The sequence below is a fragment of the Prionailurus viverrinus genome, chromosome A1 (assembly GCF_022837055.1).
Source record: "Prionailurus viverrinus isolate Anna chromosome A1, UM_Priviv_1.0, whole genome shotgun sequence".
Lineage (NCBI taxonomy): Eukaryota > Metazoa > Chordata > Mammalia > Carnivora > Felidae > Prionailurus > Prionailurus viverrinus.
In genome coordinates this window covers 82,840,537-82,951,448 of record NC_062561.1, presented here as the reverse complement: position 1 = coordinate 82,951,448, position 110,912 = coordinate 82,840,537, and the positions used below count along the sequence as shown (strand labels likewise).

Sequence of the window (110,912 nt, the reverse complement as noted above, 5' to 3'; positions counted from 1 at the left end):
GGCCACGTCGTCCGGGTGGGGTGACGGGTCTCCCCGGGGTCTTTGATCTCCGCGGGGCTGGGGTGGGGGGAGGGGGGGTGCTGGGAGCCGGCGTGGGTTGGGTGGGCGGCTGCTGGGAGCTGGCGGGGCGGGGTGGGGTGGGGGTGCTGGAAGGCGCGGGGGGTGGTGCTGGGAGCCGGCGGGGGGGCGGGGGGTGGGTGCTGGGAACACGCGCGCCCCGCCCCCGCGCGGCCCCGAGCCGGGTCCTGCCCGCGCGCCCCGCCCCGGCCCCGGCCGCGAGCGCCGAGGTGCCGCCGCCGCCGCCGCCGCCGCCGCCGCCGCCGCCGCCGTCGCCGGGATGTGACCTTCAGAGCCGCCTGCACGGGATGAGCGGAGCCACCGCCCCGCGGCGCCCGCGGCTCGCCACGGCCTCCCGGGCGCTCTGAGAGCGCGCGCTCCCGGCCCGGTCGCCGTCCCCGGCCCTCGCCCCTCGCTCGCCCCGGCCCGGCCCCGCCATGCCGCCGGCGCCCGCGCTCGCCGCCGCCCTGGGCACCGCGCTGCTTGTGCTCCTGCTGGCCTCCGAGTCCGCGCACAGTGAGTACCGGGCCGGACCCCCGGGCCCCTCCCCAGAGCCCCCCCTCCCTGCGGGCGCCTGCTCCCCGCGCCCCCGCTCTCCCCCCACGCCCCGGGCGTCTGCTCCCCGCGCCCCCGGGCCCCGCACGCCGCAGCCGCGTCCCTGGGGGGCTGGCGGCCGAGAGGACGGCGCGTGCGGGGCGGGGTTGACGGCGTGTCCCCGTTCCGTCCCCGCTCTCTCCCGGCGTCGTCCTCCCGCCCGCGTCCGGGCAGCTGTGATGCTGCGGGCGCGAGAGGCGGCGCAGTTCCTGCGGCCCCGGCAGCGACGCGCCTACCAGGTCTTCGAGGAGGCCAAGCAGGGCCACCTGGAGAGGGAATGCATTGAGGAGCTGTGCAGCCAGGAGGAGGCCCGGGAGGTGTTCGAGAACGACCCCGAGACGGTGAGCGCGCGCAGTCCCGCTGCTGGGGTCTGGGAACATCCTCCGTGCGCGCTGCTGGGGAGTCTCACGGGGACGCCCCTTCCCCGCTGCGCAGACAGCCTTGGTGTTAGGGGTGCCGGGGCTGCAGTCAGGTCTCCCAGTCAGGAGTGCTGGGGGGGAGGGGGGGCGGGGGGCCCTGGGTCCCACCGTCAAGGCACCTGCACACCTTTTGGGCCCCATCTCTCCTGGTGACCCCAGGTGCTCCCACAGCTGTAAGCAGGTGCGTGAATGGGTCCTCTTGAGACCCCATTACCTTGGTCAGCAGGCCTCTGAAGGCAGCCGCCTTCAGGGAAATGTGCAATAGGCAACACCTCCTCAGTGTTTAAGATGTAAGAGGAATACAGTGGGTAAAAGCCTAAAGGGCTTCCTGCCTCCCCCCTTAGATGGACCGGAAGTGAGGCGTGGGCTGCCCACAGCCCCTAGATCTTCACCAAGGGGTATGGACTGTGTGCCTGAAAGAGGAAATGAAAGACGTGGCCTCTGGGATCGCTTGCCACAGCAGGTCCCGAAAGCCAAAACGGAAATAGGACCAGGACATCTCTGGGAGGGGTGGGCAGGAGGGCTGGGGTCAGGGGGCCCCCCCCGCCAGGGTGCCCTGTGGAGGCCTCCTTCAGCAAGGTGCTCTTTACAAGCAGCTGGTGACTTTGGGAGCCTGGCTGTGCTGGCTCAGGACGTGACTCTATTAATAACGTCCTTGGGGGGTGTGGGGCGGCAGGCAGCCAACAGCAGGGAACAGCCCGTGTGGACTCAGCATCTGTGCAGGAGCTCTGCCCTCCCCGGGAGGGGACTCACGGGACCCTGCGTGTGTATCGGTCCTGGGGCAGATGCCCTTGGAGAGTGCCAGTGTGCAAATCGGATGGGCTTTATACCATGAGGTCAGGGTGACTTCACAGACGTTTTTGGTTCTACCGGAATGTTTCTTCTAAAGAATTCTGGGATAAAATAAACACTGTGTGCAATAAATGGATAGCTCTGTGGGGCCCACAGAGGCTTTGTCTTCCCTGGTATTTCTCATCATTTGACCTGACAACCCTTTCCAGGCCGTTGTGAAGCGAGCTTTGAGGAGATGGCCGGCCCCCAGCAATTCTTGTGCGAGTTGCTGCCGTGGGGTGGGCCTGAGAAGGTTGTTTTCTCCAGGGCCGTTGCTTTCCACGTCAATAGCAGCACCGGTTCAATCTTCCTGTAAGGGCAGCACTGCTGGTCTTTTCTGGCCTGTTTTCCGGTTTCTTTAATGACGAACCTGGTGGCCCAATGAGTCATCCCCTGCAGAGGATTTCTGAAGGCCTAGCAACAGGGCCATGTGCCTGGCCAGCAGGTCCCTGCCCGGTTGCAGGACTGTGTGACAGGTGCAGTGGGGCTCCCCAGCCCCCAGACCTTGTACAGAGACCCTGGGAGGGGGCTCACAGGTGAGAAGAGTTGAAGCTACTGTCCACCCCCGGGACCACTCCCGGCTGTGCTTGCCCAGAACGACAGGGCCTGACCTGGCTTTTCCTTGCTGCCTGGACACACTGTGTGTTAGCCACAGTATCCTTCCCAGAGCATTAATCCCCTCGCTGATTTTAATTGCTTTTATGTTTTAATCGTAACTTTATTTATAAACGTCTGACACAAAGGCAAGAGAAGGAAAAGTGTGTTTGCTCAGGACCCATGATTTTAACTCAGCCAGTGCTCTCTGGGCGCATTCCTGCAAGGGAGGTCATGGCTGTCCCAGCCTCCAGAGGTCCTCATCCCTACAGCAGAGACTTGTGAACTTCTTTCATAGGAAAGCAGTCCGTGGTTTTCCAGGATCCTGTCCTCCTCGCCAGTCCCTGGCGGCAATAGTAACTACATCCTTCTCTTCATTTGCCAGTTTCCCAGGTTACACCAGCTACTTCGGGGTCGTCCCTCAAGGTCAGCTGGGTTGCAAACCCTTCACCTGAACCTGTACCTTGCATCTTGTGTAGACCCTAGTGAAGACTGTTTGGCCGTTGGCTTGTGGCATGCTGGGAGGAGCCAGGCTAGGGTTAGGAGTCATCCTCACCACCATGGGGGCACTCTGGAAGGGGCCACCCTGTCCTCAGGGTCGGGCTCAGTGGCAGGCATACACAGCCACCTGGTCCTGCTCTGGCCTGCTGGCAGAGAAGGCACCACTGCCCTCCGGTTCTGATCCTGTGGTTCTGGGGGCGCACTAGTGAGCAAGCCCCAGGGAGGGCGTGCAGGAGCTGGGCCTTGCCCCCCAGGTTGAGTGGGCTTGAGCACCTGGAGGGCCAGCTTTGGGCTGCAGATGTACTTTCTGGTGTTTGGAGGCTTGTGCTGGAGTGCTGACTGCTAGCTGGGTGGGCTGTTCCTGCCTGATCCGGATTGTTCCTGACTAGGCTGTCTTTCTCTTGGGAAGGGAAGTGACCTTCACAGCAGGTAGCTGCTAGCACAATGGTTCCTTCCTGATTCCAGCCTTATCACACACCTGTGCTGGAAAGGAAGGGGGCCTGGGGTGGGGGGCTTCCTGACATCCTGGTCACCCTCCTGCTTCCCTCCTGGGAGCAGACAGTCCTCCCCCTCACGCCTCAGGCCCCTGGGGAGTGTCCCAGGCTCCCCATTGTTGCCAGGGCTAACGTTCCTCTGCAGGGCTCAGGAACAGTTGATTCCCTCCCTATCTGTTTCCTCTCACATGCTTCGCTCCCCGCTGGCTCGCCCTCTCCTTGCTTGTCCTCAGTATCGCTTCCCATTCATAAGACCCCTTCTGTGCTGGGATTCTCCTAAGCTCACCGCTGGGCAGCCCAGCAGAGTCGCCTTCTACTTAAATCCTTTAAGGCTGGCGGGTTCCAGACGCCGGAGGCTGTCTCAGTAATCGGCCTTCGCTTCCGGAAAGGGTTCTGGACAAAAGACTTAGCCAGCCCCACCCTACCTGCCTCCCAGCTCCTGGGAGCCCTCCCCTCTTGGGAACCCGCTCTTGGCAGCCACAACCTGGTGCTAGGAAAGAAACTCCAGGCCCTGGCCTTGACCCAGCACTTCGTTAAATTCGAGGGCAGACAGTATTCGCAGCACGGCCAGCAGCGCACCTGGAGGGCTTCACGTCACAGGTGCATGACCGCCGGCCAGTGCTTGAGCTCACATGTGTCCCCCTTGTCCATCTCTCTCCATGTCTCCCCCTCCCACCTCCTCCATGTCTCTTGGATGTGGGGGAGCCCAGTGGTGCTGGTGGAGGGTTTTACGGGTACAGTCAGCTTCAAAGCCCTGCAGTGCTGCTGGCCTCCAAGGACACTGTCTTCCTGAGATCCCTGTTTCTTTCAGGACAGCTTGGGGACAGGTACTCCTACAGAGATGAAAGTCTTACCTTCCAGCCTAAGGCCTAAGGGGTCTCACGAAGACCCCAGCAGGAGGGTGGGAGGGAGGAAGAGGGCACCTGGTCACCACTGCCCCCAACCCCTGCCACGACTTGCCTCTGCAATGCGGGTGCCCTGGCTGGGGAGGTGACATACCGGCTGTGACCTCCAGGACAGCCACCGGCTGCCCACCTGCCCCCACCACCACCCCACCGCTGCCTTGCAGGTGGCCTGCATACGCTGCCCCACGCACACACTGCCCATCTCCTTTCTTGGGGTTCTCAAGGGAAGCAGCTCCTGCGGACCGTGGCCTCCCCTCCTGGACCCTCTCCTTCTTGGGCTTTTGCCCCTAGGGGCCGCAGGGAAGCTGGTCACGGGCTGGATTCGCTGTTGTGGGGCTGGTTCTGCTTTGTCTTGAGGTGGCTGCTGCTGAGCTGAAAGGCCTGGAGCAGGGGTGCCGCTGAGGCAGGACCGGCCCTACTTGGCTGTCCCACACTGGGTTCTCTCCTGGGCGTCTGCAGGCACTTCAGCTGTGCTGTTCAGCCTCTACAGACCAGGCCCAGTGGATGACACTTGGTCCTTGCCAGTGGGCCCAACATCTGCCGAAAGCCAATTAAAGACGTTTTGGAAAACGCTGTAGAAGCAAAACAGCCTTCTAAGACTCTGATGCTTATGGCCTGTTGCTTGAGATTCCAAGTAGCTGGGGCCAGGATTTTCCAGACACTTCCCGGGTTATCCCTGTGTTCCAGTCATGCTGACAGGTGACCCACTGTCTTCACACTCGATGCCCCTCTTCCCTGGGGTCGGTGGGTTGGCACTGGGGGCTGTTTCTGTGATGCAGCATCTGTTGAGGCTCAGGGGTTAGTGTCTGACGTCGGGAATGCTCTGTGCCTCTGCAGTGCTGGTCCGGGGGCCCCACTGTGAGCCGTGTTCTTGTGAACTTGGACCTTGATGGGGTGCAGTTCATTGGAAGTTTTATAATAACTTTTCAAGAGGACTTGAAGTTCCAGAACAATATCCGGCCTGCTCCCAGTGATCGCACGATGACAGATGTGTTGTTCAAATGAGATAGTTTGAACCCCATACTATCATACTTGTTTCCTCAGACTTCTTTTGTCAGATTTGAGAATTGTTTATTTCTGGTATCAGTGCCCATGGTAATACACAGTTTTCCACATCTATCCCCCAAACCTGCCACACAGACCTGGTTTGCGCAGGGCTTTTCTTGAAACACTGCTCTCCATGAAAATCACACAGCTGGAATCAGCCAGCCCCTGGGGGCGTGCCTCTGCTTCCACCCTGGGGCCACTGAGGCTGTGCTGGGGCATCCTCCAGGACTGGCATGACGTGGCTGCAGGTGCAGCCGCCTGGGTGACTGGTTTGGACACATGCCTCTATAGTACGATGCTTCAGATTGAAACGGAAGATCCTGTTGGCAGGTTGCTATTGGCAGTTGCCAGGGGCCGGGAGTAGGAGAGGGTGCTTCCCACCTGCCCTGTCTCGTAGCAGACCAGCCATTTGTGATGGAAGAGTCACCTTGGGCCCGCCCCGAATGATTGCTGCTGCTGCATTCCTCAGATGCATGTTCTGGGTTGTCCCACGCACACCCCAGGCTTACCCTGTGCCAGATACGCGTGGAACATCTCACGTGCACCTCACGTGCACGCCATGATGTAGCATGTCCGGAGGGGCATCAAAATGCACTTAAAATTCCTTTCCCTAAGCCAGAAACAGACGAGAACATTGCAGTAGTGTTCGTCACAAGGTCATAGGACGTGGTAGCCCTTATTCCAGATGCTTGTGAACTGAGGCTCAGGTATCTATGTGGGGATTTGCCCAAGTTCACTCTTCACTGGGAGGACACAGATGGAAACTCAGGTCCCAGCCTCCAACGTCAGCATGTTAACTCTGAAGTGATTGACCTTCGGAGGCGAGAAGTGTCTACACAGCCTGCTACGTGGTGACGCGCACATGGGCACTGATTCATCCTAAAGCTGGTTATGAAAAGGGCCCAGAGAACCCAGCTTTCCAGCTGGCTCTCACCACTCCCCGGGACTCGGCTGGCTCAGCCCCTGTGCTTATCTCGCTGGTATGTGCTGGGCGCCAGGGGCTGGTTCTGGGGGCGTGGGGGTGCGTGCGGCTGCAGGAATCCCACTGCACAGATCCACAGAGCTGCAGTCCCCAGCTTTTATCTGTGCACCTGCGTGTTGTCCCCACAGGAATTTTTAACCACACATGTGAACATTAGCGTCTCAGGAAGGAGGGGAGCGCTGTGGCCTTGGGGGTGTTTCTGGGGCCTGCTCCCCTCCTTGCAGGGCTGACCTGGAGGCCCTGTGGGCCTGGCAGGGGTAGGTAGGGGGTGTCCGTGTTTCCTTTGGTCTCATGGAGTGCTTAAACAGACCCCTGGTTTGGAGAATCTTAGAGGAGATGAAATTGGGAAGAGTACAGAGGGATTTTGTGTGAACCACGCTTAGAAAAACATGCACAGACTGAGTGATGCTGGCCTGGGGGACTGAGAACCTGTCAGGGTCCCTGCAGGCTGAGGGGCCAAAGCTTGCCCGTCGATAGCTGGGAATCTCTCCGGGAGCTGTCGTAAAAACTGTGAGACCGTTGTTGTGACTTCCTCCAGCTACCGCAAAGCAGAAGCCTCCGTAATGATGATTCAAGTTGATGTGATTTGGACAGTATTTCCCTTAGAAGTCAAGTTTGCTAGCAAGACAACATTAAGGTTAAAGGATTAGTCAGTGTTGTGGACTGCTTTTCAGGAAGACACCTTGTATTTGTATCACGTAAATAAGCAGTTATTGTGACGCTTGAGTCTCAGCCCACTTTGTCAAATAGCGTAAGGAGTTTTGGAAACAAAATTTCGGGCAGTTATTTATTAAAGGAAGCAAGAAATTCTTAATTTCCTGTTTGAAAAGTAACGACCATTTGTTATGCTGCGATGTGTGCCTCCTATTATGTTGTGTGAACTAGATCAAAGTGCTGGGTACTCCACGCCAAAAAGACTTAGCACTGCTGATGCTGATGTGTTTGCAAAGCAGTTTCCACGTCCATTAACACGCTGGTGTCTCAGCCCTCCTGGCAGTGAGCCTCCCATTAACCTGCATATGCGTCAGAGGGCAGGAAGAAGGCAACTGCCCTGAAGGTGAGCCGCAGCATCAGGGCCGGAAGCTGTCTGGGTCCCCCTGGCTTACCCCGTCCCTGCAGGGACTGCGCCAGCCTGGGAGGAGCTCGAAGAGTTAAAGTAGTTTGGACATGAAGGCATGTACGAGGTGTCAGTTGCCAAATTCTAGAACCTTCCCAGCTGCATGTGGTCCTGTTCATGAGCTACAAGAGGGCAACTGTGCTCAGTTCACACTGTGAGCCCAGGTGATGTTTCTGTCTTAATAATGTGCATTTTAACCCACTAGGCTTGTGTGGTTTTTGACCATTTTTGGAAGGCAGATTTGCTCTCAGAGCGTCAAGTTTATAGAGAGACCACTAAGAACCCCACCAAGCCTCAGAAGGCCCCGGGGAAGAGGTGCACAGGCTGGGTGCTTGGAGGGCATTTCAGCAGGCTGGGCAGGCTGCCGGGCAAGGAGCTCGTCGTGATCACAGCTTCTGGAGTTCCAACTCCAGAACTGACTGTCCCGCGGTAGGAGAGGGGCGAGTGGCAGGTGGACAGCCCACACGCAACCTTGCCCCACGGGGAGGGTGGGCAACTCCCTGATGCTCTTGACTGTTGCCACATGGGAGACTCTGGAGGCACAGACCCTGTGTGGCAGACCAGGGTTCCGGTGGTCAGCATGGGGCAGAGGCAGGTGGGAGGTTCTGTCTGCAGATGGGACTTGTCGAGGATTTCACCAGCCACCTATTTGCTGTCCTTTCTGGTGCTCCCCTTCTTGGCGAAGGGGCCAGATGGGTGACGGCACGATTAAGGAGCAGACGTGGAAGAGACCGTCTCACAGAAATATCGTCCTGTGGTTTCAGAGCAAACTGCTAGGCCTCACGTTAGATGCAAGTGGACCGAGCCTGTCGTTGGGTTCAGGCCTTGAAGGTGCTTTGGGCACAGGTTCCTGTGTTTACAAACCTGCAGGGAACAGGAGCATGGGAGAATGCATCCCAGGGAAGGCCGGGTTTGTTGGAGCACCCAATTCCATTTACGTGAGGGTGTGTGGCCAGTGGGCTCTTGGCCAAGACCAGCACACTGATCCTCCCAGAACCAGGTGCTCCCCGTAGGTGGGGTGTGAGCTCCACATGGGGCCACTTCACTCACAGGCAGTCCCTACTAGTAGGAGTGACGACTCAGTTGTTGAATCACACATGCACCATGTCTCATCGCCTCCTCAGAGAGTAGGGTCCTTGGAATGAATGGTGGAAGAAGAGGTTGGCAAATGGCAGTTCATCTAAGGATCTAAGTTCAAAAATGCATTGGCAGTTTGTAAGCTTGAGGAAACATAGTACTGATATTTCTGAGTTTTGGAAGACACAAGCTGAGAGCACCGAATTAAGTATTTCTCCTGGTGTGCTTAGCTTTGTTATAAATAAAATCAACAACTCGGTGAAAATTGTAGGACTCTACGTTTGCCTGTTCATTCATTCATACACCCAGCCATCCATGCATTCTTCCTTTGATCCATCCATCCGTCATCCAGCCAGCCAGCCACCCATCCAACCACCCATCGATTTACTCATTCTTCCATTCATCTATCCATTCATCTATCATTCATTCACCCATTTAGCAATGGCTCCTGAGGGCCTTCTGAGGGATAGTCAGCACCAGGCCAGGTATCAGGCATATACCTTCCTCTCTGGGATCTTCAGCTCACAGTTTAGTGGCCTGCAGTTTTGCTCACTTCTTTGTATCTTTAGCTGTTTAAGTAAAGCAGAAGCAAACTCCTGAGAAAAATGATTGCCAGGTGACAGACGGCTTCATTTCCAACCTGGGTGGCCCTGGCCTCCTGCTGGCTGGTCTGCCCATTCCCTGCTCCTGATCCCAGCCAGGCCCTCACACGCCTCCTTGTGTGGTCAAAAAGAAAGGGTAAGTTTGTAGGCAACTGATCCCTGGTTCTGAATCTGGCCATCTGAACTGTGGCCTCTGCTCCGTGGATCACTGGGAGGGTGATGCTCATGGGAGTCAGCCCAGCTCCTGAGCCTCAGGCCACAGTTTATGTATGGCCAACTTGTGGTGCAGGTGGGGCCGGCTCTCTGTTCTGTGTCCAGTGTCCTTCATTCACTGAGATTTCCATAGGTCTTCCTCTTTGGTCAGAACGTTGAAGGACAATTAGAAATGTCTCTTTCTCTTGGGAGAGCGCATAGTGGTTTTAGGTGCATCTGTCTTAGCTTTGCTGTTACTCGGGGTTAATCATCTCTGTCCTAGATTGCCAGCCAAATGAGCACCCCTCTCACCCCAAATAAATCAAGCACACAAATTAAGATAAATTGTCACCAGCTTATGGCCCAATGGTTTTGGAAACCACATTCCCATGGGTGTGATTAACTTAAGGGAAGGGCACATGGCTTTTCGGTCAGCGAGGCTCTTCCAGAACAGTACAATCGCTGTTAAAACACATGACACATAGCTAGTAATAGGGCTTTGAAAAATATAATACAGCTTTCTGGATAACATATAGAACAGCTTTCCTGTGGCAGTGCCAAGTTTATGACCATACAGAACAGCTTTCTTGTGGCAGGTGCCACATTTATTACCATACAGAATAGCTTTCCTGTGGCAGGTGCCACGTCTATGACAACTGGGAACTCTGCTCACAGATCCTCAGTGTCTTTAGTTCCTTCGTAGTCTAATTCTTGGTTTTGTGAGTGGACACATCGTGCATCCTAAGTCTTTTCTTTCAGAGCCAGAGCCCCTCCCTTTGTGACAAAGTCTGTGGCCTTTGCTCTCCCTCTAAACCCGGCAGATGTCCCTGTCTGCTTGCCCTCAGCTCTGGGGGCTTCGTCTGAGTGCGCCTGGCCTCGCTTGCCTTTCCTGTCTGGGAGTGGCCAGTCCATGACTGAAAGCAGCACGGAGAAGTGAAACCAGGCCGTCAGGGCCCTCTGGATGCTGGTGGGGAGGGCTGTCCCCTCCCTGGCTGTGTGGCTCTGCCTGCCAGACCTGGCCCCTGTCACACCTGCCTGAATGTCACCTTCACAACCGTGATACAAGCTGAAATACAAACTTGCTCTGACCATTACTTTTCTTTTAAAGGAGTTAAGAGTCTAAGCCACGTCTTTATCAGAACATGACTTTCTGATGGGTATCTTAGCAAAGTGTTGTAAACAGCGAGGGAAGGGGACAGGTGAGGTGCCAGACCATGGCATGAGGCCAGCTAACTGTGGGGGCCCATCACTGCAGATGACACACCAGCTCCTTTCAGCGTGGTTTTGGATCCCAGTGTGCTGTCGGGAGCCCGACCTGGCTTCCTAACCTTGGTTGAACTCCACGACCCGTCATGAGCCTCGGTTTCCTCCTCTCTGATGACGGTGTTAATTGAAAAGACCTTGGAGCGGTTGTGAGGGTCAGATGGAAGGACATACAATCACAGCACCTGTAGCGGGCACCCCTCCTCGGTGGGTGCTGCTGTGTAGCAACCTGGTCCCGTCCAGGGGAGCATCTAGGGCTAAGCCACGCTGTGACTGACCCTCAGTGAGAGATGATGGTGGACGGGTGGGGCCAAGGACCCTGGGGACAATTCCAGCTGCTCTCTGCTGCTGGCCAAGACAGGGCAAGTGGTCCTAGTATTTGGCAGACAGCTGGTATGGTGCAGAGCTCTTAGTTCACGGTCACGGACGGAAAGGACCTTTGCTTCCCTTGCACCCTCCACACCTCGCCCAGCACCAGTTCCTTGTACAAACACAGTCGGTACAAGTCAGCGCCTGCGTGTGGATGGCCCCGCGGGGTCTGCATGCTTCTGGGAGGAGCCCGGTGTCAGCGAGGGTCCAGACAATCTTCCTCTCGGCCCTCCGCCTCCTGTGAGACACTGGGTCCCTTAAATGACATCCCCGTTGCCGCTTACAGAAGGTCCAGGCGGACATCATTCTGCAGCGGCCGAGACAGCAGCCTGGGCCGCACCCTCCCTCTTCTTCCTCACACCATGGTCCTTGAGGCGTAAAGTGGCTTTCTGGGTGGTTCTGCCCTGCTGTCACTGAGCCAGCTGTGGAGAGTTCCCCGCCTTCCTCACGCACCTGCCCTGCCCAGGTGCCTGTCTGTGCCCACTGGGGAGGAAGGCGAGGCCCCCTGCCAGCTGCTGTGGGCACTGTGTGGGGAGTGCAGGCCACGCCAGTAAACTGTCACCCCTTCTTTTTCTTTTTCCACAGGACTATTTTTACCCAAGATACTTAGGTAAGTTTGCATCGCTGCTTCTGTAGTTGTAGAGGAACAGAGGTGGACATGTCACCTGTCAGCTGGGCCAGCCCGTCCCGCAGGTGCTCCTGGGGAGGTTGCTTTACTCACACGGTGAGCTTGGGACTCTTGGAGCACGCGGTCACAGCGCCTGTGTCTTTCACGGCAGCACGATCCGCGTCAACCACGATCCAGTGCCGTTATTTGCAAACCGCTTCTCTGTTCTGACTCCGCTAGCTTGCTGTTTGGGAATGTGGCTGATTTAGTGAGTCTCAGACCTGTTGGTCTCGGGGTGTGTGCACTCCTGAAGTTACTGAAGATGCCGAAGAGCTTTTGCTCTGTGGACTATGGTGGTTGGTATTTGCCGTGTTTTTTAACAGAACTGAGCCCAGTAAGAGATGTTTTGGTTTAATTTGAACAAGAGGAACGGACAGGCAGGTGCTCCTGGCTGCCCAGCAGGGGTGTCACTGGGCAGCGTGGCCCCCGGAAAGCTCCCGAGTGTACTTGGGAGAGAAAGTAAGACGCGTGACAGCCAAGTGACCAGGGACCATCAGAAAGAGGCTCTGGACTTTCCCTGAACTACTCCTTTAATTGATGCTGTTCTAAGATTTTTCTAAGATGTACATCATTATGAGACAGACCTACACCAGGGTCTGTTCCTTCTTAAGTTTGGTGAATTTCCTGTTGGCCTTATGTCCTCTTAGCGGTATTCTCTGGGTCTGTGCCATAGTGGACCCTGAAGAGCTGGGGACCTGCCCACTCCCGGGCTCCCTGTTGGCCTCCGCAGGCCTCGCTCCTAGGTGTCTGGGATTTGTTTCCAGGGGCAGAGGGTGACCAGCTGTCCCGGGAGCTGCCTCCAGGTCACCTGGGCCCCAGTCCTCCTGGGCATGACCAAGCGCCAGGGACCTACTGAAGGTCCAGGAGTGGCTCAACACCCGTTCTGCATGAGTTTCAGTGTCTGGTCCCCTCCTTCAGCTCCCGTGTGAACCAACCTGTCAGACAGCTTGGGGAGGGGGACACTCAAATCATGACTTCCACATTCAGGGTCCAACGGGGGTTCTGTTGGAGACCAACTTGAAATAAGGTTCACCTCTCTGACTGTGGCCAGAAAAGCCAGTGACTGTTCCTGGTCCTTCATGCCACCAGAGAGGCCGCAGACAGACCTTTGGACACAGTTCAGCCTTTTTGTGGGAGGCCTTTTCTTGCTTGCCAGCGTTAAAATCTCTAATAACAAAAGCTGGAGCACCTAGGGAATGTGAATAATCTCCTCTTCCAGAGGTGGCTCAGAGACGACTCACGAGTTCTGCGGTCTGTCCTGTCATCTGTCACCTGTGACAAGAATGACTGACCTGCTTTCCATCTGTCTTACAGACTGCGTCAGTAGGCATGGGCCTCCGCACAGCAAGAGCCCAGCTTTCGCCGCCTGTGTTCAGAGTAAGTCTGCCTCCCTGCTGTTCCCCTCAAAGCCCCGCGGGTTTGGGTAACTTCAGTCTCTGCTGTGGTTTTCCAGGGACCTTGACTAGCCCCATTACCTTAAGGAGCTGCAGCCCCGGCCTGAGCTCTGCTCCTTTTCAACTGAACTTGCCCTTTGCAGCAAGTGAGGTTCGTTTTTCTAAATAAGCAAGCAGTGCACGCGGTATAAAATCCAAGCCTTTCCTGGGTGTGAGGAGCGAGCACTTCGCCCCGGCTGTGCCTCCTGGTCAACTGGTGAGGCTCCAGAGGCCCCGGTTACCAGATCTGAGAATATCCTGGGGCCTGTAAACACATACGCACAGTCTCTTGTTTTGCACAAATGCCAGCTTACCACACGGGCGTGCCAACCTCTCTCTGCCCTGAGTGCAGCTCGGCACACATGCACGTTCATGGCAACACCGGCTCAGGTAGGTAGCATTAACTGTGAACTGGGGACTTCTAGGCTACCTCCGGTTTTTGACAAGTACAAACAAAATCTCACATGCATCTGACGGTGTCTGCAGGACAGAATCCCAGGGCGGGACCTACAGCACCAAGCCCAGTGTCATTTCTCATTTCGGGCCTGAATTACGCCAGGAGCGAGCGAGCGCGAGCAGGAGGCCCACCCACTTATCTCTGCCAAGCTGGTGCATTTTTTTTTAACTTTTTGGTTTCACCCAGTATAAACGATGAAGGGTGACTCCCAGTCTTTGTGTTTATGTTTTTCTCACCGAGTCAAGCTGAGCTTTATGTGTTAGCCGTTCGCACAATTTTCCCTCTGCTTATCATGCATCTTTTGTATTCTTGTTAACATCATGTAAGTGATCACTCAGTAACACTGACTTTTCGCTGGCGAGGAACGCTGTAGCCACCTCAGCTGGGACTGACTCTGGGCCCGGCTCAGGTCTGAGCTCCTCACGGCGAGCTGGCTGGTCGACCCTAAGCCCAGGTGTCTGTGTGTTCGCCGCACGTGCTGGGCAGTTGGGCTCTGGGCGCGCAGCCCCTGCACCTGAGGCCAGGCCTGCCGCCCCCGGGGAGCCCAGGAGGGGAAGACCCAGAGCTGCTCATGGACTGGCTGGCCTGGCTTGTGGTGCTGCTGCGTCCAGCCACCCACCTGTCCGTGTGCCGGCCAAGGGCCTCACCCCACTCACCTGGCCTGGGTAACGGGCCCAAGCCCTGGTCCAGAGGAGCAGAAGAAATGACTGATTTAACTCAGGAAGGCGAGGGAAGGGTGGTGAGGCCACGTGGCCCCTGCTCCCCTCTGACCCCAGGACAGCGGCACAATAGCAGGTGCAGAGCAGACTGGCTTCTGTCATTTTGGGTACAAGTGCCTGTTAACTCAGGGTGGTCAAAATCCATGCCCATGCATCATTGGCAACCTGGAACAGGCTCCCTCCCTCGGCCCCCTGGGGTCAGCTCATGACCTCGGCCTCCTAGGGGTCAGCCCGTGACCTCAGCCTCCCGGGGGTCAGCCTGTGACCTCAGCCTCCCTGGGGTCAACCCATGACCTCGGCCTCCCTGGGGTCAGCTTGTGACCTCGGCCTCCTGGGGGTCAGCCTATTTCCTGGGATCAGCCCATGACCTTGGCCTCCTGGGGGTCAACCCGTGACCTCAGCCTCCCTGGGGTCAACTGTGACCTCGGCCTCCCTAGGGTCAGCCCATGATCTCAGCCTCCCAGGGGTCAGCCCGTGACCTCAGCCTCCCTGGGGTCAGCCCGTGACCTCAGCCTCTCCAAGGGGCGTGGTCATTGCAGTTTTAGTTTTATGTCATGTTGGCTTTTTGTTTTTAGCAATTTTTTTATTGTTGTTAATTTGCTAAACCAATTTTTTCTTTTAAATTATGTCTCCAAATTGATGAGATTGCTTTATTTTTTTAATGTTTATTTTTATTTTTGAGAGAGACTGAGCATGAATGGGGGAGGGGCAGAGAGAGAGGGAGACACAGAAGCAGGTTCCAGGCTCTGAGCTGTCAGGACAGAGCCCGACACGGGGCTCAAACCCACAAACCGCAAGATCATGACCTGAGCTGAAGTTGGACGCTTAACTCACTGAGCCACTGTACATCCCCGTAGATGTTTAAATTCCTGGGTTTTAGGCCGAGCCCCCCGGCACTCCCATAAGTATTTAATTCCTGGGTTCAGGCTCCCTTTTCTGGAAATCATAAAAAGTTACCTAGTTATCTATGCTTCCTGACACAGCGTGAAGATCATTGTTTCCAGAGAGGTGCACCCTTGTTCCAACAGCATTTATTTAAAGTCATTGAGTCCTGGGCCATGTTGTACCACATGAGAGATTTTGTGGCCTTAGAGGGACCGGAATTGTTTGAATAGCAAAGATGCGTTCTGAATGGGCTTGAGGCTCTGGGCTCCTGTGGCAGCTGGGTGAGGAAGGAAGGGGGGCTTCCTGAGCTAGCACCAGGGTCAGATCTCATGCAGTGATGGCGCTACGCCCCCCCATGCCCAGTCTCTCTGGACTGTGCGCTATGGTCAAATGTGTCGTCCTCCGTGGGTGCCTGACTGCACACCGTCTGTGCCTCTAAATTTTCCGAAGTCTGGGGCAACCTGCAAATACAGTGCGTCCTTATTGGGGTGTGTATGAAGGCAGCTGGGGACAAGGACCCAAGGCCATTCACTCGGGAAGGACACATGCCCTGCCCGCACCTGCACCCCCACACCCTGCGCCCCCGGAGTGGCTCCTGCAGGCCTCTCCACCCGCAGCACAGTTCGGGCAACTTTAGGCTGTTTTCATGGTTCCTTCCCGACAGCTGTCTCATTTGGTGGCCGTGAGGCAGCAGAGCTGAGTGCTTGACTGTCCATTATTGTCAGAATCGAAGCAATGTCCCCCAAGAGCCCATGTCTCGGTTTGCCCAGGTGCCCGTGTCCAGCCCTGCTGCGCTCCGGGCCTGGGGCTTTCTTCCCACTGACGTCTCCACCTTCCGCCCGCCGTGTCCGAAGGGCCCCTTCCCTTTGGCCACAGTGGGCCCTGCACTGAGTGTGTCGTCCAGCTTATAACTCATCTTTACCTTCATTCCGAGATGGAGAGAAAGGCCTCCTGTCGAGGGATCACACGGCTGCTCAGAGCAGCAGGGCCGCGTGGGGGCAAGGGGAACCCCATGTTCTCAAAGCTCCTTCTCTCTGGAGGCCCGGCCACAGGGAAGCGGGTGCCCTGGGTGCCTGCAGAGGCTTATCCTCACCCGTGCTCTCAGGTGCACGCCCTCGATCCCACGGGAGTTCGCTGGGCCCCTGCCCAGTGTCAGATGCTCAGATACCACCCCTCCCCCTTCCTTGGGTCCTGGGGCCGCTGTTGTGGGTGTCCTGTGGGAGCCCTGCTGCGGTGTCCCCTGGGGAAGTCTGTCTCCACCCTGGACTGTGGGTCCCTGAGGCGTTTTTATTCAAGGAGCTTTAGCCATTTCAGGCAGTTCCACGTGTCAAATGCACACTTCTGAAATAACTGAATCTTGAACCAAATGCGTCAAGTGGAGACACCCTTCTGCCTTTGGGGGCCCCACTGGGCTTGTGCTGTGAGCAGACAGGCCAGGCCCTGGCACATGGCACACAACCCTCCTGCCCTATCTGCCATCTCTGGGGCTGGTGTTGGGCCTTGCCCTCCCCAGCCCTCCTGCCCCTCCCCACGAGCAGCGTGGGGTCCGCAGGGCTGACCTGCCAGCTCCTGGTGGCTGTGGGACACGCCGTTCCCAGGCCCCGTTTCCTCATTCCTGGACCCGATTCTTGCTTGCTTACGGGGAGAAGGTATTTACCTTCCCTGCCAAAAACAACTGTGCAAGTGTCACAAAGCATTTGGGGGTGCTGTGTCCGGTCAATACTTGCCAGTGAGTGTGGCAGGGCCACAGGAGGAGCCCAATGCCAGACTCAGGCCCCAGTTATTTGCACACAATTATGCGGATTCCCCAAGAAGTGGGGCTCTGGTGACAAGGTCACAGACCTGCATGGGACAAAGGGACGCACCTTGGCGGAGTCTGGAGTCCTGCCAGTGAGGGCTGACAGGAGGCTCAAATGGGCTGGTGAGCCCCAGGCTGGTGAGGCAGGGAAGGGCTCTACTAGGAATTCATTGCTAGTGACCACAAGCAAGGCCTGGGGCAGAAATGTTGTCCCCAAACCTGGCGTTGGGCTGGAAATGTCAGTCTTTTTTTTTTTTTTTTTTTTTTTAACGTTTATTTATTTTTGAGACAGAGAGAGACAAAGCCTGAACGGGGGAGGGTCAGAGAGAGGGAGACACAGAATCTGAAACAGGCTCCAGGCTCTGAGCTGTCAGCACAGAGCCCGACGCGGGGCTCAAACTCATGGACCGCGAGATCATGACCTGAGCCGAAGTCGGCCGCTTAACCCACTGAGCCACCCAGGCGCCCCTGAAATGTCAGTCATTTTAAGGAAGAAGTGATAAACAGTGGCCTGTGCCCACCTGGTCAGTCTCCCAGCAGGACAGACACCTGAGCTCTCGGCTCTTGGGGGCCCTGTTGGCTCGTGCAGAGAAGAGGCTGGAAAACTCGGGAGTCTGACGAGCCTCTCCACCTGCCCAGCCGCCACGTTGTGTGGGCTACTCTCTCCATAAATAATGAGAAGTGGGGCACCTGGGTGGCTCAGTCGGTTAAGCGTCCAATGTCATCTCAGGTCATGATCTCACGGTTCGCGGGTTCAAGCTCGACATCGGGCTTTGTGCTGACAGCTTGGAGCCTGGAGCCTGCTTCAGATTCTGTGTCTCCCTCTCTCTGCCCCTCCCCTGCTCGTGCTGTCTTTCCAACACAAATAAATGTTAAAAATATGTATATACATGTAAATACAAGAGCAGTGATTGACCTGATCAGAGAGTTGTGGGATGCATGGCCCTGGGAAGGGTGACACAGTGACCTGCTCTCCCCTGCGGGCCTGGGGATGGCTGTCAGCTGGCCAGCCTGGAGCCCACAGTCCCCAGGGCCACAGGGAAGCGGTCCAGAGCAGCAAGGTTTTGTCCACACCGCTGAAGGATACCTGCCTGAGGGACAACGAGTTTGCTGTGGGCACTCTGGGCATCTCCCGCCCCGTCTACCAGCCCTGGCCCTGGGTTTGGACCTCAGCCACAGGCCCAGTGCTGTCCCCAGGCCAGAAGAGGCAGGTGTCCATGCTGGAAGAGGGGAGGGGAAGGCTGGCCAAGGTATGTTAAGGAACCAAGGCGAGAGCTGACCCACACAAGGGCTGCAGGGCCGGAAATCTCCTGGGCCTGCCGAGCATGGGCACAGTGAGAGCGGCAGAGGTCAGCCTGGGCCTCAGTGCTGAGATCCCCTGGAGACCCCTGGCTAGCCCCTCCCACACAGCACGGGCACCCAGGCAAGCCAGGCTGCTCGTGGGCAGACCCTGTAGCTACGGCACCTTGGAGCTGGGCTTCAGCGGCCTGTGAGAAGTTGCTCACATGCCAAGTCATTGGAAGGCACTCCCTGCGACTGTCTCAACTAGCCTGTAAAACAGGTGGTGATTGACAGTCTTGGCCGGCAGACCGCCCCCTGAGCAGGGGCCGGCCGGCACCCCTCTCTGGGAGAGCCAAGGCAGCCTGGGCCTGGGCAGTCCCACATCTGGCCAGGTGGTGTGGGGGTGCTCCTGTGGCCGCCAAGCCCTGCGGGGAGCATGCTGGGGTTTGAGTGGATGGGACGTCTGGCCGGGGACGGTGGAGATGTCGGCCGGGATGGGGGTTCCTCATGTGACCCTTAAGGTCAGCCAGGGGTCTGTGGGCCTGCTCCCTGGGAGGCCAGAGCACAAGGGGCCCAGCCAGGCCCACCCTGTCCTCCTCTGCTGCCCTTGGCCCAGAGGGCAGGTGGACACTCCCTACGAGCTGACCCAGATCTCCCTGGAACAGACGAGGGCCTGGCCCACCTGTTCCATGACTGTTCCCCTGCCCAGAACTGGGGTCCATGCCTCTAGTCTGGGCCCGCCTCGGTGGGCCTGCCCCCCGGCCGTTCCCTCCCAGCTGAATGTTTTCTCCTTTTTCTCAACATAGACTTGCCTGACCAGTGCTCCCCAAACCCCTGCAACAAGGAGGGGACCCAAGTCTGCCAAGACCTCATGGGCAACTTCTATTGCCAGTGCAGAGCTGGCTGGGGCGGGCGGCTCTGTGACAGAGGTGAGGCCCCTCCCTGTGCCCCCAGCCCATCTGGGGATGTGCAGGGCCTGTTCCAGAGGAGGCAGGAGCCCCAGACTGTCCGGGTACCTGGCCCCTCATGGCCGGCCTACCTCCCTCCGGCTCAGAGGAGAAAGGAGAGGAGGGGCCCCTTGGCCCCTCACGTCCCCCAAGAACATGGAGAGGCACTGCTTTCGCCTCCAAGGACAGGGCGCTGTCCAACCTTCGAGAAGCTATCAGGTGCTGGCAGTGGCCTGGCTCAGGCAGGACTGGAAGAAAAGCCACCGTAGGGCTACCCCTGGGGACCCTGGGTGGGGCCTTGTCCAACCTCCCTGTCTGCAGTTTTGGGGGGTCAGTAAAGAAGCCACAGGAAAAACGCCCCAAGACCTGGTGACCTCGGGGGCCTCTTCACTGCTGCTCCAAGCCACCCCGGGGCCCTGCCCTCCTCCAGTGCGCACTCGCAGTAGACGGGCACCACCCTCGGCACAGCGGGGTCTCCTGTGGGGACAGGCGTGCAGGTGCTTGTGTGTCACCTCTGCATGCTCCCCAGCCTCTCTTTGCTCTGTGCCCAGATGTCAACGAGTGCAGCCAGCAGAATGGGGGCTGCAACCAAATATGCCTCAACAAGCCCGGCAGCTTCCATTGCGCCTGCTACAGTGGCTATGCGCTCACGGTGGACAGCAGGACCTGCCAAGGTAACGCCCGGGCCGAGCCTCCCCGAGCCCTCCCCGTGCCCTCCCCGTCGGTCTGTGCAGCTGCCAAATTGCCAGAGTCGGCACGATGGCCAGATTGCTGAGGCTGCTGGTCACCTCGCGAGAGGCTGTGGGACCCTGCAAAGGCGGGAGGAGGGGGAGGGGCCTCCACAGAGCACATGCCCGGGCATGTCAGCGGCCACGGGAGCTGCCCCAGCATCCAACCCGGGATGAGTCACTGGGCTCTCAGCCACTCCCTCTGACCCAGGGGCGGCCCCCATCCACACCCACCCGGCTTGCTTCCCTCTGGCAAAGGCTCAAGCCGAAGGCAACTCTCTTCCCTTCTGTCTCGGGCCCCCTGCGGCCCAGCATCCTGCAAGCTGTGGCCAGCCTACTGCACAACAGGGGCACCCCACTTCACAGGGGCAGCTCTCCGCCCACCCCCACCCCACCCTCCAACTCGGACCTGCTGACGTCTGTCACTGGCATGTCCCTGGGAATCTGGGGCGTTTCTTGAGTGCTGCTGGCTTGCCCCAGAACAAGATGGAGGTACTGAGGGGGAAGCAGCCTCCGGAGCAAGGGCCCCTCCATGGCCCGCGCACCTCTACCTGCTGGGGCCGAGGGGCAGGGTTCTCAGGGCCGCGGGCAGATGGTCTATTTGGACGCCCCCAGGAAATGTGCTGTGTGCTATGAGGGACATCCTGCATTAGCCTCCTCAGAATCTCCCTCCCACCTGCTCGCCAAGTCTATGATGTGTGAGGATTCTAGGGGTCCCAGAGATTCCCTGCATCCTTGCCTTTGCCCCCAGAACAGCGTGTAGGGTAGTGGGACGGGACTTTGCACCTGCTGGGTCAGCGGGCTGCAAGGTGCTGTCCTCAGCATGACTGAGTAATGATTAGCATGATGGCAGGCGCCCCACCTCTGCTGCCAGGTTTCAGGGTGTGCCTGCCGAGTCCGGTCCTCACATACCTCCCTTTCTCTTGGCCATCAACTATTTCTTTGGGGACCTTGGGACCCCCAGATGCAGGCAAGGGAGGCTGTGGGGAATGGGGAGCCTTATCACTGTGGAGCCTGGACTTTCCATCTTGTTCTACTCAGAACCCGAGATACTGGGAAGGAGGGAGTGGGGTCGCTGCACCCCACTTCAAGGGCCCCCCAGCAGCATAGGGAATGGGACCCAGGCCTCTCCATCATCTGTCCTTGGCTGCAAGGAGGGGTCCCCACCCTGCATGGCTGGGAGGTGGGCCGGGGGCCCCCGCAGGGGGAGGGCGATAAGAGCCCGTTTTGGGCCCAAGGACCTCTTGGCCGCAGTGCACACAGTATGGTTGGGCCTAGGCTCTCTGCCCCCCGTGCCAATGCTGCACACTGTTCACCTGCTTTGGCTCCCAGTCACCGTGCTCTGTGACCAACTGCCCGACAGTGGCATCTCCAATGGGCAGAGTGTTGGCAGGATGTGAGGTGTAGGGAGGAGGGGCCCAGAGGCTGGAGCTCAGCTGTCTGGGCCCCCAGCCCGGTCCACAGTACTGCCAGAGGCTCTGTGGCTGTGGCCAATGGGCACTGTGGGAGAAGAAAGCAAGGTGGCAAGGGGCCACGTGGACGCGTGGGGTCTGGAGCTTTGTCCGCTGTTTCCCATGGGGAGGCTTCCCGGCCTGGGGAGTGCTGGTGTGCGGGCACAGGGCCAAGACAGGGGAGCCCTTTCCCGATGCTGCCACGGGCTCTCGGGTCCTTCCGCCCCGGCCCCTCCGCTGTCACAGGGCCCGCAGGGACTCTGCACACCTTGAAGCCCAGGTCATGAGCTTCTGTAGAGCAACAGAGGCTGCGGAGGCTGTGGGGGGTCCCTGTGGTTTCCTTGGTACCATGGTAGGGCCTCATGGGCCGTGTTCAGAGAGAGCCTGTGCCAACGAGGCATCCTGTGTGCGGAGCGGCCCGGGGCCCTGCAGCAAAGTGTGAGTGCAGAGCAGGGAGCGCGGTGTCCTCCCTGGTGTGGCCGGCACGCCCCACGTACTAGGGGGAGCCAGGTTCCTAAGGTTCTGGACGTGGGGTTGGCCCTGCCTGGCTCCTGAAATGAAGTCCAGGCTCAGAAGCGTCCACACAGCTGGAAACGGATCAGGTGCAACCTGGCGGTTTCACACGCCGTCTCTCGGGGGACGTGGGTGGTTGCTGGCTCATTCTTGGGGTCGGTGAGCGACGTCTTCCTCATTCTGCACCTGCAAGCCTGCGTTTAGCTGCCCTTGTGAGGAGTCGTGAATGGCGTGGGGCTCGGAGACACACGTGTCGTGTTGCTGTGTAAGGACCCATGGTGTTTGAAGTAGCAATGACACGAGCCACCCGTTCCTTCTGACTCTGGAGGAAATGGGTTTTTAACTGCAGAAGTTTCGTGCTGGTCGTTTGCTGGAGGGGCAAGATGGACGGAACCTCAGGAAGAGCCTTGATAACTTGTCAATACTGTGGTGTTTGAATTCCGGTGGAGAGACCCAGGGTTTGAGTGGAGGCCGAGTTGGGAGATGCAGGTGGCATCCCGGGGGCATTGGGGGGGAGTTGCTCCAGGGATGCAGGGTACCCTCCGTTCGGAAGGCCCCTGGGGTTTTGCTCCTGTGCTCCAGTGCTCAGAGCCCTGTCCAGTGTCCAGGACACCGATTGGAACTGCCCCCCATGGCCCCAATGCCTGGGCCTGGGGCTGCAGAGTCGGTGGCTGGGCGGAGGGTGCGTGGGCCTAGTCTGCCCCGGGGGCTGCGCCCCCGATGCGTGGTGCTCCCGCCACAGCATCTCCCCATGGCGGTCAGAAACTCCCCGGTCCAGCATGCTGGTTTTCTTGCAGACGTGGACGAGTGCGCAGACGGCAGGGCCTGCGGGGAGGCGCACTGCAGCAACCTGCCGGGCTCCTACGCCTGCCTCTGTGATGAGGGCTACGCATTCAGTCCCCAGGAGAAGACCTGTCAAGGTACCTCTTCCCAGCCGCCCACCGGCACCAGGCGCACACACACATGCAGGCGTGCACACACAACACACCGCACCCACCTGTGAGCACGTGTGCTCGTGTACACATGAGTGTGCATGCCATGTGTGCACACATGTGCACGTACAATACACACATGCATTCGTGCTTCCTCTGAGTGCAGCTCGGCACCTTCTCTGACCTGCCCCAGACCGTACGCCCTGTGCCGCCGTAGCAGATGGGCTTGTGTGTGGCCCTCAGTTCCAGCTACTGTGTCTGGGGACAGCTGGGGATGTGCAGCCGCTCACACCTTCCGTGCCCCGGGGGTGCCTGCCAATGGCAGTGGACCCTTCAGACGAGGACGTGCTTTGTGGCTGACCAGCTGGCTTATTCCAGCGGCTCCTTGGACCTGCCGGGAAGCACTGTGGGCGCAGTGGGGGGTGGGTGCCTCCTGAGTCACGTGCTGTGGAGCCCGTAGAGAGCACACTGCACGTGTGACCAGACAGGTGAGGCTTGCCCATCTCCCTTGTGGCCACAGATGTGGACGAGTGTGCTGAGGGGCGCTGTGAGCAGGCCTGTGTCAACTCCCCAGGGGGCTACACCTGCCACTGTGACGGGCGTGGGGGCCTCAAGCTGTCCCCGGACATGAACACCTGCGAGGTAGTGTCCTCAGGGCGGCCGCCCCCTTCGGGAAGACCGTTCTCAGGGAGGAGGGCTGGTGACCCAGGGCAGTGGCGATGCGGGATGGGGGGGGCGTGTCTGTCCTGTGCGTGACACCCCCAGGGCGGCTCCCTACCCGCGGCCCAGCAGGCAGCCTGCACCCAAAGCAGGCCCTGCCCAGTGCGCGTGCAGCCAGAGCCCCCAGACTGGGGGTGCGCCCACACCCGCTCATTCCACTCCAACATTTGGGGGGCCCATCTGCCGCCTGCTTATGCACCTGGGTGGCAGAATGGCTGAGGGGGGCTCGACCTGCGACCCTGACAAGCCCTGTGTGGCCAGGAGGGGTGGAACCAGGTGGGCCCCACCTGACACTCCTCGCCCCCGTTCCACAGGACATTTTGCCCTGCGTGCCTTTCAATGTGGCCAAAAGCGTGAAGTCCTTGTACCTGGGCCGCATGTTCAGCGGGACCCCCGTGATCAGACTGCGCTTCAAAAGGCTGCAGCCCACCAGGTGGGAGGCAGCTCGCAGCCCCCCGCGGTCCTGGCACATCCACGGCAGCCCGCTGCCAAGTCCAGGCTTTGGGTCAGCATGGACACCCACCACTGCGGGGCCTGCTTCTGGCGCTGGGGAAGGAGTCCCGGGGTGCCTGCCCGCCCGTGTCGGTCTGGGTCCTATGGGGCCTGTGTGTCACCTGATGATTCTCATGCTGGCCCTCAGGCTGCTCGCTGAATTCGACTTCAGGACCTTTGACCCCGAAGGGGTCCTGTTCTTTGCTGGAGGTCATCAAGACAGCGCCTGGATCGTGCTGGGCCTGCGGGCTGGCCGGCTGGAACTGCAGCTCCGCTACGGTGGTGTCGGCCGAGTCACCAGCAGCGGGCCTGTCATCAACCATGGCACATGGCAGACGGTGAGCGTGGCCACCCCCGCCCCTGGCCCGGGCGGCGTAGGGACTCCTGGGGAGGGCCTGGGGTTTGCTCGTGCCCCCAGCCCAGCCGGCGTATGGGACTCCTGGGAAACGGCCTGGCCGGCATAGGGACTCCTGGGGAGGGCCTGGGGTTTGCTCGTGCGCTTAGGCACCCGACAGTTGGTGAACACTACACATAATGGCATGGGCCCCGGCCCCTGGGAAGTTCACACTCTATAGGCCATTCCTCCTGGGACACCTGGCTGTATCCCCAAGACCATTCTGTCCATTACAGCAGCTCCTGGTGGGGCCAGGGGCTGCCGGTCACCCTGCAGTGCACAGGACACCCCACCTCAGAAAACTGTCCAGCTCAGGATGTCCGTGGCGCTGAAGCTGGGGGTCCAGGGCCGAAATCTAGGCACGGCTCCTGCCCAAGTGTCCGCAGCATCCCGGGACCTGCGCCCTTCCCACCCAGACCCAGGCGCACTCACATATGGGTGCCTCCCTCTGGAGAGTGCCCTGAGCACCCAGAGCCCCAGAGGCAGGTGTCCCACCACTGCCCTGCCTGCACCCCTCTGCACAGCAGCCTGACACACAGGACCCTTCCTGAAGTTTGGAGGGCCCTGGTTGGAAGTGGGCTCTTAGTAAGCACCTGGGAGAGAAGAGCATCCTTTTGCCCTTTAAAAGCTAGGTTAAAATAGGACTTTCTGAATAAAAACACTGGGGACATCTGCTAAGGCGTCCACCCTGTTAAGTAAGGCCACCTTCTTTCCCAAGCTCTCAGCACAAGGGTCTCCGGAGCTGCGGGAGGGGTGCCGACAGCAAAGCCCAGATAAGACCGCGGAGCCAGAGGGACGCGGCCTCCTTCAGGGCCCAGGGAGGCACGTGCTCCAAACGGGCAGCCTGGCCCCTGTGGTCATGGGACATGTGGGGTCCAGGGGGGTGGGCGGCGCCCAGGTAAGAAAGCTGGGGCACGCAGGGCCTGTGACGGGTGACTGGCACAGCTGCCCCCGCCTGGTGCATGAACTGGCCGCTCAGGGTGGGGTCAGCGGGGTCGGCTCATTGGCAGCCCCTGCAGCCACCCCTCCTGACCTGCTTTTGCCCCTGCAGCCCCCTCACAGACACCGTGTCCTCCTGACCACACTCTGACCCAAGTACCGACAAGTTTCCCGTTTTAACCAAAAAGGAAACTGATGGACCTCTGGAGGGTTAGGAGAACACAGAGTGTAGAGAGAGGTTTCTACATTCTCCTGCTTGGAAAGGAGGAAAGATGCAAACTTCTGGAGTCCGTGTGAATTCACGCACAGCATCCGGTCCGTGCCAGACACTTAGTTACCTGCTGGGAGTTAGAAACGTGCCCCCTGCCTTTGATGGGGCCCCTGCGGGTGGGAGAAGTGAGGCACCAAAACAGTGATGTCAGGCGGGGTTCCTGCTCCCAGGAGGCAGCTCCCGGCAGGGCTTATAGAGGCGCCAGGATGGGGCAAGGGACGCGGCTCGAGGGGCTTCACTTGGAGGAGGAGGAGCAAAGGGAGAAGCCAGTGCTGGGGGCCTTTTGGGAACTGGAGCCTCACCCCGGCTGGAGGGAGGTTGTGTTGGCACACGGGGACAGGGAGGTGTGCAGGTGAGCCCCGGGGCCGGCGGTCCCGGGTGAAGGTGCACCCCGCCTCTCCGGCCCTGGTTTCCTTCAGATCTCTGTGGAGGAGCTGGACCGGAATCTGGTCATCAAGGTGAACAAGGATGCCGTGATGAAGATTGCGGTGGCCGGGGACCTGTTTCAGCTGGACAGAGGACTGTATCATCTGAACTTGACCGTGGGAGGCATTCCCTTCAAGGAGAAGGACCTGGTCCAGCCAGTAAGTACCATCATCAGCCTGGAGTCGGAGTGCAGGACCCATCAGGACAGGCGAGCCCACGAGCTGCTGTGTTTAGTGCTTCCCAGGCTTAGGCGGTGGCTTCCCAGAAGTCAGCAAGCATGCGTGCACCGCCTCTCCCTGTGAAAGTAGCTTTAGTTTTCATTTAAAGTGATGATAAAAATGCCTATTTCGCATGAAAAATGAGACACAACGAAATTATTTTTGAGCAAAAAGAACGCTCAAGGGGAGCCTTGGGTGCCTCAGTTGGTTAAGCATCCGACTTTGGCTCAGATCTCACGGTTCGTGGGTTGGAGCCCCGCGTTGGGCTCTGTGCTGACAGCTCGGAGCCTGGAGCCTGCTTCCGATTCTGTGTCTCCCTTTCTCTGCCCCTCCCCTGCTTGTGCGCTGTCTCTCTCTCAAAATGAACATTAAAAAAAACCTTTTTTCTAATTAAAAAACACAGTCAACTTTTTTGACAATTTCCAAGAACATTTGGGTTGTTAGTCCTGCTGGGACTTCCACCCAAGTGGAAGAGGTCAGTACTAGTCTACCTCGAAGCTCTGCCCGACCTCACCCTTCCTGCACCACAGCCCACACCCTGGTCGGTAGATATCTCCCGTCACCCAGCGCGTGGACGTCAGTGGCCGGAATCCCGGTAGGGGGTGCCAGTCTCCATTCCAGGGGGTCCCACAGTTGCTTACGCCTCCTCACTTTGCAGATACAGGCAGGGGTGACCCGATTTGCCCCAAAGCGTGTAGCACATGCCTGGTGCACTGGAATTGGCACTCCCAGCCCCTGGACTCAGTTCCATAGGTACCAGGTACCACTGTTCACATCACCTCATCCCACGTCCTCCCGGGGGTGGCCAGTGCTCTGCTCTGGGAGTGAGCGTGCGACCACAGAAGGTGGGTATCCGTGCATGACGCACGGCAGGAGGACCCGCCGCGAGTGCTGGGCCTCCTGCAAGGAGTCATCGTGTCCAGTGTGGAACCCTTTAGGGAAATAAGTCATCTTTACAAGTAGGAATTGTTCATCTTTTGGCAGATTTCCACATGCCTGAGCCCAGAGGGCATCCCACGCTCTGACCACGTGGCCCCTCGTCATGGTATCTGGGAGTCTCTGTGGTCCCAGGAAGCCACGTGGATTTCTCTGTCTTCCCAGATAAACCCCCGTCTAGATGGCTGTATGAGGAGCTGGAACTGGCTGAGTGGCGAGGACACCACCATCCAAGAAACGGTGAAAGCAAACTCCAAGATGCAGTGTTTCTCCATGACAGAGAGAGGGTCCTTCTACCCCGGGACCGGCTTTGCCTTCTACAGCCTCGATTATAGTAAGTGTGGGCTCCCGGGCTGGGGCTGGGCCTCCAGACAACAGGCAGTGAGAAACACACGAGGCAGGAAGCCACCTCGCAGGTGGCTGCTCCCACTCTGGGTCTCATGTCAGCCAGTGAGGAGGACGGGACAGATGGGAGAAGACTGCGGCCGTGCTGGTACCGGGGCAGGCAGGAGGACATGAAGGATCTGAGAGGATGCCTACAGACGGTTCTTGGACGAGATGAGTGAAGGTGTGTCCACGCCGGCTGTGGGGAACATGGCTGACTCTGCAGTCAGAGCATCCTGAGGAGGGATGAGGGGCAGCACCCCAGTCACAGGGACCATCCAGGGACCCCGAGGGGCAGCACCCCGAGGTCACAGGGGCCGTCCCGGGGACCCTGAGGGGCAGCACCCTGGAGTCACAGGGGCCGTCTCAGGGCCCCTGGAGAACTCTAGTGTTAAAGGAGAGAAGAGCGGCACAGCCACCTTGAAGGTCCACAACACAACGAACAACCCGCTCATGCTGACAGAGGAACAGTCTCAGAAACAGACTTTACCTGGGACTGAAGTTCTAAATCTTGTGCGTCCTCGATCGCCAGCTGGTGGGAAAAGAGCTCAGGGTGCCGGCATGAACAGCATGGGTCAGTGGTGACCGCTGAGTGGTTCTGTTTGACCCTGGGACCAAGGGATTTTCCCTCCTCTCTCTTACTTAGGTTTAAAATTAACCTTGTTTCCTGAGCACATGCGACCTGGAGCCCTAAATTATTGTCACTGTGCCCAGAGAATCAGGAGAGCCAGGTACCAGGCCCAGGAAAATGCACATGCACGCGACTGTGTGGACCCTGTTGGCGGGTTCACGGGCCCAGGTGCCCCCCCGCCCACCCCACGTCCACAGCCTGTGTGTCTGGTGGCCTCACAGGTGCCTCCCTGCTCCCAGCTGACACTGCGGTCCAGGCAGGCCCCCCCCCCCCCAGTGCACCCTGGCTCCTTCCTGGGGTCTGGCTCTGTCCTCCCTGTCTCCACGGGCCACCTGCGGACCCTCTCTCCCCAGATGGCGAGCTGGTTATGTTAGGCTCCCGTCTGCCACCCCCACCACAGACCACATGACCCCTCCCACTGGGAGGCTACGGGGGCCCACTCCTCTACCCTCAGTGAGGCAGGCTGTCCTCTCAGGACCTTGGGTCACCCCCCACCTGTATCTTTGCTTTCATTGTCGAAAGTACTAGGTGTTTCTGAGGAAAGAACCAGCCGGTAACAACATACACATTATTCCTTTGGTCTCATTGTTAAACAGGAAGATGTAGAACATCATCATAATATTCAGGGTAAAATCTGATATCACAAAACATTTCATTACTTTTCTTCTGAGTATCACAGACGTTTTCTGTTGTAACACAGACCTGTGCATACCACGGTCTGTGCACTGTCCACACGGACTGGTTTGGGGCAGTCAGTTCTATGACAGCAAAGGCTAGATGGCACTTAGAACTCGATGCGTCTCTCATAACCTCAGACAGTCGCATCTTAGAACAGAGAAGCCTCCCTGAGAGTCACAGCCTCTGCACCAAGCAGCAGTTCAGGGGGAGACCCTCTTCCCCAAGGCTTCTCAGCACAGCCGTGGCTCCGGTGCCTTGGAAGATTCCGCCCCCACAGTGCACCGGTCCCGTCTCGGGGAAAATTCAGGGCCAGGAAACACTCCTCTCTTCCATCAAGAATAAAGGTGAAACTTGGCCACGGAGAAGATCACTGGTTTTTGTTTTTGTTTTTTGGCTGCTTTTTCCAGTTCTGCGCCCATTGGATTCAGTGAATGATTATCAGGAACAGACTGTAACAAGCCCCACTTAGGGTCGGGGGATGCACAGATGATTTGCAGTGCTTGTAGTCCAGTGGAAGCAGCCAGGAGCCCAGGTCATGGTTCACTGTGGTGCCAGCCGGCCTGTGGCCAGGGCGCCCGAGCTCCAACGGATACGGCCCCTGCTGCGGCACCAGAGGCCCGAACGGGCTCCTTCGTCAGGACTTGGAAGATCTTCTGAGACAAAGGCGCTTACAACCACGGAGCAAAGGGGCTTCTGGTCGTCAGATGATTCAAGTGTAGGGAGGAAATGTGGTGTCATATTTGTCCTCACACAACCACAGTCCAGCCCTTTCTACCAAAATATGTCTCTGGAACTGTCCACGCAGGACACGTGGGGACATTCGACATGCCTTGGCTCAGGCCCCCGTGCATCGTTTCTGCACCACACACTTAGCACACGTACGACGTCACGTAGGCCGTGTATACATAAGGCGCCTAAGTGAGGAGCCACTCGGCCGAGGCGGTAGAATGGCAGCAACGCTTCGCCTCACGCGAAACCGTGTGGTCTGTGGGGATGGAGCTCGGTGCAGCGTCTTCCAAGCACCTCCGACCTTGTCAAACCGCCTGAGGGACACAGGCGGGGCGTGGTGGGGTTGCGGGCGATGCTCTGGCCCGTCCCGGGGGGGAAAGCGGGCAGGGAGGGGCAGGAGCCGCTCCTCAGGGGCCCAGAGCCCGGGTCAGGAACCCCCCACGGGGACGGCCCTCTCGCGGTCACCCCGTCTACCCTCCGCGGCCACCCCCACTCACCGCATCCTGCCCCACCCGGATCGCCTTCTGATGTGCCGCCCTCACCGCAGCTCGGACGTCCGCGGCCGTCGGCACCGAGGCAGCCTGGGAAATAGAGGTCGTGGCTTGGATCCGCCCCGCCACTGACACAGGGGTGCTGCTCGCGCTGGTGGGCGGCGACCGCGTGGTCGCCCTCTCCGTGGCCCTGGTTGACTACCACTCCACCAAGAAGCTCAAGAAGCAGGTACCACTCGCTGCTGCCCAGGCCTCCCCTCCTGGGCGGGTCCCCTGCTCCTGCCTCGGGAAGCCCTGCCCCGGCGTCACGCGGCCCTCGCAAGTCCAACGGCCACACGGCCGGGGACGCTGTTGACCCGAGGTCACCCGACACAACCTGTGGTCAGAGCCGTGTGGGCCGCGGCCTGGGAGCACTTGTGTGGCGGGGCCACTTCCCACCAGACACTCAGCCGACTTGGCCGTTTAGGACGATGTGCATCAGTCACTCACACTTGTGACCATTTCACTAACAAACTCAGGCTTCCAGTTTCCCTTGCCAGCTCAGATGTGCAGGCCCAGCCCAAAACTCTGGGGGATGCAGGCCAAGCCCCGGGTTCAGCCAACCCTTCACACCCAGCCACGCTGACTCTTGCCATGTGGGACCCACTGTTTCCTAGGGAACAGCGAGGAGTCTGTGGAAGGAGCTTTTATGCTCTTGCCTCTATCCAAAGCATGAGGACCCGGCTGACCAGGAGGGTGCATGCGCACCGAGCCAGCCTGCCTCCCCAGATGGTCCAGCCCTAGGCTCCCAGGACCGGGCAGTAGCAGGGCCACATCCAGACTCACCACCACTGAACACCAGTCCACACACCAGACCTCCTTCCCCAGCCTGCCTGCAAACAGCTTGGCGCTCCCACACAATAGTGCTCACTGTCCGGGGTGCAGAATGAGAGACACCAGGCCAAACTCTGCTGTCACAGCATGTTTCTGTTCCCTGCTTTCGGAGCGTGTCTGTTCCAAGTGTGTTTCTGTTCCCTGCTGTCAGAGCATGTTTCTCTTCCCCGCTTTCGGAGTGTGTCTGTTCCGAATGTGTTTCTGTTCCCTGCTGTCAGAGCGTGTTTCTGTTCCCTGATTACAGAGCGTGTTTCTGTTCCCTGCTTTCGGAGCATGTTTCTGTTCCCTGATTTTGGAACGTGGCTGTTCCAAGTGTGTTTCTGTTCCCTGCTGTCAGAGCATGTCTGTTCCGGGTGTGTTTCTGTTCCCTGCTTTCAGAGCGTGTTTCTGTTCCTTGCTTTTGGAGCATGTCCGTTCCAAGTGTGTTTCTGTTCCCTGTTACCGGAGTGTGTGTTTCTGTTCCCTGCTGTGGGAGTGTGTTTCTGTTCCCGGCTGTTGTAGGCTGTTCTGTCTGGTGAGAGCATCCCCATATGCATAGGGCCAGCTGCCTTCTGGGATGCTTGCACTTACTGCCCCGCACCTCCCACCACTGTGTTGTGGCCTATGGGGCAGTTTCACGTCGAGGAAGTGGCCACGTCCCACTTCCGGATCATGGCCGCACTGGCAGCACCCCTACTTGGATGACTGGAGGGTGTGGTGCACCCCCCCCCGCCCCCATCTTACACACTTGGAAACTGAGTCCCGCACCAGTGGGCCGCAGAGTGCAGGCTGCAGGGACACTGCCTCCCCCCTCCCCCGCCCCAGGGCTCGAGTGATGGGAGACGGGGCAGGAGGCCGGCCTGCTCAGGTGCATGTCTCCCCACAGCTGGTCGTCCTGGCTGTGGAGGGAGTCACCCTGGCCCTGATGGAGATCAAGGTCTGTGACGGCCAGGAGCACCGAGTGGCCGTCTCTGTGCAGAAGGGTGAGGCCACCCTGGAGGTGGACGGCACCAGGGGCCAGAGTGAAGTGAGCGCTGCGGGGCTGCAGGAGAGCCTGGCCGTGCTCGAGAGGCACCTACAGGGCTCTGTGCTCACCTTTGTTGGCGGACTTCCAGGTAGGGCTCCTGGGGCTGCACACCTGGGAAGGGGCACTGGGTGGGGGGAGGGGTGCTCTGGGAGGGAGGGGTGCTGGGGGGAGGGGCACTTGGGGAAGGAGGGGCGCTCGGTGGGGAGGGGGAGGAACACCAGCTGTCTGACCGTCCTCAACGTGCTGGCTCTAGACTGGGCCAGGGCATTTCTGTCCAGAAAGAACTTGTGTTTTAGAGGAAGAGAAAAATGCAGGTGCACCTCTTGACGGGCGTTGTGATGGCTCTGTGTTTATCAGCACCAGCTGGGAAGTTCAGGGGTTGAGTCCGAGACCATGCTTAGTGGGGACTTAGTTAGTCCAAGACCATGTCAGCCTGAACATGCTGCACCTGTGTCCTCTAAGAGCGTCCACCTGAGCATGCGTCAGACAGAGGCTCTGGCCAAGGCCCTCACCAACCCGCCTCCTTGTCCTAACATGCAGCTTCTGGGGACAGAGTCCTCTGTGCCCCAGGAAGTGCTGGCATACGGCCACCTCCTGCAGACTGGGGACCCGTTCCTGACCAGGCAGAACGTGACTGCCCGTGGCCGTGAGCCAAGTGATCGGGGCAAAGTGGTAGAAAGGTGGTGGAAAGGCTGACGTGCACCCCCGCACAGCCCAGTGCAGGTTCTCCTTTGTGCAGAACGCACGATTCCTGCCTTGGCTGCCAAACACACACTCCATTTAGTTTTAACAAACAAGCTCTTGAAGATGATGGACTGGGAACCCTGCAGCCTGAGTGACTCATTTGGGCCAAGAAGGAGATAACACTGATTTACTGATGTGACTGTTCATGTGCACTTCCTGGGGACCTGGCCGGGTGTTCAGTGGTGCCTGTGGGCATTGGCCGAGCTGGTGCTGTTCTGGACAGAAAGGAATCCGTGCCCTTGAGGACAAAAGGCCAGGACGGAGAGGGGCCCAGGGGTGCCTGGGAGCAGCAGCGAGGCGGGGGACGTGGTGGGTGGGCCGCCCAGGCTCCAGATGGACGGGTGGCTCGCCTGCTAAGATGCTGTTTGTTCTTTCCCCACTGGCCCAGACGTGCCTGTGACCTCAGTGCCAGTCACGGCCTTCTACCGCGGCTGCATGACCCTGGAGGTCAACCAGCAGACGCTGGACCTGGATGAGGCCGCCTACAAGCACAGTGACATCACATCACACTCCTGCCCCCCCGTCGAGCAGGCCAGCCCCTAGAGCAGCAGGAAGAGAAGGCCGCGGTGACCCCACCCACCTGCCCCCGTGAGCCTCTCCGGACCCCCCACCCCTGCAGGCCGCTTTATCCGAGACTGTTCTTTGCCTTGTAACATACGTGTAAATAGTTGAGGGGACTAGTATTAGTGACCCGAAGCCGCAGCCCCAACCCCCAAAGCCTCCTAGCGGGAGGCCGGAGGCAGGAGGCTGGTGCTCACCGGAGCAGACCCAGGAAAATAATTCTGTTATTTTTATTACCAAATGCTTCTTCCTTGCCTGAAAACATGGAAAAATAAAACATCTACAGAACCGTTTCTAACTGTGCTGCCAGCTCCAGTCTTTGCCCATTAGTGCCTGGCAGCCGGCATCAGCAGCACAGGGTCCCGAGTGCCAGCCTCTGCCCCAGGTACCCTCTCCGCCACCCCTCAACTGCCCCTGGCTCTGGGAGCTGCCACCTTGCTCTCTGTGCCGTGGGTGCAACCCAGGCAGAGGCAGGGGGCCCTGGCCACTCCTCTAGCATCAAGGCCGGCCAGCACCTGCTGCTTTTTCCCCAGACAAACCCATTCACCTCTGAGCCTCCCTCTTTCTCTGTATGTAAAGGGAATCCCTGTTTTCTCTATTCCGGGAGGTCCCTGCTCTGCGGTGGGGCTGCTGGAATCGGCACCAGGAGATGGAGTGGAGGCGATGACCCCTAGCCCACTGAGCCCAGGAAGACCCCCCCCTGGAAAACACACTTGGGGCCCCAGAGCTGTCAGCACGCACCAAGGTCACTGAGGCCTGGCGGGGGGTGGGGGTGCGGAGAGTAGCGCCAAGGTTAGGGCTACAGCATGTCTGTCTGCCCAACGCCATGGTCACCGGAGGGCGACCGCCCCGTGGCCAGTGGCCATGTGGTGTTCATGCAGAATGTGCCAGGGACGTTTTCAGTGTCCGCTGGGCGTCGTGCTCAATGACAGTCTCCTCAAGACTGAGATTTTTTTTCTTCAAACACCGAACACCAGAGAATGTTCTGGGCTGCGGGGCAGGTTCTGGGTTTCCTTTTACATGTTGCCCTGCAGATGGCGGCCGAGGGTCCCCCAGCCTGTCATTCCCCGGGACAGAGTGATCCCTGAAAGCTCTATCAGCCGAGCACTGAACGGTCTCTTGTGCCGAATGAGTCTAAGTCACCACCTGACCCAGAGAGAAGCAAGAGAAGCCGGAGGAAGCAGGGCTCAGTGATCCTCACACGAGAGGCAAAGTGAGCCGTGCACCACTGGAAGCAGAGAGGCCTCTTTCCAGATTTCTAGAAAACGTTATGGCCTCGAGCACTGTGCCGGGAGTCCCTGATGGACCAGCAAGCCGGGTGACCCCCCACTGCACCCTGGTGAGGGCGGGGGGAGTATCCCTGTGCACCCACAGCTGGCCTGCCCTTGGAGGGCTCTCCAGGACTCAGTGAGGGAGCTGATGGCCATCACAGACACCTGCCCACAGGGACCCCTCCCCGGACCAAGCTCACCTTGGAGGTAACTGCAGAAGGCCGCAGGTCCAGAGCAAGGACGCGGCAAGGCCCACAGGCTCTGGCAGGCAGGCCTGGCCACGTAGGGTGGCCACTAGTCCCAGCACATTCACTGTGTCCCTGGGACTCCCCGGCCCAACCACCACTGCCCTCCCGGCTGCGTCCTTTCTGTTGTTTTCCTGAGTGGCAGCATCAGGGCGCAAGTTCTGTTGATTCAGGACTTGAAAAAAATAGTCTGAGACTCTTCAGTTAGGTTTCCACACGGGAAACAAGGGATGCAGGGGAACCGTGACCTTGAAGGCCACGTGTCCACGGGCTGCTCTGTGGTCTGTGACCAGGGTGGACAGGCATGCCAGCTTGCACCATATGGGGACCCCAAGTCCATCTGCGGGCTCTGGAATGGGCAGGTGGTCGGGTGGGGCTGAGCTGGCCAGGCCAGGACTTGGAGACACCGTCCATCTGGGGGGTGAGAGTTCAGTTCCTGGGGGTTTGGCATTGACCAGGACAACCAAGGCTTGGACGCTGCCTGCTCAACAGGCAGGAAGGCCCCCACCACCACCACCCCTGCAAGCCAGACTACCCCAGCACCAGCGACTCTCAGTGTGGAAAACGAGTTCTGCCTGTCGCCCCCAGGAGAGCCCCGTACTGCCCACCAGCTGGTCTCATGAGGCCCTGGGAGCCCAAAGCAGCTTTGGGGCCAGATCGGCTTGTCACTGCACCGTTCCCCTGGTGCTGTCTGGCTTCCCTCACTGTGGAGGCAGCTCTGGAATGTTCCTGTGGAATGCTTCCCAAGCCAGTCCCAATCTCTTGAGAAGACCAGGGCAGCCAGAGCTGAGAGCACACACACAACAGAGGCCATGGCTCAGGGGGATTCTGACCACCATGGAGTCCTCTTCTGTCCAGGGAGACATGGGCACAAATGTGTTTCCTGAGACTACACCAGCAGAACCCCTGCTGCCGAGAACAAGCCCATAGGTAGCAGCACGGAGCTGAGGGCAGGGTGCATTCCCCAGCTGTGCCGGCAGACTGGTGTCCTCACCTCTGCCCAGTCCAGGCGGGCCAGCTGCTGAGGGGTCTGCAGCATACGGAGCTCCATCCTTCTGACTGTGCACCACCGACACGGGGCTGGGGGGACCCTGACTGTGGGCCATGGACGTGAGACTGGATGAGCCTGAATCTGCCTCATGGAGGAGGATAGGACACACTTGATTTTGCACCATGGAGATAGAGTGAGGAATGGATTATGCTGTCTACACATTTATGGTCTAAGGTGCTTTTTTGCTTTTAATGAGAAGAGCCACAATAATTTTGTCTTTTGTTCCGTGTGTTTAGGATACTATTGATTGGGAGTCTTATTTACGAGCAGGGCTATTCTGGGTCATTTAGTGGCATCCCTGCCGTCTGGGAGCTGGCTGCATCCCCCGGCCTGGCCACAGCACTCATGACCATCAAAACCCTCCCAGACACTGCCACATGTCCCCCAGATGCAAAATCATCCCTGTTGAAACCACTGCATTAAAGATAAAGGAAATTTTTACCTCCATCTCACATAACACAAGGTAGAGAATATATTTAAATCTAAAAGTAATTTATAAAGCACTTAGAAATGTGAAACTACAGCCTGTGGGCCCAGTGTGGTCCACCCCTCTCTCTCTCTCTGTTAATAAAGCTCACTGGAACACAGCCACATGTCTACACCTGCTTTTGCTCCCCAATGGCACTGCCGAGTGGTTGTCACACACCTCCTGGCCCCCTAAACCAGCAATGTTTACTCTGTGGCCGTTTACACGGACTAGTCTGAGCCTTGTGACAGAAGAGTATTACCATGACCTGAAGTATAGAACTATTTCTTAAATAAAACACAAAATGCTCCAATAACAGGAAAAGATGTAAAACTTCAGCTACACTAAAAATCAAGAACTTGAAGAAGCAAGTTAGAAGGCCAAGGCTATCTGACTTCAAAACCTGTGCAAAGCTGCAGCGGTCAGTACAGGCTGGGTCTGCCGAAAGAACAGACAGGTCAGTGGAGCGAACAGAGAGCCCATGGACAGACCCACATCAGCACAGTCACTGGTCTTTGACAAAGGAGCAAAGGAACCCATATAGATATATAGACAGTCCCCTCCACAAATGGTACGGGAGCGTCTGGACGTCCACGTGCCGAGAAATGAATCCAGACACAGACCTTACACCTTCACAACTCAGAGTGTATCACATACCTACACGGAAAAGACAAAAGTATAGCGCCCCGGATGGGGGCACAGGAGACAGCCTGGGTGGCCTGGGCACGGCGATGACTTTGTAGACACAGCACCAAAGGTACCATCCGTGAAAGACAATGGACAAGCTGGGCTCCAACAGAGCAAAGACTTCTGAAGAAGACAGCATCAGAAGAAGGAGGAGACAAGCATAGTTGGGAAGAAGGTATTTGCAAAAGACACATATGGTAGGGGACTGAGATCCAGAATATACAAAGAACTCTCAAAACTCAACAATAAAACAACTGGTTAAAAAATGGGTCAAAGACCCTAACAGACACCCCAAAAGGCACGCAGCTGACAGCTGAGCACACGAGAAGCGTTCCTCGCTGTCCGGGGACAGGGACGGCACACGGACATGACCAGGAGACCCTGCCACACACCCACGAGGACCCCGCTGCACACACAGCGCCCTGAGGAGCCCTGCTCTGTGTTGCTGGGAGTGTGGAACAGTGCGGCCGCCTCGCCAGACTGTCCAGGGGCTTCTCACAAAGCCAAACACACTCTTAGCACCCGGTCCAGCAGTCACGCTCCTTGGCATTGACCCAAAGGAGGTGGAAACATGTCCACACAAAATCCCGCACTGGGGCAGAGGAGGGAGCAACTGGGCTCTGGGGCGCCTGAACTCCTGGCCCGTCTCATTATCCCTTCTGTGTCAGCAGCACCGCCTTAGATGTTTGTGTTAAGCATTCTTTCGTGTATATTAAATTCCATAATTCAATGGCTTTAGGTAGGACATGGGAAGAGGACACACCTGCACATGTAACGTGGGCACCTGGGAAGCCACGACTTGAACGAGGCCTCTGCTCCTAGACCTTTTCCTCTTTCTGTAGGGCAGATGGCAGCTCGGCCGAGCATTTCCCCTGCAGCTCGGAGGGCATCTGCTCAGCCAAGAGTCGTTCTTCACAGTGATGAGAGTTTTGTTCTTGTGAACCAGGCATGTGCCACACTCCTGGCTCTGCTCCGCGTGCTTCGCGTGGGTTGATACCGTACTTTTCTGCCCCCTTTTCACTGAAATACAAGTCACATGCCATAATACTCCCCCTTCACCAACGTACATGTCAGTGGGTTTTATACATTAACAAGACTATGCAACCATCACTACCATCTGGTTCCAGAACGTTTCCATCACACCAACAGGGAGCCCTGTACCCAGCCTCCAGCTGGGGTCTGCTGAGTGCCAACAGCAGTCAGTGTTCAAGAAAGTGTGGTAGCTCAGTAGAGGGAGGGGCTGAGGGAGAGGCCCCAGCAACACCCACCCCATCAGAGCTGCCAGGCCAGGTCCCACGACGCATCTACGCTCAGGCAGAGACTGGCCAGGGTCTGTCCACATAAAGGGAAAGACTTTGGCAGAGGTGGGTTCTCTCAGGGGATGGTACCCAGAACGCACTGCAGGCCAGGCACCCGCAGGCATGTGCAGGGTTGAGGAGGTGTCCTGGGGACTGGCGGGGGGGGGGGGAGGGTGTCAGGTGGGGACACATTCAGCGTGCAGGGGTGAGGTGCTGTCCTAGGGACTGAGGGGCAGCCTGAAGCCACCACCAGGCTGGGAGTTGAATTGTTCACATTCTTTGTGGCCAGGGACCAGGATGAAGACATTCCTGTGGGCAAAAGCCAGACCGCTGGCCCCGGAGTTGATAGATTTTATCAGTTTAGGGCTCACAGGGCAGATAGAAGCTGTTTGGGTGACGCTGGCATCAACAATATTGGGAACCAGTGACACAGCCACGTGGCTCTAACTGGGTCGAGCGCAGAGGTCACACACTGTCCCTGTGTCTCATGGCACCGGGACGCCGTCTGGAGCTGGCGGCCCGGCTCCAGTCGACACCGGCCTGCGGCCACGTGGGCCGCCCAGTGGCTCTGCGGCCTCCAAGCAGGGCAGGTCCTGATGAGGCAGGAGCCCCAGGCCCAGGGAGGCGCACATGAGCCCGCAGGCCCAGTGGGTGCTGGGGGGGAGGGGGGCAGGGCTGGGGGCCAGCCTCTCTTCCCTGTGTAGGCACCCACACGGCAGAGAATTCACCAAGTGGGTCCAACCCCTCAGACTGCCAAGGCCCCCCGACTTGGCCAGACCGTGCTGGCTCCTAAACTCCAGGCAGATGAGGGGGGCCCCAGATGCAGCAGCTGCAGACAGAGGCCTGGGGTTCAGGCCTTGGTGCCCGGGCCCCCCTTCTGTGTCTGTTCCTCAGATCCCCCAGCGCAGGCTGCCTGCGGGCCAGGACACGGCCCTGTTTCCTGCCTGCCACTCATAAGCGGGACTTCCTTTGAAGGACAAAGCTGTTGTTTCCGGGGTGCAAACCCCGAGGGTGGGCACCACCTCCCCCCTCCAGGAGGAAGTCTGCGCAGGGCTGTGCGGGGCCACCACCTGGTCAGGGTGCAGGAGCCTCACTTCACGGTAGCCAAAGGCGGCTCCGAGCAAACTGCCGTTCTAACCAAGCCAACCAGCCAGCTCCGTGGCCTGGCCCACCGTGTCGCCCGCACGCCACACGGGTGGCACCTTCTGCAGAGAAAGCTTTCCGTGTCCTCAGACAACAGGATGAGGCGTTTCTGCACCAGGCTGAGGATAAGGTCTGTTCGAATTGCGTTCTCAGCCAGCAGAGGGGGCCGGAGACCACGGCTCCTTACCAGCCTCTCCTTTTTTTTCCTTTCTTCCCTCCCCCTCGCCCTCCCCCTCCTGTCGCCCCTCCCACACACCCCCCTCCCACTGACTTATCTCTTTTCCCCAGTGACCCAGGACTGTACTTTAGGACTCGGGCCTGTCACTCAACCAGGATTTGGTCATTTCCCAGGGGTGTGCCCACCGGCTGCACCAGGTGCCTCGGTCACTAGTGCTGGTCCGTAAGTCAGAGCTCACTCCAGGCTCTGTGGAAGGGCCTCAGGAGCTGCGCACCCCAGGGGTCACTCGGAACACAGAGGCTGGAGTTAGAGGCATCTGCCCTGCAGGCAAGGGGGACCCCACATGCGGCAGCTGGAAGTCCGGATGCCTTGAGTAGGAAACAGGTGGCCTGGGATAGCAAGCCTTTCTGCAGGTGGGACGGCGGGTTTGGACACGGAGCGTGCACAGACCTCAGTGAACACACACTTTACAAGCAGTGCTGGAATTTGAGCCAAAGCATCTTTTTATCCCCAGCAAGTAAATGCCGAGAGAACACAGCTCTGAGCATGGAGACCATGCACTTCTTGAGGACGCCATATAAACATGTGAACATACAACACATGTCCTTGAAACATGATCCTCACACAGGGTATGCTGAGCCGTATTCCCTTTGCAAAATAATAACTAACTCATTAAGAGGACAGTGAGGAAGCAGCTTTTTAGTGAGCGATGACAGAGGACCAGAGCAAGGGGGCTCCAGGTGGACACGCTGGATCTGTCTAGTGTCCAGCTTACACTCTGGGCTGGGTGGCCGAGCAGAGGTGCAGCCTGGGGGGTCTCAGTCACCTGGGGTTCCGTCCCCATCACTGGTCCTGGCCTCTCTGCCCATGGATTCGCCCAGGAGGGGAGAGAGGGTGTGGATTTCTGGAACATTCCCCTGACGTCTCTAGGAGGTTGGCCACAGAAGCAGGGTTTGTAGCGGCTGCTTTTTTAACCAAAAACCTATTTTTCAATCTACCCCCTGTGTGTCAGGGAGTGTAGGGGGGAGGCTTCTCTCCTGGAAGGAAGTGGGCTGGAGCACAGAGAGGGGGGTCGTTGGGAGGCTGCAAATCCTCAGACAGAGGAGGGTCCCTGGGAGTCGAGGCTGGGAGATGGCCACAGCGCTGTAACAGAACAGAAAGGCGTCCTCAGTCGGCGGAGGGGCCAGCCCCACACACAGTCTACATAGAGCCTTCCTGGGGCCTGGGCTCCTTCCACACCCAGGGCCATCCGCCTCACGCAGGCCCCATGATCGGACCACAGGGGCCTCCCGGGCACACACTCTGCGCCTGCAGCTGCCTACAGGGGTGCCCATCTCCCGAATTCCTAGCTCCTGGCCACGCAATGTCCAAGGAAGATGCTGCCTAGAGCATCTGGGGAGGGGGGTGGGGGGGGTGGGCAGCGCTCTGGGCTCCCCAGCACTTCGTATTTGAAGGAAAAAATAAGACATCAACATTTTCATCATAGCCCAATGGTTAATTTCAGGTGTCCACTTGGTCAGGCCTTCGTGCACAGATGCTCAAACACTAGTCTGGATGTTGTTACGAAGGTATTTCTAGATGTGATTGACATTTACATCAGTCCAATCGGTCGAAGGCTGAATTTCCCTCATAAGAGGGAAAGACTGAATTCCCTGGGAAGAGGGGCTCTGCCTCCAGACTGACCAGACGTGCAAGATCTGTTTTCCCCTGGTCTGCAGCCTACATCTGTCCTGGCCTGGACGTTCAGGGCTCTGTCTCTCTGCCTGTGTCTGTCTCTCAGTCTCTGTCTGTCTCTGTCTCTCTGCCTCTTTCTGTGTATCAATACCTGTATCATCTGTATATGCACACAATCCTATCCGTTCTGTTTCCCTGAGGAACCCCTACTAACACACAGACTCAAGTAAAAGTAATTCTGAGAACAAAAATGTTGGGTATGGCGCATATTTTAAATCAATAAAATTTCCAGTTTTTCTCCACCTACCAACAAAGCTCTTAAATTTTCCCCCTTGAATTCTAATGGTTAGAAATGCCTTCTTAAGGGGCACCTTGGGGGGTGCTCAGGAGGTTAAGTGTACGACTCTTGGTTTCGGCTCAAGTCATTATCTCACAGTTTGTGAGTTCCAGCCCCGCACTGGGCTCCATGTGACAGAGTGGAGCCTGCTTGAGATTTGCTCTCTTTCCCTCTCTATCTGCCCCTCTCACTTTCTCTCTATTTCTCAAAATAAATTAATAAACCTTAAAAACAAAAGAAAAGGAGTGTCTACTTAAAACCAGTATGTAAATAAATAAAGCTAGAAGTCCCCTCTATGAAATACCCAGGGTGTGCAAGAGCCCTGATCTCCTGGCCCTGCTGTGGCCCCTCTACTCCCCACCCACCAGTGTCAGGGGCTCTTGAGAGGCCAGCCTCCTGGACTGTGGCTCCCCTTCCCCAGGGGCCCTGGGATCTCAGGATTCAGCTGAACCCAGGAATACCACCCTGCTCAGAGTCGACAGCATGGGTTTCAGAATCCAATGGTCAGGGACCTGCCCACCTCTGTTTCTCCCTTCTGACTGTGGGGGGACAAAGCAAACTTCTACAGAACATTCCCTGTGTTCTGCCGGTAGCTCCCAGTCTCTCCCATGCCTATATCCACTTGCCCTCCACTGGAAATGAGCAGCTCAGAGACCACAGAGTAAATCACCACGAGCCACAAACTAACCCATCACAGGCCACAGACTAAACCACCATAGACTACAGAATAAACCACCACAGAGCACAGACAAAACCATCACAGACCACAGACTAAAACACCATAGACCACAGACTAAACCACCACAGACCACAGACTAAACCACCATGAACCACAGACTAAACCACCATAGACCATGGAATAAACCACCACAGAGCACAGACAAAACCACCACAGACTAAACCATCATGAACCACAGACTAAACCACCTTAGACCATGGAATAAACCACCACAGGCCACAGACTAAACCATCATGAACCACAGACTAAACCACCACAGACCATGGAATAAACCACCACAGAGGACAGAATAAAGCACCACAGACCACAGACAAAACCACCACAGGCCACAGACTAAACCACCATGAACCACAGACTAAAGCACCACAGGCCACAGAGAAAACCACCACCAACAACAGAGTAAACACAGACCACAGACTAAACCACCATGAACCACAGACTAAACCACTACAGATCACCAAGGAAATTGCTATGAGCCCTGAGGAAGACCACTGGCAGACAGGTCCCACTGGGACAGCTCTGTCCACACAGGCAGCCCCATCAGGGAAGCAGACGAGCCATCCTGCTTGTCCTGGCCAGGCAACCTGGGGAGCAGGGAGGTGGGGTCCCTTTAAGGTCTTCCTTTTGACTAATGGCTCCAAAGAGCCCTGACTACCGCTGCTCCTGACCACCGTCTGCTCCCTGCTACTGCGTGGGGTGTACTTTGCTGCCAATGACGGCACTTGGAGCACCCCGTTTCCCTCTCCATTGGTCACGGAGACCGCTTTGGCTCTGCTTCTCTCCCCGGGGGACACCTGGAGGCCCCTGACCAGTCATCTCCCCAGATCTCAGCGTGGACACGTATGTAATTACACCCCCGTGCACGCTGCAGATGGAGGCTGGAGAGGCAGGGGGGGACCCAGGCCCCCCGGGGCAAAGAGAGAGCATCTGTGTTCGCGACAAGCCAGAGGCCCTGAAGGTGACTGGGGGTGGAATGTGGCACAGGAATAAAGCCGACACGTGGAAGGCCACTGCCACACGTGGAAGGCCACTGCCACACGTGGAAGGCCCCCGCCATGCCCAGCTCCCACAAGGGGCACGTCTGCTGAGGAGACGCACCGTAACCTGTAAGATCAGGACACCGGCCCCGGGGCCTGAGGTCAGGACACAGACTCTGCAAGGGCCCCCCGCAGCTGCCTGCCCCAAAGACCAGCAGGCCCCCAGGGCAAGTCAGGCCTGGCATTTGGGGTGCGCCCGGGGCCAAGCTTGTGGGAGACGTCGGACGTGGGCCAGGGCCCTGGCAGGACTGCCTCCCACCCTACAGCACGCACCACAGCTCAGGGCCACGCCTCCCCTCCCTGGAGCGGATGAGCCACACCTGGGCCAGTCCTGCCTACACTCGGATGGGTGACACGGCACTGTGGTTGGTCACCAAAGGGGGCCCAGCGCCCACGGGTCCAGTCTCCCTACAGCTGTGGGTCTCACGCTCTGGGTTTGGCAGACTAAGGGGATGGGGAGGCAGAGCAGAGCCTTCAGGACACAGGCCACGGCCAAGGCCACGTGGTCCTCACCATGGTGGGGACCAGAGGGGATACCCAAGGGCAGATGTGGGCGATGCTTCTGGGAAGATAATGCTGCCACACATGGCCACCTGGGCATCTGGGAAGGCGGTGTCCGGTGCCTCAGGGCGGTGCCTGTCCTTGGGGGTGAGCGCTATAAGGGTTGTGGGCAAACACTGTCGTTTCCTGAGCCCTTATCTCATCCCTCCCCGTGTCACAGATGTGGAGAAGACTCTCTGGACCCCTCGAGGAGGGCCTCAAATGGACGCAGCAGCGAGCACCCTAGTGTCCCCATAGGACCAGGGCCTGGGGTCACTCAGGACCCGGCCGATGATTCCTGGGAGGGAGGGGGTGCCACATGGCTTGTCCCTGCAGAGACCAGAGGGGCTGGACTTTGGGGGTACTGCTGGGTCGGGTCCCCTTCGGGATTCGAAGGCTACACACACCCACTCCCAGAGAGCACAGCCACCAGCCTCATGGTCAAGGCACGTGGAACAGGGGTCCGCCCTGCTGGACCAGGAGGCCCGAACACCACTCAGCTTGCCCCCAGACGGCCCTTCCTCTGCGTGATGCACCCCACGTCCTGGGCTCCAGAAAGCCCCCCGCACCCACGCCCAGCTGCTCATGCTGGCAGACTGGTGAGGCCTCTGTGCCCCAGGGTGGCCAGCTGGCAGGCACGTGGGCTCCCCAACAAAGCCAAGACTGGAGCCCCAGGGGAGCACCCATCCGGGGACAAGGGCTCACCTCCACCACACAGCCCCAAGGCCCGCGTGTCCTGCTGGGTTTGCCCTATGAGGTGGCCACTTCTGGGGGTGAGGTGTGGCTGGGGCAAGGCTCACGGCTCCCCCTAAATAAATACTCACAGGCCTCCGCGGCTGGCTAGGACATGGTGGGAACTTCTGCAGGACCTGGGCCTGGCTCAGAAAAGGCTCACAGCCCAGGCAACACCAAAGTCTGGGTCACCAGGGCCACAAGGAGCAAAGGAGCTCAAAACGTCAGGAAGGGTGGGGACAGTTGGAGTTGTCCACCATGCCCCCCTCACATCATTCCCAGCCCTCTCGCCAGTCCAGGCTGGCTTCGCCACCCCGTTACTAAACTGGGGGCAGGGAAGGCTGTGGGCCCCCATCTTCCCTCAACCTGAGCCCCCATTCATGTCTCATCTGACCACAGCTGTCCTGGATGACCACTGCCCACAATGTGAGCACACGGGCTTCCTCCAGGAGATACTGAGCCTACCTGCAGAGGCAGAGGGTAGGATGAGCAGGTGGGGAGGGGTGCGGATGGCGGGCAGAAGCCCGTGTAGGCCAGGACCTGCTGGGCAGGGTTGCAGAGGATCTGGGGTGCAGCGGAGAGGCTGTAGGCCAGCTGGGACAGAGGGACCTGCCGAAAGAATGGAGAGAACGAACACGTGTCAGTGGCCCCCCGGAAGGTGGGCGCCCCTGGCTTCAAGCCTGCAGAGCCCCATCCACATACCATCCCCATCTGACACCTGCAAGTGAGAGACCATGCCCTCAGATCAAAACTAAACACCTAAAAGTAGGGCTTATTTTTCCTTTCTATTTGTCCCAGGGACCCACCAAGATGCCAGATGAGGCCAGAATCTCTTCGGTTTCTATTTGAAAAGGCAAGGAAAATGCTGGCTTCTCCTCTCCAGAGACCTCGTGTCCCAGGAGTCTCTGCCCAGCTGCAGCAGCAGGAGGGCTGACCCCCCACATGTGCTCCCCAGGCAGCACAGCACAGGGTTAGACCGCATGGTCGTGGGGATTTCCAGAGATGTGCAAATAACACCAGAGCATCCCAGCCCCTCAGGGCCCTGCTCTTGTTAGCTCACCCAGATGGTTCCAACTCTCCAGAGGAAAACAGGACTTGGGCCATCCACCACCTGTGGCCCCAAGGTGGGGGACCATAGGACAGACCCCTCCCCAGAGGGAGGCTCGAGGGCTCCCGGACCTGAGGTGCATCCCTCCCACCAGGACAGACCTGGATTCCCATCTGACACCACGGGCAGGCCCCATGCTTCAGGAAGGGTTAGGGTTAGGGTTAGGAGCCGACAGCATATCTGGAAACTCACCACCCCCACTGATGGGGAGCGGAGGTAGGTCCTGAGCAGTGGGAGTGCAGAGCATGAGCAGAGGGGAGGGAGCAGTGGAAGCAGAGAGGGCACCCAGGTCTGCCCGCACCTGCAGGCCCCTGGAGGTGGAGCTCCAAGGTCTGGCACCTGCCACCTCCCGGCCCCACCCGCCCAGGCCGCCTCTGCACACTCTGAGGGGCGAATAAGGGTGCAGAAAGAAGACAGAAAACTCAGGGCTAGGTTCGCGGGCCTGACCGCTCTGCTGCCACGTCCATGAACAAACCCTACTGCGTGCCTACTGTGTGTGCCGGGTTGAGCTAAGGGCTGTCGGGGCAGACCGGAGCTGTGCAGCATGCCGAGGGGCACGCAGAGCATCACAGGACCCAGGCCTGGTGTTTAAGTTGGGGGAGGGCAGCGCAGAGCATCCCGGGACCAAGGCTTGGTGTGCAGGGGTGGGGGGACATCCGGTAGGAGGAACAGCTGCCCCTGGTGGCCTGGGGGCTTGGGCCCACAGGGCTGGTCACAGGGTAAGGGGTGCAGATGATGCCGTGGGCTGGAGTGGGGCTCGCTGGACCTTACTCTGTGCTTGTGCCATTTCGGGGTTCGGGAGGGTGGGCAGGTTGGGGTCGGCATGGGCAGCCCTCTGCAGGGGACGCTGGGGGCCCAGCCTGGCCTTGCTCTCTCTCCCGTGCCTGCCGGTCTGGCCCCGGCGGGTCCACCCTCTTGCCCGGGCCGGCCGTGTGGAAGGACTTGCCGCCTGGACTGCTCATGAAGCTCCTGCATTCCTCAAGATGATTTCTAAGCTATAAAATCCACTAGACGTATAAGACTACTCAGTAGGTGTAAACCTCTAAGGAATCACCTCCCCTCTTTCATTCAATGCCCCAGAGCTGTGGGTGCGCACGAGAGAACTGTCCGGAGTGTAGACACAGCTCTGTGGCCCATTGTGACTGGTGGCCTTTCCGAGGCATCATTTTATTCTCGACAAAACACTCCAGCAGCTTTATTGTGGACTCTGATGAACTCCAGTCCCTTCCATAAAACCCACGGGGCTGACGTCCCTCCTGGGGCGGCCCATCAACCTTCACCAGGTTTGCGGGAATGACAAAGGTCTAAGCGGACACACCCCGCCTCCCGTCTACGATCTAGCCCTCTTTAGCCAGAAACCGGCAAGACTGAACACTTTGAACCGGCTACACTGGGATTCAGTGGGCTTCCACAGAAACATCCATGACCCTGTGCAGACCACTTCCTGCCAGCATGGAAGGCACGGAACCCTTTCCCAACTCAAATGGGTGTTGGGTGCTCTCTGGAGTCCGTGACCTGAGGTGGGGGCAACCCCATGGCATGCCTCCACAACCAAGGACGACCCGCCCCAGGAGGGGCCAGCCGAGCAGCGCAGGAATTCTAGTTTGGAACAAGCAGTCTAGGGAGAAGAGGGGACAAAGGTCCTGCACTGCCCAGCCCCACGTGTAAGCTGCTTCCTGCGGGGAGGCTCCCCACCCCTGCCAGAGCGCCCAGCCCTAAAGCTCTCCCATCACACTTCCCCATCCCTGCCGGGAGCACCCGGCCCTACAGCTCCTGGACGGCACGCCCCCATCCCCGCCCCCGCCCACCCTAGTGCCCAGCCCTACAGCTGTCCAATGGCATGTCCCCACACACCCTAGAGGCTGCCTAGATGGCAGCACATGTCCTAGAGTAGCTGCTTGTGGACGCGACCAGTGAAGGCTTGCTGTCGCCCTAACAGACAGTTGGCAGTTTCCATGAGCCTCCGTTTCCTCCTTTGTTAGTGACGATAAGGAGGCCCACCTTGCCCACCTCAGAGGACACAGGCCCCAGAGCCCCGACCTGTCCGTAGGGCCAGCACCAGGGGGCCCTACTCACCATGTCCTTGAAGGCCCCCAGGACAGCTGCCGTGAGGATGCCCAGGAACACACCCAGGACGTTCAGCACCGCTGAGGCCCAGAGTAGCCGGTACAGGTGAAGCACGTCCTGACAGCTGCTCACGCCCACGAACTCGTAGTAGGTGGGAGAAGGTTCAGCGCTGCAGGTGGAGGGGAACAGGTCACAGCCAGTGCCACAGCCTGCGAGTTGCTCCCGGACAGGCTGTAGTCTTTGGCCGTAAAGGCCCCGCGGGCACTGTTGGTGCTGCGGGGGACAGGTTGGGGGACACTGCCCCTCATGAACCAGCCCAGCTGCACCCTGAGTTCATGGTGAGAAGGCTGTTCCCCAGGGCATCTGGACATCCCTCCAGGGAAAGAGCCCAGGCCTCCCAAGAGCAGGCCTGGCCCCCAAAAGAGCAGGAAGGCCCCCAAAGAGCAGGAAGGACCACCCAAGTCCACTCCCCAAACACAAGCGCAGACAGAAGGGCACCCTCGGAGCGAGCAGGCCTGACACAGAGCTCTCTGTACCCGGCTGCCTTGGCAGGGAGCACAAGAAGGTGAGCCCACAGGAGATTCATCCTGGCCCTCCCCACACGGACTGTGGCCATCTGTGCGTAGCTGGACCACGGTGCTGTGGCCGAGGGCCTGCAGCCGGGCCTTCAGGACTTCGTGGAGACGGTGACCCACACACGTGCTGCTTTAGCCGCTCTTGCTTGGAAATGGGAGGGAACCATCTTTGGGGGAAGGAGGTTGTAGCTTAAAGCCCCAGAGTTTTCAGCAATTCAAGAGAGGCATCCCCAAGGAGCAGACGTGAAAGCCTGCTGGTTTTAATGTAGGTGTTCAAGCTATTAACACAAAACCGGTGCCCAGGGCCTTAGTAGGAAGCCTGACCCTTAAGGATGGACACCAGCGGCTCCGTGTGAGCGAGCCTGAGCGCCAAGAACCCAGGGCCTGTCCTGAGGAGGCTCTCACAGTCCACATCACAGAAGAGTGTCCTCCGCTGCCCGCAGATGAAGAGAAGGGGGACCTTCTGCAGCCCGCCCCGGCTGCCTGCCCCAGCCAAGCAGGGAGGAAGCACTGAGGAACTTGGGCATCCAGACACACAGGCTCGAGGAAGAGCTGCAACCATGGGGCAAGAGGCCGTGTCCCTCCCTGTCCCTCCCCCCCGCCACGCAGCTTCAGTTTCCCATCTGTGAGATGAGAACCCCTCCCTCACACAGGCGTGGGGCAGGGGCCAGGAGAGGGACTGCTTGCCGCCCAGTTGGGCCCCGGCCCTCACCTCTGACAATTGTAGAGGTCACAGCAGTAACAGGTGCTGCTTTTCACCTTCAGCGGGCACTGGCCGTTAAAGGAGTGACAGGTGACCTGCCAGCAGAGAGACTTGTCAGGTGTCTGCCCTTCCTTGACCTGGAGTGGGCAGGGCTGCCTCCCCGGGGGCCAGGGCCCGGCCACTGCGCCTGGGTCAGTCAGGATCTCCTCCTCCCGAGCCAGATTTCCTGACCCTCCACATGCTTGCAGGTCGCAGGACCTTCCCCTGCTGGAGGGTCAGAGGACCAGGCTTGGCCACCAGGGAGTCCAGGCAGCCAACGTCTGGTGGACAAGGAGAGAGACAGGGCTCTAGGCTCTGTGCCTACAGGTGGGGACACCCCCAGGTGGGGACAGGTGGGTCGGCTCCAGGTGGGGACAGGTGGGACAGGTGGGGACACCTCCAGGTGACCACACATAGGGCCACAAGCTCCCAGCAGCCCGACCTTGCCACGCCAGCCCTGTGTAAGCCACGTGGAGGCCTCCCCTTGGGCACCTGCTGCAAAGACACGGCAAGTGGTTGGGAGACTTGATGTTAAAAGAGCAAAATTAGGCAAAACCATGTGCCTTCCTCCCTCCCCCAGGGCTTTCAAAACGTGACACAGCCATGCCGCCCACACGTGGGAGGTAACCGGGGTGGAGACCACCCCCCTTCAGAGGGAAGATGGTGCCATCTGGGGAGGAGACGCTTCTGAGGGAGGATGGTGTGCTGAGGGCTGGTGGGCCAGGCTCTCATCAAGGATTCAGCTGGCCCAGGACAGGTGAGGGAGCGGGGCCCCACCCCAGAGGCCCTCGGACCGTCCCCGGTGCCCCGGCCCCTCTTTGGCCACACCTCCAGAACCACTGGACTTGTGGACTTCCTTTCAGGGTCCTGTGGCTGCAGGCCACGGGACGCTCTGGTGTGTGCAAGCAAGGGCAGGAGGGAGGCTCACTGGAAATGAAAAAGGGCCCTGGGAGGGGCAGGGCTGGAGGCTGATGGGGAGGAGGAAGGGCTGCACGTGCCTGGTGGGAAGGTCAGCGCCACAGGCCAGGGATCTGGAGGTCAAGAGGCCTGACCCTAAGCGTCCCCTCCCAAGAAGTGTGCAACCACATGGGACGGGGGTTAGAACTGGTCAGCCAGCAAGGGTCTCCAGCCCAGCCTGGCCCACTGCCTGCTTTGCAGGCGAAGCTCCATATAGCCATGCTCCTCTGACAACACCTTGCCCGTGGCCACTGTCACACCAGAGAGACAGGGTCAAGTAGCTGGGACAGAGACCACTTGGCCTATAAACCCTGAAATATTACTGACCCTTTATGGGGCAAGCTGCCAGCCCTGGTTTAGAGCCGTGCGGGCAGCGTGGGTCCCTGAGTCCTCAGGGAGCTTTGCAAATCCTGTGTCTACTGAATCAACAACCTGAGGCAGGACCCAGAGTCAGGATTTGCTCAAGCCCCTGGGCTGGTTCTGAGACAGAGGGTCGGGAGCAAGGGGCAAGCCCCGGACACATGGGCCTGTCCTCAGAAGCCTGACTGGATTCAGGAAGGGGTCCTGCCTCTCCCTGACGCCAGGAGTAGAAGGGAGCAGGAAGGAAGGGCGGCCGGCTGAAGTGTCTGTGGATGGGTGGGGTGCACGGGTAGGGCCTGGAGAGCCCCATGATGCCCTCGGACAGGATGAGTCCCCGGGCTCCCCCCGCCAGGCAAAAGGCCAGGAAGGCTGGGGTCAGCCTTTGGAGAAAAATGCTGCCCCCTTGGAGGGGCAGCAGGGACCCTCCAGGCCCCGAGGTCGAGGAGCCTGCACAAGCCACGTGGGGGCCTGGCCAGGTGTGTGGTCCAGGCTCTCAGCTCCTCCTGGACATTTGCACAGTTTGGGAGGCCGTGCTCAGTTCAGCTGATGCATTCATGCAGAGCTGGGGCAAGACGGCTGCCGGGGCTGGCCTGAGAGGGAGGGCATGCCGTCCATCCTGCACTCTTTTTCCTGGCATCTCATGCATGGGGAGTGGCCCAGGGACCAGCCTCTCAGCCAAGGTAAATGCAGCCGACCCAACTGTGCTTTGCAGCTGTTAACAGTGCCACACCCGCCCAGACAGGGCTGCTAGCTTGCTGTGCGTCCTGCACGGGACGGCCAGCAGCTGCGACCCCCCGGGGGTGCGATGCATGAAATGCCAGCGCTGGCTGGAACAGAGCGCGGGTGCTCACAGAGAGTGGCAGTCAGGAGGCTGTGCATCCAGACCCCGGCCTGGGGCACAGAATGCCTGGGGGACCCGGATTAGCACAGCGAAAGCTCACAGACCCCCGCCTTACATACCTCTGTCTGGTAGGCGTCGTGCACATAACCCACCTCACTGGCGAAAAACTGGCATCTTCCCGCAGCCAGCGGCCTGGGCTCCTAGACACAAAGACACACGAGAGAGATAGAGGAGGTTCATCCCTGGGCCAGGGGTGGCCATTGGCTATTTCAGACCCATCCGCCCCAGGCTCTGAGCCTAAGGAAGCCACTGGAGTCTGCCAGGCGGGGGCCACAGAGTGGGAGATGCCATGGCTTCTTCCAGGGCAGCTGGGCCACTGTGTCCAGGACACCAGAGCAGATGCCTTGGGGGGCACACACCTGCCCGGAAGGCTGGGCTGACACGTCCCCCTCCCCCCGCCACCAGCATCGCATGGGCAGCCGAGAGGAGGCGGCTGCCGGACATTTTGAGGTGCAGTCCTCTGCCCTGAACAAGGACACCCCTTGGTGCCTGCCTCTTTCTCTAAAACAAAACATTTGTTTTCTACTAGGAAGGGAGAAAAAAGGATTCTTGTTAATTCACTCACCCACCCAGTCCTTGACCTGACCATCCATTCAACCATTCCTGCCACCACCCCACCCCCTTCTCCCCGCCCTCCCTCCACTCTTCCCTCCTTCTCCCTGCCCTCTTCCACCCCACCCTTCCTCCTCCCTGCCCTCCCGCCCCCCCCCCCCCTGCTTCTTCTCTCTGTCCCTCCATCCTTTCCTCCATCCACCAACCACTGCATACACGCCTACCTACGGCCCTGTTCAATTTTCCATCCACAAGTCTGTGCCCAGCATTCACAGAGCAGATGCGGAGCCAGACTCTGATGGTACCGGGGTTAGACACAGGCCCCGTCCCCAGCTGACCGCTGGAGGAGACACACCCTCCAGGTGACAAGGCACCTGTACCCGCTGTGGCAGAGACCAGTGAGGCCCGGGAGCCTGTGCGACTGGTGAGGTGCACAGTTAGGGCCTCACACCCGTTCTTACTTCCCAGTGCACTCCCATCTCTGACCCAAGATGAGCGTAGAAACCACCAGGGACCGCACTGCAGGCAACAGATGAGGACGGGGTCCGCACACCAGGCCCGTCTGGACGCGCTGAGCAGCCCAAGGGAGACAGACACAGAGCACAGCAGATGGGTGCCGGGTAGAGGGGCTGGTGCCCTGAGGCCCTGCGGTGAGCAGCGGTGATGGGCCTGCAGCCCCTGAGCCCCCCTCACCCCCAGGCACCTGCCGATTCCGCTCAGCCCCTCCCTTTGGGATGTCATGCCAACAGGGCCTCATTCCAGCAGCTTTGGCTCAGTGTCCCACTGACTCTCAGCACCGGCAGCACCGAGTGACAGTGGCATCCTGCTGGCTCTGCTAGACTGGTGCCCTTCCTCCCGCCGACAACCACAGGGAAACGCCCTTTCTGGGTCTGGAAGGGTCAGACACATGGGCCACCCTGTCCAGGTCCCAGTCCAGCCCCCTCGAGGCCTGGCCGCCAGCCTGGGGACATCCCACCATTGCTCCTGCTTCGGTCGGCTGGGCCCTGTAGCAAGTCGCAGAGGCTTGAACAGCAGATATTTGTTCTGACGGCCCTCGTGGTGGCAGCCTCTTCCCACCCTGTCCTCACCGGGCAGGCCGTGGGCTCTGGTCTCTCTCTGCAGACAGGAATCCCACAAGGGGGGCCTCACCTGGCCCTGATCACCTCCCGAAGGCCGCCTACTGAGGCCGCCACGCACAAGGGCTCCAGGGGCACAGACTCCCAGGCCGCGGCGGCTCCTGGCTCCGCACCTCATTAAGTCAGACACGGGAGAGCTGGTGTGAGACTCGGAGTTGGCCGCAAATCCTCTTGCTAACACAGAAGCACCAGTGGCTGGTTTCATTTCCTGTCTGACCTTCAGTGTCCAATCAGGGTGAAAAAATTCTTAATAGTTCAAATTAAATACAACTGCGACCATTTTAGTTCCACCTGCCACAAAGACTTCTCCGAATTTACTATCACACTGGAAATAGCGTTTCTCTGGGGTCAGAGCCCGGAGTCAGCGTCATTCTGGCCCAGGAAAAGGGGCAGTGGGTGTTCAGGAAGACCACTGAGAGGTGCCGGGTGGCTGTCGGTTGAGCGTCCGACTCTTGATTTCAGCTCAGGTCATAATCTCACGGTTCATGAGTTTGAGCCCCACATCGGGCTCTGTGCTGACAGTGTGGAATCTGCTTGGGATCCTCTCTCTCTCTCTCTCTCTCTCTCTCTCTCTCTCTCTCAAAATAAATGAGTAAACTTTAAAAACCAAAAAAGACCACTATGACACAGTTTTTATTTCTTGACCATTCTATGTAAATTAGTGTTAAGACCCTCCACATACTAACATGAGACTCTAAGTCACTAAAGTTCAGTTAAAACCCCGTGTGTCTCCTGTAGGGGGACACGGTGGCCTTCAGGCCATGACTGGCCCACCACCTGATTTTGTAAATAAAGTTTTATTGGCACACAGCCATGCACATTTGTCTGCATATCGTCTGTGGCTGCTTCTGTGCTGTAGCAGCTGAACTCAGTAGCCATGGCAGAGGCCACATGGCCACAGACCTAATGCGCTGCCCCAGCCTCTAGCATGCCTGGCAGGGCAGGACTTTGGTGAGCAGCTGTGAACAGAGGCACCGGGGCCAGCAGGAGGAAAAGGACACCACGCCCCCTACCATCAGCGCAGTGTGTCCAGTCCCTGCAGGTGTCCCAAACCAGCACTAAACTAAACACTCTGGGGCAACCGCAAAGTGGCTGTGCTAGAGAGAAGTCTGTCTTGACCCCATTATCTGCCATGGCCCCCGTGGTGGACCAGAGCCATGAGTCCAGCAGCCCAGAAGACCTGCTGGAGGCCCCTCTGGGTGGAAACAGGTGGGCTGACGGCTGACAGATGTCCTGCCAGGGGCGACCTTCCAGAAGTCCCACGCATCTGAGAAAGACAGAGACCGAGGGAGGACATGCCTTCTCTGCTCACGCCTGCAGCTGCATAGAGAGCCCCCCTTGGGAAGCAAGTGGTTTTGAAGGGACTTTCTCTCCAATGAGTGCCGAGTGGGAGGCGAGGCCGGGAGACTCCCATGCACACAGCAGGGCTGGGATTTTCACTCGGAAACCGGGGTTCCAGAAGCCATCTCCCACCCCCAAGCCCTCGGGGCTCAGCTCAGGAGCAAGAGCGAGTGCACAGGGAGAGAGCCTGCAACAGAGAACATGAGCCAGACATGGACCGAGGTGAGGCTGGGTCCGACCCGGTGGTGACACCAGTCCCCAAGGTCCAGTCACACGGTCACTGTTCATACGTGTGTCAGACCAGACGTGTGCCACGTGGAGGAGCCACAGCGACCACGTGAGTCCTGCAGGCCTAGTGTCGCTGGGCCTCTGCACCACACCCGACACCACATCCTGTCATCCTGGTCACGTTTTGCCCACATTTTGTCCCCCAGTGTTGGCATCTCAAAATCATAATTTTGAGAAGTGCTGGAAGCCGGTTACAAGTTTCTAGGAAAGAGGGGCACCTTGGGGGCTCCGTCTTGATTTCAGCTCAGTCCACGATCCCACGGTTGTGGGTTCGAGCCCCAAATCAGGCTTGGTGTGGAGCTGCTTAGGATTCTCTCTCTCTCTCTCTCTCTCTCTCTCTCTCTGCCCTTCCCCCACCAATGCACATGCCCTCTCTCTCTCTCTCAAAAAAAAAAAAAAAGCGGGTAGGAAAGAGCCTTTGGTGAATTGGTTTTTTCACCTGTTAGCCTGTTAGACAATCACTCTCCACCCTGCAGAGTCAGGCTGGACATTTTCAACCTGGAAACTCAGCTCCTTCGTACCCTTGTTCATGTCTTCCCCGGTGCACATGCCCCGTGAGGGGGGACGGGCCGGCCCTCAGACACTGGCCGTGTGCAGCCAGAGGAAGGCAGGAAACCGAGCTAAGGAATAAATGAGCAGGAGTGTGCGAAGGAAGCTGTGGGGAGGAGGCCCTCACATCACGTGCGGGGGGCTCAGCGACCCCTCAGCGTGTGGTGGAGCCCGAGCTCTGCAGAGGCTGGGACAGCCACACCAGACCGGGACAATGAGGACGTGCACCTGGTCCTGGCGTTTTTGAAATCTTTTGTTTGGAAATAATTTCAAACTTGCAGAAAAGTGGAAAGAACAGAGTTCTGTAAGGCACACGTGGGATAGCCCAGGATTAACACCAGGTGCAGCAGTTTAAAAAAAAAAAAAAACTAAGAAACCTTAAAATGTATGTAGGACACACTGAGGACAGAGAATGCTGAGTGCTTTGCCTTCTGAGGGCAGAGGTGAAGGTACTGAGTCTGGACCCCTGCCCCCCTCCCCAGCCCGTTCTGCCCCGCAGGGAGCTGGGGACCCAGAGCCGTCCGTCACACTGCCTGGGCTCCTTTCCGGACAAAAAAAGGTGTGTCCAGCCACCCTCACCACGCTCCCCTGGCCCCACTCTCCCCCGGGTCAGCAGCCAGGCAGGGACTGGAGCCGAGGGAAGACACCCATCTTCAAGCACCCCATAACCCTTCTCAGTAAAACCCAGCTTTTACTGGCTTTGTTTTTAATAGAGGGAAAAATAGAGGGAAAAAAAAACTGGTCACATGAAACCCTCTGGCCAGACTCTGCCTGTGGTTTCCGAAATGTCCACACCTTGTTTCAACGGAAGGAACGCAGTCTGCCCAGGAAAGGGTGGTCCTTCCTTCACGTGGCCCTACCAGGACCCATGACTCTATTCATCCTCATCCACTCCCTGGAAGAGGAGCACCCCCCTCACAAGTAGGAAGCTGGCCCGACTTCCACCGGCTCCGCGGCCAATGGGCTCTCTCGGCAGAGGCGCGGGCCATGGGGGTGCAGTGCGCTGGAGGGGGCCCAGGCACCTGGAGCCCCCTAGGGCCAACCTCGGGCACAAGACCCTTTCCACCTTCCTGAGTCAATGCTGCCTCTTCTGACGGCAGGAAGGCTGAGCTGAGCTGCCCCTCGGGAGACGGGTCCTCACTGCTGGAAATGGACGTCCCATCGCACAGAACAAGCACAGAGAGTGTCCCCGTGTTGGGCCTCAGGCAGAAATGTGCTCCCTGCCACCCAGGTCAAGGCCTTGGGGAGCCCTGTTCCTCAGGACGGAGGCAGGTCCCGCATGGTGGGCAGGACTCAGGCAGGCCAGAGGGTCCCCCAGCTCCTAAATTTCCACTTTATTTGCCTTTATTATTAAGCATCTGCCTCTGGGTCTTGTTGTTCCGTAAGGACGTGCTTGAAGATTGCGTGTAGGGCAGGGATGGGGACAGCCGCTTCTGTGTCACAGTTCAGGCCGCGACTGGGGTCCTTGCCACGGTCACACATCCTGCTGCCGTGAGGCTCTACTTTCTGTTGTGTTGGTGACTTGGGCCTATGGCCAAGGGGGCCAAGTGCCAGCCTCCGTCTGCCAGCATGCTGGCTCATAGGATGGGGTGGTTGCCTCTCAGGGTTCCCTGTCCTTCCTGGAAGCAGAGGGACACTCACACCACAATGGGATCATCACATCTTCTTCTCAAGAGATGTTAATTGTGCATTTTTAGAAGGGAAAGAACTTTGACAAGGGGATATTTACACTCGGGACTCTTCCACACACACTCCTGAGGCCTCCAGGCTGGTAGCACCTGGCTTAGTGGGCAGAGTGGCACACTGACCCGCCAAGGCCTGTGGAGCGGAGAGCTGGGCCCCGCTGGGGAGGGCGCCCTCACAACCACCCGGGCTCTGCACGAAGCCCCCGGCGGAAGCCTGCTGACCCTTCCCTGGCATGCTCTGCCCTCTGCTCCATGAGGGACGCCGTTCTCCACAGCATCAGACATATCGCCCCCTGTCTGGGCCTACTGAAGACCTGACCCGCCGACGTGCCAGAAGAAAACTGTGATTAACTCTTTGTACCAGATGCCACTGTGTGAATGGGCCTCATTACCCAGGAAACACCTGGAACAGAGAGACCAGCACAAAAGTGCGGCCAGGCCCAGACAGACACCACTCACTCCTCTGTCTGCCCCACGGTGGAGCCCATGTTGAGAAGCACTGTCTGCTAGACGTTTCTAAACTGACCGGCTCGTCACTGAGCAGATGGGCATCTGTCTCCGGGGCACTACCCACAGAGCTGCATTCTGAGGGCACACGTGGGGTTTCCTCCTGAGAAGGCCTTGAGACGATCACCCCCTGGCAGGCCTGTTTTGAGCCCCAAGAGGCTTTCTGTCCACCCATCCCTGCGTCCTGGCTTGGGGAGCCCTCGGTGGGTGCTGATGGCTGGAGGGCATTGCAGAAGGCCAGGTCTCCCGTCCAGCACGACCTGCTGACATCAGCAACAGGCTCGGAAACGAATACTGGATTTGGATCGGAGGATACTCTTTCTGTGCTAACCAAGCAGCGCGCCAGAACCATGGCAGCAAATACTGGTCAGGGACTCACAGTTCAAGTGATCTTTCCAGAAATAAAAAACAAGCAGAAGTCTGGGACAAAGTACGCATACAGAGACCCCTAAAAAGTGCTATAAATGTAAAGACCTAACAAATGCCGGTGAACACCCGGGGCGGGGACGACCATGGGGCTCTGGTCAGGCTCCGGCCTGTGCCCCTTCCAGGCACCAGCGGGTCCTCATGGCCCGGGGCCACTCAGGACCCACAGATGCCTGGGCACCTGTGCAGGCCAGGGCTCTCCTGGGCGGCTCTGCCATGATGCTCTCTGTCTCACTCTTCCTGCGCCTGCATCTGACGGCGGAGGCACAAACGTTCCACAGAGGCCCAAGAGGGGCCACCCCACCACCACCACCCCGCCAGGGGCTTTGTTCGGCCCTGGGGAGCCCCCCAACAGCATGCCACTCTTGGACCAATTTTTGTTCATCCACGCGAGCTGCTACAATAAAATACTATAAACTGGCAGGGAGGGGAGGGGGTAAACAATAAACAATTTGCTTCTCACAGCACAGCGGCTGGAAGTCCACGGTCAGGAGGGGCTGCCAGATCCAGTGGGGGGGGGGCCCCTCCGGGTTCAGGGACAACGTGTGCTCACCCATGAGGAGGAGGGGACGGGGAGCATTACAGGCCCCTGTACAAACGCTCCACCTCGTGACCTCTCAAAGCTGCACCCCGAACACCATCCCCCTGGAAGCCAGGTCTCGACATGAGAATTTATGGGGACACGGCACTCGGTGACAGCACCGTCATGGGGCTCACCGAGTGGGGGGCTTACTGGCGAGCTCAAGGCAGCCAGGCAGAAGGAACATGAAGTGTGTCTGCTCCCAGCCCATCGCCCTCAGGCCGTAAATGTGTCAGGGGTTCTGGGGGAACAACCAGCTGTTCAAAGTCCTTTAGCAGGACAGGGTGCCAGGAAGGCGGACGGCTTGCCCCGCAGAGGTCAACGCAGCACCAACCCACCACCTCCTGAGTCCAGAGTCCAAGGTCAAAGGCAGCTGCCCGTGACAGGTGTTCAGAAAGAAATGCAGGTCAGGCTTCGGCTGAGGGTATAACGCGGTCTCTGCTGGGCTCCCAGGTTGGCGGAAAAATCTCACTTCCACCTGCCCAGTTTGAAACAAGAGCCATTTCCTGACATTGTAACAAAGCTTTTCTAAACATACAAACTGGTTAGGAAAATGTCCTACGTAATTGGACAACGGATTCCACATTTGCCTTGGCCGCCTTGACTGACTTCAGCATACTTGAATATTTATTTCTATGCTCCTCGTTCCGTGGCCTGGCTCTCTCCCTCACTCGGAACCTGCTTGCTCCAAGTAGAACAAGCTGGACTTCCCAGGTCCCAGGGCGTGCGCCTGGTGTGGCCTTGTCCTCAGCCACTGCCAAGGACTCTCACACTTGGGCCCTCAGCCCCTATGAAGGACTCGCCCACTCAGGCGTCCACACGGAGATGAAACAAGCATAAGGGTCTCACAGCTACAGTGCCAGTGAGAAAATGCCAACATCACCCCTCAAGACACATACTTGAACTACTGCACATGAGTGTGTGAGGGCACTGTGTGTGTACCTATGAGTATGTGCACGCACCTGAGTGTGTGCACGTGTGCCCACGAGTGTGCATGCATCCGTATGCATGTGTACGTATGTGAGTGCATGCGTGTGACCATCAGTGTGTGAGTGTGCATGCACATGTGTGTGTCCATGAGTGTGTGCATGTGTGTGCGTGTGTCCATGTGCATGCGTGTGCATGTGTGTGACCATCAGTGTGTATGCATGCACATGAGTGTTTGTCCATGTGTGTGTGTGCATGTGCTGGGTCAGTTTTGCAGAGAATGAGGAAAAGCCAGCAAGGCAGAGAGAGCGGTTGGCAGACCCAGGGAGGGAGGACCCAGGTCAGTGAGCTGAGTTCTGCAACATGAAATTTTGCTTCTGTAGATATTTTCAAACCCCGATAGTGACGGAGAACAAAATGGAGGAAGGGACACTCACTATGTGCCGAGCAGCAAACACGCCGTCCACGATGGCGCAACAGAAGGCCGCCACCACGCCAAAGCTGATGAACACGATGGCCGCAACCAGCTGGGGCAGAGGGCAGAGAAGCGAGTGGGCGTTACACACTCCCGATACAGTCCTCCAGATGCCAGCTGCCCGAGTCCCACCCCGCCGCCCCGGGCCCACCGCCGCTCCCACCGCCCCATGACTCAGCCCGGCCCGTGGGCTGCGTTCTTGCTGGTTCTTCCACGCTGTGGTGGGAGACGGGCCCCCGGGTCCTCTGCACACCGCCTCATGAATAATCAGATTATCAGACCGTCTGCAGCTTTTTGCTATTACAAATTCTGCCACAACGACCCTAAATAGGATCCGTGTTGAATCTGGGTTTCTGGGTGGGCGTCTCTGCGGGACAGACCCCTCACATTCAGACAGGACACGTTCAGGTCTGCGCGCCTTGTGGTCTGAGAAACGCCACCTCGTCCATAACGAGGCTTTGCCAGTTTTCACTCCAAAGGCCTAGCACCTCCTTATACCCAAGCGACGCCTCCTTTTCATTTTCTAAGTGTCAGCCATCTGCTGGCTACCGCAGGCTCGCTGCTGTTTCCAGCCACGTCTCTCTTAGCTGAAGAAACCTTTCTTCCCATTGTCGGCCACTTTCCCTACATATTTTAAACTATCTTTGTGAAATAATTTTAAACTTCCCATAACAGGTAGCAAACATAGTACAAAGAATTCCCACATGTCATTCCCCTGAATTCCCCAAGTATTGTCACCGTCCAAACCACTGCAACAGCCTTGTCACCTGCAACTCCTTTCCAGCAGCAAGAACCCCGCCCACATGACCCACGGCAGCGTATTTATTTCCTGGGTCCAGGACTCTGCATAAAGCAACTTGGAACCACCCACCCCTTGTGACCGGCAAACTGTAAACAGTGCCCAGTGTTTGTGAGCAGTCCTCTGGGTCTCCAGCCTTGGAAACAGGCCCCAGACTGTCCCCCAAGTCACTCAGGGTGCTTCCTCCCACGCATCTGAGCTGCTTCTGGGCAGCGCAGTCAGGCTCACTGGCCACGGCTCCACGCAACCAGCTCCCCCTCTGTCCTTGTTAACCTGAGTTATTTTGTTCAACAAGGTGCAGGGAGCTGGCTTGACACTCCAGGGGACAGTGTGGCGGGGTGCTGGGCCCCACCCCCACAGCTGCTGTTCCGAGGCGCAGGGAATTGGGCCTGCTCTCAGCCACCAGCCCTACCAGAGCCCGGTGGAAACGGTCCCCTGATGTTGCAAACTGGGGCTGTGCCCAAGTCCTTTGGGGGTCTCTGAACTGGTGACTGTCTGGTCCTCAATTTCCCCACCTGGACTCAGAGGTGTTGGCTCCGACTCATTCTTGCCGTGCGTCCCCGCAGCCTGCCTCTCTGGTGTGGCTGGTAGACGTGACAAAACCAACAGAGGTCCTTGGCTGTTCCTCACGGTCTGACACTTGTGACATTTTGTGATGAACTGACAGAGAATTTGAGGCCCCGAGGGGAGGTGTGCAGAAAGCCCTGCCTGCTCATCTGCACAACGAAGAACTATTACCCCACAGAAGCTGCAGTGTTAACACCACTGTTCTGCACAACAGCTCGGCCATTGACTCAGCAACAACCAGACCACGGTGCCTCCCCCGCGCTGAGAACTAACCACCCCCCTCCATAGTACCAGGCGTCAACCCAGCACCCTGGGGCATAGACAGGGAGGACTCACCTCACCCTGAGGGCACTGGAAGGCCCTGGAAAAACAAGCCAAGTTCTGGGGGGTCGGGGGGAGGGTGTGAGACCAGGCAGGGGCTGCCCACCTGCCACGCCCACCGCAAAGGTAGCCAAAGAAAAAAGCACTTCCTTCATTCTGCTGGGGAAGGAGAAGACACTGGTCGCTTCCTTGGGGAAACCACTGCACACAAGTAAAAGGATGGGTGTGTAAAGCCACGTGAACATCATTTGCAGAAACTGTACTGACGGAACTCTCCTGCATTTGTACTGCTGTTGTGGAAAAATGCATTAAAACATATATAAACGATTCAGATGGCAGCTTTAAAATTTCCCAGCACCTCACTTTCCCAAAAAAAAATGAAAAGCTTTCACCTAATTTGGCTGCTGAGTCTTCAAGCTTTGACAGTCCTGCCGCCCCCAGAGGGACGTCCTGGCCCTTGCCCAGCTAGGGTCCCTCCTAAAGGCCTGAACCCCAAGGCTGCATCAGCCGGGAGTCCGTCCCTGCCACTTGCTGCCTCCAATTCTCCTTGTGCAGAATCCCCGGCCAGGGGGCCAACGGAAAACAGACTCAAAGATGAACAGGATCACCTTAGAACCCAGAGTCACTTAGCACATGTCCTCCCAGTCCTGACATCTGTGACATTACTGTCAGCTGCAGGGAGGGCTAGCCATGCTGCAATCCCAGGATGCAGCCTCCTACCTGCCTGCCAGACCTCCTGAGTGGCCGGTGAACTCAGGAAGGGGTCAGACTCTGACAAGTCCAAAAGCAGGGAGAGCCGCTCCACCAGCAAATGCCTCCCAGGCTCCTGCTTTGTCCCGGACACCGAGCTCTGCTGGCCCATGGCACTCTGGGGTCCCAGGCAGCCTTGGCTGTCCCCACAGAGGACTCTCCTAGAGCCCGGCAGGGTGTGTGGTCGGGAGTGGGTGTCTGCCTGCCCTGTGCACCCACACTCCAGCTCCGGTGCTGGCCCAGGGCATCCACCAAGCACTTGCCCATTGTCTGAGAAGCTTCCAGAAGTGGCCCTGCTACTTCTCTCACTGTGCATGTGCAAGCAAAGCATTGTGGGGACTGCTGTCCCAGCAAGCTCGCCATGCACCAACTTGATGGCCCTTCAGAGAACATCACACTCCCCCTCCTGGCCATGCGACCAGCTCTGGGCCAGCAGCGGCCTGGCCAGAGTCCTGGACAGCTGAGAGGCCTCCCTGACACCCCACCTGATTTCACCCAGAACTTCGCAGAAGCACAGGATGTGTAGTGTCCTCTGACATTGCCTGACTGCCCTCAATCATCCAGACTTACAAAACATGGTTTGGTCTTGTACAAGCTGTCCCCACCATTTGAATATCCTCATCACCTTTCAACTGACCTTGTCTTTCTGCCCACTGCTCCTGAAAGTTAAAATTCAGTGCCAGCGTGATCACACACACTCGGTAAGTCAAGTGCTAGCATGACCACACACAGGATAAAGTGCAGCGAGATCAGGGGGTGGCACTGCCTGAGATCCTCTAGTGCGTCAGCCCCCAGGTCCAGGAGATCATGGTGGGAAAGATGTTGGACGTTCTCTCCTCCAACGTTCAGGCTGGAAGTAGGAAGTGTTCCAGAACAGTGACAGAAGAGCTCTCTTAGGGATGCCCTGTGGGTCTCTGGTCTGTCAGGTACCAGTAAGGACAGGGAGGCAGAACTCATCACGCCTTGGGGGGACACAAGCCACATCACTCTCCACACTGTGTGAGGCCACCACACAGACAGACTTTGCATGGAAGATGTTACTCCCTCAGGGACAGAAGAGAACAGGTCTCACTGCCCTGCAGGGCCCTTCTCCTGGGAAGGGGGAAGGTCACCTTCACATCTCCACGGGGCTCTGAGTTTATGTCGCAACAGGGAAGGCAGATTAAAAACCAAATACCAGTAGATAAGGTTATGTTGATAACATGGAAATCGGGAAAACAGTGAGTGTGAGCTTGTCACCAGGTGGGAAGGTTGTCACCAGGTGGGCAGGCCTCTCATCCAAGGATAAGACAGACCCAGTGAGTCAGGGCCGCCAAGGGAGCAAGGGGTTGGGGTCTCGCCCGGAGGATCTGAAAAGGCCTACCCTGGGGCATGAGAGCCCTCTGGCTGTGGGGGCTGAACTGGGGCAGGTAGAAAGGGGACAGTTAGCTCCTGGTGACAGCGACCCAGACAGGTGATGACCAGGGTGGGGCCTGGTGCAGGGCAAGGGGCTGGTCTGATGGTGGCATCCAGGGGACACGGGAGAGGCAGAGCCATTGGGCCCACGGTCTGGGAGAGACGTCTGCGCTGGCGGAGGGGGCATTAATGACAAGGGCCAGGTGGAAGATGGCCCCCAGTACAGGTGGAGGGGCGCAGTCTGACGCCCAGGAGCGTCACATGGATGCGGCTGGCAGGGACACCATCTGCCAAGGAGAATGTCACCAGGCCTTCACCAGGGAGCCCTGAGGCAGTCCCAACACCCCAAGCAGGGAGTCAGGACTCTTAGGCTATCCCTCACCATGGGTCCCTTGTCCCCACGTCCATCCTCCCTGTGTCCCTTGTCCCCAAATGTTCCTCATCCCCAGGTATTTTTTTGTTCCCACATCCATCGTCCAGGTGTCCCTCAGCCCCTTCGTACTGTCTGCCTCCAGTCCTGACTGGGGTCCTCCTGTTGGGGACACCGCAGGCTCCAGTGCATGTCACCACGCAGACCACCCTGCCTCCCCCATGACCCCAGGCTGGACTTCATGTGTCCTCCATCCATACTCCTGCTGTCCATACCTTCCTCCCCCAACCACGTGGATGGGGTAGAAATTAATCATGGATGGAAAGTCCAAATATGTGGAAACCAAACATCATACCCTTAAACAACCGATGGGTCAAAGAAGAAGTCACCAGGGGGACTGCACACCAGTTTGGGGTGAACAGGATGAAATGAAAGCACACCGGGGCCCCACTGGTGCGGTTGAGGCTCTCCGGGAACTCACAGTGGTAAACACGCACACTGAAAAAGAAGACAGCTCTCAGATCAGCTGCCTCCCGCCCTAAAGAACTAGAAAAAGGAGAGCAAACGAAGCCTGAAGCCAGCAAAAGAAAGGAAATTATAAAAGTTAACACAGAGAAAAAAGACGCAGGGGGAAAAGAAAGACAATCAATGTTCTTTGAAAACATCAATAAAGTTGACAAATCTTTAGCTAAACTAAGAAAACAAGAGGAAAAAGCAAGTGACTAAAATCAGAAATAAGTTTGGGAACAGTATTACCAACTTTACAGAAATTAAAGGATTATAAGAAGATACTGTGAGCTTTTGTGCACCAACAAAGTTGATCATCTAGATGAACAAATTGTAAGAAGCACACAAAGTACCAAAACTGACTCCAGAAGAAATAGAAATTTTCCACAGACCCATACAAATAAGACTGAATCTGGGGCGCCTGGGTGGCGCAGTCGGTTAAGCGTCCGACTTCAGCCAGGTCACGATCTCGCGGTCCGTGAGCTCGAGCCCCGCGTCAGGCTCTGGGCTGATGGCTCAGAGCCTGGAGCCTGTTTCCGATTCTGTGTCTCCCTCTCTCTCTGCCCCTCCCCCGTTCATGCTCTGTCTCTCTCTGTCCCAAAAATAAATAAACGTTGAAAAAAAAATTAAAAAAAAAAAAAAAAAAAAGACTGAATCAGTAACCAAAAGCCTCCAACAAAGGACCAGATAGCCTCCTTGGTGGTGTGCAGGGAGAGAGGCGGGCGGGTGCAGGACCTGGGGCAGAGGTGAGATCAAGGGGACTCCCTGTCCTGCAGCTGCAGGGAGAGCCACGGGGGTCACAGCCGCCACAGGGGGCATGTCTGCTTGGCGAGCTGGCATTCCGGCCCTCATCCACAAGCGCCCCAACCTCCCCATCCCAGCCTCGGGACAGATCCTCCCGGGCCTCCCTGCCTGACTGCCACTCTCCATCCTCCCCACGGCTCCTCCCATGCACCCTGGGCAGTGCTCTCTGTGCATCCGCGGCAGGAGATCAGGGCTCCCCACCGCATGCCTAGCAGCACCGTGCACAGGATGTGTGCGCTGAATGTTTCTGGGGGAGAAATGGACACATAGCAACACACACACAGGGCACGGGAAGCTCGGGAGAGGCGGTGCCCCAGAAGCAATAGCGACGGTCCCAGGCGGTCATGCTGGGGGCAGTCAGATTACTTTGACGCAGAATCAGTAACTTCATTTTCCTACGACACAGGCCAGCGTGCACCAGCGTCTCTAGCACATGCTGAAGGTGCTGCAGGAGAATGTCATTCTCTGGGGAGCGCAGCTTAGACAGCCCAGGGTGTGGCATCCCATCAGAAAGGCCCCAGGGCCCTATCTAAACACAGAGACACTGGGGCCTGTCCCGAAAGCAGCTCAGATATTCCAAGCAGACGTTGTGTGGACTCGTGGCTACTGAAACATAAGTTCCAGGCGGTGGTTTCAGACGGAGCCCCTCCATGAGCACCGAAATCTGTGGAAACTGAGACCCAGGAGCACCTGGTCCTGTGAGAATCCTCCCTGTGTAATCAGTGGTCACTAGCTGTCGGCTCCCAGGACCAGTGAGTGAAAGTCACAGAGGATGAGGGCAGGGCACAGTGCTTTCACACGCTCACTGGCTCTCCACGCCACCAGGAGTCGGGCTGCAGGACCACTTCCTTCGGAGCAGCACACCCTGTCCCGGCACGCGGCGCACGCGGCCCCAGTGTGACGGCTCCGGGTAGTGCCGCGAACCATGCTGTGCTTCACACCCAGCCTGCTGGCCTGGGGACTGCCCCAGGCCCCGCTGCCCGGATTCCTGGGCAGAAAGGAACAGGAGGGTTCGTACCAGTCACAAGGCCATGGACGGAGGCCGGCCTCAGCGGCCAGACAGCCCTCACGGCTCCCGTGTCAGCAAGCGACAGGGCCTGCAGGGTGTGGCTGGTGGCCCTGGTGGAGCGATAAGAGGACAGGGCCACCCGCCAACCACAGTTTTTATGTGACTGGAGCTGCTGAGTCCGCTTCCTGCTTGGCAGCTACTAACTCTTGTGGGTCTCCAACCTTGGGTGCTTAAAACCCAGAACGGTTTTCCTATTCCAAAGCCACAGTCAGCCAGATGGCAGGGAGGGTGGTCATTCCCGTGGCTTCTTCACTCACCTCTTCCACCACCTTTCTCCCGAAATCAACCAGACTTCTGGAGGGTGTAGGCCATGGTGTCTTCATCCTGGGGGAGGGTGTCACCCAGAGCCCCTAGTCCTTCAGACCCCGCAGGCATGGCCCCAGAAGCTTGAGAGGAGAAGGGTGAAGAAGCCATGAACTCCTGTCCCCAAAGTGTTGCCGGCAGCCTGTAAGACACTGCAAAGAGGGCTCGCCCTTAAATGCCCCGCACGTGGCTCCCTATGTCTGTGTCCAGGTTCCTGTGGCGGAGCGAGGGCATCCAAGGTCAGGCAGCCTCCAGGACACCAGTCACTAGTGAGACCTGCAGAGGGGACGTGGGGTCCAGCAGGCCCCGCACCCTCCACCCGCTTCTCAGGCGTTTGCTGTGGACGTCGGCAGGTTTCCTCCCGATGACCTCTGGGTCCCCAGTCCAGGACTTCGGAGTACCGTGCCTGGAGGCCTAGGGTCCCTCCTCCCCCGCCACTCCCAGGCTGGTCTGGGGGGCACAGGCCACCTCAGCTTCTGTGTGACAAGGTGAGAGGCTGGACACACCCCGTCAGGGCCCCCAATGTCCAGACCCGCAGCAGAAGCAAAGCAGGAGAGGAGGGAGGACCCAGCAGGGACCCCATCACACAGCACAGGACGACAGGCTCCCTATGGACCAGGCACCTGCGGTTTCCTGGTGGTTCCATTAGTTCAGCTGACGTTTTTACACCACGTTCCAGTGTTTCAGGGTCTCATCTCTGTCTGTGTGTCTGCATGTCTGTATGTGTCTGTCTGTGTGTCTGTGTGTGTCTATATGTGTGTCTCTGGGTGTGTCTGTGTGTGTCTGTGTGTGTGTCTCTGTACGTCTGTATATGTGTCTGCATGTGTGTCTGTGTATCTGCATGTCTATGTGTGTCTATATTTGTGTCTGTGTGTGTGTCTCTGTGTGTCCTTCTGTCTCTGTGTGCGTCTGTGTGTCTGTGTGCACACACATGGAGGCAGGTGGACAGTTTGCACACCGCTCTCAGCCCCCCCCCGCCCCCTGCCTCTGGGGCTGTGTGGATGGCTGGGCTGATATTGAACTTGATGATCTGTGCATCTGTCTGGTGAGGAGAAGCCAGCAACTCACCATCAGTGGGAAAATAGGAAAAGCTGACTCACTCTGGGGCATTTTTTGGACATCACAGGAAGCCAACGTGGTGATGGGCGGAGGTAATGGTGCAGCCACTGTAACGATTGGATCCCACCTCTCAAGTTGAACAAACTATTTACAGATGAAATGGTGCTATCTGGTAATTGTTCCAAAATAATACAGGAAGGGAAGAAATGGGTGAGAGATAACTGGCCATGAGATTCATTGGGCTCTAGGGCCTACTTTTGTATATGTTTAATTTTTTAATGTTTATTTATTACTGAGAAAGAGAGAGAGTGCCAGCAGGGGAGGGGCAGAGAGAGAGGGAGACACAGAATTGGAAGCAGGCTCCAGGCTTTGAGCTGTCAGCACAGAGCCTGATATGGGTCTTGAACACACGAACCGTGAGATCATGACCTGAGCCGAAATCAAGGGGTCAGATGCTAAACTGACTGAGCCACCCAGGTGCCCCTAAATTTCTTATCGTAAAAAAAAAACAAAAAGAAATCAAGAAAGAAGAAAGCATTCTTACATATGTGGATGCACTTGAAATGCATTCTCTCTTTCTCTGACATTTTCTCAGCTTGCTATTTACAGACTCCTTTCGAAGCAACCGCACCCGGGGGGCTCAGGAACAGTGAGTGACATTGGCACCACCCCCCCCCAACCCCCGGACACCTGCTCCAGGCCAACACTGTACTGAACCTCCTCACACAGGTGTTCCCAGCAGCCCTGGAAATGGGGAAACTGAGGCCCAGAAAGGTCAAGTAAGTTTCCCAAGATCACACCACCCTAGTAGTGGACACAGGTCTCAGTCTCCATCAACATGAAGTCAAACGTTAGAGTGCGGTGCACTCACCCTACAAAGTTAGTCTGGAAGAGCCCCTCCTCACCAGGGGAAATGGGGCTGCACAGGGTCACAGACGACTCCCGTCCGCAGGCTCTGGTCTGGGAAGCCGGGGCCCCATCTTGCCAGGCACACAGAAGCTTGCAGGTAAGATGGGCCCTACACTGCTCTCTTACTAAAGCCTCCGAAACAGACCTCCAGCATCCAGACTGGACAGGAAGAAACAAAACTATGTCTGTCTGCGGGCGACATGATCTTACGGATGGAGAGCCCTAAGGGATCCACTTGAAATGATTAAAACAAATGAATGAGTTCCACAGAGCTACAGGATACAAGATCAGCATAGAAAAACTTATTGTATTTTTACACCCATTTAATGGACAATCCAAAAATGAAGTTACGGGAAAAAATCTATTCCTAATACCCTCAAAAAGAATAAAACACTTAGGAATAAACTTAAAGGGAGCGCGAAACTTAAGACACTTAACAAAATATTGTTGAGGACAACGTAAGAAGATCTAAAAAACTAGGAAAACATGGCAAGTTCATGGGTGAGGATACTTAACATCTCTCAGCCAGATACACTCCCTAAGCTGATGTACAGGTTGAGCAGAATCCAGCTGACCTCTCCGCAGAAACTGGCAAGCTGATTCTAACACTCGTGTGAAATTGCAAAGACAGAGAATAACCAGAACAGTCCTGGAAAAGAGGAACAAAATAGGAGGACTCGAGTTCTGGTTTCAAAACTCACTACAAAGCACCAGTGACTGAGACAGCACACATCGACACGAACACTGGCCCGTGGAGGAAAAGCACTGTGGCTGACAAGGCCACCAAGACCATTCGGAGCAACTGGTGCCAGGACAACAGAGCAGCCACCGGCAAAAAGATGGAATGTGGACCCCATCTCACAACATATGCAAACACTGACTCAGAATGGACCAAAGACTTAAACGTAAGTGACAAAACTCAAAAACACAGGGCGTAAATCTTCACAATCTTGGAACTGGTGTGGGACACTTAGACCAAGAGCACAGGTGACGAGAGAGAAAATACACACCTGGGGCTTCCTCAAAACTGCAAGCTTCTGTGCTCAAGGGAGACAATATTGGCAAATCACATACCTGACAAAGGACTGGCCTCTGGCCATAAAGGGTCTGACCCCTGAAGGAGAGGAACACAAGTCACCCAGTTTAAACATCTGCAAGGGACCTGAATAGACGTTTGTCTAAAAACAGATGTAGAGAAGGCCAAGAAGGTCACGGAAGGAAGCCCAAGGTCACTAGTCACGGAAGAAATACCACAGTGAGATACCATGACGTTCCCACCAGGAGGGCTGGGAAGGGCTGGGGACACTGGAGACCCCGAATGCGCTGGCGGGCATGTAAGACGGTGGCCCCACGACAGCAACTCCACTGCTAGCACCGTGCCCCATGTTCACACTCGCCTCGAAGCCCAAGGCGGCGGCCTCCCCAGGGACCAGCACTGACGAACGGACACAGAATGTACCCCATCCATTTGCTGGAACATGACTTAGCCATAAAGCACCACGGTCCTGACACAGGCGGCCACGGGGATGAACCTGGAAAGCACTATGCTGAGTGACAGATGTGGGCCAGGCCGTGCACACAGTCCAGACCAAAAGCAGGTTAGTGGTCGCCCAGGGCTGGACACGGGCGCCGGCGGGGTGGTTTCTGTTTGAAAGGAAGAAATGTCCTCAAATTGGCTGTGGTGGTGGTTGCACACACCCGTTATATGCTAAAGCCACTGCATTTTACACGTTAAAGGGGTGAGTTATGTCTCAATAAAGCTCTTTTTAAAAGGTAAAGAAACAGGCGTCCCCGGACCAAACTGGGTCCTCACCACCCACGTGGCAGCCGCCTGGCCTCCGGCTTCACAGCCGGCTCTGAGCCTTGAGGAAACTGCGTGGAAAAGCAGGTCAGGAGGCTCTCAGCCTGCAGAGCCAGGCAGGAGCACTGACAGAGACCTCAGCAGGACAGGCGATCAGGCAGGGAGGGGTCACAGAGGCAGGGGCGGGTCCGCAGGTGGGGCACAGAGGCAGGGGCGGGGCCGGAGAGCAGGCAGGGAGGGGTCCAGCGGGCAGGGGCGGGGTCGGAGGGGGGGGGGGGCACAGAGGCAGGGGCGGGGCCGGAGACACCAGAGGCCGCGGGAGGGAAACCGGACCAAGGCCCGGGACCTGGTAACACCCCTGACAGCGGGGTTCCAGCTTCTCCCCACCCCCACCAGGAGGCCCTCTCTATCCAAAAGCAGCGTTTGCTGCAGAGAACGATCCTTGTGCTTGACCGCTCCTGGCAGCCCTAAATCCCTGACCTCTCCTGGGGACAGCGACACTTGAATGTGTTAAAGCTTGGGAGCAAATCGCTTTTCCCACTGCAGACTCCTAACCATGGCCCCAGCGGGGGCACAGAAAGACCTTGGCAAGAATCTTCAAGGGCGCCACCTCCAGGGCTCCTTCTGGATTCTGGACGCCTCCCTCCTGCAGGAGATCCGCCCAGAGGCCAGGGCTTCAAGGACCCCGAGGGCTGACCCCCCAGATCCCCCTACACCAGCACCAGCCAGGCAAGGACGGTGGGGTCAGGCACCGCCTGGGGACCTGGCAGGAGCGTGGGGTCCCTCTGTCCCCCTCTTCTTAGCCAGCGGCCCAGGATGGCAACCCACCCTTCCTCTCCCCCAAACTCAGGGTAAAACACTTCTTGCTGCCAGAATCCAAACCTCTTTGTCATGCTTCCTCCCCGGCCCCATCCCAGGACCACCCTCACTTGGCCAGGCTCCTTCTGCCCCAGGGGCCACTTTCTCATCACGCAGTTATGACAGCGGCCACCACAGCCAAACCACAGGCCTTCCCTCTCAGCCAGGGAATGGGGGGCACATGGGGTCATGTACTGCAGCCTCTCACACAGTGGACCCCAAGGCAGGTGACCGCAGATTTGGGAATAAGTAGGATGAAGCCAATGCAGGCAGGCGTTAGAGGTGAGTAGGAACCGGCCATGTGGCCCCAAGCCCCCCTGAACTGCTGTCAGAATTCAACACCAGCCCACAGTGAACTGGCAAAATTAACTGCTTACCCTTGGGGCTGTGTCCCCAAAGCAAACAGATCCCAAATCGAAATCATTGATAAAAACACCGCATTCACAAAACCGATCGAGGCTGGCGGTAGTCTACTCCAGGACGTGGGGGACAGGGGTCCACCAGGGACCAGACATGGGGGACAAGCGTGGGGGCCGGGCAAGGTCTGGACTTCCTCTCTGTCAAGTCTGAGTGAGTTTGGCTCCTCTGGCCTTTGCATCTCCCCCCTCTCCTTGGCCTGCGGGAGCCTATACATCATCCTTTAATTTGCTAACCCCCAACCCACCCCATACCCCAAACTCTTCTTTCTGTGCCTCAACTTCAGCTGCCAGGACCACCATCTGAGTCTGTAGGTTTCACCCTACAATCCTAGAAGCAACTGTCACTTAGACTAATTGTGAAGGACGCCCATAAGCCCTGAGGCCAGAGTTGTACAGTGCACAGCCTGGGGAACCTGGGCCCGGATCCTCAGTTGCTGGATTGGGGCCGGGGGCTTCCCCAGGAATACTAGCTGTAGCCATAACATAACACACTCTTACTGCCCATGTTTGAAAGAAACAACGTACATTCTTACCATCTGCCTCCGGTTCTCCACCAGGTTGATGCCGATAATCCCCAAGAAAGCTCCAAAGCCCAGCTAGAGGGAAACGGAGAAGGTGCCCGGTTAGCACACGGAGGCTTAGAGCTCGCAGGGATCAGCAAATCGGAGGCCGCCCCCTCGAAAACATCTTACCAAAGGGGCAAAGTCACCCCTCCCCAACCACCTTCACCACCTAGCGGCCCACAGGCTCGTGCCCGTCTGGGTGGCGTCTCGGGCTCCACCAAAGCCAGTGGTAGGAATACAAGCCACTGAAATGCAACCCGTTCAAACAATTTAACTCTTGATCACAGAATAGGGCAGCACAGGCCCCTCACCTCCGGCCTGAAGGACAGCCCCTCACGGTTACCCAGAGGGTGAGGGGCCCACCTGCTTTCCCCCAGACCTGGCGGCAGTCCAAGCCAGAGGCTGGCTCCTCAGGGAAGGTGTGGGGACCAGGCGCCCATAGGTGAGCCGGCAGACAGGTAATCATGGGAGGGGAGGAGGTAAAAGGAGGGAAGGAGGCTCCAGCAGGAGGAGGATGCTGAGGGGTGTCTCCCTATCCTGGAGACAGCCTCAGCTCCCGGCCTCCTCACCTCAAAACCAGGGACCCAGGGCCAGGCTGGACCCTCCACTGAGTGTGGTTCCCTCAGCTTGAGTGACGTGGGACAAGGGACAACGGAGGTGAGCGGCTGGGTAGGGGCCCTGCCTGCCCCTGAGTTTGGGAGGCACCTCCGTGGGCGCTCAAGTCCACGGTGTCAAATTTAATGCCCTGAAAGTCTGACCGCCTTACGGCTACAGAAGCCTGTATCTGTAATGGTGAACGGTGCCTGTGGAGACGGACACATGTGCACAGAGGAAGTTTCCACCTGTAACTGAAGAATTCTCAAGGAGGAAAGGTGAATGTTTTCTTCACGTCCAGCTCCACAGCTCAAAACCATCAGAATTCCAGGCCAACATAATGTATTAAGGTGTTTCCATTAAGTTTCGCCAACTGGCATGCTCTTTCCAAGATGTGCCTCCAGCTGTGGCTTCATCCTGAGAACTGCTGCTGTCATGCCCACGTGGGACGCGGGGTCTCCTAGGAAGGGACGTTTACCCACATCGTCTTCAGGTGGATTTCATCTGGTCTCCGTAGCTCACCTTCAGAACTGGCCACTGCCCGGGAACCTGGCTCTGCCAGAGGCTTGACCTTGGTGGGGGGGGGGGGGGGGGTCCTCACAGCCCTGGCCCCGTGTCCAGGGGTCCCCCCACAACGCCCGGCAGGAAAGTAGGGCCCCAACATATTGGCAGCTCTTAACATTTTACTGATAAAACTTTTTCTGCACAGACCCTATGTATTTACTCATAAACAACACATAAGTAGATAATATAGGTTTATAAAACATAGACAAAAAATAAAAATAAAGTATTAATATAAAGATGAAGTGGGAGCGCCTGGGTGGCTCAGTTGGTCAAGCATCCAACTCTTGATCTCCGCTCAGGTCATGACCCCAGGGTCATGGGATCGAGCGCCGTGTCGGGCTCTGTGCTGACACCACGGAGCCTGCTTGGGATTCTCTCTCCCTCTGTCTCTGCCCCTCCCCTGAGCTCTCTTTCCCTCTATCTCTCTTAAAAGAAATAAATAAACTTGAAAAAAAAATTTTAATAGAGATAAAGTGAACAATGTATGTGAAATATTTTTAAATATTTAATGTCAAAACCTTTCCATCCTTGCTAAAAATGTTACTAATGTTATTACTAATCTTGATACTTTTAGTGACAGTAATGTGATTAAAAGATCTTCATTAAAAAAGAAAACCTTGGGGCGCCTGGGTGGCGCAGTCGGTTAAGCGTCCGACTTCAGCCAGGTCACGATCTCGTGGTCCGTGAGTTCGAGCCCCGTGTCGGGCTCTGGGCTGATGGCTCAGAGCCTGGAGCCTGTTTCCGATTCTGTGTCTCCCTCTCTCTCTGCCCCTCCCCCATTCATGCTCTGTCTCTCTCTGTACCAAAAATAAATAAACGTTGAAAGAAAAAAGAAAACCTTGATTTAGCATTTTTGACACAGCAGCTCTGGGTTCTGGTGCATTTTAAGGGCCTCATAGCTGATAAAGGCCCCTTCCAGACTCCTGTCCAGTGTATGTCCTTGGAGCAAATTCTACTGCTAACAACAGTGGATGTGAATTCATAGTTCAAAAAAATCTCCCTGATAATTCTGAATCTGGGTGGCCCTTCTTGCCAGATCTGATTAGGCTGTCCCCAATTTGCTGCGTGGCGTTACTGCCCGAAATATGAAGTTAGCAGTTGGTGACGCCCTCTGCTGCCGCCCCCACAAGATGGAGTGAGGAACACTACCCTCCGCAGGGGGGGTCTTTGCAGGACTCAATTAAAGCTGTGGTCAGAGCGCTGTTTCCGGGCTGGAATCCGGCCGTCAGGGCTGGTCTCTGCACCCCCTCCCGCCCCTGCTCCAGGCCCCCGTCAAGACCAGTTGACAGCAACCACCACCCACACAGGGCCCGGGAGGGGACACGGGTGCCTCTGGGGACAGACTCTGACGGCCACAAGCCCCGACATGGCGCAGCCCTCCCGCACACCCCCAGGGGTGGCCACACTCACAATGACCCCTGGGTAGTAGCCCCCCACGGTCACGTTCTCTGTCCTGGTGGTGGCAGCGAGGCCGATGGTCAGGATACAGACGGACGCCACCAGCAGCGACCCCACAAACCAAAGTGAGGTCTTTCTTCTGGCAAACCCTTCTGGAAGGAGGACAAACAGGAACCGTTAGCAAGGGGATGGGCTCAGAGCGGGGCCCAGCAAACAGCACCTGCCTCGCCATGCTGCTCTCGGGCCACAGGCTCCGAGGACCCCAGACCACCCGCATGTGCCACACCCTCTTCCCAGTTGCCCTGTTTCTCTGGGTGGGGACTCGGGGTCTCCCTCGTCACCTGCCAACCCACCCGAAATGTTTCATCCCCGCTCCTCGACATCCGTCTCCCCTGCCCTGCAGCTCCCACTGCAACCAGTGACCCTCACTCCAGCATTTAGCGCCCAGGTCCCAGAACCCCAGACGATGAACCTCATGTGGGCAGGTGGGGGTGTGATTTCCCTGCTCCCTGCCACCTGACACCGTGCCTGCAGGCTAGGTGCTCAAGGGTCCATGCCACCAGGACTCACCCCCAAACCAGTGCCCTCCGAAGCCTTCATCCTGGCAGCCCACACAGCAGAGGTCACGCTCGGCCACTTACTGAGCACCCACTGTGTGCAGACCCTCCCCCATCCTCGAACCCCACACGCCTGCCCTGCTCCAGACTGCAGGGGGGCCTTGCACTCAGCAGGCCACTCTGCTCCGTGCAGTGCCACCCAAGCGGTCCCCACCCACCATCCACCCCCAGGACCCCGCTCAGTGTCAAACCCATGAATGGCTACATCATAAGGGGGGGCAGAAAGGACTCAGGAGCGCATTGGAGCCTGCCACTGCCCACCCGGACACCCATCCCCTTGCCTTTGTTAACAGCCTGTTATTGGATGCAGAAGTGTGAAGGGCGCATCCTACAGCCTCTGCTCCAGCTGTACAGTTACATTCTTGCCAAATAATAGTCCATCTGTCTGTCCGTCTGTCCATCCAAGCAAAGGATGCCCCATAGGCCCGGCAGACATCTCTTAAAGGAGCCTGTCCCTTGCCTTTCTCCCTGTCATCCTTCCCACTGCCTGGAATATGAGCAGAAAGGCAGAGCCCCAGGCAGCCATTTTGGGCCATGAGGGAACCTTGTGCACAGAGGCAGCACTTGCAGAATGGCAGAGCAGGAAGACGGCCCTGGTTGTTACCTTGGAACTTGAGCAGCAGGATAAAGTCCCTGGACTACGGCTGCTACCTGGGATGTCCCGAGGTTTGTAGGCAAACCTAATTCCAGGTGGCACAGAACTCAAGAAGGCAGCCAGAAAGGAGAACTTGCCATTGCCTGGCCCTCCCTCAAGTCTCAAATTTTGGGTTTCTCATTGCCCTAACTTTCTTCCTTGTGGTGTGTCTCGGGGAGGCAGGGAAGCCCCGTTTACAGCAACCACCCCCCTGCCCCGTGCCCCATCAGCGGCAGCCACACCACGGAGACAGTTTGCCGGGAGAGGCCAAGGCAAGACTCCACTCCGAGCCCAACCAGGCTGTTGGCTTGTGTTTTGTTTTATGATGGTTTTTTTAATTTTAATTTTTTTAGAGATAAAGAGAGATGGGGGAGAGGGGACAGAGAGAGAGGGAAAGAGAGAGAGAGAGAGAGAGAGAGAGAGAGAGAGAGAGAGAATCCCAAGCAGGCTCCTCACCAGAGCCCCATGCAGAGCTCGAGCCCACCACCCTGGGATCGTGACCCGAGCTGAGATCAAGAGTCATACACTTAGCCCACTGAGCCACCCAGGCGCCCCAGGCTTTTGCTTTCTGGAAGCTTAGCCATCTTGAGCCCTGTGATTCAGAACCAAATCAGGATGCAAGGAATACAGGTCTTTGCCTGCACTGAAGTTCTTCTGTCAACACTGTGTGTGCTCAGTGGGGGGCCAGCTGCACGCGGGAGTTTGTGCGTGTGCTCTGGAAGGTTTGTGCCTGAATTTACAATTCTGTGGCCCTGCCAGCAACGCTCAACGGCCAGTCAAGTAATGACCAGGTGGTCACGCGCTCAGACATGAACTACACAGACAAAATCACTGTGCAAGCTCAGGCAACGCGCTTCTCTTGTGCCGTTTTTCCTAACTGGAGGCATCGCATATCTTACGCCCAAGACCACCAGCCAGATGTCTCAGCGCCTGTTCCCGCCACAGCACAACAACCCCCGGGGCCTTTCCCTTAGCCCCTCAGTGGCACCAGTGCCACCTGCCTGCAGGAATATCGTCAGATCCGCTAGTGACACTCAGACACGCTGATGACAGCGGAGCAAAAACCTAAACACGTCTCCTTCGGGATGGTGGTCATCCCCCTGAGGCCCATTCCGTCATGGTCTCCTGAGTCCGGCTTTCCCTCCAAGGCTCAGGCCCTCAAGATGCTGTCACCCCACGGCATTGCGGGGACAGTTAACAGGAGGCCAAGGACAGCGGCCCCACTCGTGCAGGGCACCAGAAAGCGTGGCTCCGGCCAGCTGTGGTGTCTGGACTCGAGAGAGGCAGAATCCTGACCTTATAAATACAGGAGATGGCATAAAAACAAGGGAATGAGAAATAAACTCAAGAAGAAGGCAGGACATCTTCACAATTACCCTACAACACATTGTTAGATCAGGTTTCAGAGACGAAAGGGTTGTGCACTACAGGAAGCCCCCAGCGCCCCGTGGACCACCCCCGGATCCTCCTACCCATCAGCAGGGCCGTTAGTATGTGTGGTTACAAATGGTGCACCCTCAAGACAAACATCTGTCCAGTCTGCCACACCCAGGCAGCCTCCCAGATCGGCCATGTGGTCTCGAGCTGCCCAGAGGAGAAGCCCGTGGGGTGGGGGCTGTCTGGCCCGTCTGCCACTGGAGCCTGTGCCTGGCTCAGACAGGCAGATCTGGAGGCACCAACCTCAGCTTCCCGACCTGGAAAGTGGAGACGATGGCAACACCTGCGTTAGCCGCCTCTTAAGGGCCTTGCGGCCCCAGCGCGAGGACCTCGGGGAAAGCCCCCCCACTCCCCACTGAGATGAGCGGAGTGAATCCATCAGCCAGGGCGGAGGGAACAGTAGCACAGTCCCAGCTCTAAGCCGGCTCTCCAGCTTGAGGGGAAGGCCACCAGCCATCTCCGCGTGGTGCTCACGTCTTTCCCTGCCTGTGTGTCCATCCCTCCTAGAGCATCTGAGCCACGTAGGCCCTCCCTTGCCCCGCACCCCAGCCCCAGCCCTCTCCCAAGCCACGGCTCCCGTGGCAGTCTGGCCACGTCTAGACTGGATGGGCTGCAGTTCCTGTCACCAAGACGGTGTCGGGGGGAGGGGGAGCGCTTGGAAGCCCCCCCCCGTCACCGCCTCCCTGCCAGCAGGGCCTTGGTGTCCCAGGGAGAAGAATGTACTCACTTCCTCACATGGGGACACCCAGTCACAGAAGCAAAGAGATGCCCCTGTAACTAGACCCAGGCAGAATGGTGTGACTCAGCCATCAGCTTCCCACTGTCTGCTTTGGCATCTGACACACACCAGGGTGCTGACTGTAGAAACATGAACTAGGAAATACCTATGAGGCCACCCCGGCCACACTAAGGTTTAGAATTTTTAAGTAAGAGACCAACTCCTGGTATTACTTTCTTAGTTTATGATTTCTCATCAGAAGAACCAACTAAGTCCAAACTGTTTTAAACCATCACGTCCCATTAGCGTAATATGTGATGATGGCTAGTTAGACCATTGCGTCCCGCTAGTGTAATACATGATGACGGTTAGTTAAGAACAGGCATCATTATCATCACTAGTGAGAAACCTGTCTGGAGGACGAAACGCATGGGAATCAGTCTGCCGCAGAGCACTGTGCCTTGGAGTTGGAGGTGCAGGGCTGTTCTTTCGAGAAGCCAGATTCCTTGGCTATTATTCAAAACTCAAACACCACTAACTCATCTGGTTTTTAGTAAGACTTTCCAAAGATGCTGGAGGCAGAAGCCACTGGGTGTGTGTGTGGGGGGGGGGATGGGATCACCTATGGGGGGGAAACAGCAGGAGGTGGTTGGTGTCCCCCCCGCCCCCAGCGTCTCAGGGAGTCCTCCTTTCTTTTCTTTCCAAACCTTCCCCTCCCCCCTCAGGAAAACACACCCACATCCTTCCAGGCCTGGGGCCTGTCCAGATGCATCTGGGCTTGGTCCGGCCAATCAAAGAACCCAGGGTTCCAGGACTCGTGGGCCAGAGGATGCAGGGGATTGGAACGGAGCTGCACCAAACCATGAGAAGAAGCCACCGGTTGTTGAAACAAGTTCTAGAAATGTGTGCAGGCTGAGCTAGGGCAGGGGAGGCTGAGGGCAGTGTGGGTGTCAGCTGGGAAGTGGGAGCCTGCTGTCTGTGGTAACAGACGTGGGAACAGACAAGGGAGACCCAGAAGCTGAGACAGGCAAGCAGGGAGAAAGGGCAGAGCCTGGCCAGGAGAGAACCTGTGTCAGGACAAGGTCCCAAAGGTGAAGCCCCAGGGTTGCTGGAAGGAGCTGTGGATCTGGCCTTTACCCCCCCAACCCCCACCCCAGCCCATGACCTGCCTGCATGCCGGTACCCCTTCACCTGTGTTGTCCAGCAGGGCCAGGGGCCCGGGCACCGGTGGCTGCATCTTGGGGGAGAGCACTGGCTGTCTGGCCGTGGATCAGTGAGGATCAGTGTCCAGGAGCACCGCCCCTTCTCTGTGCTCAGACCGCCTCCTTCCCACCTGCGCTCCCTCCCTCCCCCCTCCTCCCACTGGTCCTGCATGTGTGTGTTGGGGAGGGGTGCTGAGGGCCTGAGGCAGACCCACTGGAAAGTCCCCCTGGATTTCTGGTCGGTGCCCGCAGGTCTCAGGCTGCAGAGGGGAGGGATGCAGGGAGGCCACACTCAGCCCCCTGTTGGCCCACCTGCCCCAACAGGGCTCCTGGGGGCAACAGGGACCCGCTTCTGCTCTTGTCCAGGGGTGAGCTCTGGAATGAATGAATGAATGAATGAACAAATGCATAGGCTCTGCAGGCTCCTGTCACGCCCCCACCCATTCACCTTGGCCTGCATCACACTGCTGCAGAGTGAGTGAAATCTCCAGGTCGGATGGGAGCTGCTGGAGGAAGGGATCCCAAGACCCAGTGCTTCACATGGCGGTGAGGAAACAGTCTTGTAAAGACCATTCATACCATTTTCAAATGGTCCCAGCAGGTGTGAGAGGCACCCAGCCTCCCCGGGAATTAGGAGAAGGTCATCAAAAACAACCGCGTGTCGGGGCACCTGGGTGGCTCAGTCGGTTGAGCATCCGACTTCAGCTCAGGTCATGATCTCACGGTCTGTGAGTTCGAGCCCCGAGTCGGGCTCTGTGCTGATGGCTCAGAGCCTGGAGCCTGCTTTGGAGTCTGTGTCTCCCTCTCTCTCTGCCCCTCCCCTGCTCATGCTCTGTCTCTGTCTCTTTCTCTCTCAAAACTAAATAAACATTAAAAAAAATTTAAAAAAAAAACAAAAAACGTGTGTCTTTTCACTCCCGTGTTGTTGGCAAATTGTTGACCGTCAGGCAGGAACTTTGCAGTAACACCGAGTAACATGGACAGGACATGGGGCAAGGACCCTCATTCCCTGCTGCTGCACTGACTTGCACCATGGCCCCTTGGACAGCGACAGGCAGGAAAACAGCAGGTTTGTACCTACAACAAGGCAAACAGGGCTCCCTGCCAAAGGACCTGCCCAAGAGTCAGTTTCTGGAGCCAGGACACCCAATCCAATCCTCTCAAGGCGTGTTTTAATTACTGCGGTCCTGAGCTCGACCCCAACCAGTGACTCCGAATCGGTGGGAGTGCGGTAGCTGTGAAGAAGGCCACTATTCTACAGGGCCCGTCGCTGTGATGGAGAGACGCTGCATACGTGTGCGGCTCGATGCCCCATGTACATCAGCACAGCCACGGGCACAGCCTAAACGCCTACGCCAGGACAGGGCCGTGCTCTGACGCAGACGTGGCACCCCACTGGTGGTTGGGATGGATCAGTACGAGGGCCGTGGGGCAACAATGAGGGCTCACGGGGTGGTGGTGAGTAGGAAGCCCTTATGTGTGTGTCTAAACCTGAAAAACAATGGTCTTCATTCACTGATCCTCTCAATACACATTTGCAGAGCACCCACTGTATGCTAGACATGATCTGTGCACTCGGGAAGCACTGATGAGCCAGTAGACAAAGATCCGAGAGAGCTAGCGTTCTCCTGGAGAAGAGATGCCGACTGGTACATATGGGAAAGGAGGCAAATGCAGAGTAGAGTAGAAGGCAGTACCCACTTTGGGAAAGAGGAACACAGACCAAGCAGGGAAGAAGCAGTGGCAGGAGCCAGCAGCGATTACGTGGTCAGAGTGGGAGGTGAGGGCCAGACCCAGACACGAAGGCTGGGAAGCAGTCAGCATTTCTGACACCCATGCAGAGGCCACGGTGAAGTGGACAGGCCTGGGGAGGGGGTGGGGGTGGGCAAAGACACCAGAGGGCTTACGGGCCAGATGGAGGGTCTCAGGCATTGCCAGGCCCCAGGCTCTGCTCAGAGTGACACGAGGGCCACCAGCCAGGTGTAGAAATACCACCACAGGGTGCCGTGCAGCATGGCAGGTAGAAGCAAAGAGCCCGGTTTAGGGGGCTGAATCCGCTGAGACGTGACAGCAGTTTGGGCCAGGTGGGGAAGTGCAGGGAACGAGCCATGGCCACAGCAGCCTCATGCTGTGGACGTGCAACACCATGGCGTCCGTGTACATACAGATGTGCCAGCTGGAGGAAGCATGGACGTGCAGATACGTGAATGCCACGTAAGCAAGAACAGCTCCAGAGCAGTGTCCCCGCTCGTGTGGGAAACAGATGGCTTTGGGAACCACGTCTAGAGACCTCTGACTCCACTTGCAAAATCATATGTCTTTAAAAGGTTGAAAGAAGGGCGCCTGGGTGGCTCAGTCGGTTGAGCGTCCGACTTCGGCTCAGGTCATGATCTCACGGTCCGTGAGTTCAAGCCCCGCGTCGGGCTCTGTGCTGACAGCTCAGAGCCTGGAGCCTGCTTCGGATTCTGTGTCTCCCTCTCTCTCTGACCCTCGCTCTGACCCATGCTCTGTCTCTCTCTGTCTCAAAAATAAATAAAAAAAAACATTTAAAAAAAATAAAAAATAAAAATAAAAAATAAAAGGTTGAAAGACTTGAAAACAATATGGCCTCCCTAGACCCCAGTTGTGAGGGACGGCTGGAAAGGTTGAGGGAACCACGACATTGCCATCAGAGGCACAGAGGGAGAAAACGGGAGCTGCCAGAAAAATAAAGAAATTCAGAGACCAGAGAGTGAAAGGAGATAACACGCTTTTACTGACTTCGCTAAACATTCTGCAGTAAATATTGACGAGAAAAAATAGCCATTTTTAATGGCGTGATTTACTGAAATATAGAAAGATAATCAGAGGAAGGTCTGCCCTCAAGTGGGACCAAAAGGCGCGGGCTCCCCGGCTTCCAGGGCCACGAGGCACACGGTGCTCCCACAGAAAGAGAGCCCCCCACCCCGGGGCTGCAAGCGTGAGCTGCTGCTGGGGTTGCCGTTTTAAGTGAGGCAACTGAGGCCTAGAGAGGTGAGGCAAGCAGCACGCGGCCACACAGCTGGGAAGTGGCGGAGCCGGGAGCAAAGCCTGTGCCCACCACCCTGCAGGGCAACACACTCCACGGTTTGCTGAAAATATATTTAAGATGTGTGTGTGCTACCAGACACGATGGCCTTTTCCGATTGACAAGTCTATACAGGCAACTTTGGATGCCAATTGGAAATGGGCAGGTGTTTGAAGTTCTTTCACGGCTGCAAGAGCTCGGCTAGGAAGGGCTCTGGAAGGCGCCCCAGCGCTCAGTGGACTGCAGGGCATCCTGGGATAACCCAGGGCTGCTCCCTTTTGCAGGTGGAGACACCAAGGTCCCAGGAGGCTAGCTGGGTGACCACAAGCGGATGCAGAATTCTTCCAAAGGCTGCACGCGTAACTGCAGGGAGGGTCAGAATTCATTCCTCAGACCCCTCCCCACCGGGAAGCGTCCACCAGTGTGACCACCCAGTGTGACAGGTGCATTAGCTCCTGTGCTGACTGCACCAATGACAATTGTTTACCTGCCTCGACCTGACCCAGGGGCCTGCAGCAAGCCCACCTCTGCAGGGAGCGACAGTCTGGGATCCGGGAAGTTTTTGATTTTTTGTTTTTAATGACGGAAACATAGAGCGCGAGCAGGGGGAGGGCAGGGAGAGAGGGAGACACAGAATCCGAAGCAGGCTCCAGGCTCCGAGCTTTCAGCACAGAGCCTGACGCAGGGCTTGAACCCACAAATCATGACCCGAGCCGAAGTCCAACGTTTAACCCACTGAACCACCCAGGTGCCCCTCAATTTTAGCTTTAGAACCACCCTGTTTGTGTTTTTTTTAATGTTTATTTTTTAATGTTTATTTATTTCTGAGACACAGAGAGATAGAGCATGAGTGGGGGAGGGGCAGAGAGAGAGGGAGACACAGAATCTGAAGCAGGCTCCAGGCTCTGAGCTGTCAGCACAGAGCCCGGCATGGGGCTCAAACCCACAGAATAGAAGATCATGACATGAGCCAAAATCAGGCACTCAACCAACTGAGCCACCCCAGCGGCCTGGAGAAAGAGAATCTTAAGCAGTCTCCATGCTCAGCAAAGAGCACAACTGGGGGCCTTGATCCCACAACACTGGGATCATGATCTGAGTGGAAATCAAGAGTCTGATGCTCAACCAAACTGAGCCACCCCGGCACCCCAGATCAGGGAAGTTTTTAAATGTAATTTAATTGAGCTCTCACTAAGACAATTAAGGGGAAATCTGTCCTCTTCCTGTCTGAAGATAATCAAGGGACTGGACAAATTAGTAGTGACGTTAAGAAGATAATTTAGACACATGCACACACCCACCAGGAGCTCTGAGTCCTAGGATATGGCCGTGCCCCTGAGGAAGACCCAGGGCAGAAGGTGGAGGGTGGCGGCCCCACAAGAAAGCGAGGACAGGGATGTCACACAGCAATAACCGGGTGACAGTGATGGTGAAAGGGGAGCAACAGTGGAACAGTCAGAGAACCTGAGAGCCCGGAGAGCTGATCAGCAGGTGAACCGCAGAAACCACAGGAAGGGCCCTGACTCAGCACAGGCGGGTCCAGCATCGGCGATCCAGTGTATGGGAGAGCCACACCGGCTCCACAGCCTGGAGTCCCTGAGCCACAAAATCACACGTGTGAAAAGGCACCGTATTGTCCCAGGTTTTTGGAAGCCATAGTTCAAGACGTGTGAACTTCATTGGACGTGGGGGTCTTGATGGAGACTGCCTTCATGGGCTGTTTGCTGTGAAAGCTGGAAGCCAGGAAGCCAAGCCCAAAAGAAGGAAGGTGGGATCCCAGGGCAGGGGGAAGGGGCCCCCAAGGCCGCTCGCAGCTTTCTATCTTCTGCATCTTCTTTGTTCCTCAAACCCTTTGGACGCACAGCACGGCTTCCTGTCTGTCCATCCTGCCACCCGCCACCCCCAGAACCATGGTATCTTTTGCCCTTGACACTTGGGAGCTAACGTGGGAACAGGGGAACCTAGGTCAAAACTGGAAACCTTGGGGGAGGGGGGCGCTCGGGGGGTGGGGAGAGAGGAGGGTGTTCAGTCAGCTGAACATCCGCCTCATGGTTTCACCTCAGGCCATGATCTTGAGGTTCGTAGGTTTGAGCCCTGCTTTGGGCTCTATGCTGACAGCATGGAGCCTGCTTGGGATCCTCTCTGCCTGTCTCTCTCTGCCTCTCCCCCCCTCTCAAAACAAATAAATAAGTAAACATTTTTTAAAAATTGGGAACATGGTTGCCAGCACGTCCAGGTTTACAAACTCACTCCTGCTAACGTAGCTGCTGCCGCTGAATTGGAGACAGAGGCACAGGCTTCCTGGCCTCCCCATGCTCCCCTGCCCCTCCTCTACCTCGTGTGTCTTCAGGGTGAACTTGAGGGTACTAAGTCCAGGGGGCAAAGGCCCAGCAGCTGAACAGCACTAGCTCCATACTGGAAGCTTCTGTGACCAAGCGGGAAGAGGTGAACCTGGCCAGGACGGCAGCCCCCGCTGTGGACTCTGGTTCCTAAGCTCGGACTCTCCTTTGCCGGGCGAGGGAAGTGCTCAGCTGGTTTCCTGTCCCTGATGAAGAATAAACGATTTGTCCCCCTGGGCTGCAGACAAACAGCATTAACAGGTTGGCATTTCCTCTCCTTTGTAAAGCGCACTCAGCAAACCTCCCCAGTTGACTATGGTTTGGTAAATTGTTATGTTAACAATTATGACACCTGCAGTGTTTTATAAAGCAACTAACTTGGGGCACCCAGGTGGCTCAGTTGGTTGAGCAACCGACTTCGGCTCAGGTCATGATCTCAAAGTTTGTGAGTTGGAGCCCTGCGTTGGGCTCTGTGCTGATAGCTCAGACCCTGGAGCCTGCTTCGGATTCTGTATCTGCCCCTCTCTCTGCCCCTCCCCTGTTCATGTTCTGTGTCTGTCTCCCAATAATAAATAAACATTAAAAAAAATTTAAAAATAAAAAAATAAAGCAACTAACTTAATAAAATCACTAACGTGAGGGGAAAGATCATGTAGGAAAGCAGCTATGACACATGCAGGCTGTTCTCCCCAACACCAAACTCCCTGCTCAGGGTGACAACGCTGTAGTGTCCCCAGACCTCCCCGATACGGACACGGGTCCGGCGAGCACGAGAAACACACACTCCTCCCCAGAGCGCCTTGCCCAGGGGTGCCATGGCCCCTGCATGCATCCCTTAGGACTGGTTGGGGAGGGGCGGTATGTGGCTCTGACAGAGCACTGACCACACACCTACCACAGTGTGGTCACTGCTTTGCACCCTGTGGCCTTATTTAATTTGTACGATTTTATTTCACAGATGAAAAACAGGCCCCCAGAATTTAGATAATTTTTCCAAAGTCAAGTATTTGGCTAACGGCAGAGACAAGATATAAACCAGGTCAGCCCAATTTCAAAGCACAGTTACATCTTCTAAGTGGGAAAGCACGTATTTACCTGAGTGCAGGCATTTAAGCTTACATTCACGAAGCAGCCAGAGAATTTTTACTAAATTCCTCTGTGCACGAGACACATGTGCCGGGCCACGGACAGGCCACACAGACCGGCCCTTTAAGAACACTGCAGCTAGAAGTGAGAAACAGAAGTAAACATGCAGTTAGAATCCAGAACTAACTAACTAACTAATGCAGAACTAACAGGGGTCCCCACGGGTGGGCCCAGACGGAGGGAGACCCATGCCTCCCAACCATGGAGGATGGACGGCCTCGCCCCCCACGCGCACCTCTGGGCCCGGGGACACTGAGATCAGGGCTTCTGGCCCATGGGAGGGCGGGAGGACATCGGCTGCCACAATTCTGGACCGTGTGACACTTCTCCATCATTCCAGCCAGCAGGAGCCCTGGGCCTGAGGGCCCCCCGCAGCACATAGGACACACGGGTGCACAGACGCAAGTGGGGGACAGTGTGGGGCAGGGGTGCATCTGGCCATCAGTGCTGACAACTGCCCCGGATGCCCACCTCCTCCCTACACTGGCCCAGCACCCCCTTGTCTCACTGCCTCTCAGGTTTCCAGCTCAGGCTTTGGAGGAACCGAGATGGAAAGACGCAGGGATGTCTACTGTCTCGCTTGCCACAGGCCCCCCTCCCTGAAGCCACTGAACAAGGAAGGGAATAGAAGAGTCTGGTGCACCAGCCGGAGGCCCCACACTGCAGCGGGGTTGGCAGGGGGCAGCCAGGGTGGCAAAGTTGGGGAAGGGCCTTCCAAAGGCTCTAAGAACCAAAAGTTTGATTCTTTTGGGCAAGAGCAGTGTGTGAAGCAGCGGCGGGAAGGATGACCGTGATACCTGTCCGTTCTACTAGGAAATACATTCTCTCAAGACAGGTGTTCCCTCGTTCAAGCAGCGTCCAACTCCAGGCAGGTCCACAGCACACATGTGTTAAAGGAGACTGCATACACTTGACTTCCCAACACTGGTCAGCACCTGCTCCCTGCCAGGTCAGGCACCTGCAGGGCACAGCACTCCTCCCCTGCCTGTCTCTCACCCTCCGGCACCATCCTCTGCAGGACTTGCTGGGGGACCCATCACATCAGGAAAACCAGTTTATTTGAGCAGACAGGGGCAGCCAGCTCTGGGGACAGGGACGTGGGGGCTCCCAGCTCTGACAAGAGCAGGACTGGAAGAAGCAAAAGTAGCCAGGAGCCACCTTAGTCATCCAGAGTCTGTTTCCTTTGTTTGTTGGGGAACCATGGGCCTCCTGGCCCCCAGGCAGGTGCAGCCAAGCTCTTGCTCTCAGGGGAGTGGAGTACAAACTGCAAAACATGACTCCCTCCTGTAACCAAATGACCTTGAAATGAAGCTCGGGGAATAAATAATGTAGACAAGCAACCGGAGAAACGGCAGGTGGCAGCCCCAGCCTGTCTGTCCTCACCAGCGAGGTGGGGTGGGCCAGGAAACGGTCTTGGAGACATGAATTTTTTAAATTAAAAACACTGTCCAGCTTTGCCAGAAGGTCTTGTAAAAACGATCTCTCTATTGAGCCGAAGCAGAATCAGCCATGTCCCAGATGTCTTGTGTTTCTGGTCCCTGGGCTCACGCACCACCCACCCCCATAAGCATGAAGCCCACCGAGATTCCCTGGAGCAGGAGCCCCTTCCTGGCCTTGGACTCGGCAGCCTCGGGCTTGTCCGATGTCTCCCGTTTCCACCACACCGCCTGCCGAGTGCAGCCTGGACGCTGGCCTGCTGATGTGGAGAATGCACCCCTCGCAGGCTCCCGTCCCCACGACACCTATTAAATATTAAGTGGTGACGCTCCAGGGATAGGCAGCCGCCCCCAGGCATCCCCGGAGTCAAGGGGGGCACCAGGGCACCAGCACCGGGAGCCCCCCCTGGCCAGGCCCGGGTGGGTCCAGTGCCAGGCTGCAGCGCCCCCCACTACTCCCATTCAGCCCTGCGTGTCGCCCTCACCCGTGCATCCTGGAGGCAGAGGGCTGAACTTGCAAACACGTTTCTACGGTAACCGGGGAGGTGGGGTTTACTTTCCACACACTCGAAGCCTCTTTGTCGTCATTTTACGTGGTCTGGGTGGTGCCTACGAACCCAGCTCACATTAGTGATGAAGTTCACGTTTCCAAATTGAGGTCCACTCCGCGAATCGCCTGCTGGCAGCGGGCCTGCCCATCGGCACGGTTTCCAGGTGAGGCCCGGCCTGCGGGCGAGGACAGAGTGGAGCCCAGGAGGACCGCGCGGGAGCGCGCCAGCGGGCCACAGCAGCGTGTGCAAAGCCGGTCCGGGGGCGGGGGCGAGGGTTGGCCAGCGCCCCTGCTGTCCTGCGAGCACGTCTCTGTCCCGCCGTCACCCAGGCCCGCGTGGGCTCTCCCACGAGCCAAGACGGCGCGTCCCCGCATGTCCTGCCCGCCGCGCTGGCTCAGTGCCCTCGCCCGGCGCCCCGCCCTCCGCTGAGAATTCGCGCCGCATCTGCGCACACATTTCGTACGTAACTCCTCCTGATGTATGGCGGCCACGGCGGCCATGGCGTCCCAGCCGCGTGCTGCCGGGTCGGGTGGGGGGAGCGGGTTTCCTCCGGGGGGAGCGGGTTTCCTCCCTCTGTCCTCATCAGGAGAGGGGACGGGGAGGGGCTCATACCCGGGGGGCGGAGGGCGAAAGCTCAGGCCCACAGTCAGCGCCAGGTCACCGCCGAGGGCAGGTGGTGGTCAGGACCCACTCAGCTTCGTGGGCCGTGGGCGTCCCTTGTGAACGGGCCTTGTGTCACCACTCCTTCGCGCCCTCCTCCCACGGCCGCGTTCCTCTTTGCCGGCCAGCGGCCCCTCCAGCGCCGGCCTGGGTCACCCGCTGTCCGGGGCCAACCAGCTGCGTCCCCCTCCCCACCCCAGTCTTTCTCGGTGCGTCCCGTGCGCTGCACGCGCTCCAGCCGTCCTCACAGGTGGCGCGGGGGGAGGATGGGAGTACACTGCCTCCGGAACCCGTGTGGGCTTCCTGCCTTCCTGAACTGGGAAGGTGGCTTTCGCTCCCAGGCCCCCAGGGCAACACGCAATCCCAGTCTGAACTGCCCTGTGCAGGGTTGGGAAGAACGAGTCCCCATCGAGGTCCCCGTTGCCTTGGGGACCTACAGGAATGAACACCAGCCAGACCTGCTGCCAAGAGCCCACAAGACAGCCCCGCCAGCCCCCGTGTCCTCCCTACTAACCTGAGCCCTGTTCGTCCAGGGGCTCCTAGGACCCTGCACAGACGATGAGCAGGAAAAGGGTTTAATCTAATTTACAACGACTGCCAGGTCATCCAAGGCCATGAAGGAAGTGTTTGCTAGCCCAGGGGGACAGTTGTCTCCCAGCACCTGACACAGATGTGGGCACAGCAGGGCACGAGAGGGGCATGGGACAGGTCTGTCCCTGGGGCCACACACAGGCCACCCATGGAGAGCAGAGCACAAACAGGAAAAAGACAGAGTGCCGTGCTTCTCTGCAGCACCTGGTATGATACTCAGTACATGCACTTCCCGCCATGCACAGCAACTCGTCCTGCCCCGGTCTCTGTCAGCCACCGTGTCCGTCAGCACTGTCCCGCACAGCATCTAGTCCCCCTCATTAAATCCCAGGGCCTGCCCAGGGATTGTGGCTGTCCAAGGCAGCCACAATGCCATTCACTTAAGCGGTGTCTCAGACAAGTGTGTGGTGCAGGTTTGGGAGAGAGGGGAACCAGACCTATAAAAACTAACTACTGAGTAGCAGAGTAAAACCACACTATCACAATGGTAGGGTACCAGGTGGAGGGGTGTGTGTCCATGTGCTCAGGAATTCTCAGTCTGACAAGTAGAGACACTGCAAGCAATTTTTATTTTTTAAATATTTTTTAACGTTTATTTATTTTTGAGAGAAAGAGACAGAGCGAGAGCGGGAGAGGAGAGAGAGAGGGAGACACAGAATCGGAAGCAGGCTCCAGACTACATACTGTCAGCACAGAGCCCGACGCAGGGCTCAAACCCATGAACCTTGAGATCATGACCTGAGCCAAAGTTGGACGCTTAACCCACTGAGCCACCCAGGTGCCCTGCAAGCAATTTTTAAATCTGGTAGTCATAAAGAGGTGAGAACGGAGGTAAATTGTGTATGTGCATGTGTATATTGTGGGTACGTGTGTATCTGCACAGGTGTGTATATGCATGTGTGTGCGCGTGCATGTGTGTATGCATATGTGTGTGTGCATGTATGTATCTGCACCGCTGTGTGTGCATGTATGTGCACATGTGTGTGTATGCATAGATATGTGCTTGTGTATGTGTGTACATGTGTATCTGCACAGGTGGGTGTGCATGTATATGTGCGTGTATGTGTGTGCATGCATGTGTGTGTGTATATGTGTGTTTGCAGAGGTGTCTGTATAGGTGATTTTGAAAAAAAAGAACATAACTAGCATTCATATTATAATCCAGAATCCATTATGTTTTCCCTTTTTGTCTTTTTCTGCTTGAATAGAAACTGCATTTTTTTTTACAAACAAAAAGTCGTGCTGAGTCGTTCTGATCCCAGTACCCCCAGGGTCCCTCTGCTGCCTGGCCTCCTTCCATCCTTGGGAAAAACCCAGTGGGTGCCATCTTCACCACGATGTATGTCACACCCCATGACAGTGAGTCTCACCAGGGTGTGGCCAGGGTCACAGATGCCCAAGTGCCAGGCACCCTGCGGCAGGGGTCCAGGCCGGTGTCTGAAGACCCCTTGGCAGCTATGGTGTGGGACAAGAGGAGCGGCAATGAAGGCATCTCTGCAGGGGAACCTCATCGGCCTAGTGTGGGCAGCCCCCAAGACAGAGACAAGCCTGCAGGCTAACTAGATCCCTGACGGCCCCCAAGACCCATGTCAGGGCCAGCCCCACGGTCCAGGCTGGAGCTGGGGGGAGGGCCTCACGTGTGGGGGACAGCCAGCCCCCTGGGAGGGTGCCAGGTTGGGGGACTGGGACTGGAAGACCACCCACAGCAGAGATCCCCCGAGACTGTGAAGAAACCACCGGCAGGCACTGACCCTTCCCCCGCCCACCACCACCGGGACCCCCAGGAGAGCTGGGGGAGGGATGTCCCACAGGAGGTCGCAATTTCCACAGGCACTGGGCGTCCTAAATTAGCGCCTTGAGACCCCTGTTCAAGTGTGTACAGGGTCGCCTGTAGGTAGGTAGGCAGGGGGCAGGGGCACTGAGGCCAGCTTGAGTTTTATGGGCTTGGGAAAGACCTCTTCCAATGACGGAGAGACCGCTGAAGTCACAACTATGCCTGACAGACCTGCTGATTCAGAGGAATTAGTTACTTACACGTGAAGCATTTCAGCAACAGGCGCCAGATCACAAACTGGATAATTTGGGACACGCACTAAAAACAGTATTTGCTGTTCATCTGAAATTCAAATGCATCCGATGTCCTGTGTTTTATCTGACCATCTGGCCATCAGACGCAGGCAAATGGGCCCCCCTGGCAGACGCCAAGGGGCTTCAGGCCAGGCCTCCATCCACACAGCTGCTGGAATCACTCTTTGTTCAGGGCCATGAGAACCTAGAACAGATTAAATGGGTTTATAAAAGCCAGAAACAGGTCCTTGTTGCACCACAAGGTAGTGCAGTGACACATATGGCCATTACCTAGCCCACGTGCACCTTTCTGGAAAACAAAGCAAGACTGGGTGAGGGTGATTTGCCCGCCGACAGCCCCATGTCCCTGGTCCTGGGCGCCTGCAGAGATGCTCCAGGTCACACACCAGAAAGCACTGGGCGTCTCTCCAGGCCCTTCCAGAACAGTTTTTGCCTCTGGCGGGCCACATGCACAGCCAGGAGAGAAGGATCTTTCTGGTCCAAGGGTGCTTTAAAGGCAGAGGCTTCATGTCATACGGTCCTCAGAAGCACAGGCCAGATTTTCTCCACCACCTGGCTGGCCTCTGCACAGCCACACACGACACGGCCCTGTGCCAGGCAGGTGTGGGGGCCAGAGTGGCAACCCTCCAGAGCTGTTGGCTGCAGGACCCACTGGTCCCCTGAGGGCAGAGAGCAGAGGACTGCACACGGACTTCTGCAGGCAACAACCCCCCCAGCACTCAGTGTTGACAGTCTGAGGGTAGGAGCACCCCAACACAGGGTTGACAGTCTGAGGGTGGGAGTTACTTGAACACAAGGATGACAGTCTGAGGGCAGGGATGCCCCAATATACTTGGGATTGACGGTCTGAGGATGGGGGCACCCCCTGAGGGTGGGGGTTCCCCAAACACTCGAGGATGATAGTCTGAGGGCAGAGATGCCCCAAATACTCAGTGTTGACAGTCTGAGGGCAGGGGCACCCCTGAATACTTGGTGTTGATAGTCTGAGGGCGGGGGTGCCCCAAACACTTGGTGTTGATAGTCTGAGGGTGGCGGTTCCCTGAACACTCAAGGATGACAGATCGAGGGCAGGGGTCCCCCAAACACTCGGTGTTAACAGTCTAAGGGCGGGGGTGCCCCAACACAGGGTTGAGAGTCTGAGGGTGGGGGTTCCCCAAACACTTGAGGATGACAGCCGAGGGCAGGGGTTCCCCAAACACTCAGGGATGACAGTCTGAGGGCAAGGGGACCCCTGAACACTTGGTGTTGACAGTCTGAGGGTGGGGGCACCCCAATACTCAGGGTGGACTCTCATGAGGTAGCTGGGAAAGGAAGCAGTGACCTCAGGACATGTGCTAAAACTAGGTAGGACTCCCTCTTTTGCAGCCCCTGGCAGGACCCAACGTCAGCCCCACTTGACAGGTAAATGCTGTGGTGTCTTCTGACACTCCCAGGGGGAGTCTTCCCACATGACCCCCACACGCAATCCAGCATCTCACAGCCACGTCATGTGGCTCTCTGCATGGACCAGCATGTGACACAGTGTATGAGTTGCAAGGACTCAGAAGTTATTTCCTAAGGAAAAGTAGACCCTTCTGGAAACTTCAGGCCCTAAATCTCAGCTCCTCCCCAGGGGCTCGGCCCCACCTGAGCCCCCTGGGCAGTCTCGGGTTCCAAGGCCAATGCCACCAAATCCCAGCCCAGGAGTGAACGTCATCTGGAGGCCACTACAAAGACTGTGTTCTTCCAGGCAGGACGCACGTGGGGATTCTTGGGGTTAAAGGTGAAGCTGGAAACACGGACCCAGTGAACACGGGGCCACAGGCCAGAAGGAGGGCATACTTGTGCTCGTAAGGGTTAGGACCCCAAAACTCCAGTGCTGTTGCCTCTGGGGATTCCAACAGGGTCTGGCCCTAGCCATCAGCCAGAAAACCCCATGTTGCAAGACCAGCCGGCCCCAAGCTTGCCCAGGACGGGAGCACGGGAAAGGGCTTTGCCAGGAGGCAGAGTCCGGTGGTAAGCTGTTTCTTGGGCCGGAGAACGGCACACCCAGATGCCATCGGCTGGAGATGTTCTTAGGACACAGAGAAGCTGAGGGGGAGGCTGCTGCCGTCGCCTTCATCCCCAGAGCCCCCGTCCTCCCTCCTCTGGGACACTGGGCCGCAGCCTGGGTGATGCAAGCCCTGGGAGACTGCGGCCCCAGCGCCTGGCAGATGTCAGCATGTCCAACATGCAGGTGGTGGGTATCTCAGGCCCTGGCAGCAGGCAGGTGGTGGGGGGCACAGTCTGGGCATGAAGGGGGGCACCAGGCCTCTCCACTGGTGTCCGTGAGCCTGCGGGCCATGCTCTGCCAACTCCTGAGCCAACAAGGAGAATGCCTCCCACCTGGGAAGGTGCAGTTAAGGTGCAGGAAACATATACCAAAACGCCAAGCAATGCTTTGCCCGGACGGCTGACCCGGCTGCCGGCGGGGATGTCCACAAGAGCCCTCGAGTGGGACGTGCCATCTGAGAACCACAGTTGTGTCTCTGAGTGAAATGGGGCAGAAGAAGCAGACTATTTACGGGCTGGGCTCCTGAGCTGGGCCGGGACATCTGGCCACTCCTTGCCTTTCTCTGGTGGCTCACAGAGGCCTTCTTGCCCCTGCACACCTAGGAAACCAGACACATCCCGGACTTGGAGGTGGGGGCTGCCTCCTCCACGGCGACCCCCTTCATGTCGTCAGGCATCTGCCCGTCAGAGCGCCAGACGTTCAGCTCCGCGAACACGCCCGTCTCGATCATCTCCTCCTGCCAGGGAATGGGGCAGTTGCCAGTCGCGAACTCCTGGAAGAACTCGGTATCGGCTTTGTCGAAGGCCACGCCCTTGACCGTGGAGAAGGCGCCCACATCCTGGATGTTCTTGGCATAGACTGTCCTGGAGTCTGGGACGAAGGGGGGTGTCAGCATCCCTGTGAGGAGACAGAAAACAGGGATGGGAAATGCCGAAAACAGAAGGAAACGGCCGTGTGCTCAGCGAGCAGGGCTGCCCTTCCAGGATGTCCGAAGGCTCAGGACGGGTGTCCGGGTGCCGCACAGCACGCTGGGCGGGTGTGAGGGTCTTAGCATCCAGGCAGGATGCGCCTCCTGGGCGCCCATGGCGAAGGAACAGCCTGCTCTGGTCTGTGTCCTGACACCTGCCTCCCAGGGGGCTTCCTTGTCTGCAGGTGCAACACCTCGAACCCAGCACAGTCAGGCTGAGCATCTCGCTTTCTTTCCAAAGCCGGCTTGTCTCCCAGCCCGCTCGGGAGCCAAAGTCCTTCAGTCACCAATATACAACACTAGCCACGTGACCCCCGTGGCCGCACCACCTGCCCTTCCCTTCAGTGTGGGCCCCGGGCTGAGCCACCTGCCAGACCGGTGGCATGGCCTGCGGAAACCCCCCCCCCCCCTCAGGCCCCAGATCTCCTGGCTCCCATCTTCCCTACACCAGCACCACCATCCAGCCACAGAGCCCCCTCCCTGCAAAAGCAACTCCTCTCCTTTGGGCATCTGACGCTTGGGGCTCCGGTAGGGAGTCGCAGCTCACACGCCCTACCGTAGGCTCGGGGCTGGGGCTGCATCTGCACACGCTCACCTACACGTGTGTCCCACAAGGGACACCTGACAACACAGACTGAAGGAACGAGGTTCTCCCAAGACGATGGCTTGAGGGATCCTGCCTTGTCTTGGATCAGGGGCTCCTTGAAAGTACAGGGTGTGGAAACCCACAAGCACAGGTGTGGATCTTCAGTTCAAAGGTGGGCAGCACCCCAAGCATCCCACCCAACACCAGCCTGAGAAACCTCTGTGTGGACAGAGAAGTGGGGATGGTGGGTTAGTTGGGGACAGGAGGCCACGGGGCATCTCTGCTGGCATCACCGCAGAGCTCAGGAGGTGCCAACAGGGCAGGCAGAGCAAGCAAGGACCTCCCGCCGGACCTGCCCCCTGCGGCCCCCCAGATCCAAAGGCGAGAGGACAGTACCGGCCTCCAGCTGTCTCCAGTTAATGTCCTTAAAGAGGGGGTTGGCGCGGAGCCCGTCACAGGTCCCGTCTCTGAACCCCAGGCGCTTCTCAGGGTCCTTCTCCAGCAGCGCCTCGCAGAAGTCCTTGCTGGCCTGGCTGAACTTGTCCGAGTACTTGACGGGCTCGGAGAGGACCCTCTGTCTGAGCTCCTTGTTCTCTACCTGCACAGGGGATGCGCCATGTCACGTCAGGCCCACGGAGCCCATGCAGGCCAGCACACCGCCCAGGAAGACACCAGCCCAAGGTAATGGCTGACCCTGCGTGTGTGGTCCCCGGGCCCCCGGTGTTGGTCAAGGTTGGGGCACTCTGGTTGATGCTGCGGTGCCTCTACATAACCATTCCTTACCCACTGTGAAAATGAGAAAGGTAAGAGAAAGAGCCAACTTTGCAGACAGAGCTGGCAGAGACCTCCTGACTGGGTGGAAACTGAGGGCGAGTTTGAATCCGCTTTATGGAGTATAGTTTCCACACCACAGGACCCCATTCCCAGTGACCAGGGGGCCCTACAATGACCCCAGATGCACCCTGTGCCCTTTGCAGCCCGTCTTCCCCTCCCAGCTCGGCAAACGCTGGCCGTGTGCTCTCACCACACGTTAGATCCACCTTCCTAACACTGTGCAGACACAGGCTTACTCTTCATTTGCCATCGCAGGTCTGACACCCAGCTGGCCACGGGCCATGGGACACACAGTGGGCCACCGTGGGCCCACTGCACACTCTGTGCCTGGCTCGTCAGGCTCGCACACACGGAAAACAGGGCCTCTGGTCAGGGCCGTGGGGTCAGTGAGAGCTCTGTGCTGGGGCCCCCGCTTTATGCGGATCCCACAGCACTGGCTCTTCTGCATGGTTGCAAGTCAGGAGAGAAAACGAGTTAGCAGCGATCAGGGCGGCCGTGCAGAGCCACAGAGTGGCCGGCTGTGTTAGCTGTGCGAGGACTCTGCTCCTGGAAGACTGGGTGTCTCAGGACCAGGGTGACCTGGGGACAGACACGTTCGGGACCCCGGCAGAAGAAAGTGAAGGGCGTGACCTCCAGGCAGGCCCGGGGCCGCCTAAATACTGCTGTTCCCACCAGGCCCTGGAGACGCCTCCTGCCCGCCCTGCCTCCTCAGCCCCAGCTCCCCGCATGCCCAGCGGCCCACCCGCCAGAAGAGGCTGGGTTTCGAGCAGGCGGCGAGGCCCCCAGATACCATCTTTGGGGGACACTGCAGTGTTTACAAATGGCAGCAGACTTGCTGGCACCACTTCCCCAACAGCATTCGCTCCTACACGTCTCTGTGACATTTTGGTGATTCTCACAGTATTTCAAACATTTTCATTATTGTTTTATTTGCTATGGTGATCAGTGATCACAACCTGCTGAGCTCCCAGTTAGCTGTAAGTATTTGTTAACTAAGGTACGTGGACTGTTTTGGACGGAAAGCCACTGAACACTCAGCAGCCTGTAGCATGTGGACATGTGACCTTTACACACACTGGGAAACCAGAAAGTTCATTTGACTTGCTTTACTGTGGCATCTGCTGTGTCATGGTGGTCCGAGCTAGACCCCGGGTGTCACTGAGGTAGGCCTGTGTTTGTGGTTTGGGTGGGTTGGGGTAACAGCACCCTGCAGACTCTGGGGCAGATGGTGCAGGAGAGAGGGTGGGGGGCCAGGGGCAGGGCACAGAGACGCGAGGCCCACTGCCCTCTATTCAGAAAGGTTGCAGTGCTGGAGGGGGCGACAGTGAGCTCGCTGGTCTGCCGTGGAAGGCAGGGGGGGACGAGGCCGCACCCCCATCCCTTTTAGACCAGCTTGGCCCCAGGTGGGCTGAGTGCTGCTCTTGGGGAGGGGGATTGGGGAGGCCCAGGCACGGCTGATTCTAAGACACATCTCGGTGTGGGGAGCTCCACGACACGAGGCCGCCACATCCCCTCCCTTGCCCACGAGAAGCCTAGTGCCCAAGATCTGAACAGCACTTCCCCCGCCACAAGCAGGGTCACCGTGGGGCAGCTGCAGGACACCTGCTCCTACGACCCCCACGAGTGGGCCATCACAGGATGACAGAGTGACCTCCTACCTTCTCCCCGCGGGCGCGGAAGGGTCCTCTGGCCGCGATCATCTCGTACAGTGTGACCCCCAGGGCAAAATAATCCACAGAAAAGTCGTACTCCTCACCCTGCAAGAGCTCAGGGGCCATGAAACCTGCCGGGCAACAGCGCAGACTCAGACTCAGCACGTGGTAGCAATCACTCACCCGGCCCCAGTGGGCACGGAACCGGTGTCCCACATGCACGACCACAGGCTTCACACGCAGACCTTCCCTTCCGGGCTGCATGTGCAACAGCACTCCCAGCCCACGGCCAGTAAGTAGTTAGAGCCCCCAGGTGTCACAACCCAAACTCTCTGGACACTGCCAAGTGTCCCCTCCCGGCAGAACTGCCCCTGCTTGAGAACCACTGCCGTCCACATCACATGAGCTGTGAGGCCCCATCTTCCCTGTGGCACACCACAGCAGATGAGCAGAGTGATGGTCCCTCAGAACCACAGCAGACAGACAGAGTGATTGGTCCCTGAGACCACAGCAGAGTGATGGTCCCTGAACACAGCAGACAGAGAGGCGGTCCCTGAGACCACAGCAGACAGACAGAGAGGTGGTCCCTGAGACCACAGCACACAGACAGTAACAGTCCTCGCTTGCCACTCAGGTACAAGTGTGACCTGTGGAGTGGTGGGTGTGTGGTCAGAGATAGGCACTACCCGTTGATTCTGGAAAAGGGCACAAAAGGACAGAGTGAGTCCCAAATGTTCCAAATCCAGATGCCTACCACTGCCCCACCTGTTCCCATGTCAGGTCAGCCACATTTGGGAAGTTGGGGCCACGTGGGGGAGCCCCACATTGTGAAGGTCCACATCCCTGAAAGCAAGCTCTGGGCCTCCACTCCCTACCTGCCACTGTACGGAAGCCAGCCAGCACATGGGAAGGGTGGACAGGCCAGTTTCTGGGACCCACGGTCCACTCCCCGGGGACCAGGGGTCGGTGCTATGGTCTAGGTGCAGGTGGCTTCTGTTCCTGACCGCTTCAGACATTCCAAGGGAAGCAAAGCTAATGTGTCTGTTGATTTCCTGTCCCTCCAGGCCCTCAGTATACCATGTTCATGGCCAGGTTCCAATAGGTGGTGTGCTCAGCAAGGCAGCCAAGCTGATATGACCAGAGATTCACCTGTTCCTGACAGGTTACAGGAGTCAAATCCCACAGACCCTCCGGGACCTGACACCCCTTCACCCCTTTGTAGGTCCTGCTTTTCAGGAACTGAAAAGACTCCAGACTGCTCAAATGCTATAAGAAAGATGTGTTTCACTGGCCACAACTTCTAGGTTGAAACATGGTCTAGGAAAAAGGCCAGCCAGGCCACAGGGAGAGGATCAATTTCTGAGCAAACACACCAGTGGTGCCTCTGCTCTGCTTCCCAACTTGGTCTGGATGACACATCGCTTTGTATCCCCAGGACCTACGTGGCATCCGGGAAAGAGCAAGCACGAGTGAACATTCGTCACCTGAATGCACAGGTGAGTGAGTGAGTGAGTGAATGAGTGAGTGGGCAAATGAATGAATGAATGAGTGAACACTCCACTGTCTAGTTACTAATTCTTCCCCGCGTTGACCCAGCCCCGTGTCCATGGGGTCAGAGGGCACGCTCACATCCCCTCCACGCAGGGGTCACAGCCTGCTGACTGCGGCCATAGCAGGCAGGGTGCAGAGTGGCTGCTGGGGAGGATCCAGCAGGCGTCACCCCAAGCTCCACGGTAACCTCTGCTGGGCCTCTTTGTGGGTCACACCCTGCCCCTGCCCCCAAAGGCACAGAAAACGAGACCCTCTGCTCAGAGACAGGCCGCGGCCACAGGAAAGCCTGCGGGGCCCTCTGCTGGCCGGTGGGGCCCTCACACATGGGCCTGAATACCACCAGGGCCTGGAGTCAGACCACTTGGAATCCAGCCTGCGGTGCCTTATTCTCCACAGCCTTCTCCTAACGATTTGACTCACCCCAAAATATGTGGGGTGTTTCCACTCACACACTCACACTCAGGGCTGGAACTTCATAGACTCTGGCCAAGGACCTGGAAAACTCAAGATAGGACCTTCCCTAAACAAAGCCACAGGTGAGGACAGACCCACCGTGGCAGCTCCTCCCCAAAGCCAGATCAACCCAGGACAGGATCTGCTGAGGGTCCCTGGACCTTCCGGGACAGGGTGGGGCAGGGGGCTGACCCTCAGGTGCCCCTGGACTGCCGGCACTGAGGTCCCCCTGCAGCTTGGGCAGCTGTGCTATGCCCGCCCCGCCCCTGTTCCCCTGTTCCCAGGGTCTCCTGGGTTCTCTGCAGGCCTGGGCTGGGGGATGTGGGGGAGCAGCAGAATGTGTTGTGCACTGCACACACATACACACGCGCACACAGTGCACACACACTCATACACAAGCAAACACGGACACACGTGTGCGTGCGTACATACACAGCCGCGCACACACACAGGACGAGGGCAGCCCCCTCCCCTGAGGCCACCCCGCCTGCCTCACACCCTACCCAGGGCTCTCTTGGACAGGGAAGGCCCTGGCCACACTGCGGTGGGGGCTGGGTACCCCTCGGGGCTCTCCCAGGCTGCCCGCCTCGGTGGGGGTATAGCCGGTGATCCACTGAGCACAGACCCTCAGGGCTCCAGCCAACATGGTCAGGCTCCCCTCCAGACAAACACATTCCGCTGATGTCTGGAAAGCCACTGAAGGCAGAAGCTTCTATCTCAGAGGGTGTGACACGTCCGGACCAGCAGGCGGGAGCGGTCATCCCTGCGGTGGGTGCAGCTCTCGAGCTGCCGGGCGTGCCTGCTGGCCAGGCCCCGTGGTTTTGCTATTCACTATGACAGATGGGGACCCCCACGAACCCCTAGGGCCTCAGCCCCCACCCTCGCCCTCAGGTGCTAACCTGGGGTTCCTGCATAGCCCTTGGTCTTGGTCTGCCCGTCCTTCAGCTCCACGGCCAGCCCAAGGTCAGATATTCGGATATTACCTGAAAGCAAACATGGACTGAGGTCACACACAGCTCCACAGAACAAAGGCGCCTGGTGTTCCCAAGCCTGCAGGAGCCAAGGGCAGCCTCTGCCCACATGCGCACACACACACAAGGGCACACGTGCGCCCATGGGCACACACTCGCAGCACGGGCCCACCCCAGGGCGCCGAGGCCAGACTGCAGGGGCCCCAGCAGATCTGCGGCTGTGAGTGGGGGCACAATCCACCCAAACCCCATTTTGAGAATGCCCACGTTTGCATGACTTGGTGACACAAAGGGAGGGTATCTAAGGGACATGAAGGAAACCTAGATCTCAATGTCACTTTCTGATGACAATCCCATAAAAGGCAGAACGAGTGACAGACCGAGGATTTATGATCAGGAACAAAATGTTAACCCTTCACCAAGAGTTCCACAGTTAACTCCTGAGTTAACTCCCTGTAATGCTTGGTGCCTAATTATGTACCAAATTTCAACTAAATCCATCAAAAACTTTAGAGACAATTGTGCAAAATGTATGAAATGAACAACAAACTTAAGATGCTTTTGGTGCCGTTTAAAGTTATAACACTCATCAAAACCGGCCCATCTCCCTACCAATGACCTGTCAGGCCACAGAGGAGAGTCTGGCAAGGGGAGGTCTGGAGGGGAAGTCAGGAGGGAGATACTGAGAAGGGGGAGGGCAGGAGGGGAGGGAGGCCACCTCACCGTCATCATCCAGAAGTACGTTCTCAGGCTTGAGGTCTCGGTAGACGATGCCCCTCTGATGTAGGTGCTCCAGGCCGCTGACAATCTGGGCTATGTAGAACACGGCACGCGGCTCCTGGAAGCCAGGGCTCTCCTCGTTCACATTGTAGATGTGGTATCTGGGGGCAGACCACGCAGATGCCCATGCTTCTCCGGCACAACAACGTGCCCCCAGTTTCCATAGGAAGTAAGATCTCAGGAAACAGTGAGAGCCTCAAAATCCTGTTTTGTGTCGGCAAAGTGGTCATTGTGGGGCCTCGGCACCAGCCCTCAGAGCCTGCAGTGCCACCGCCATGGGGAAGGGCAGACAGAAGAGTGCACGGCTATCCCTGCCTCCCCCACACTGGCCTGCAAAGCTGGAAATGGACCCCAAAGCCATCTCACCCGTGCCAGCCAAGGGAGGAAGGGCAGAGGGCGGTGAAGGAAGCCTGTGTGAGCGGCCTGAGGACTCAATATGGCGCCCCGGCAAGCGTGGCAGCCACCTCACCAAGCCCACGCACGCAGACTCCTGGTGGGCCTGCGGGACGGTCTCCTTCCTGCCTCCCTCCTCCCCATCTTTCCACTATCACGTCCTGCACAGAAGCAAGACCTGACGACCTACCGATAATAGGAAACAAACTGTTTATACCAGATAGCAACCAGGGAGAGGCCGACTCAGAAAACAAGAGAGGAAACCTCACGTGAGCCAGACCATGAGAAAGCCAGGACAACAAACTAAATGGCGTTTACATTGAACTGGTATCATAATATAGTGTAGTGCACAGAGTAGTATAACGTAGTGTAGTGAAGTATAGTACAGAACAGCACGGCATCGAATAACGTAGCGTAACGTAGCGTGGCACAGCGTGACGTGTGTAGCATGATGTAGCATGGGAGAGTTAAGCAAGCATAACGGAGTAACGGAGTATAATGTAGGATGGTGCGGTGTGGTGTGGTATTGTGTAGTGTGGTGTAATACAGTATGGTGTGGTCGTGTACTGTGGAATATGCAGTGTAGTAGAGTGTAGCATAGTGTGGCACAGTAGAGTACGGTATGGTGTAGCATAGAGTAGTATAGTGGCGTAGAGAGCCGCACAGTGTAGTATGGTGTAGTGTAGTGTAGAAGGTGTCGTGTGTAGTGTAGCATAATACAGAGTAGCATAGTATGGTGTGGCATGTTATGGCACAGTGTGGTATAGCACGGTAGTGTAGCAGAGAATGACATGGCGGTATAGTGTAGTGTGGCATGGTGCGGTGCGGGATGGCGTGGTGCGATGTAGTATAGTATAATATAGAGCGGTGTGGTATGGTATATTATGGCATGGTGGGGCATAGTGTAGTATGGTATAGTACAGTGAGATGTATCATATCATGTAGCAGGTTGTGGTCTAATATACTGTGGTATAATATAGTCGAGTATAGCGTAGCACAGGATAATATCATGCAGTGTAGTTCAGTGTCATATAGAATGGTATGGCGTATATCATACTACCGTGCAGTATGGGACAGTGTAGTATGGTGTAGTCTGGTCTAGTGTGGTTTAGTCTAGGGTAGAGTTGGGTCGTTTAGTATGGCACAGTACAGTGTCACGTAGCGTGGTATGTTATGGGAGTCTAGCGCAGCGCAGTCTAGTACGGCATAGTGTCGTAGTATGGTGCAGTGTGCTGTTGTGTAGTATGGTGTAGCGTGGTACAATAGCACATAGTGTGGCACGGTGCGGTGTAGTGCGGCACACAGCAGCGTAGTGTGATGCAATACAGTATAGTAGAGCAGCACAGCAAAGTAGAGGGCGGTGTGCTGTAATATAGTATAGCATAGGGTAGTATGGCATCGTATAGTACCGTGTAGAGTAGTACAGTGTGGCATAGTGTGGTAGGGTGTAGCACAGGACAACGTAGAGTAGTATAGTGTGGTGTGGGGTACTACGGCATAGCATAGGACAGCATAGCGTAGTATAGTGTAGCACAGGACAGCGTGGTGTAACGTGGTGTAGGACGGTGCAGTAGAGGACGGTGTGGCGTGTCCAGTCCAGTCCAGTCCCGTGTAGAGCAACGAGCTTAGGACAGTGCGATGTCATACAGTAGAGTGCAGTACAGCACAATGTCATGACCTTCTCTGCGCTTTCAGTCACGTTGCCTGTACTTCCTCTTCCGTGTGGCCTCACACGGGTTCCTTACTCAAGGCTCCGAATCCGCACCCAGGAGATGCGGCCGGCAAACACCTGACGGAGCTTCAGTGGCGACGAATTCAGCAGGAAGAATGAAGGCAGAGGGCTTGCAGGCAACACCAAGAGTGATGGCCCTGTTTGTGTGCCACGTGACTCTCCCGCAGGTGTGTGACAGTATTAACTTACTCCCCACAAGGCCCTGAGAACACTAGTGTTATTCTTCATCCCCGTTTTACAGACCAGCATGCTGAGGCAAGAGCAGGCAGGTTGCTCGACTTGCATCTGGGTCTTTCCCCGCCGAGGGCCAGTGGTCTGACTTCCCACGGGAGCCCAGAGCCAAGCTGTCAGGCCTTCAGCAAGTCCAGGCACCAGACACGCTGAGAGCAAAGCCACAGCTCCTGAAGTCAGCCACGTCGTGTTTCCGTCTCTGCCGCCATCCCCAAGAGCAGGGCCCTCGCTCACCTTCCGTTCATCTGTCCCCCCAATGAGTACTTGACCCACGACACCTGTGCCCCACGCCCGCCGCCACACAAACCCCACGTCCACCGGCAACTAGAGAGCCGTGGGCCACCTCCCCACAACCCCGCGTTTCACCGCTTGGAGAGTCGGCAACCAGGGACCAGAGAGGAGCATGTTGATGGGGGGCAGGACTTCTCCTCGGGTGTTAGCATATTCTGTGCAGGTGGGACAGCCCCCAGAGCCCCAGGGCCCCTTCTCCAAGCCTGCCCCCTGCTTACCTCAGGTCGCCTCCGTTCATGATAGTTATCACCAGACAGAGGTCGGTTTTGGTTTCAAATGCATAAGCCAGTGAGACTATAAACCTGCTGTGTACCTTTGCTAGAATCTTCTTCTCTACCATAGCACCCTGAAAAACAAGATCTCGAATAAGTACCCAGGTTTAAGCGGGAATGTGATGTCACCATAGAAGCCCAAGCCCCACAAGCCAGAAAACAGAAACAGAGTTACAAACGCATTTGAAGCAGCTTGCACAACACAAAGCAACCACAAGTAACCTACACACGTGTCTCACTTGCCCCATCCCCAGAGACAAAGTCCAGAGGACTCAGGCTTCCTGGAGCCTCCGGGAGGAGGCGGGAGTCAGACAGCCAGCCTTAAAAACGCCAGGTGAGGATCCCGCATGTCTGTGGCTGCCTGTTCGAGGCTTTCCTTCCAGTGCTTCCTTATGTCCAACCGGCTCGCCCCCTGCCACCCTGCCCTCCTCCCCGGGCCCCGGGGCAGCAGACGGCTGGGCCCCACCCTCGTCTGTTCATTTTCTATCTTCATTTTCAAACCTCACGATGTGCACTTAGAATGTCTTTTAAAGTTGCATTTGGGCAAGGAAAGCAGAGTTCCTTTTCCAAGGAGGTGCCCTCGATGGTTCAGGAGGCCCCTCTGCACCCACGCTGTGTGGACAGGTTCTGGGTTTGTCCCGCCAAGTGTTAAGTTCAGTGAGGACCCTGAACTTGGGACAGAAGACACCGTCGGGTGAGACCACGCCTGCTTGCTCCCGCAGCCCCATGTGGGGAGCGCTGGCAAGAAATGCAGTCACCCTTGGTGGCTGCTGTTTACCCCAAAAAGCTGTGTCTGTTCTATGCAGCGGGAGAGGATGGGAACCAAGCGCAACAGGAGATGAGCTCAGCTTTCCCTGTCCTCCCTACAGGGAGTCTGACCCGAGCTGGGAACGGCAGACCCCAAGCGGCAACCCGCCATACCGTTGGCTCACCTGAGCCAGGAAAACATTCTAGTTAACTGCCAGCTCTGGCTGGACCCCCCATGTGCTCCGTCAGGGCCCAAGTAAGGGCCCGAAGAGCCCCAGAAAGCCAGATTATGGGTCAACAGCCTCCCTCCAACACCAGCTCCTATATTTCATGGTGTTGGTGAAAACAAGAAGGCCAGCGGGATGCACGGTGCAGTCCACACCAACAACACAAAGCCCCCCTCTGAGGAGGGACCACGGCGACTCGCGTGTGTGTGCAGAGAGCTGGGGCCGGTGGCTCGGAGCGGCCACGCCGAGGGCCGGGCCAGAGGGGGCCTGTGCTCCGCTTGGGGCGAGAAGGCTGCCCACAGGGAGGCCCAGCGTCCCATGTGGGGCTGGACGCGGTCCCAGGTGGCCCCCTGCGGGTCTCGGGGCGCTCCCTCCTGCCCGATGTGAGCGGCCAGCTGCCCACCTGGTACCCCTTCCTTTTCTTGAGTCTCTTTTTGTTGAGCTTCTTACACGCATACAACTTGCCGGTGGCCTTCATCTGGCAGGCAGACACCTCCCCGAAGCCGCCTTTCCCCAGGACCCTGAAGTCCAGAAACCAGTCCTCCCCGGTGGGCTGGGCCTCCAGCCACTTCCACTGCAGGAAGCGCTGGAAGTGCAGGCTGTCCAGGTACTCCTGGAAGGGCGCCTGGCTCAGGTACACCAGGGTCTCCTGCAGCAGGGGCCGGAAGAGCCCGTCCCCGCCCGCCACGGGCCCCTCCCGGGCCTGCGCCATGGTCCCCTCGTCCAGGAAGCTGCAGAAGAGCTCGGCCTGGGGGTCCAGGTACGCAGCCAGGATGGCGCGAGCCTTCTGTGGCCGGAGGTCATCGTCAGCGGTGTCGTAGTCCTCGATGTCCTTCCAGAGCTCCAGAGCCGGCGCATGCCTCTGGTCGGCCCCCAGGAACTGCTGGAACAGCCGCTTGCCGATGGGCTGCTCTGAGCACACACTCAGGAACGCCAGGTCCAGGCTCTCCCGGAGGCCCTGGCACTTGGACAGCGGGGGCAGCTTCAGCTTGGCCAGGTACTTCCTGTCCCGAGAGGATGGGCCGCTGCTCCCATCAAAGCTGCCCCGGGCAGCGATGAAGGCTGAGTTGGCCACCACCGTCTCCAGGGACCCGAAATCCATCCTGGCGCTGGCCTCCCACCGTGTCGGGCACGAGGGGCCTGACCTGCCGCCCTGGGTCCGTGCCCCCTGCCCTCCCCAGATGGCAGGCGTCCCAGCAGGTGCAAGGGTGACTGGAGGCCGTGCCAGGAGCCCAGGGGACCCAGCTGACGCAGCTCTGGCCAAATCCCAGCCCGGGGTCACAGAGCAGGTGCCAGAAAAAGACAATCCCCTAAGCGGCTTCCAATCGGATTAGACGGCCCGTCCTCGGGGCTCCCTCCTCCTGAGGGCCTGACAGAAAGGACAAACCCGGGCCCCGTTGTGTCTGGCTGAAGCTGCCCTCAGCCTAGGCAGGCGGGGACACGTTTGTTTTCTCTAGACGACAGGAGACCAAACAGAAGGCAGAGGGGCCCAGGAGAAACCCTGATTTAGTAAAGATGGCTGGTGGTTTTCCCACTATATTTCATTTTTGTCTTAAAAAAAAAAAAGCAAGTGGGAAGAAAAACAGGTGATCATAGAAATTCACGTAGAAAAGGCAGTGAGAGCTCACAGGAGAACAGCCTCCTGGAGTGTCCATGGTTCCCTGCTGGCAGGGCAACTGTGGCTGTGTGGGGACCGGGCCTGACACGGACAGAAGCCTGCCCCCAGGTCACCTGCCAGCTCTGAGACCTAAGGTAATCCCGGCACCTGCCCAGGGATCAGCTCCACATCTGCTCCCTCCCCTCTCCTGGGCTGTGCCAGCAAAGCAGAATGCCTGTAGAAGCTTCAGGTGAGGTGAGGACCGAAGCAGGAGACCCCAGCTACACCCAGGGCTGAGGCCCCACACAGAAACAGGAGTGAGAGAGGGGTGCAGAGGCCAGCAGCACACCTGGGGGATCCTGGGGCACATACCTGGGGGACATCTGGGACACACCTAGAGATATACCTGGGGGGACACACCTGGGCCACATACCTAGGGGACGTCTGGAACACACCTGGAGGACACACCTGGGGGACACATCTGGGGGGCATCAGGACACACCTGGAGGTGTCCCACACACCTGGGACACACACCTGGGGGACACACGTAGGGGACCCTGGGGCACATACGTGGGGGACATCTGAGACATACCTTGAGGACACACCTGGGACACACTTGGGGCACACATCTGGGCACACACCTGGGGGACATGTGGGACACACCTAGGGGACACACCTGGGAGACACAACTGGGGGGCATCTAGGGGACATCTGGTACACACCTGGAGGTGTCCCACACACCTTGGCACACCTGGGGCACATATCTGGAGGACACACCTGGGGAACACAGCTGGTACACACCTAGGGAACACACCTGGGGCACACACCTGGGGCACACACCTGGGGGACATCTGGGACACAACTGGAGGACACACCTGGGGGACACAGGGACCTCTAGGAGACACCTGGGGCACATCTGGGGATGCCAGGCCCAACAGAAGTGTCAGATTTGCAAAGGCATGGCCTTGTCTATCCAGTACACAACAGGTACTCAGTAAACGTGTGGGGAAGAAAAGGAACCAATTGGGGTTGGTTATAGTTTAAAGAGGGGAGGAAGTGAGGGGTTGCAGAAACAGGAATGCCTGAGCCCAGGGGCCAGGTTGCCCAGCCCACCCCCTGTTCCTCCGGGGAGAAGAGGATGTTTGGGAGAGGGGTGTGGGTGAAAGGCAGGGGAGGCAGAAGTGAGGACTTGTGTATGAACAGAGTCCCCTGCCTTTAACCCCTCCCTGCCTACCCGGCAGGGTTCAAAGGACAGGGGTCACACTGCCTACCACACTTCCCAATCATGCCAGGCACACCAATCGCCTGGAGACCTTGCCAAAACAGACTCCGCTTCAGCGGCCTGGGGGGTGGGGGGCTGCGACTGTGCGCCTCTTCTAAGCTGCTCGGGGATGCAGTGGGCATGTCAGCATGGTCCGCTCTGCTCCGGCACCCTCCTCTCTGTCACTGTACGTGAGACACAGAACAGATGATAGGCTTGGAACTGAGTAAACGGAGCCTCGACTTTATTCTTTTTCAAAAATATTTTTCAAAAAACAATTTTTAAAACTAAGTATTCAAAACATGGAAGAAAATATTCCACTTCCTTTGCCTTTCTATAGAAGTCTTACAGTAGTCTTCTCTGTATCCACACAAAAAAATCTAGTTCGGACCTTGATAGGAATTAAACCTACATGTCAATCTGGGGAGAACTGACATCTTTACTACACTGAATCTTCCAACCTATGAATGTAATCTGTAACCTGTCTTCCCTCACCATCGTGAATATTTGAGCACACAAGTTCTATACGTGTTGTATTGGATTAACACCTAAATATTCCTGTTTGTTTTGAGCAAATGTCAATCATAGTGTCATTTGGGACCCATGTGCTCATTGCTAGTAAATGAAACACAGTTGATTGGGGGGCGTTAACCTCGTAGACTTTGCCTTGCTGAACTCATGTATTCTAGATTTTTTGCAGTCTTTGGAATTTTCTACACATACAATCCTGTTGTCTGAAAATAAGGACCTTCATTTCTTCCTTTCTAGTCTGTTGCCTTTTCTTTTCTTGTTTATTCCACTAGCTGGAATGCCCGCCCAGCACAAGGCCGACACAGAGAAATGAGCGCAGAAGTCCATGCCTCATTATTGATCTTGGGGTAGACACCAGTCCTTCACCGCTAGAGAGGATGTTGGCTGTAGAGATTCTGTCAATGCTTTTAATGAAATTTCTGTCTATTCCTAGTCTGCTGAGAGTTTTTATCATAAATGAATGTTGAATTTTGTCAAGTGTTTTTTCTGCATCAGCTGGTATGATCACAGGATTTTTCTTCTTTGGCTTGTTAATGTGGGGTTTTACACTGATTGATTGTTTAATATCGAACCAGCTCCGCATCTCTAGAATATATCCCCCTTGGTCATGGTGTTTAATGCTTTTTATACATTGTTGGGTTCAATTTGTCAATAGTTGGTTAAGGAATTTTGTGTCTATATTTGTGAGGGATTTGGTCTGTAGTTGTTTTTGTTTCTTGAGCTGGCTTTGGTTTTGGTGAAGGGCATGCTGGTCTCATAAATCAGGTGGGGAAGTCCCCTTCTATTTTCCAAATGATACAGTACACAATTTGTGCTACTTCATTACCTGTTTGGTAGAATTCTCCAGTGAAACCATCAGGGCCTGAAGGGTTTTTTTGTTGTTGGGAGACCTTACATTATAAATTCAGTTTCCTTAATAGTTATAGGGCGATTCAAATTCTCTATTTCAAATGGGACAAGGTGTGTTTTTTGAGGAAGTGGCCAATTTCATCTAAGTTGTTGAGTTTACGTGCATAAAGTTGTGTGTGGCATTTCCTCTTTATGTCTGAAGGGTCTGTAGTAATATCTCATTTTATCCTTAATTTGGTTATTTATGTCTATTCTCTTGCTATAGATTTGTCAATTTTATTGACTTTTCAAAGAACTAGCTCTTTCACTGATTTTCCCTTTTGCTTTTGTTTTTAATTTCATTGATTTCTGATCTTAGCTTTTATTTCTTCCTTCTGCTTGCTTTCCCTGCCTCTTTTTCTAAATTTTCCAAGTGGAAACTGAGATTATTAATTTAAGACTCTCTCTCTTTTCTGATACATGCATTTGGAACTATAAATTCTTTTTTTTAAGTTTATTTATTTATTTTTGAGAGAGATAGAGACAGCTTGAGTGGGGGAGGGGCAGAGAGAAAGGAAGAGACTCTCCAGAAGGCTCTGTGCTGTCAGCATGGAGCTCAACATGGTGCTTGAACCCATGAAACCACGAGATCATGACCTGAGCTGAAAGCAAGAGTCAGATGCTTAACCGACTGAGACACCCAGGAGCCCCTAAATTCTCCTTTTAACACTGCATTAGCTGCATCCCACGAATTTTGATGTTCTATTTTTGTCTTCATCAGTCCTACGTTTTTTAAATTTCCCTCAAGACTTCCTTTTGACTTAGGAATTCTTTGAAATGTGATTTAGTTTTCACATGTTTGAGGATTCTCCTGTTATCTTTGTGTTATTTGTTTCTAGTTTGATTGTATCATGGTTGGAGGACACACTGCATGGTTTCAATTCTCTTAACTTTGTGGAGCTTTGTTTAATGGCTCAGGATATGCTCTATTCTGGTATATGTTCCAAGATCACTTAAAAAGAAAGTGTATTCTGTTGTGCCTGGGTGGGCTAGTCTACAAATGTCAATGGCATCCTGTTAATTGACAATGTTGTTGAATTCTTCTATATCCGTGCTGATTTTCTATTTAGCTATTCTATCAATTATCGAGAGAGAACTGTTGAAGCCAGTTTTATTAGTTTGCTTTGCACATTTTGCATCTCTCTTATTTGGCGCATACACATTTAGGATTGCTGTATCTTCTTGATGATTGACCCTTTATCATTATGTAATGTCTCCTGTAATTTTCTCTGCTCTGAAGTTATATGATATTAATATAACCACACCTTCATTTGATTAGTATTTATTTGCATGATGTATCTTTTTTCATCCTTTTGTGTTCAACCTGCCTATATCATTCTATTTGAGATAAGCTTCTACTAGACAGCCTATATTTGGGTCTGTTTTTAAATCTACTCTGTCAGTCTCTGTTTTGTTTTGTTTTTGACTGATGTATTTATAGCATTTACATTTAATGTAATTGTTGATGAGGTCTGGCAT

General features: G+C 57.1%; 3 protein-coding genes and 1 long non-coding RNA gene across 4 annotated transcripts; 1 reads left to right on the top strand and 3 right to left on the bottom strand.

The window, feature by feature from the left end:
- The first annotated feature begins 271 nt into the window (after positions 1 to 271).
- On the top strand, positions 272 to 33,646 carry GAS6 (growth arrest specific 6). The gene is made up of 15 exons (XM_047854867.1): positions 272 to 573; positions 826 to 992; positions 11,630 to 11,654; positions 13,026 to 13,088; positions 19,091 to 19,213; positions 19,783 to 19,905; positions 22,721 to 22,843; positions 23,376 to 23,497; positions 23,890 to 24,008; positions 24,216 to 24,405; positions 26,091 to 26,255; positions 27,417 to 27,585; positions 30,221 to 30,393; positions 31,903 to 32,131; positions 33,176 to 33,646. Exons 1-15 carry the CDS (start codon positions 495 to 497, stop codon positions 33,328 to 33,330), a joined length of 2,025 nt encoding a protein of 674 aa, XP_047710823.1. The 5' UTR covers positions 272 to 494; the 3' UTR covers positions 33,331 to 33,646.
- Positions 33,647 to 40,328: 6,682 nt separating this feature from the next.
- On the bottom strand, positions 40,329 to 79,621 carry TMEM255B (transmembrane protein 255B). Its single transcript, XM_047866750.1, has 9 exons — positions 79,570 to 79,621; positions 74,985 to 75,124; positions 72,387 to 72,449; positions 59,885 to 59,974; positions 51,516 to 51,596; positions 49,209 to 49,294; positions 47,931 to 48,090; positions 45,212 to 45,355; positions 40,329 to 40,830 (listed from the first exon to the last, which is right to left on the bottom strand). Exons 1-9 carry the CDS (start codon positions 79,613 to 79,615, stop codon positions 40,696 to 40,698), a joined length of 945 nt encoding a protein of 314 aa, XP_047722706.1. The 5' UTR covers positions 79,616 to 79,621; the 3' UTR covers positions 40,329 to 40,695.
- Positions 79,622 to 85,081: 5,460 nt separating this feature from the next.
- LOC125170278 (uncharacterized) lies at positions 85,082 to 88,429 on the bottom strand. The gene is made up of 3 exons (XR_007153958.1): positions 88,033 to 88,429; positions 86,061 to 86,189; positions 85,082 to 85,171 (listed from the first exon to the last, which is right to left on the bottom strand). It is a non-coding gene; the product is annotated as an uncharacterized LOC125170278 (long non-coding RNA).
- A 5,638-nt stretch (positions 88,430 to 94,067) lies between these two features.
- On the bottom strand, positions 94,068 to 106,258 carry GRK1 (G protein-coupled receptor kinase 1). Its single transcript, XM_047858294.1, has 7 exons — positions 105,560 to 106,258; positions 104,129 to 104,256; positions 101,207 to 101,364; positions 100,412 to 100,495; positions 97,515 to 97,639; positions 95,419 to 95,620; positions 94,068 to 94,366 (listed from the first exon to the last, which is right to left on the bottom strand). Exons 1-7 carry the CDS (start codon positions 106,256 to 106,258, stop codon positions 94,068 to 94,070), a joined length of 1,695 nt encoding a protein of 564 aa, XP_047714250.1.
- Between the last annotated feature and the right edge of the window lie 4,654 nt (positions 106,259 to 110,912).

Excerpts from the sequence above, each read along its gene's own strand:
- TMEM255B (XM_047866750.1), bottom strand. The coding sequence starts at position 79,615 with ATGCAGCCACCGGTGCCCGGGCCCCTGGCCCTGCTGGACAACACAG. Across the intron at positions 48,091-49,208 it reads GACCTCTACAATTGTCAGAG|CGCTGAACCTTCTCCCACCT; the intron begins GTGAGGGCCGGG and ends CTCCACCTGCAG. Across the intron at positions 40,831-45,211 it reads CCTACCCTCTGCCTCTGCAG|CGCTGTGGCCATCTCCCAGC; the intron begins GTAGGCTCAGTA and ends GTTCTGTTACAG.
- GRK1 (XM_047858294.1), bottom strand. The coding sequence starts at position 106,258 with ATGGATTTCGGGTCCCTGGAGACGGTGGTGGCCAACTCAGCCTTCATC. Across the intron at positions 95,621-97,514 it reads TCCGCGCCCGCGGGGAGAAG|GTAGAGAACAAGGAGCTCAG; the intron begins GTAGGAGGTCAC and ends TCCCCTGTGCAG. Across the intron at positions 94,367-95,418 it reads CTGGAGACAGCTGGAGGCCG|GGATGCTGACACCCCCCTTC; the intron begins GTACTGTCCTCT and ends GTCTCCTCACAG.
- GAS6 (XM_047854867.1), top strand. The coding sequence starts at position 495 with ATGCCGCCGGCGCCCGCGCTCGCCGCCGCCCTGGGCACCGCGCTGCTT. Across the intron at positions 993-11,629 it reads TCGAGAACGACCCCGAGACG|GACTATTTTTACCCAAGATA; the intron begins GTGAGCGCGCGC and ends CTTTTTCCACAG. Across the intron at positions 24,009-24,215 it reads AAAAGGCTGCAGCCCACCAG|GCTGCTCGCTGAATTCGACT; the intron begins GTGGGAGGCAGC and ends GCTGGCCCTCAG.